General features: G+C 52.8%; 8 protein-coding genes, 3 long non-coding RNA genes and 2 other non-coding genes across 21 annotated transcripts in view; 7 read left to right on the top strand and 6 right to left on the bottom strand.

Moving 5' to 3' along the window:
- Positions 1 to 10,045: 10,045 nt before the first annotated feature.
- Positions 10,046 to 19,306, top strand: TNFAIP8L1 (TNF alpha induced protein 8 like 1). Of its 4 annotated transcripts, none has more exons than XM_035348204.1 (2): positions 10,046 to 10,278; positions 17,796 to 19,306. In XM_035348204.1, exon 2 carries the CDS (start codon positions 17,798 to 17,800, stop codon positions 18,356 to 18,358), a length of 561 nt encoding a protein of 186 aa, XP_035204095.1. In that variant the 5' UTR covers positions 10,046 to 10,278; positions 17,796 to 17,797; the 3' UTR covers positions 18,359 to 19,306. The 4 variants fall into 4 exon arrangements, with proteins under 4 accessions (XP_035204095.1, XP_035204096.1, XP_035204093.1 ...); XM_035348205.1 differs by lacking the exon at positions 10,046 to 10,278 and adding an exon at positions 11,180 to 11,467; XM_035348202.1 differs by lacking the exon at positions 10,046 to 10,278 and adding an exon at positions 11,488 to 11,609 and having other exon boundaries at positions 17,793 to 19,306.
- Positions 19,307 to 20,944: 1,638 nt separating this feature from the next.
- Positions 20,945 to 25,450, bottom strand: MYDGF (myeloid derived growth factor). Its single transcript, XM_035348207.1, has 6 exons — positions 25,196 to 25,450; positions 24,291 to 24,341; positions 23,362 to 23,423; positions 22,828 to 22,909; positions 22,206 to 22,278; positions 20,945 to 21,837 (listed from the first exon to the last, which is right to left on the bottom strand). The coding sequence occupies exons 1-6, from the start codon at positions 25,433 to 25,435 to the stop codon at positions 21,758 to 21,760; spliced, it is 588 nt and encodes a 195-aa protein (XP_035204098.1). The 5' UTR covers positions 25,436 to 25,450; the 3' UTR covers positions 20,945 to 21,757.
- Positions 25,451 to 26,021: 571 nt separating this feature from the next.
- On the bottom strand, positions 26,022 to 31,241 carry LOC118179116 (cathepsin L1-like). 3 transcript variants are annotated; one of them, XM_035348201.1, is made up of 9 exons: positions 30,513 to 31,241; positions 30,157 to 30,216; positions 28,091 to 28,208; positions 27,814 to 27,936; positions 27,515 to 27,664; positions 27,050 to 27,274; positions 26,792 to 26,960; positions 26,509 to 26,623; positions 26,125 to 26,266 (listed from the first exon to the last, which is right to left on the bottom strand). In XM_035348201.1, exons 3-9 carry the CDS (start codon positions 28,199 to 28,201, stop codon positions 26,167 to 26,169), a joined length of 993 nt encoding a protein of 330 aa, XP_035204092.1. In that variant the 5' UTR covers positions 28,202 to 28,208; positions 30,157 to 30,216; positions 30,513 to 31,241; the 3' UTR covers positions 26,125 to 26,166. The 3 variants fall into 3 exon arrangements, with proteins under 3 accessions (XP_035204090.1, XP_035204092.1, XP_035204091.1); XM_035348199.1 differs by lacking the exon at positions 30,157 to 30,216 and having other exon boundaries at positions 26,022 to 26,266; positions 28,091 to 28,204; XM_035348200.1 differs by having other exon boundaries at positions 30,157 to 31,241.
- A 153-nt stretch (positions 31,242 to 31,394) lies between these two features.
- On the bottom strand, positions 31,395 to 53,006 carry DPP9 (dipeptidyl peptidase 9). 2 transcript variants are annotated; one of them, XM_035348198.1, is made up of 22 exons: positions 52,816 to 53,006; positions 50,676 to 50,763; positions 47,580 to 47,682; positions 47,429 to 47,483; positions 44,448 to 44,560; positions 43,214 to 43,387; positions 42,832 to 43,000; positions 42,558 to 42,671; positions 42,127 to 42,255; positions 41,581 to 41,642; positions 40,989 to 41,089; positions 39,326 to 39,503; positions 38,378 to 38,543; positions 38,197 to 38,276; positions 36,525 to 36,677; positions 36,189 to 36,324; positions 35,364 to 35,509; positions 34,631 to 34,777; positions 34,341 to 34,493; positions 33,618 to 33,760; positions 33,185 to 33,296; positions 31,395 to 32,731 (listed from the first exon to the last, which is right to left on the bottom strand). In XM_035348198.1, exons 2-22 carry the CDS (start codon positions 50,729 to 50,731, stop codon positions 32,639 to 32,641), a joined length of 2,583 nt encoding a protein of 860 aa, XP_035204089.1. In that variant the 5' UTR covers positions 50,732 to 50,763; positions 52,816 to 53,006; the 3' UTR covers positions 31,395 to 32,638. The 2 variants fall into 2 exon arrangements, with proteins under 2 accessions (XP_035204089.1, XP_035204088.1); XM_035348197.1 differs by having other exon boundaries at positions 47,429 to 47,682; positions 52,816 to 52,997.
- Positions 53,007 to 53,371: 365 nt separating this feature from the next.
- TRNAG-UCC lies at positions 53,372 to 53,443 on the top strand. Its single transcript has one exon. It is a non-coding gene; the product is annotated as a tRNA-Gly (tRNA).
- A 344-nt stretch (positions 53,444 to 53,787) lies between these two features.
- TRNAV-CAC lies at positions 53,788 to 53,860 on the bottom strand. The gene has a single exon. It is a non-coding gene; the product is annotated as a tRNA-Val (tRNA).
- Positions 53,861 to 58,815: 4,955 nt separating this feature from the next.
- Positions 58,816 to 65,452, top strand: LOC118179274. Its single transcript, XR_004756414.1, has 3 exons — positions 58,816 to 59,532; positions 59,614 to 61,288; positions 62,889 to 65,452. It is a non-coding gene; the product is annotated as an uncharacterized LOC118179274 (long non-coding RNA).
- A 5,150-nt stretch (positions 65,453 to 70,602) lies between these two features.
- LOC118179249 lies at positions 70,603 to 81,674 on the top strand. 2 transcript variants are annotated; one of them, XR_004756407.1, is made up of 6 exons: positions 70,603 to 70,932; positions 73,412 to 73,507; positions 77,423 to 77,508; positions 80,112 to 80,244; positions 81,105 to 81,236; positions 81,497 to 81,674. It is a non-coding gene; the product is annotated as an uncharacterized LOC118179249 (long non-coding RNA). The 2 variants fall into 2 exon arrangements; XR_004756406.1 differs by having other exon boundaries at positions 70,611 to 70,932; positions 81,500 to 81,674.
- Positions 81,675 to 92,535: 10,861 nt separating this feature from the next.
- FEM1A (fem-1 homolog A) lies at positions 92,536 to 96,746 on the top strand. Its single transcript, XM_035348137.1, has one exon. It carries the CDS (start codon positions 92,770 to 92,772, stop codon positions 94,816 to 94,818), a length of 2,049 nt encoding a protein of 682 aa, XP_035204028.1. The 5' UTR covers positions 92,536 to 92,769; the 3' UTR covers positions 94,819 to 96,746.
- A 2,956-nt stretch (positions 96,747 to 99,702) lies between these two features.
- Positions 99,703 to 103,650, bottom strand: TICAM1 (toll like receptor adaptor molecule 1). 2 transcript variants are annotated; one of them, XM_035348136.1, is made up of 2 exons: positions 103,491 to 103,650; positions 99,703 to 102,393 (listed from the first exon to the last, which is right to left on the bottom strand). In XM_035348136.1, the coding sequence occupies exon 2, from the start codon at positions 102,305 to 102,307 to the stop codon at positions 99,989 to 99,991; it is 2,319 nt and encodes a 772-aa protein (XP_035204027.1). In that variant the 5' UTR covers positions 102,308 to 102,393; positions 103,491 to 103,650; the 3' UTR covers positions 99,703 to 99,988. The 2 variants fall into 2 exon arrangements, with proteins under 2 accessions (XP_035204027.1, XP_035204026.1); XM_035348135.1 differs by lacking the exon at positions 103,491 to 103,650 and adding an exon at positions 102,894 to 103,337.
- A 332-nt stretch (positions 103,651 to 103,982) lies between these two features.
- LOC118155421 (perilipin-3-like) lies at positions 103,983 to 113,923 on the bottom strand. Its single transcript, XM_035308687.1, has 8 exons — positions 113,894 to 113,923; positions 109,221 to 109,294; positions 108,541 to 108,736; positions 107,865 to 107,947; positions 106,490 to 107,552; positions 105,856 to 106,052; positions 105,531 to 105,659; positions 103,983 to 105,443 (listed from the first exon to the last, which is right to left on the bottom strand). The coding sequence occupies exons 2-8, from the start codon at positions 109,275 to 109,277 to the stop codon at positions 104,874 to 104,876; spliced, it is 2,295 nt and encodes a 764-aa protein (XP_035164578.1). The 5' UTR covers positions 109,278 to 109,294; positions 113,894 to 113,923; the 3' UTR covers positions 103,983 to 104,873.
- A 1,097-nt stretch (positions 113,924 to 115,020) lies between these two features.
- LOC118179228 lies at positions 115,021 to 118,418 on the top strand. The gene is made up of 3 exons (XR_004756403.1): positions 115,021 to 115,115; positions 115,892 to 116,825; positions 116,933 to 118,418. It is a non-coding gene; the product is annotated as an uncharacterized LOC118179228 (long non-coding RNA).
- Positions 118,419 to 122,972: 4,554 nt separating this feature from the next.
- The window catches only part of UHRF1 (ubiquitin like with PHD and ring finger domains 1), a 13,592-nt gene continuing 12,898 nt past the window's right edge, over positions 122,973 to 123,666 (top strand). Inside the window, exon 1 of the mRNA XM_035348393.1 lies at positions 122,973 to 123,104. The gene's annotated coding sequence lies outside the window, so the exon portion shown is untranslated. The remainder of the gene's footprint in view (positions 123,105 to 123,666) is intronic.

The following is a 123,666-nucleotide window of genomic DNA, read 5'->3' as shown; positions in this document are numbered from 1 at the left end:
CCGAAGATCAAGAGGAAAATGATCAAAGGAGGCATGTGGGTGAGCGCTGCAACCCCGTCACCCTGGAGACGGGAAGCAAATATTTGGGCTAATAGCGCCGGCGCTGCAGCGGGGCCGGGCGCTTTCCATTGTCAAGCGACAATAGGGACGGGCAGCCACCCCGCTGGTCTGCTCCAGGCCCGGCTTCGTTAGGCTTTGTTGGCACGAGGGGGGGGGGATTTTGGGGTGTCTGTGGGTTCGTTAAGGGCTGCGGATGTTGGCCACCGTGGGATGCTCGAGGCCGGAGGGGAGGTCGTGGGGCGGTGCTGCGTCCCAAGAGCATCCCGCCACGAGGACGTGGCATGGGGCAGGGGCACAAATCTGCCCCCCTCGGCATGGGGGTGCCCGCAGAGACCCCCGAGGTCGGCCTTCCTCCTTCTGCCGACCTCCCAGCCCTAACCCCGTCTCCCTCCTGCAGGGCTCGGCCTCCCCTCCCGCTCCCCCTCGAGGATCCCATCCTGCCCAGGAGGGAAACCGAGGCAGGGAGCAGCCAGGCAGCCATCAAGCAGCCCTCCCCCCCCCGGCCCCCTGCACCCCCAGCCCTGCACAGGTGTAGGGGGGGCACCAGTGGTCCCGCAGCACCGCTACCCCCCCCCAGGGAGCACTCTGTAGGACGTGGCACAGGAAAGGGACGAGCCCCCCGCGAGGAGCCAGAGGCAGCGGGGAGCTGGGAACTTCCTCGGGTGACGGCGCATTTTATCTCGAACCCTGTTTTATCTTTAATAAACCCGAGCATCTGGTGGAACACGGAGAAGAACATTAATTTTAAATATGAATCTCGCTCTCTCTCCAGTTTTAACCCGGCGGTGTCGTTAAGGTAATGGGGTTGGACGGATGAGATTTCCCACCTGCTGGCACGGAGACCCCCCGGGGGGCAGAGGTGACAGCGTGGCCCCCGGTGGCCCCGTGCCACCCCCTGCTCGCAGCCGTGCCGGCACCGGCCTGGGCACCGAAGCCCCGTCCTCATGGGGCAAAGCAGGGCGGTGGTGGGGTGGTCAGGAGGCAGGTGATGCCTTCAATAATAACAATATAAAACTGGAGAAAAAGCCTTTTAGGAGGCGGAGAAGGGTCTTTTAATCACACCGGGAGCAGAGCAGTCCCCGTCCTGTCCCCCAGGGTGGGACCCTCCGCCCCGGCGCGCTACCTGGCACCCGTTGCAGGAGCACGGCGCGCTTGGAGTGACACGGAGGAAAATCAGTCTGAATGAATGAGGTCACCTGCCCCATAAATAATTCATCCAACGTGCCTTAATGCACGTTGCCCCCGCGTGCCGGCAAGGAGCTGGGGGGCTGCGGGGCGGGCAGGTGGAGGAACGGCACGGCTGGGGGCTGGGGGCTGGGGGCTGGGGGCTGGTTCTGGTGCTGAGCAGCCGAGTGCTGCAGCCGGGGCTGCCGTTCCCAATGCTGGCAACCTGGGGGGAAAAGGGGCAAGGACGCCCCCCCCCCCCCCACCGGGGTCACCCCCGTGCTCGGATCGGGGGGACCCCCACCCACCCACATCCTGCCACCAGCTGCTGTGGGCACGGGGCCCAGGTTTCGTGGTGCGGGGGCCAGGAGGCAGGTGACGGAGGTGGAGGAAGGAAGGGCAGCGCGGCCGGGGGATTAGGGCAGGAAGAAAGCGTGGCAGTGTGGGGCCGGCAAATGGTTTAATTCCCTCCGCAGCTGCGCCTGCCCCGGCTGCTTGGGGATGGGGAGCGCCAGCACCGTGGCGCATGAGGAGTGCGGCATGGGGCCAGGGCTCTCCAAGGGTGCAGCACTGGGGTCGGGATCGGGATTGGAATGGGGATTGGGACTGGGATCAGGATCGGGATCGGGATCAGGATCAGGATCAGGATCGGGATCAGGATTGGGATCAGGATTGGGCTCAGGATTGGGATCAGGATCAGAATCAGGATTGGGATCAGGATCAGGATCAGGATCATGATTGGCATCAGGACTGGGATCAGGATTAGGACTGTGATCAGGATCGGGATCGGGGCTGCCCCAGCGCTGCAGTGCTCGGTCAAGCCAGGGTCGTGCCCGCAGCCCCCGTGCCCATGCTGGTCCTTCCCAACCTTCCCCCGTTGCGCTTTATTAAGTCGTTTGGTGCGCGGGGAAGGCGAGCCCGGCAGCACCTAAACGTTGCAAAAGAACATCTTGAAGCCGTTCTGCCATCTGTTGTGCTTTCAGCGCAATTAAGCAGGCAGCAGCCATGCGAAGCAGCGGGAAGCACCCGCCTGCACCTCGTCATCCCCCCGGGGCCGGGAAATCTCCCCGGCGGGGCAACCAGGGCACGGCTGGCTGCAGCAGGGCACCGGCAGCCACAGGGCAAAGTCCCGGGTGCTGGTGCTCCCTGGGGCTTGCGTCGCTTCCAAAGGCGAACCCGGCTGGGTGCTGGCAATCAGGCAGCTCGCTGGCAGCCGGGGGAGCGCCGCAGATGCCCAGGGTTTGATTGCTTGGCACGCGCGGCGGCGCTGGCCTCGCCGGCTGCCTGCAGGGAAGGCAGCGCTGCGCCGCTCTCCCTGCTCACCCGGACAGGTGCCAGCTCAGTCCCGTCCCTCTGTCCCATTCCCCATCTCCTCGCCCCGGTGCGTGGCCCCCCCGGTGCTCCCTGGTGCCCCTCGGCCAGGGGAAATTAACGGTGGGGTGCAGGGGAGGCACTGCTCACGTTCATTGAGGCCACGAGAAGCGGCTGCGCCGCCAAGGATGGGGCTTGTGGCTCTGGCACCTCCTCGCCCCCCGTCCCCCTGCACCCTCGTCCCCAAGCCCACCGCAGCCCTGGGCGCTGCTGTGTCACCGAGGGCTGTGACGCCGGTGCCTGGCAGGTGGCTCTGCCTCCGGAGACGGGGCTGCTGCCAGCGCGGGGCTTGTCATCGCCTCCCTTTGTTGCCGCCGTTGTTAACTTTAACGGTAACATTGGTTTATCCCCTTGATCTTGACGGGAAATAGGAAGGCAAGGGAAGCGTCTCCGGGGAATCAACGCTGCATGCGCTGAGCTTTAATTAGGCATGTGAAATTTCCTCCGACAGCAGCGACGTTAAGCGAGCCCGGCGCTGGAAATGATGAGGACCAAAATTAAATTGCCGTCTCCTGCTCTGAAACGGAGCAAAACTGCACGGAGCTGAGATCCCGGCAGCTCGATCCCGGTGACTCTGTGGGACCGGCCTGGGCACTGCGGGCACGGCCTGGGGGACCAAACCTGCACCCCTCTCTGGTGCAGAGACCCCAGCCCATGGGGTGCTGAGAAAGCAGCAGACGCGGGACGGATCCTGCAAACAGCAGCAGCTGCAGCGAGGGCAGCTCTGGTGTCAGATGGGGGTGGAGGAGCTGGCCCACAGCCCCCTCCACTTGTCCCAGTTGGGCACTCAGGTGGCCCCAGTATGGCCCGGGCAGCCCCACCGGGATCCTCAGGCTCGCTGAGACCGGGGACAGCCGAGGTGGCTGGGGACAGCAGGGACACAGCCCCGGGCTGCTCTCCCCAAGGCCAGGGAGCGATGCAGCACCCAGGGGTGGCCACGGAGCGCTGAGCACCCTGCACCTCCCCGGCCCCCCACGGGACACGTGGGGACACGCAGCAGGGAGGAATGGCCCAGATGAGCTGGGGGCACGGCGGGATGGGGCTGTGCAGGGGGATAAATACCAGCCCCATGGAGGCAACAAGGCCCCCGAGCCCCTCACAGCCCCCGTCCCGTCCCCGCAGCCGTGCCCCGTCCCGGGGTGGTGGAGGCGTGGGGTGGCTTCAGCAAACATTACAGCTGATTAAATCTGCAATTACAGATCTCGCCGCCGCGGCTCTCTCCTGTCAGCCTTGGCCTCGGCTACTGACACAGCCGGGATAACAGCCTCCATTAGCATAAAACACCGGCTCCGAGCCCGGCCAAGGATGGGAGGATTAAGCAGCCGGCTTCTTCTGCTAATTAATAATCCACTTGATTAAGAATTGTCTGTCAATATGTCAGCAGCACAAGGACAGGCCCTGGGGCCGCAAGCTAGGGGCACTGCTCTGAGCTGGCTTGGGGCTGGCATCCTCCTCCTCTTCCTCCTCCTCTTCCTCCTCCTCCTCCTCTTGTCCTCCCCTGCAGCCTCCCCAGCCGGACACCCACGAGCCCAGACCCCCTCTCATTGCCCTCTCTTGGTGGCCACCATCTGATGTTGCGGATCATGTCATGAGCATCCCGGCCCCCCCTGAGTTACAGCAGCTGCCTGATGCAATCGAACGATGCTGAAGGCTCGGGGCACAGCAACACCCCCCAAAAAATGTGCGGGGAGAAGCTGGACCCCTCCCCGCTGCCACACAAGGGCAGGTCCCCAGCACGTGGCCTCATCCCGGCTCGCTGCAGGGCGCTTCGCAGCACCACGAGCCCCCCTCCTTCCACCCCCAGCCCCTGCTGCCCCCACTGCCCCGCTGTCCCCAGAGGCAACGCGTTGCAGCAGATTAATGCAGGGAGCAAATAATAGCATCCCCCCCCGGCCCCCCGCACTGCCATCACAGGGAGCAGGGAGCAATTAGCTAATTGCAGAGGGAGGTCAGGACGAGCGCGTGCCCCGGCCTCGCAGCGCGGGACCCCGTGTGCGGCGGCGGCGCTGCTTTGTGCTTTGCCCACTAACGGCTTTGTCCCGGCCGGAGCGTGCCCCGGGCTCCGTGCTCGGCACGTGGCCCCGTGCTGAGAGCAGGGGGGTGCTGAGCCTCCAGCACCTGCATTTTTGGATAAAGCTCAGAGGTCGGGGGGGGGGAAGATCCCTTGGGCCTGCGCTGCCTCTGCCCAGCTGCAGCCCCGGCCCCAGGGCACGGTGTCCCCGGGGTGGGGGACGGGGTCTGAGCCCCCTCCCCGGGGGTCTCCCCGGGGCTGTCCCCTTACCGGGGTAATCTCGTCCCTCCTGGGAGGACGGCGTGCGCTCGGCAGCCTCTCGAGGAGCGGCACTTACTGATGACAGCTTCTCCAGAGCTTTAATTATCTAATGATTCTCCCCATTCGAAGGCGCTGCACTGTGAACAAACAAACAAAGGCAGAAGGCGCCTGCTCCAGCTGTGGCGCGGGGGCCAGATGTGCTGTGGGGGGGGGGAGCTGAGCAGGGGACACCGCTCAGTGGGGACCTCCCTCCTTGGGGATGGGGCCACGGGCACCCACACCACCTCTGCTCTGGGATTGCAGCTGGGGAAAGGGGTTTCCAGCAGCAGGACACTCGGGGACCTGCGACAAAGCGATGTGGGACCTGCCACCAGCGTGTCCCCAGTGCATGGTGACAAAGCGATATGGGTTTATGGCTCGTACAGCCGTGCCGTCACGCAGCAGCCAGCAAACAGCCTGGTTTGGGGGCTGATGGAGACAGCCAGCAGCTCAGCACCCAGCCCCGACACCCTTCATCTGCCATCGGGCTGTGTTTGCCACCCCAAAGATGCCCCAAGGGTGAGTGCCACACCTCGGTGTCACCCCTCTGGCTCAGCGGGTCCTGAGCACCCCATTCCTATACCCCATCCCCAGGGGGCTGCGCCTTCCCCGTGTGCCTGGATCCGGCCCCGAGAGCTGGATCTTGCACCAGCAGTTCCCTAAAGCAAAGCTTAACCCCCCCCCCCAGGGGGCTCACCATGACTTTCTGCCCCCTCCCAGCCCCAAATCCACTCCAGGTCCAGACCCCCCAGGAGAGGAGACGTGGGGAGAGGGCGACGGCTGCGATTACAGGCTCGCGGAGCCTGGGGACTTGCAGCAGCTCCCAGGGCACAGCCAGAGCACTGCCTCCAATTATCGGCCCCGAGTGTTATCGGCAAAACTTCCTCCTGCCGCTGCCAATTAGTGGCAGCTCCCCGGGGCCGCACGCTGCCGTCCCCTCACCCCGCTGGGTGTCCTGCCGGGGGGTGACGGGTGACACCGATGCCACCAGGGCGCTCACGGCACTGCTGCCACCAGGGTGAGCCCGGGGCCGGGCGGGTGGCAGCGGCAGGGTGGCTCTCACGCTGCGTTTCACGCTGCCTCCGACTTCCCCGAGCCCGGCGGTGCCTGTTTGTGTCTCCTCCCTGACGGTGTCTGCTGGGTCGCTTCCATCCCCGGAGGGTTTTAATAACCGCGGATAAGAGCCGCAGCCTTTCACGAGGGGTCCGCGCTGCGATGCCCCGGCTCTGTGGGACGAGGAGCCCCGCAGCGGCGACGCGATGTCAGGAGGCATCAGGGAGAGCACAAAGCCAGCCACAGCCTCCGACACATCCCCGGAGGCTGCAGGGGTTGGGAAATGGGCGCAGGGCTGTGGCACATGTAGGGCAGGGACAAAATACCCACACCTGTGGGGCCGGTGGGGCTTTCCCCTCGTGGGTCCTCTCCTCCTGGTGCCCTGGGCCAGGCGGGGACGGGCTCTCCCCTGCCCCAGCACCGTTCGCCCTGGTCTCTCCCAGCAGGATTGCGGCCCAGGCCGGGCCTTCTGCACCCACGGCCTGACCTGAGGCTCTCCAGCCTCCCTGTGTGCTACGGGTGCTGCACCCAAACCCATGGGCACCCCTAACCCGCCCCAAAACGCTCCCTTTCCTCCCACCCCACGCCTGCTGAACGGCCCAGGGCCTCCCCACGGGGAGAACCAGCCTGGGGCACGCCGGAGAGAGCGGCCCCGAGGCGGCTGGGACATGCTCGGGGCTCTCCTCCAGACCCGAGGGCGCCTTGGACCGCTTACAAGGCGGGGATTTTCTGTCACATTTCTGCCACGAACGAAGGCGGGCGGCCCCGGCGGTGCTGCAAGAAGGGGCCATTGTGGCGAGGTGCAGCTGCGAGGGAGCGGACGGGGAATGCAAAACGCCGGCCGCCGGGAAGGGGCTGGGGGATTCGCCGCTCCCCGAGGCCTTTCCCCACCCGGCACATGTCCCCCCCCCGCCCCCGGTGACAATGGGGCCTTTATGGGGACACCGCCGTGGAGGTGGCCTGCTGTTAGGGTTAGCGGGGGTGGAAGAAAGCCGGCTGGGGCTCAAAGGGTGGCGGTGAACATCACGACGAGGTGGGACCAGCGGAGGGGCAGCGAGCGGCTCTGTGCCCTCCCCTGGGGCAGGGACGAATGCTGCTCTCCAAAGCGGTGCTCAGCAGCTCCGGCTGCTCTCCCTGAGCAGACACGAGGCTGCTCAGGAGCTATCTGGGTGCTGCCTGCCCTGCACGATGCTCTCCCTTGCCCAGGGCACAAGGTTGGGGCAGGGGGCTGTTCACGTGCCCACCCCCAGCATGTGCCCACGCTCAAAGCGGGCGTGAGAGCGGGCAGAGGAGCGCGACCCCCTCCGGGACCAGCCCCGAGCACAGGGTAATTGTTCAGCGTGAGGAAGAGGAGCTGGTGCAAGGCACCTTTTTATTTCTTTGAAAGGACGAGAGGAAGAAAGGGGGAGAGACAGAGAGCCAGGCAGCCTGGTTGGCCCAGATGCTGTTCCTTCCCCCCCCCCCCCCCCTTTATTATTATTTTTTTCCTGCTTTCCCTCAGCACCAGCGCTCATCCCCCACTGACTGGCCGTGAAAGCAGCAAAGCAGCCGCGCTGCCTGCCCAGGGAGGGGGGCACCCAGCAGGGAGGGGGGACCGGGGAAGGCAAACGAGATGAGGAGAGCCCCGGCACTGCTCCGAGCCAAGCGCCACCCTCACCCGCTGCCGGCACCCAAAAAGGATTCGGGGGCTGGCCCCAGGGGACGGAAACAAGGTTGGGGATTGTCCCCAAGGGGCTCCCGGGCTCTGAGCAGAGAGGGGAGTGGGGGCTCATGCACACAGGGTGCTGAGCAGTGGGGACACAGGACGGGGCAGCAATGGGGACAGGGCACCAGGCGCCACGCGGGAGCCACCCCGCCGCCGGGAAGCTGCCGCGTTCTGTCCGCGCTTCCCCGGCCCCGGCAGCATCCCTTCCACGATCTGTCACCGTCTCCTTATCCTGTCCGTGCCGTGCTGTTCCCTGCTAATGGGTTGTTTCTGCTCACGGCGAGTGGCCAAGGGGAACAGATGAGCCCACGAGGGTGATTTATGCCGGGCAGGTTGACGCCGCAACTGTTGAGGAGAGCGGCAACAGCTGCTGCGGCTGCTCCGGCGCGATTTGGCTGCGAGTGGATCCTTGGCCACAGCGGGAACGCTGCCGCAGGCTGCGGGGTGGCCGAGCCCTGGCCTCCACCCTCAGCTTTGCCTGGCTCCGAAATAGCAGCACGAGGTGATGGTGGAGGGCTCGGGGAGATGGGGAGAGCCACCCCTGACACACGGCGGGGCCCTGGAGGATGCTCCGGTCCCGGGACCCCTGCTTGGGAAGGTGGGTGGGGAGCGTGGAGGCAGCAGCCGCAGAGGCCCAGGGGAGGCCGGGGGGGTGTTTCTGCCCTCCGAGGGCAGGAAAGGCTCCTCCCAGCCCCAGGACCTGCTGCTTCGGATGAGGCGAGGCGGGCAGCCTGGGGTGGCAGCAGCCCCCCGGACCCTGTGGTGGGTGACATCCCTGGGGGCCGGAGAGGGGCTGGGGGGGGATTGGGGTGGGGGGTGGAGGGCGGTGGTTCACTTCTCAGCCACCGCGTGAAGCCAGGATTCAATTCAAGTGCTGCCGTTAATCCGGACTTTAATCCGCTCGAAATCCCACCCTTAATCCATTTAATGCCACCGCTCAGAATTAGGCTCCTGTGCAGCGGCTCCTTGCTGCCGGGCCAGGAGGAGGAAGATGAGGGATGGTGGGGAGGGAGGAAGGGGATGGATGGATGGGGATGGATGGAGGGGATGGAGGGGGGTGTAGGCGGATGGAAGGAGGGGGATGGAAGGGGATGGAGGGATGGATGGATGGAGGGGATGGAGGGGATGGGGTTTGGGGGGATGGAGGGGATGGAGGGATGGATGGAGGGGATGGAGGGGATGGGGATGGAGGGCATGGAAGGGATGGAGGGGACAGGGGGACGGAGGGATGGAGGGATGGAGGGGACAGAGGGACGGAGGGGATGGAGGGATGGAGGGATGGAGGGTTGGAGGGGATGGAGGGATAGAGGGATGGCAGAGACACCCCGCCAGCCCTGCCGCTGGGCCGCCCACCTCGGATGGGCTCAGCGGGGCGGAGCGGGGGCTGCCACCGGCACCGGGCCGATCCACCCCCCGGGATGCCCCCAGCCCGGCCCCAAACCCGCTCCGTGCGGCTGCCACCTACCGGCCACAGGCACGGCCGGCGGCGGCTCCCCGCGGCACGCCGGGCTAACGGGACCGGCTCAGCCCCGCCGGCTGCACGGACACCCCCGCCCGCACCGGGGGGAGGGCTCAGCCCGGCGGTAACGGGGCCGCGGCAACCCCCCGGGAAGGGCCGTGGGGAGCTGCCGGGGGGCTTCGTGGCTGGGCAGCGGCACCCGGCACGGGGGGCACCGGAGCGGCGGCAGCGGGCGGACCCGTCCCCGGGGGTTCGGTTGCGGGGGTCCCGGTCGGGGCGGGGAACGTCCTAGGGCGCTCGGGGGGAGTGGAGCGGGGTCGCTCCCCGGTTCCCGGTCCCCCTCCCTGGTCCCGGTACGGTCCCGTTCCCCCTTCCCGTTCCCGTTGCCCCGCCCCTGTCCCGATCCCGTTCCCCCTTCCCGTTCCCTTCCCTCTTCCCGGTCCCGGTCCCGGGTCCCTTTCGCCGGTCCCGGTCCCCCTTTCCGGTCCCTGTCCCCCCTTACGGTCCCCGGTCCCCTTCTCACTCCTTGGTCCCGCCACCATTCTCCTCCCCCGGTCCCGGTCCTGGGTCCCCCTCTCCGTTCCCATTCCAACTCCCCGGTTCCCAGTCCCGGTCCTGTTCCTCCTCTCCGTTCTCGGTCTCGGTCCCGGTCCCGGTCCCCGGTCCCGTTGTCCCTGTCCCTGGTCCCCGGTCCCCGTCCCGTTGTCGTTGTCCCTGTCCCTCCCCCTCCCCGCTCCCGCTGCCCCTCCCCGACCCCCGCTCCCCGCCCCCCCCCTCCGGTCCCGGTTCCGCCGGGGCGATCGCGGGGCACCGAGCGCCCTCCCCTCGGGGCTCCCCCGCCGCTCTCCTATTGGCTGCTTCGTAGCAAGCCCCGCGCCGCCATTGGCCGGCGCCGCCCTCTGGTACCGCCCCCGCCGCCGCCGCGCTCGGCCCCGCTCGGTTCGGAGGCCCCGGGGGCACCGGGCACGGCGGCACCGGGGGCACCGGCACCGACCCTGCGGCGGCCGGGCAGGGACAGGGCCCGGGGGAAGCGAAACTGCCCGTGCCGTGCCGTGCCACCGGAGGAGCCCCGGTCCCGGTAGCCCCGGTCCCGGTAGCCCCGATAGCCCCGGTAGCCCCGGTCCCAGTTCCCGGCTCCGCGCCCCCCCGAGGCAGGTAAGTGCTCCGCTGCAGCACCCCGGGGGCGGCAGGGCTCGGGGCTCCCGGTTCCTTCTGCCTGTCCCGGTACCGTGGGGGGAGGGAGGGGTGTAAACGGGGAGGACCCCCCGGGCTTTGTGCACACCCCTCCCGACCGGTAAACGGCGGCTCCGGTAAAGGCTCCGTCCCCTCCGGGTGAGGAAAACCCCCCGGAAAGGCGCGGGGGGTGCTGGGGGGTGCGGGGTTGGGGTCAGCACCCTTTGGGGAGGGCTCGGGGACCCCGGAGAGCTGGGGGGTGCCGGGGGGCTGGGTGCGGGCAGGGACACGGGGACGGGGATTTGGGGGGGGGGGGGGTGGCCCCGGTTGGGGCCTGGGGTCCCCAACGGGGCTGGGTTCGGGGAGGCGCCCGGGGGACCCAAGTCCTCGGTCCCGCTTCTGGCCGTGCCTCGGTTTCCCGTGTGGGTGAAAAGTGGGGGGAAAAAGGGCAAAAAGGAGAGGGGCTCCCCGGGGGGGGGGGGGGGTTGGGAAACGGGGGGGGCCCCGGGGGCCCCCCCCCCCCCCCCTTCCCCCCGGTTCCCGAAACGCCGCCTCGAGGCCAGCCCCACCGCGGGGCGCCCCGCGCACGTGGCGGGGTTGGCGGCGCAGGCTCCTGGCGGCACTGTCGTGCGTGCTGTCGTGGGCGTCAAGCTCCCAAGGACCGAAATTTCTCCAGCCCTCCGAGGGATGAATCCCTTCGGCCTGGGGGGGTTGCGGCGAATCCTGCCCGGAGGAGCTCCGTGGGTCGGGGCTGAGACTTGGTTTCCCCGGCCCCTGCAGCCGAAGCTTTACCGGAGCGAGTGAGTTGGTTTTAGGGGAAGGCCTGGAACCATAAAACTTTTCTTCCCGACACAAAGTGCGGCGGGGCGGGAGGGAGGCAGCGGGGACGGGGCCCGGCGGGGACCGTCCCGGTGGATTCAACTCAAATCTCGCCGCTCCGTCCTTGCCACGCTCTCCTGGAGGCGCAGCCCCGTGCCAGGAAGCGTGAGAGGTGCCGCTCCTCCAGCCCCCCCTGGCACGGGACGGACAGACGGCGGCGCGGCCTCCGTTTCCCCCTCTGCTTTCCACTTCCCCATCAGCCTCCGGAGCCTCCTGCGAGCGAAGGAGAAAGGAAGTTGCCACGGGAGAGAGCGGCTGATCGCTGCCCGATAAGGGAAGGAGGAAATAGAAGGCGAGACAGATGCTCCAAAATAACCCCCCCACCTTGTTCCTCCTCCTCCTCCTCGTCTTCCTCCCCGCGTGCAGCCTCTGCGCCCCTCGGCCTCCCCGAGCACGGTGCAGGGGGTGCCCCCGGCCGTTCCCCCGGCGGGACCCTGGGGGAAGAAGCGCTGCCGGGGCTCTGCTCCCACGCTCGGGGTTGGGGTTGGCACCGGGAGCCCCTCGTCCTTGCACAGACACGTCGGAGCCGCTGGGGAAAATCGAGCTTCCCAGGCGCTGCTTCAGATCCGCCTGCGATTTTTGGGGCCAAGTCGGATGTTTCCCAGCCCCGGCAGCCTGGTGGGGGGATGCCGGGTTTGTTACGGAGGAGAAACCCCACCGGCTGTTTCAGGCAGCTTCTGGTTCTCCTCCCCCCCCCCCGCTGTGCCCTTGGCTGCCTGCCGCTCCCGATGGGCTGCAGCCAGGGGCTGCCGGGGCTGCCAGGACAGAGCAGGGCTGAGCGGTGCTGGGGGAGTGCGAGGAGCTGCCGAGGCCCCTTGCCTGCTCCTGTCCTCCCCCCGTGACCCCAGTGCCGAGCCAAAAGCGCCCCAAAGCCGCCGGTCTGTGGGCACATGGGGAGCGCCTCGTTGCGAGGATGGCAAAGGCCCTTGCTCCTGGGGGTTTTCTGGTTATAAAACCTTGAAAATCCTCAAGGGCCCTTTTATAAGGGATAATTACTTCCCCTTTTTTTTGCTGCTGCCAAATTGCCGGGCTCGTGCTCTCCCGGTGCGCACACGCAACCCTGGCGTGGGCACCGCGGGAAGGAGCTGCCGGGCAGGGTGAGCCTCGTGGAGCCTGGTGGCAGTGCCACCCTCCCTCTGCATGGCCCAGAGCCATGGGGACAGGGACGGGGGGCACGGCCGAGCGCTCCGCAGCACCCCTCGGCCGATCCCGGCACACAGCGGGGTGGGACCCGACCACCCGGTGCCGTGCAGCAGCCGGGCACGGCGGCACCGGGGCTCGGGGCTTGTCCCCGCAGCGTCCCCCGTGCCGGGCTCCCAGCCAGCTGCAAGGAGAGACCTGCGCCGCGGTTCCTGATCCCGCTGCCAAGAAATGAGGCTTTCCTCGGGCAAGGTGTTTGCTCAGTCGCTTCCTCCCGGGCCTCACCCTGTTCTGCACACACGTGCCAGACCCTGCTCGTCCCCTGCAGCCGGCTGGGGCAGTGGGGAGGGCGGCGAGCGGTGCTGCGTGTCCCCATGGCCACGCACAACAAGGAGCTGGTGGAAAAAACTGCCGGCTCCCTCCTCTGCTACCCAAACACTGCTAAAAACGGGGCCTCGGGGAGGCTGAGGGCTGTGGGGTCAGGCTGGCCGCTGCCGTCGGGCTCTCCAGTTACAGCCCTGTGCCAAGCAGCGGCTTCGTCCCTTCTGTAATCCAGCAGCAAGGTTTAATTAATTAATGTTGGTTGGACGCTTGGAGAGGCGGCGGGGGAAACTGATCCAGGCGGGGAGAGCCGGGGGATGGAGAGGGGAGGAGAGGGAGAGCGTCTCCAGCCTCCGATCATGCGCTCGAGCCGGGCTCCGAGGTCCCAGGGGGCTGGGGAGGCGGTGGTGCCGGGGTGCAAGCAGCGGTGTGAAGGATTTACACGTGGTGGAGGGGAGAGCGGGGAGATCGCACCCGTTAAGCATTTGCTTTTGGTGTTAGCTGGGAGGTGGAGCCGCTCCGGGTGCCCTTGGAGCTGGGGACTTATTGTTGGAGGGAACTTGTGACAGTGAGAGGTGAAGGGGGGCGAGATGGGGACGTGGAGCGGGAGTGTGGGGGCTCGCACGGGGCACGGCCTCTGCTCTCGGCTCGAGCCCTTCCCCTCGTTGCTGCACGCTCGCTCCACACTGACCCATAAATTATTGAAGTGCTTTTGTGTTCCTGCATGAAATATTCATCCCGCTGCCAGGGGAGCTGGCCGTGCGCTCGCGGGGGCTGCCGGGGTGAGGAGCAGCGGCGCGCAAAGAAACGCCGGCAGAGACCTGGTAATTGGGACCTGGAGGCTCGCGGGTGCTGGGGGGAGTCGGGGTCGGCGGGATGTGAGCACTGGATGCGGGGGCAGCAGCAAATCCCCCCCGGCCCCCCTGCTCCTCCTCCAGAGGGGAGGTGATGGAGGCACCGGCCCCGAGTGCCCGCGGCGATGCCGTGCACCGGCACTGCGAGCTCCGGGTACTGGTGCTGGACATTTGTTTCCACGGGAGCTTTAATTGATGCTGCTTAACGAGGGGCTGCGCTCTGCTCTTGCTTACACCAGCGGTGCTGGAGGTGCCTGTGGGGCTCATCCTGCTTTACACCGGTGCGTGTGGGGTTAGGCTTCTGCACACAGGGGGGAGGTGGGGATCGGTGCTGCCTGTCCCTGTCCTGGGCACCCGGGGACAGATTTGGCTGTGCTGGAGGCAGCAGGGAGGGGACATGCCCACCCTGATCCTTGCCACGTGCAGGGTGGCTGCGAGCAGGAGGCTGCGAACGGGCAGCCGGGGTGTGCAGGGTGAGGCTGCTCGCTGTGTTCAGGCTGCGTTCGGTGCTCTTGCTGCCTTGGCCATCGTGGTGCTTGGCCGAAGCCCCAAGCTGCAGCAGGGAGCCTGTGCCCCGGCCCCGGCACGTGCCCAGCCCCAGGGGAGCGTGTCGCAACACCTCGGGGTGTGCCAGAGCATCACCTCCGCAGCTTGCGCAGGATGTCCGGGTGGAGAACTGAGCACGGATGTTGCAGCCTTCGGCTGAGTCCCATGGCGTGGGCCAAGCCCTCCGATCCCGCTCAGGGCTGTAAAGCCTCCCTGGGAGCTCTATTTTCCTTGGTAGGATCCAGATTCCTGCAAAAGTGGTGGGAAAAACCCTCAAAGACACGGCTCTGGCTGTGTGTGAAGCCACCACTCAGCGCCGCGGCAGCGGCCATGCCGCACCGCGCTCTTCCGGAGCAGACGGGGCTCAGTGCTGCTCTTTCGGGGGAAGCTGCTGGTTTTCAAGGGCGTTTTCATTAAAAAGAAGAAGGAAAAAAAAAAAAAAAAAGCCCCGAGCAAGGCTGGAGACTTCAGCAACAGGAAGGAAATCTGGTGGTTTATTTCGGTCTCAAGCCTGCTCTTTGGGGCAAGGCAGCCTCTTCCGCGCTCTGATAGTGGCGACAGCCCCTCTGCGAACAATGGGGCCAGGAGGGGCCGCGGGCCCTTCCCGGCAGGAAAATGTCTCGTTCCTGTGAAATCTCCCATTCGGTGTTGAGCAGCAGCAGGTCCCTGGAGGAAGAGGAAGGTGCCGGGTGCTGGCACGGGGCCGAGCAGCAGCAAATGCCCCGCGAGGCGAGGGTGGATGCTCCTGGGTTCATAGCATGCGTCAGGAGCCAGCACGCTGCACAACAGCCACCAGGGCTAGAGAGAGAGAGCAGACTGCATCTTTGGGGTCCAGGAGAGCACCCTCCAGCACCCATTTGTGCCTCGGTTTCCCCGACAGGACCGATTCTTGCAACCCCAGCACACCCCGGTGCTGGCAGGGTAGGGCTGTGCGGCAGCGAGGCGTTGCTGAGCGCCAGCAGTGCCTGCAGAGCCTGTGCTTGTGGTTGCTAATTGGGAGCTGCGGGCGCACAGGGCAGCTTGGAGAAGCTGGTGCTTCCTATTTTTTAAGGGCTCCGTGGGTGGAGTTTGCACTTGCTTTCTGGCTGCGGTTGCCCAACAAAGAGCTCAGGCGTGGGAATTTCTATTTATACGGGCACCGCTCCCAGGGCATCGCGCAGCACAGGCACGCGGCCGGACGCTGCCATGGAGCCGGGAGGATCCAGGGCACAAATGCAGCTGCAAAGCCCTTGGTCTGGCGGGTGTCGCAGCCAGGGAGAGACACTCAGGGCGAGCCATGGGGCTGCGCTGCCTCTGCCCATTGCTCTGGGCTCGGCTCCACCAGCATCTGGTGCACGGGGCCGATGGCGTTAAATGAGCCCAGTCCACCTGGGAGCCGCCTGCGGCTCTGCAAAAGCAGCCTCTGCTTTGTCATTTCTGTCTTATTAAGTGCGAGAGTCTCAGTTCAAAGCTCACGCTGGCAAAAATCAATGTTTTCGCATTGGAAGAAATACTTACAAACCTCTGTGTTTTTCCTCAGGGCTGTAAATAACGCCACATGCGGTATCTTGCACGGTGCCGTTTGCGATGGCTCCCTTACCACTCACTTAATTCGCATCCTCGCAGAGCCTCAGTTGCCCTCCCAGTCTCGGGCTGTGTGCAGGGGCGGAGAGCTGGCAGCTGGAAGATGCCCGGGAAGCTGGGGGTGAGCTCGCTGACCCCATTGCCCGGCCACCCCTTACCCATCCGCCTGCAGTTCAGGCTGAACCCGCACCCGACGAGCAGGGTAACCCCATCCCCATCTCCCTTGGCCAGCAGGGCCAGGTGAGGGCTGTGCCTCGTGCTCTTCTTCGCAGTGAGACAGAGCCTTGGCCACTGCAGAGCCACCAGGATGGCACTGCTGTGGTTATCCAAACCCCGCAGGGAGCCGGGCTTGGCTCCCGAGCACCCTCCATGTGCTCCATGCCAGCAGGAGCTGCTCCTGCCCGCGATGCGCTTTCAGATCGCCTCACTTCTCTCGGGTGACTGCCGCAGGCTCTGCTGCTTTGAGGAGAAACCTTCCTCTCATCTCCAGCCTGAGCATATTCATGGCCAATTTATCCCCATCCGTTCTCACACCAGCAGCGTCCTTTAGCTTAAATAGCTCTTCTCCCTCCCTGGTGATGTATTTATAGAGCGGTCCCATCCCTTCCCTGCTCTCCTTTTGCCAGGCTGACCGTGCCACGTGCAGCCACTTGCATAAGCAACCTGCATCTCTGCCCATCCATCCTAGTGCGGGAGCGGCTGTTATCATGCTGTTCTCACATCGCTGTGATTTGTAGCGCAGCGATTTCCCAGGGCAAGACGCATCTCCAGGGCCGGCGGCGCTTTATTCATTCACGTCAGCTTTCACAGCCGTAATCTGCCCGAGCAGATTGATTTGGCCAAGCCAGTCCCGCCGAGGTGCTGGGAATCGGGCCGCAGGTGAGCAGGGGCTGAGGTCTGCCATTATTCACCCCCGGGACAGCCCCGCACCAGCCCTGGAGACCGCTGCTTTTGCAAGATGCACGCAGAGGGAGTCGAGCTGGTCACAGAATCATAGAATCACAGAATATCCCGAGTTAGAAGGGACCCACAAGGGTCAGTGAGTCCAACTCCTGGCTCCACACAGGTCTACCCAAAAATTCAGACCTGTGCCCGAAGCACAGTCCAAATGCTTCTTAAACTGACAGGCTTAGTGCCATGACTACGTCCCTAGGGAGCCTGTTCCAGTTTGTGACCACCCTCTCGGTGAAGAACCTCTTCCTGATGTCCAGCCTGAACCTCCCCTGTGACAGCTTGACCCCATTCCCTCAGGTCCTATCGCTGATCACTGAAGAGAATAGATTTCCTCTGCTCCCCTCATGAGGAAGCTGCAGGCCACCATGAGGTCTCCCCTCAGCCTCCTCTTTTCCAGGCTGAACAGGCCCAGTGACCTCAGCCGCTCCTCTTACGTCTTCCCCTCTAGGCCCTTCACCATCCTAGTTGCCCTTCTCCGGACACTCTCCAACAGTTTCATGTCCTTTTTGTATCACGGTGCCCAGAACCGCACGCAGTACTCGAGGTGAGGCCGCACCAGCGCAGAGCAGAGCAAGAAATCAGTGGCAGAACCAGTCTGGGCTCCGACTGTGTGGGCCTAGCAGGCGGGCAGAGATGGGGAGAAGTCTTTCTTTCAATATTTTGGTGCGGCCCGATGCGGCGGTGGGTGCTGTGCTCTGGCCGTGCCACGATGAGAAGCCGGGCCGTACGCAAGCACACGGCTGCAGCGGGTGACTCAGCCGCCACCTGGGTCGTCCCCAGCTCACCCTGCAGGAAGTGAGTCAGGTTTTTAAGGAAGAAGCGTTCAAATGATGGGGCAAGAGCCCTTCCTGTGTAGGTAGCAGCGCGGTGCTGATCGCAGGAGGGAGAGGAAAGGTTGCAGGGCTCGTGGGCCGCGCACAGGTAGGGACCCCACTGTCACCTCTGGTGCTGTTTTTGATGGCATCACATGCTGTCTGGCCCAGCGTGTTGTGGTTTTGTCCCACATTTGGGGGGGAAGAAAGCCAGGAGTGCCCTGTAAGTCACCCCGCGACCAAATCCTGGCCTGTGGGCTCGGCTCTTCTCTGCCCTGGCACCCAGGGGCTTCCCGACTGGGAGCCGCTCTTGGTCTTGCTGGCGGTCTGAGATGTTCTTTGAGCTCCCAGGAGGCTGCGTGGGGAGGAGAGGAGGCAGGGACTGTTCCAGGGCATGGGCTGAACTGCGTGTGCCTCTTTTTCCCTACAGAGATGGACACCTTCAGCACCAAGAGCTTGGCCCTGCAGGCCCAGAAGAAGCTCTTGAGCAAAATGGCTTCCAAGACCGTGGCCAACGTCTTCATCGACGACACGAGCAGCGAGATCTTGGATGAGCTCTACCGGGCCACCAAGGAGTACACCCACAACCGCAAAGAGGCCCAGAAGATCATCAAAAACCTCATCAAGATCGTGATGAAGCTGGGCGTGCTGTACCGCAACGGGCAGTTCAGCCCCGAGGAGCTGCTGGTGATGGAGCGCTTCCGCAAGAAGGTGCATACCTTGGCCATGACAGCCGTCAGCTTCCACCAGATAGACTTCACCTTCGACCGCAGGGTCATGTCGGGTGTGCTCACCGAGTGCCGGGACCTGCTGCACCAGGCTGTCAACAGCCACCTGACAGCCAAATCACACTCCCGCATCAACCACGTCTTCAATCACTTTGCAGACTACGAGTTCCTCTCGGCTCTCTACGGGCCGGCCGAGCCCTACCGCACACACCTGAAGAGGATCTGCGAAGGCGTGAACAAGATGCTGGAGGAGGACAGCATATGAAAGGGGAGGACAAGAGATAAAAGTGGCCGAGCGGGGCCATCGGCAGCTGCTGCCAGACTCTGCATCCTGTTACCTGTGATACTGAGGCTGGGATGGACCTATTTTGGTGATTACAAGGCTTTCCATCCTTTTCCCCCTAGTGCTAACTCTCCCATTTTCTCCTCATTTACGTGAAAGACTCAACCTCTTGATTTTGTCTAACCCATGCCCAGGATCTGCAAACCTCCCTGTGCTGGGCAGAGTCCTTTGCAGGTGATCCTGGGCTTCTGGCCTCCCTGGGCTCCTGATGTACATTTTTTTTCCCTTTGCCCACCAAGTGCTCTTAGCTCAGAGTCCAAGGAACTGGCTGGAACTGGACTCTCTGCACTGAACTTGATTGTAATCCTCCTATGGAAAGAAACAAACCAAAGACTCGTGGTGTACAACACCTGTAAGGTGAATCTGAGTGGGTGGGCAGCTGCTTGGATGAATGGTTGTGAGACCCTCTTACTGGAGGGTTTCGGAGCTGCGTGGCTGTATTTCAGCAGGGTTTGAGCAGCTCCACGATACAGTGGGAACAAGCCATTCCCCAGGCTTGTACTGCCCAGCACAGGAATACACCTCTGTGCCTTTCAGGCTGGAAAGGGCTTTGGCCTCCTAAAGACAAGTCCTGGCAACCAGAAGGATCTCCCTTGCACTGTCCCCTGGGGCTGCGCAAGGGGCATGCAGAGAGGTGCAGGGATCTTCTCATCCCAGGCACATCTATACACACAAAACTCGGCTGGAATCGCCCTCCTGCGGACGGTGTCACTGTGATTGCTTAGATGCCTTCCTCAGTAGTTGTGCAAAGCTGTCCCGAGAATTTCACACGTTTTACATGTCCCTGAGTGAGTTATGATTGTTATTTTTTAGCAAACTCTGTAGCCCTGATGAGTTATTTAAATAAACTCACCTGTTCAGCTTGGTTGCTCCATGTGGTTGGCGGGTGGCAGTCACAAAATGAGCGCTGTGGGCGGCTTTGTCCTTTAAATAAAGATTGCTCTCTGTGCCGGAGGCTTTTGCTCTCCTTTCCCCCTGGCATGAGAACAAAGATCCTCCCACCCCACCGCCTTGAACCGCTGCCTGCCCCTGCTCCCTGGCACAGCAGCGTTGCGCTGCCAGCACTGAAGCAGCGGGAGGAGAAGCGTTGCAAAATCCCAGTGCAGACCAGTAGCAAAGGGCTGGGGCCCTGGGGGTTCCTGTGCTCTTGCACCCACGTGTCTCCTGCATGAGCCTTCCCTCCGTCTCCATGCCACAAAGCAGGAGCTAAAAAAGCACAACCCTGATAACAAAAGGCGAGGGGTGACCTTACGGAGTTACCGGCGCGTTGTGCGCTCAGAGCGCGGATGCACCAGCAGCGGCCTATTTCCCACACTCTGATCTTTGCTTTGAGCATTGAAAATTGCCCTTTTAGCATACAAGACGCTGCACAGTCTCAGCCGGCCTTATCTTCGTGACCTTCTTGTGCCTCCTGTTCCATGGGATGTCTCCAGGCACAGGCGATTGCCGATTGCTCGCTGATGCCAAGCAGAGAGCAGCCCAGCCGCTCGCGTTCACCACTCCCTTTCCGCTGCTGGTTTGAGACACTGATAAGTTTCAGCTTTAAAGATTAAAAAAGAAATCCCCCCCCTATCTCTACCATTTAATCGGCATGGCTCCAAATATCACACCTAATTTAATTGCACAAAGCAGCTCAGGATGCGAGGTAGACACGGTCACAGGTGCGCATGTAGAACGCAGCCAAGGTTCACAAAGCTGTTGGCCCCTTGGAGAGGGCAGGGAGAAGTTGGCTTTGGTGTGCGACATCTGAGAACAGACGTTCCTGTCCCCATTGGGCTTTCTGCAGCTGTCAGGTATGTGCCGAGGAGCAGCCGGAGCTGGAAACAGCTCGTCGCTGCTCGGTGGAATATTGGCAGATGCAGAGAACACACAAAGCGGAACGGGGCTGATGGATGCTGCCGTGGCGGCTGCTGTGCTGACAGCCAGAAATGCTTTGCTCTTCTGTTCTCGAGGTGCATGTCAGCACCAGCTGCATGATGCTCCTTAATTGCAAGAAACATCTCTGCTCAGATGAATCTCCTGACACACAGCATTTTTCTTTGTCCTCGGTGTTTCTTACACCCCAGTGCAGCAGCCAGGACCGTGCTTAACCCACCGAGTGCTTGGCACCAGCACCAGGTTTCCTTCACACACAGAGAAGGAAGCATCCAGGGACAGCCTGGAAAACAGAGCCTGTAAAATCCCCAGTACAAAGCACCCCCAGACTGCCAAAGACCAAGGGACTCCTCCCAGAATGGGAAAAGCAACTCCCGATGACCACAGCCATCACAAGGCATCACCTCTGGGCAAAGCACCCGTCATGACAGCACTGGCTTGCATAAACTTACAGGTTCTTGTGTGCTGCCGCTGGGATGTCTGTCTCTTGGGTGGGCAGAAGCCCCATAAACCCTCTGCAGCCTCCAGCCTCCTGTGTGACATCTCAGCTCCTCCTGGCCAAGCAAACGCCGAAGGTCACGCCGCTCGCTGGACATGCAGTTGGAGAGGGGAGGAATCACAGACCACAGCAAGCCCAGGCAAGAGCACAATGCTTTATTTATTTGTTTGTTTATTTACACAGGAAAGGAATTCCACATCCCCTCACTGTTATTACTCTAGATAAGAAAAAAAATTGCTTCTGTACGTATAAAATAGTCCTGCAATTGTACTGAGACATGGAAGTGTTGCTTGGATTGATTCCTGGGTTGTGTCAGAATAAGCAGCTTTGCCTTCCCCATGCCAACTTATCCCAACCTGCAATCAGCACTAAGGCAGGAACAGAATATCCTCTCCAGCAAAGCCGGCGACGGTCTTCAATAGCTGCACTCAACAAGGAGTCAGATAGCTTTGGCCAACCCTATCCCTTCCTTCCCCCTCCTGCCCAATTTAATTTGTTTCTCCTCCAATGCTGGCAGAGAAAGAAAGCCTGTCACCACCCTCCAGAGACTCCAGAGTTAACAACTTTCCTTTAGCAAACCTTGCTTAAATCCAGCCGCTTATCTTTCTGCATTGCTCTTCCTAGCAAGGAAGATAAGGAGCCCTGTTAGAGGGGAGCTTTACCATATTCAGCAGATCAGTGAAGCAGAAAGCGGGCAACAGAACGGCTGGCTGCAGATCGGGAGTCTCAGAGGAGGTTTCCAGCTGCAAAGCACATTGTTACTCTGACACAAGACAGAATGCATCTGTCTCAACACCTCCACGTCCCACTTGTGTTGGACCCTAGCACGTTTCAATACGGAAAACACGAAAGGTTTGGCCGACCGAAAAACCCGCCAGTAACAAGGAATCCCCGCTATCTGCCACAGTCTTCCGGCCCAAACACCCTGCCCAACAGCGTCCTTGGGGTCACAGCTCATCACGGGGTGTTTTTGCTACGATCATGAGTTTCGACAGTTCAAAACGGAACTTGCCTTCCCTGTGAGACACTAGAAAGAGAGAAAACAAGCACAGGATAAACAGATGGTAAGACACGAACAAAACAGCCCTGCTGGTTCCCTTCCAGGACGATAGAGCCAGCAAGTCGGGCATTGCGCTTCCTTCTATGCACAGTACCAGCACGTTGTGATAAACCCATTCTTCCCCCATGCTAATTAGCATTTGCACTGGAGTAGGACCTGCAAAATCTTGCTGCCAACTAGGGATTAAGAGTCCCACACTCCCGACTCCATAATGTGCACTGTCTGCCTCTATATTGTCACCTATCTGCTTTAAGCTTAAACACTTGTCTCCTGGTAGTCAGCCAGGCTTGTCTCCCGCACCAGCCCTTTCTCACATAGTTCTCTTGATCACAGACCTGTTGTTTCAGTGATTTCAAACTCTTCCTGTTTTAAAGGGACGTCACTTTGTCCACCCACTGCAGCTTGAGACTGAAACGGGAAGGAAGAAGTTTTAGGCAATTGAGGCAATCCAAGAAGCTTCTGTATTTAAAGCAAATAAACAACAGCACGTTTCGAGAGACAACAAGCTCGCGTTTTAATAATGTGGAGTGAAAGAATTAAATCTGCAAAGGAAAACTGAAGGAAAATCCCTGGCTGTGTTTCCACTTCCTTTAAACTACAGACTTGTGCCCTTCAGGTGACTGAAAGCTGCATCGCTCAAGGCCAGGAAATGGGAGCATGAATTTGCTGAGATAAACCAAGACTCCCCTTGCCCTGTGCACCTGGGCAGGATGGTGTCTTTTGGAGCCACTGACACCAGCGAAGCCAGCAGCTAACCAGTGGCACAGAGGGAGCAGAAATAAAACAGTGCAGGAACTCCTTTCTGAGGACGCTCTCCTGACTGCCACCGCTCTCTAATTAAGGGTGTGGTGGCGTAGGTTTTACTGGGCAGATGCCTAATAAATGTTTTCAATGTCCAATTCATGTTTCATAGCAGCCTCCCATATGCCTACTTCCACGTGATCAGATGGGACTTACATAAGCCATGGCGTGCTCTATCTTGGCTCCCTTCACTTCAGCTTTAAACTGGGTGAAGAAGAGATAAGACTTCCCTTGGGGCCTGAAAAGAGAGCAGAGACTTTGACATAAAGAGCAGGAAAAGGCTACGCAGGAGGTGAGAGCACAGGGAAGGTTCATACACAAGGGCTAACGCTGCCCCCCCCGCTCTCCAGGACACAAGCATTAGAGACCATCTTGCTCTGACTTCCTGGGGAAGGAGCAAGTCAGGCAGTTTCTTTTAGTCCCTGCTGTTGGCACAGAGGGTGGAGGTGCTGAAGAGCAGCAGGACTCAGGGCTCCCTCCCTCCACAGCCACCTCGGGCTCTCTTGTAGCTCCACCTAGTGTAGCGGGGCGATGGGGCGGGAGAACAGCACTTACAAACCACCACTGGGCTCGAGAGCGCACTCGGAGTCACAGCACCTCGTGGGAGAGGAAAACCAGAGCTCCCCAGCCCAGATCCCACCTGGCTTGTTGCTGCTTTTGCCTCAGAGCCTTTCGGGTTAAACAACGCACCTCCAGACAGAGCAGGAGAAGAGCAGGTTGTCTTCGCTGACTCCAATGTTCATCTGCCATTGCTGCAGAGGGGAAAGGCCTCCACAGTTAATGCAAGAGCCTCCCGCTTCCCACTCACCCCCTGCCTCCCAGCTGCAGGCATGACAAGTGTCAACCACTATAAAATAGCACAACACGATTACAGAACAATTGCTGATGGCCCCCTTTATTTTGTATTTCGCAAGGCACGAGGCTTGGTCACGCCCTGCTCTCCACGGTTCCGTTAGTACCATTACAGAAAAGAGTTAAAGTCTCATTTCCTTTTACACTAAAATAAACGGACCCCGTTTTATATAGGGGACTTGCAGATAAGGAAGTACAAACCGTGCCCGTCTGCACAGCACTTATTGCAACAGCAACACGAGCCACAAAAGCCTTCAAGCCTCCTAAAGAACACAAGATTTACTCCTACAAGGCCCTTCCTACCAACTGGGGCGTGAAATTGTCGCTCTCCGTTCTCCAGGGAAGGCACACGACCTTAAACCTTGCAAATGCCACGGCCTTGCGAACCCCACCACCGCTGCACGAAGGTCGCTTCCATTCAAGAAGCAAATCCAACCAAGTGACTTTCGCAAACATGCAGCGTTGGAAATGCTGCAGCCACCCTCCCTCACGGCTCCTGGGCCCTAGAATCAGCTGATCACAAAGGAAACCCACTCCCCCTCCAGAGAAAAACAAGTTTCTTGTCCAGGCCATGAATTAAACCTAGGGCACAGGACGATGACTGACCAAAGGAGGCTTGGGGCAGAAGAGCAGCCTTTTGTCTCTGGGGCATACACGTCCTTCTCGGTCACCACCGGTGTCAACACAGACATCCTGAATGGTTTTTTATTCTGTGCAGCCACAGAGATTAAGCGTAAGGGAAACATTTGAAGGCTTGCCTGACTCACCTCGTTCGTTCCTCCCTGAGCAGAGTACGTGAAGGTGCAGGTGTAATCTCCCTGCAAAAAGAGAAGAGCAGCTGTAGCGGGACACTCCGTGTGACCAACGGTTTGCTCAACATAGGCAAACCCTCGGCAACGCCACGAGATGTGGGAACGTCTGAGAGAAGGACGGGGGCCGTGGGCACGGTGCAGCCTGTGGCGGTCTCGCCCCGGGGGTGACACGAGGAGGAGCACACACCCCATTCACCTGCACCAACAGCTGGACCCCAGCGAAGCGCCGAGCCAGGAACCACGCTGCTGCTGGTCAGGGCTGTGAGGCCCTTGTGCTGTGGGGTGTCCTGGGGGTGTCCTGGGGGTGTCCTGGGGGGTATCAGCAGGACCCCACAGCGTTGGGGTGGGGATTTACGGCTCAGAGGGGGCAGAGACCTGCACCCCCTTCCCCACAGAGCCCCGTCCCCTTGGCAAGCCTCTTTCCCCTGGGATCCCTCCTTCCTTGAGACCCCCGTCCCCTCACCGCTCCCTGCCTTCCCTAGGGGCACCCCCTTCCTCGAGGGACACCTTCACGGGGTGCCTCCTGCCCCCCCCCAGAGCACCCATTTTCCTTGGGGACCCTGTCTCAGGCCCCCCCTTTCTCCTTGGGGTCCCCATTCCGAGGGGGGCTCTCTTCCTCCTGGGGGACCCCCAGCCTCTACAGAGCCCCCCAGGGACCCCCCTATTCCCCAGCCCCCCCTGCCACGGGCCGGCCCCCCCCCCCAGCCGCTCCCATAGCAACCAGCACGGACCCCCCACCACCACCACCCTCGTCCCGCCTCCCCTCGCTCTCAGCCAATCCCCGCGCCGGGATAGCAGAGCGACGTGCGCCCCCGCCAATCGGGGAGAGGCGCGTACCCTCTCCTCTCCCCGGCCCTCACCAGGCTCCGGGAGAAGGAGTGCACCTCCCCGCCGGGCCGCACGTCGAACTCGGCCGTGCTCGGTCCCTCGGCGGCCCGGGCCCCCAGCCACAGCAGGGCGGCGGCGGCCACCACCGCGCCCCACAGCCCCCGGCCGCTCCTCCCGCTGGGCGCCGCCATCTTGGGAAGGAAACCCGCGCTACGGCGGCCGGGAGGGGTCAAGGCGGGCCCCTGGCGCTCGGCGGGCGCCGCGGCGGCCATCTTGGGTGTGGGCAGGGGTGTACTGAGGGGGGGGGGAGATGGGGCAGGGACCGTGGGGACAAGGCGACATGGAGGCGTTGGGGCATGGGACAAGGGGACAGTGGCCACCCGGACAGTGACCCCTGGGACCAACACGGACCCTGGGCTGTGGCCCTGGGGTGTTCAAGGCAGCAGCGGGACCCCCTCAGCCCAGCCTGGCACCCATCACCCTGCTGAGGCACCAAAGCCCCCCGGGCGCTCATGGGGTTGGAAATAAGCAGCAGGAGGGGGGGGGGGTTTATTTTTCTTCCTGCCTTGGCGGGGGGGCTTGCTTCGGTAAAGAACTGTTTTTTAAGAGCTGGGCTTGCAGGGGTCAAGCAGGCCTGGAGGCACGGTCAGAAGGTGAAGCGCTGGAGGTGGCAGCTGGGAGTTGGGTGGAAGGAAAAGGGTCACCGGGGGGGGGAAGGAGGCAGGGACAGCTCCCCTCACGGAGCACCGAGCGAAACAGGGCTTTGGCTTTCCCAGCAGGGAAAGAAAAGCACCAGCTGCATCAGCCATACTGCGGCTGCCAAAGCACACCTGGCCCCTTCTGCAGGCAACACAGTGATTAGCCATGACACTTTTAATTGCTCCTCCCCACGTACAAACAGAAGCCCCTTCAAGAAGTGACCAGCTCCGTCCCGGCAGCCAGGCAGGACAGGGACGCCTGGCGACGGCTGTCTTCTACCCCGCGATCCGGCCCAGGAGCCTGCTCACAGCAGAGGAAAGCTGGCCTGGCTGGCCACCCCGCAGTGGTTGTTGGCGCCCTTCAGCAGGCGGATGTATCCCTGCTCACCCCACACCTCCGACCAGCTGCAGGAAGAGGCAAAGAATGAGCACATCTGTGTTCCCACGCGGGGAAAACTGGCCCTGGCGAGGGAGGGCAAGCAGAGAGAGAGGACAGGAGCACAGGAGAGGCCCGTGGGATGGGGACGCTCCTGTCACATCCCCCCCGGCCTGGCTCTGAGCTCACGGAGGAGCCCCAGCAGGAAGGAAGGACGGGCCGTGCCCGGGGCTGAGAGGGGCAGCAGGTCTGGGGGCACCTCCACCCCTACCTATTCTTTAGGATCCAGTAGCTCACGTTCTTCCCGCCCTCCTGGCTGGTGCCATAGCCCACGGCCAACATCCCGTGGTTCACCCTCTGGCTGCAAAACATGCTGCTGAAGACACCTGGGAAGAGCAGAAATTAAGCAATTGCTTAATTTCCAGGCAAAAGCAGCGTGGCTGATCCTTTTCCCCTGGCCTGGGTGCCTTGTGTGTTACCCTAGGGGGCTCAGCAAGGTAACCCTGCCTCAGTTCACCCACCCACACTTTGACAGGCGAAGAGGAAGATGGTACCTGACTTGTAGAAGTGGAAGAAGAAACTACTGGCATCCACTGCCACAGACACAGGGCCCACAGTCGCCACCGCCTGCTCCAGCGCCGCCTCGCTGCCCTCGGCCACCAGCCAGATGGCAGAGCAGTTGGCCGCCCTGTCCTGGGGGTTGTATCTGCAGCTGGAGGTGTCCTGAGAGCGGGGAGAGAAGGGCACCGGGGCTGGGACCCACGGGTACGGCTCTGCCCGTGCCCCCCAGTCACCTGCCCCCTGCCCCTTACCGTGGCCAGGTAGGGGTAGATGTGCTCCGAGTTCAAGCCGCCGTTCTCACGCACGTACTGGAAGGCGCGGGTCATGTAGCCGCCGTGGCAGCCGTTGTTGCCCAGCTTCCGAGAGCAGTCGATGAGGTTCTGCTCGCTCAGCACCACCGGCTTCCCCGTCCGGTTGACGACGAGTCCCTCGAGGGCCCCCGTGGCGCTGAATGCCCAGCACGACCCGCAGTGCCCCTGGGCGAGACGGGGGGTGTCACAGCATCACCCAAAAAGCTGACGGAGAGGGACACCGTGCCCCCACGGTGCTGCTCTCCAGCTCCTTGTCTGCAGAACTGCGGTGGTCAAAACCAGGGGAGCTGCTCCTCTGGTTTACCCAGGGGATTTTCTGGTGCTTTGGAGGATGCAGCCTCCTGTTTCTGCTGCCCCTACTCTTGGCACCCATCACAGCCCTGGCCAGAGCCCCCCCGTGCCCACCTGGTTCTTCACAGGCGTCACGTAGCCCTTCGCCCGCCAGTCCACTTCTGCCGGCGTCTTCAGAGCTGCCGATGCCTGGAAGAGCAGCACCGGCTCCTCCTGCCGCGCCGGGGTGAAGCCGTTCAGGAGCTGGTTGAACTCCTCATCCATCTGCGGGTTGCACGCGTGTGTGAGCGGGGCTGCAGCCCGGGGAGCAGCCCAACGCCGGGGTCACCAGCACCCGGATGGGTGTCCCCGGCGCCTGGACCGAGCCCTGGGTGCCCTGCGGGGGAGGAGGTGCCGAGCACACCGGCAACTACCATGTCCCCGTAGTGGTTCATGGCCAGGCGGAACGTGTGCTGCCCCCGAGACTCCTCGCGGTTGTGCTGCTCGATGCGCCGCAGGTTCTTCTCCCAGACCTCCCTGCGGACAGCCTCAGCCTCCTGCCGAGGGGCAGAGCAGCCACGGGTCAGGAACATCCCCCCCAGGGGCACCAGAGGGGATGCGTTGGGTGCAGACCCCTCCAGAGCTGGCCCTGGCACGTGCACCGACGTTGGAGGAGAAGAGGGCCTGGCCCAGGGCCCCGTGCGCACCTACCCCCGTGTACTCCTTGGCGTAGAGGCTCTTCCAGCCTTCCCACGCCTCCTCCAGGGCAAGGTCCAGCGCGGCGGTGCAGCCCAGCAGGGCCAGCAGCAGCCCCAGGGCCATGGTCCCTAACTGGGGGGAACGAGAGCGGGCTCGGGGTGGTCCAGGGCAGAGCCCCACAGTCACCCCGTGGCTTGGGCCAGGCTGGAGCAGGACGAATCTTTCCAAGCCTGGATTAAAGGTGAGGGGGAGGCAGAGAAATGCAAACAAAGCGGTTGAGCCAGGGGAAGGCAAGAGGCACGTTTATTCCTTTGGCTGGAGCAGTCTTCGCGTGGACGCGCTGCTGTTTTGACAGGAGCTTTAGGAGGTCTTAGCTGTCCTTTTGGTGGTATTTATCTGTCCTTTTTAGGAGAGGAACGGACGGCTTTGCGAGAGACCAGAGCCCCTTCCTGCTCCCCGGATGGCAGAGCAAGGCAAGCGCAGACAAGAAGCAGCAAGAGGGGCAGAGATGGGAGCACCGGCGCTGCTCTGGGGCCAGGCTGGAGGTGTCCCCAGCTGCCACCACGCATCAGCCCCCCCTTCACCCACCAGCAAACCCTTTTTATTTGCAAAACCCCACTGATGCAGGGCTGCCCCACTTTTCTCTGCTATCCATCCCTTGCTCCAGCAGCATCCGCTCCGTGCCCAGCTGGTAGCTGCACCGCTGGCACCGAGCACACCTCCCTGCCTCTGCTAGGGGACTCAGCACCAAGCAGGATCCAGCCCCAGATGGAGCCGAGAAGGATTTGCTGCATGGGGATAGCTCCAGAAGGAGGTTTGTCTGATGGCTGGAGAGCTACAGAGCTCTGAGAGCTACACGAGCACCAGGGAGGGAGATGGCTGCAGTGCTTTTTGATAGGAACCGCAGCCACCTTTCCCCCGGCTGCAGCTTTTGCAGCCCCTTCGGCCTCCCCTTCCTCTCCATGGCCCACGGTTCAGCCTCTGAGCTCCAAGCTGGAGCAGCTCTGGGACTCGATGCAAAACAGAAGAGCCCAGTGGAGCAAGAGCTGCGGCTGCTGGGTCAGGCTGAGGCTGTTTTCACTTGAAAGCCAACAGAAATCTGCTTCAGCCTCCAAGCAAGAGGCTTGAGCTGGAACCAGAGATAAGGGCATTTTGTTTTTTTTTGCAGATGGGGAGGCAGAGGAGCAGCGGGGAGGAGCAGGAGCAGCGCACCGCAAGGATTACCCGGAGCAGGGCTGGGACCAGGAGCGAGCCCCGCTCCACGCCGATGACTGAAGCCTCGCATCTGTCCCAGCTCGAAGGCGGCACGCTGGAAGCCCGCGTGCTTTGCCAAAATCCCTCGGCGAGGATTTTCCACTATCGGTTTACACCCTTTCCTTTTTGCAACCGTACACACGCAGCCCTCCCCCGGCCCCCCGCCATCGCGGCCATTTGTCTTCCTCACGTCGCTGCCGCGCCGCCTTTGATAGACCCTGGTATTTGCGAGCAACTCCAGCAATCCCGCGGGTGCTGCTCTCCAGAGCCAGGCAGCACGCAGCAGGACCGCACGACCCTCGCAGCCACGAGCCATCCCTGCCCGAGACACGTCTCCTAACCCAAGGAGCAGTTTCCACTGACGTAGCTTTGAAAGAGCGAGAGCCAGCGTCGCACCTTCATTCCCCACCCTTGGGGAAGGGAGATGCTGGAAAGTTTTCCATTCGAGCATCGTTCAGGCTGACAGTGGCTTTCTGAGCTAATTTTGTAGCGCAAGCAGGGTGTTGGTTTTTTTTTTGTTTCAAAATAAGTCATCGAGAACATCTGCTCTCCTCCACATCCTATGCCTAAAAATAAAGCCCCACATGTTGGATTTTCACAGAAGTGCCTCCCTACAAACTCTCATGCTTGGTTCTTCTGTTCTTGAGGAAGAGCAATTTTTGCCCGGCTTCCCCAGCATCCATTACAATGCCCTGCGCTTCCTGCAGCCGTTACCGCTTGCTCTCACAGGAAATTAACTCAGCTTCAGCTCCAGCTGCACATTTTCTGTCCCAAAGAGGTACCTTGAACCTGGCTTAACCATGCCTCACACTCCAATTACCCTCCTCACAGGACAGCTGGGTGGAGGCCTCCTACATCATTTGTGTTTCAATCCCCGGCAGAGCCTGTTACATATTGAAAAGCTCGAGATTGTGGTAGGTGATTTCCCAGTTAATGCCTCTCAGGATCTCAATACCCAGAAGAAGGAAAACATCTCCTTTTTATGGCATCAAATAATCCTACAGCTTCAGAAGCATGCTTGGAGGATCAAAGGAGCTGACAGATTTGTAAACTCTTCGAGACAAGAGCATTTTAGGAGTGCATCGCAGACATTTTAAGAACACTTGCTCTTTTGGGACAGGAAAAAGCACTTGAGATTGAGACTGAAAAGAAGCAAGCCCTGCAAAATAAAGCTTCTTACCATGCACTGGCACCCACCCGGCTCTAAAGAAGGCAGGGACAAAGGGGAACAACTTTTCTCTCTGCAAGGGAGATTGCAATCTTCTCTCAAGGAAGCCTCAGAGACGTGCAACTTCCTCCATTACCTCCCCTTCCGCCCCTGCAACCTCAAAGCTGCTCAAACGCCACTGAAATGGGCCAAGTATCTGGGTCCAGGCATGAGAATGGGGCAATAAGCTCACAGCCACGTTCAGCAAACAAAATCCTCCAGCTGTGAAACGCTTTGCATTTAAAAGTGAAAGCCTCCAGCTTGCAACCTCAGGGCATTTAACAGCAGTTTAATTAATGTCTGATCCCCATTTAGAAAGGAAAACAGCAAGGCCAGGCTTTGGGAGCTTTACGCTCCACGGAAGGCGAGCAGAGGCAGGCCCCGGCACCTGCAACAAGCAGCTCCGTGCCCGGGGCCCACGTGTGTCCTAGCGTGGGATCAGAGCTGTGAGCGCTTGGAAGTCAGGCCAGGCCACCACCAAGCTGCAGAGCAGCTCCAGCCTCCCAAGAAGCCGGGGGGAGTCGGGGTGCGGGGGGAGGTACCTACCCCCACAGCTGAGGCAGGGATTTGCAAGCACAAGGTGTCTGACTCGCTCAAGGTCGTGCAGCGCCTTAATAGCGGAGCCAAGAACGGCCCAGGATTCCCAACTCTCCACCCTGCATCTTCAATTGCTAGATCATTTCTTCCCTTGAGGAACATCGGGGATTTAATATTCTCTCCACTGCTTGGCGCAGGAACCAAACAGAGCACTTTGCTTTTACCACAGGCGCAGCTTTGGCCATCGTGAACCAGATGGCATTTCCTCCCAAGCCCTCTCCAGCCCTCCAAAACCAGGTCCAGATGCCAGCCCGTGCCTCTCTTTCCAATATTTTAATGAGTCGCTACATCTTACACTCATAATTATAAAAGAATAAGAATCCATAAAAATATTTTCTTTTCATAATACGCACTTAAAATACTCCAGGGCAAGTCAACGTGGTTCATTTGGGTATTTTTTTTTTCTTCTTTTTGCCCCTGGCAGAACCCTTGGCTTGAGGGGGGTATGTGCTCCCCTGAGGTGCAATTGCTCAATCCCCCCCTCCCCAGAACTGCAGTTCCTGTTGACCAGGTCAATAAAAACCAGAAGAGAGCATTTGCTGAGTAGATGGGCAAGGGGAACAGTCACTGACCCGCAGAGAACTGAAGCACAGCCAATTTCAGTGCACATCTGAAAGCTCGGGGTATCAGGGAAGAAGAAAGTAGGACCAAGAGGCAGCACAGAGAAGGAGGAAGGATTTGCATAAATATCATCCATCTTGTGTTGCAAAAACCCAAATGCTGCTGTGATCTCTGGAGAGATGATCTCCGGTTGTAGCCAGCTGCTTCAGCTGCCGTGCTACCTGTTGGCACAACTCTGGTTGTGAGCGGCCATGAGAGAAAGGCATGAAAGGACGTTGTTAGCGACCCCAGCCACTTCCTCCATCTGCTCTGCAAAATTAAACAGAAAAATAGAAAAGACTAGTGTTGCATGCTTCTGTAGAGCTCTTCATATCCCCAGGGCTCCATGTTGGTGCAGCAGGGCCAGGACACAGCAGCAGCGATCAGCTCCCCTGGGGCTTCACAATAGGTAGTTCTCTCTTCCCTCCCACTCCTGGCTTAAGGCAGCTTGCTGATTCAGCTCCTCCGTTTCCAACACAGGCACTGAGTTCTTGCAGGTGAGAGTACAGGAACCGCAGAGGTGCAGTGGAAGGGAAAAGGACGGGGGAGAGAGAGATGGACATAAACCTCAGCCTTGGGAGACAGACCACTGTCCATTGATTCCCAGGATAGAGGGAGTAGCAGCAAAAAAAAAAAAAAAAGCATTAACAGCCAGGCTGGAGGAGAGGAACAGGATGAGCAGCTGAGCAGGGGCAGACCTCCAGCTTGGAAAGTGAAAGAAGGTGGCACTGTCCAAAGGGAAGGTGCTCTCCACCCTCCTCCCTCGTTCAGGGCGAGACACCCTGACATGGGCAATCAGCCATTTGTGCTCTGGGTTAGATGGCTGCCGAGGGAGGCAGGAGCGGCAGGGCACAGGAGGGGAAGGTGAGCTGTCAGTGTCCAGTTTGCAGAGGCTTGTGCTCTCAGAGGTATTCTTGTAGAAAGTGCAGCAGCGTGATTTCATAGTGCTCTCCTGACTCAGGGCACCGAATACTGTGTCTCTCATTGGGGTAGATCTGTGCAGAAGCAGAGACAGGACAATTAACCACGAGCAGCTCGTTCAGCACAGACAAGCCTCCCTCATATCAGCCCTCTTCCATAAGGGTGCCGGGGGGATTTAGAGCCCCAGCCTGCCTCCCTCATTGCCACCCCCCTCGACGAGGCAGCCACCTCTGCTGTCTCACACGGCTGGTGGCAGCGACAGTTCCAGCAGAGAAGGAAAGTTCCAGGCCTGAGGGCAAGAGCCCTGTTTGCAAGTGCTTTCAGACACAGGCCACGCCGGCCAGCAAGGAAGCAGCCACAGTGCCACCTCCCGGCCACCTCCTGGAGTCAAACGAATTTACTATCACCTACACTGCATCAATACGGGGAAGGAAGCATTTGCCTCCACCTTATTCCACTCCCAGGGCAGTGGGCTGAAAGCTTTCCAGATTTAACAGACCTTCCCACTTTACTCTTTTTCCCCCTACCTGCAGCTGGTAAGGTTTTCCAGCCCGGATTAGCTGTGATACCAGGAAATTGGTGTGAAAAAAGTGCACATTTTCATCCAAAAAGCCATGGAGGATCAGCAAACGATTTGGCCTGGAGATGGGAAGAGAGATAGGATGAGAATCCAAGCAAAAAGCTCTGCAGCGGGTCTGCACAAAGAGCTGCCAGCTGGCAAACCAAGACGGAGCAATGACCAGGCAGCAATCAGAAGAGCATAAGGCCAGGGACGAGGTCTTTAACCCCTCCCTGGCAAAGGGGGGCCGCAGGTACAACGCCTCAACTTGCTGCGGGAGGCAGCACCAACCACGTGAGTTAAAATTAAACCAGATCAGAACCCGTCCGTTCTTTCTGTAGTCAGCCGAGGTGCGGCCGGTAGCGGTTTCTTAGCAGATTGCACAACCCCCCCGTACTCACTCATTGGGAAGCTTTTCTACGTGTAATGCCACAGAGCCAGCCTCATAACCTTGCTGGTTGTTTTCTGGGATATCCATGTACCGCTCAGTATACCCGGTGTCATATGCCATCCAAACTGTGACAGGAGCACCTGCTATAGCAATCTGTCAAACAAATAGGTGGCAGGAGACAACTTTAATTATCAAGTGCTAAAGAGTTCGAGCACTTCAAGAGTTCCCTGTTTTCCTGATGAAGCATGAAAAAAACAGAACTGTCCAGAGCCTGTCACGTAGACCAGAATTCTTCCACAACAAACCCACATAAAACCCAGACTCCTCCTCATGCTATTTTTCTTATAATCAAAGTCAAATTCCAGCATACCAGCACTACAGGCTTCCCCCTTTTCAAGGCAGACATGCGGAAGGATCCAGAAACTGCTGGGGACTTGGGAAGGGCATAGGAATAGTGCATCAATTATCTGATCGGATGCTAGGCTAAGTCCTCCACTGACAGCCACTGGGGCATGAGCCCATCCCAGACACCCCATCCTCTTCAGGTCTCAGTGCGACCTGCGAGCAGAATGCAGGTCTACAGGCAGGAGCTCCAGGCAGGCAGGACTGAGGGACGTTTTTACCTCTCCATCAAAATTATCAAGCAAAAAAAAAGCCAACACTAGATGGCAAGAGTTAGATAAGCTAAGAAAACCAGGAGTCCCAAGATGACACCCCCCATGTCTAGACTCACCTTGAAGACATTGGGTTTACAGATTAGACCCATGAGGGAGAGAAAACCCCCGTATGACCAGCCATGTATGGCTACCCGACTCAAGTCGATGAACCCGTATTTTTCTGCTACATAATGTAAACCTTCCACCTGGTCCTCTATCTCCACCTGGCCCTAAAAGGCAAGAAGGAAGCTCAAGTTAGCGACTTTCTAAACCTAAGGGACCAAAAAGGCATGACCAACGCTCAAGCCATTCAGCCAGACAACCTTAGAAAGAACAAATGAGCAAAGATTCGTTAAAAAAATGTTACCATTTGGTTTTTCAGGGCCCCTTCAAACTTGAGTCCTCGCTGGCACGAACCCCTTCCATCAATTACTACCACAGCATAGCCTAGAGACGCTAGCGTGTTTAGCCGTAAGTACTTGATTCCTTTGAAAGAGTTATTCACCAGCTGCACCTGCAGAAGGAGGTTAGAAAAGTTTCAGAGTCAAGCAGCTGCCTTCCTCTGTCTGTCTCACTAGGTAGCATCCTGAGCTGGACAGCAGGCACTAACTGAGCTATCGCAGCCACACAAATCAAGATTATATGCTGGAAAAATCATCTGAGGTTTGAGGCAAAAGTCAGAAGAAACATCCAAAGTCCTGATGGTAAAATCAGGAAGTCATCTAGGTTGGAAAAGACCTTTGAGATCATCCAGTCCAACCATAAACCTGATCTACCGAGTCCCATCACTAAACTGTGTCTCTTAGTGCCATGTCCACGCATCTCTTAAATACCTCCAGGGATGGGGAGGCCACCACTTCCCTGGGCAGCCCACTCCAATGCTCAGCCACCCTCTCCATGAAGAAATTCCTCCTAACATCCAGTGTAAACCTCCCCGGTGGAACTTGAGGCTGTTTCTTTGTCCTATCACCTGTCACCCAAGAAAACAGCAACACCATCCTCACGGCAAACTCCTTTCAGTGACCGAGCTACACTGAGCTGTGCCCTGGAGAGCGATCCCACGGCCAACACCAGCAGCCAGCCACCTGGATTATTATTACCTGAGGGCCTCCGTACACAAAGAGCACCGTGGGATGCTTCTTCCCAGGCTGGACATCGTGAGGTTTGTACACCATTCCATAGAGCTCCACATCTGACTGAGTGCGGAAGTGAAAGATCTCAGGTGGGATGTAATCCGGGGGACAACCTGCAGGAGGAAGTTCACACGCAGTGCAGTAACTGACAGCAGGCTCTGCCTCCCACCTAGCCTGAAGAAGCTTATTCTGTTCCAACTTGACCTAAAGTCACGACTCCTTCAATACCCAAACCGTACCAAGACTTATCAATGCCTTTCAGAGGATCCTCTCACTGGAAACAAACAGCCTGTACGTGCCTGCACAGGGCAATAAGCCACGTATGCAGTACAAGGATCGCCCGTGAACATGTCAGCTGAGAATCCTCAGACCAGGCATGCCGTGCCGTAATAGCAAGATGTGGAAAGAACACAAATGGGTCAAACGGAGAAAGCATTTGCAGAAAAGGTTTGGGTACTGCTGTGGGTTGTGTCTAAGCCTTTAAAGGCTACAGCCTTGAAATGAGCTAGCCATGACATCCCAGATACTTGCCACTCTTCAGACAAAGCATAAAGAAACACCTAAAATCATAGATAATCCTGCACCACTGCTTTCACTCAAAGCATGCAATAGTAACGTCCTGAAAGCCCGTATACTGTTTCCTTGATGAGCAATCCACTACAGATACCACCCCCGCATTTCCCCATAAATGGAAGTTACTTCAGCCACTTCCTTCTCCACCACCTTTGGCTACCATCAGTAGGAAGAGTATCACAGACGTAACCCAGCACGGACACCTTCTACAGAACTTACTGGCTGCCTCCATCATGCTGGCCCAAAACTTGGGCTGCTTGTGGAGCGGGTCATCATCCGAGCCACTGAGCTTGTAGACATGCACGCAAGGCGGAGTGCTCACGCTGCTGTAGTGGCTGATGAACATGTCAAAATTCTATAGAGGAGAGAGAGAAGAGTTAGGGGAGCAAGGTCTTTCATCTCCTACATCCACTCTCCACGCAGTTCCCAGACAAAAGCTCCCACATCTCAGGCAACCAAGACAAAGGAACGGTCAGTAGGCGTTACTGGTCGTGACTCGATACGTTCCCTGTCAGCCAGGAGACAAGGGCACCTCGTAGCTAAGGAACAACCAACCTGGCTCATAGAGCAGCTGTGGGAGAAGCCCGGTGTGGTAAGCCGCACAATTTCTCCCGGAGACTCATAACTGACTACGTAGAGATGGTGCTCCAGTGGGGTGTCCTTTGTGCCTTGGAAATACACCAGCTTCGTAGCCTCATTGACCCAGATCTAGGTGGAGAAGAGAGGGCTCAGTGACAGGAGGATGACAACTACTGCTCCCTTACCAGTTCAAACTGTCTGTCCCCAGGCAGAGCCAGCTTAAAACACAGACCACGACAGACTGCTTCCAGCATTAGGAACAGCACCCGTTTATAAGACAGGCTTCAGACCACGCGTGCAACGCTGATGGGGAACCGCAAATATTCCAAGGTAATGAAAGGAGGTCACCCAGCTTTTCTGAGAAACTTACAGCATTTGCTTATTAAAGAGCTTAAAAAGCTGGGCCCTGTTCACTGTAGCTTAAACCAGAAGATTCTGTGCTTAAAAATGCTGTCTTCCCATAATAAGTCTGCGCTGTAAAGATATATGTGTATTTTTTCCAGCAACTGTGATAATGAATTCCCATCTGTGGAAGGATCCGTCTAATAGCCCTAACAGTACCAAAATTCAACTCACATTAGAATACATTTTTAAAATAAAGCAGTTTCTAAAAACCACCTGGCCAGCCAGGAATAGAAATGACAGCTTTTAAATACTGCATTGATCCAGCAACAGTAACTGAACTGTTTTCCACCTTGCAGTTTCCAAATGCTGAAGCCCAAGTGCTATTTCTAGCTAACACACAGTTTGAAGAGCACTGTGGACAGCACAGGGAAGAAATACCCAACCCAATTGGCCAGGAAAGCCGGGCAGAGTCCTGTGGAGCAACAAATGCATCAAAATAATTGCTGCTAACACAATTTTAGCCATAGCACATGAAGGGAAGAGCTGTGGCCAAAATCAACAGCATGTACAGTGAGAATCCACATGGGGAGGGACAGCAGGTTAATTGCAGATTGAGGAAAAGCAGCAGAAACCAATCATATGAAGCCGTAGGCCTGTTAAAAAGCGCGAAGTGGAAATCCAGATTAATTGGAAATGAACAGACAAGGTCTTTATTTTGACAGAAATCACCTGGGAGCATTAAAGATCAGACTCAAAGTTAATTCCTGAAGCAAAATGGAACTAGGTTCTACAAGATTAATAAAAATTCCTTTCTGGCTATTCTGCAACCGATAACAGATACAGTTCCTTCATATTCTAAATTGCTTTATACTCCCCAGCTGCCTTCTTCCTAAAGGGATCAGCTGGAGACCAAGAGTTCATTCTAAGCACTAGGACATATCCCCAACTCACAAGTACTCATTGGGGTTTAAATGCTTCAGCAAAGACAGCAAGCCCAAGCCCAAGCCCCTCCACAAAATAGTTGTTACTGTTGAGCCTCAGACTTGTGCCCTTTTTTATGGCCTGACTCACTCGTGGGATTTACTTAAGGAGCAACCTGAAGCCTGATTAAAAAGGCAATTAGTTCAACATGCACTGGGCTACAGCCCTTCTGGGGAAAGCACAGGCAGCAATAAAAAAAGAGAAAGAAAGCGAAGCTTAAGTAGTTCTAGCTGGTCCCAGGAGTAACAGAGGGCATAAGCCAGGGCTGAGCAGACAATGCAGAACTGCAACACTGCAAGAGAAAAATGAAAACAACCACTACCTTCGATCCATGCCTTGCCAGCACCTCCCATTCCCCACCGGTCAGGGCAATCTCTTCTTTTATAGGACATTTGAAGTCATCTAAAAGAAAGGACGTGAAAATAAATTATCATCTTCCCTAAGAGATAATACAAGCAAAGGGAGAACACAAAGCTGACGCACTGACAAAGCGCGGCTCTTACCCTCGTTATGGACATATGGCTGCACCCAGTCATAGCTGCCTTGCTTGAGGACTGCTGTGACTCTGTACAGGTGACAGAAACCTGTTTTGCATTCGTTGGCTCGGATAAAGCAGAGTTCTTCCTCCTCTCCCTCCGGTTGGATGAAAGGATAGAAGATATCGTGAACCTGTCACACAAGGCAAGGGGGCCATGAGTGATTTCTATTGACACACCAACGATACAGCCAAGGCAGTCAGTGCTAAACTCCCATGCTTTCACAGGAAAGGAGCTGGCATGAAGGAAAATATCTCAGATGAACTGCTAGGAGGAAGATGCCATTCCACACTTTGCTGGTATCGCAACAAGTTTGTGCCCATGTGGAAGACCGTGTGCTCTGGGCTCTTCATGCCTACCACAGAAAGCAGCACCAGTCATCCCTCTGAGCTAGACATCTCAGCTAAGTAAGTCCCACAAGGTGGTTGCCATTCCAGCATCTTAGGAATGCCACACCACGAACTTCAGGTCTCTTTGCCACATCGCCACCAAGATGCTTAATCTTAGAGACTGAAGTTTATTCCCTGTCCCATCACCTACTTAAATATGTTAAAATTCCACAGATTAAGCTCATGCCTCAAGAAGCCACTTAATCTTCTGCTAAAATACCCCTGAGAGAATGGCACTGTTATGTCTAAGGGCCGGTATCCAAAGTGTCCGTGTTCACTGAGAATGCTTGCAAGAGCTAAATGAATAGTTCCAGCCGTGAGATGGCAGGATTCTCACCTCTTCCAGTGCTGAGTGCACAATAGTCTCTCACGGTTTTATCAGACTCCCTAAGCTAACACGAAATCTGGCAGCAAAGCAGTCTGCTGGAGCACGGACTAAAACCAAACATGCAGCAAACATAAAAATGGTTAACTGCAGGGGAGGAAGGGGCTGCCTGTGCCCTCCTCCCCGCCCTGAGCTTCTTACATTTATCCACACATCAGTGGTTTCTTCATAGATCACAAATGGCTGGACATTTTCTGGCACAGTTTTGGCAAGTTGAGCACGCTGCTCCTCATTTTCTGGGACTGGAATAAAGAGTGCTGGAGGCAGAAGGATAAGCTGCAGCCGCTGCTGAGGTCTGTCTAGGAACATAGCCCAGGCACTGGTGAAAGAAGGTGGAGATTAAGTGTCAGTACCACAGAATAGATGGCCCTCTGTAACACATGCAACCCTTTTTCCCCCCACTGGCAGGAAGGATTTGGGCACTTGAATGCAAAGCTTTTCCCATCATCGCTGCTTTCTAATCTCCTGGAAGCTTTGCCAACAAACACGTATTTGCCAGACATCTCTGGTATTTCACAGGGGTATCGTTCAGACAAGATGTCTGACAGATTTGCCAGTGTCTATTCCAAGGGACCAGTTAACAGAACCACGGCTCCAGAACGTAACTCTTCCTTGGACAGCCCCTCTGTCAGGGAGCACTATTTCCCTTCTGGCGAGTTCCTCAAGTAAAGAGGAGCTAAAGTGATTCGTTTGTAGCTTCCCTGTTGCACGCTGCACTAGCAGGGAAAGGCACAGACCTAAGACAACTGCCAAGTGAAGGAGTCGCTTCAGTCTCAGCCTTGTTCCTCTCCAAGGAGAGTCATTTGAAGTGGTGCTGCACTGCAGGCCTCTCAACATGACAGATGGCAAGCCACTGCTGCATAGTGCGGCTACCCCAAGGCCTGGAAGTGCATCAAGGGAAGTTTCATCATTAAGACAGACTTTCAGAAGAGCCAGTTACCCCTAGCACCTCAGCGGCTGTGGATTTCACGAACTGATGTGTTCAACACATCTAGATAAGCTCTGGCGCAGAACACAAGAGCCACCTATGGGATTGCCTTCTGTAAAGCTGTATGAATTTAGTTTCCAGAGCAGAGTTATTAATGATGAGTTATAGAATGCAATTTTCAGAGACAGTTAAGTCACCTTAACTCGATCCGGACAGAAACTAGTTAAGAGTAAAGCAAGCTTTAAAGCTCTTAATTATTTTCCCTCAAAAATTCAAAACCAACCAGACTGGTGTGAATTCTGTAAGTACTTCAGGCAACGCTGTGCAGCACAAGACTATCGCGTTGCATTCTGAGGCACCGCGAGCTACGGGAGTACACTGGTCACAGAGCAGTCCTTCCTCCACATATGCATTGCACGAAGGACATAGCAGCACACAACCTGCCCACTCTCCCATGATATATTTGGCATTTTTCACAAACTGGACCAACAATCAACAATGCGACTGCTTAAAGTACGTTCTCACTTTCATCAGGAAGCGTGCTGGAGATGTTTAACACTGGTACAACTCGAAAGAATTCCCTGGGACTGCTCGCTTGTCATTTCCCTTTGTGGTTGTAGCTCTGCCTTAAAACCTACAGCTCGTCACCCTGGTCCACATCTGATTATTTCCCACTTTTAGGATGTTAAGACATTGAAGAAGCCAAATTCTCTTGTGCCATTTATGACACTCATGGCTTTAAAAACAGGTCATGATTACATTACAAAGCTGGCTACAACACAGTACAATGTATGGCTACAACACAATCATGAAGGCCTGGAACAGTTCAGCCAGGGAAGCCTTTGGGAGCATAGTTTAGAAGAAAAACTTATGTACTATTTGCCATCTCGGGTCCATCCAGCTCGGGCAATGTACTCCACAGTCGGGAACAATGCAGCAAATGGTTGCACCAGCTCCTTGTCCTGAGCACACACGATCTGCAGCAAAAGGAAGGTTCAGTATCAAATCAGACTGCTACCAGAGCTGCTCACATGGAAGCTCAGTGGAATGGGAGAATAAGGAAGTTGTAACTATTGGTTTCAGAAAGGGCAAAGCCAGGAGAAGGAAGCCTTTCTACAAATGGCAAGAAGAGAAAAGAAAAACAAGTTTTAAAGCACCACGAGTTTGGCATTCAGCCACAGAGAAGGATACTATCATGGAATGAAGCCCGGGATTAGATCCAGCTTCAACCCTCCAAGCTCTACCGTTGACAGTGTGGTCTATCAGGCTAATTCTACTTCTCACTTTCCTCTCCTAGCTGCCTCTCAAACAGAATGATACTCTTCGAAACACATTAGAGAATCAGGTGTTACAAGAGGATGAAAACAAATGCTAACACTATTTAGGCTTCCCTAGTGACCTTCTCTTAATTCTAAGGAGCTTCAGAAGCAGTCAACCCTCCTGAGCAATAACCCATCGTGCGACTTACCTTACCCTTGCTGTCCGTTTTAAATTCTGCCAGTTTTAATGTAATCTTGGGGTTTTTGCTGCCTGCAAAAAGGAGTCAGAACACCAAGATGAGCTATAGTTATATCCAGTACAGCTTCTGGATAAGAACCAAGTCTGGTCCCTACTGAAATGGCTGTAAGCCAGTACACGAATAAGAAATGATGAGCGTGAGCAAACACCGCTGTCATCACAAGAGGTATTTTGGGTAGAGGAAAAGTTTGCCTTCGCCTTGCTTAGGTGGATGCATGTGTTCTCAGGAGAAAGGATTCAAAATATATTCCAGAACATGCCATCAGATATATTTTGTTTTCTCAACAATCCTTTCATCTGAGCTGAACTCTAAATCCCATTCCCTTCTGCAGTACACTTTGGGCTTGGAGACTCAATTAGGCCTCAACGTTTACAACCAGCTTCTAAATCCTGGTTAGGACTCAGATTAATTATGCAATGTTTATAGCACAAGTTCCACTACTTCAGCCAGCAGGAGCCAAGAGTTGCATTAGCAGCCCCATGGTGCTTCACTTACCTGTCCTGGGGTACCGATAGGAGTCGGTTTTCCTCTCCTCCAAGGCAGGTGAAGGAACATGAATTATCTCCACCTCTGACTCATCTACTTCCTCATACAAGATCCTCAGTGTTTTTAAATCCTCTGAACCTAAGAAGAGATAGCAGGCATGTATGCTGCCGTGTTTTCCAACTGTTTCTGACTTGCCTGGAGCACTGGGGTGGTACGCTCTGGTGCAACAGCTTTGTACGTCTCTTGTAGAGCCACAACTCCCAGTGACTACCTGCAAATGCTCCTCAGTGCATAGTTATACCCCCTCAGTGTTTTGTTCCTCTTGGCAGCCTCTCCAGAAACAGATCAAACCAAGGCCAAAGGAAAGCCATGCTCAAAGTATTATTCAAAGCAGAGGCCAGCAGCAGTTGTGGTGTCAGAACTTGATAAGCAGAACTGACCTTCCGTGGAAGCTGTCGGACACCACCAATAGCCTGTGAACCGATCAAACTCCTCCTGAATGACAAAAGTGGCTACACCAGCAGACTTGGGGTCATCAAGAACATTGGATAAACCTGGACAGGAAACAAAGAACAGAGTGCTTTTACATCTCCTTGGAAAAACTGATCCAGAAGAAGAATGTACTTGTAAGAAATAAGCCGTGAAGACACGAGCTTTTTCATCCCAATTTTTTGTCAGAATTTTCTTTTGAATCTGGCAAGAAGGACCAGTTACCTTTATGGCAATACGTCATTCGCTTCTCCTCTCCTGTCTCAATATTTGCTACCCACAGATCATTGTTATTAATAAATGAAAAGAAGGCAGGGTCAGCAGGGCAAATCTTGGGATCCATTCGTGGCCCTGTGCACTGAGTCTTGATCTCCAGAGGTTTCATCGGAGACACCTACGGCAACAGAAACACAGAGAGCTCTGTACCAAATCATCTTCCAGCTTCACACTAAAAGACTTGAAGCTATGGATATAGCAGAGCCCACAAAATGAGGACAAATGTAGTCCTGACAGGACACAAGAGAAATTATCATAACCAGACACGTGCAATAACCAAAAGCGTTACGTCTGTTTCAGATGCCATTCATAAAACCAGTAACAGACTCACCATGAAACCATTCTTGCCCCCATCTCGACAATGGAAGAGGCTGTTGCTGGCCTGGAAGAGGAATAGGCCGCTTTCACTGTGGAAATCATAAGACGTTATACCAAAGACACCAAGTCGCTTGCGCTCTCTCAAGAGTTCTTCTTCTCTAGAATACATTCCATGATGAGGGGTTGCCTAGTATTGAAAGAAAAAAAGAAAATCTGAAACAATCTGCAAGGAGAGAAACTTCCGCAAAGGAAGAATGCTTTTAAACTGGCACCAGGTAGTCTGTGAAAGCCCTAAATAGAACTCACCAACCCCAAACAGTCAGCAGTCTTATCACACAGGTCCAAAACCACTGTACCCTAGGCTACAGGTGTGGCCCAGGAAGAATAAACCAACTGCAAGCCCCAAAGTTCCCTCTACACGAGAGAGGGATTGCCAATCCATCATTTCTGCAGATGGTACTTCAGGATGAACTGAGGACAGCTGCACTTGCTCTGCTTATGCAAATCAGATGTAACCAATTAGCCTAATGACGCTATCTACAGCCCTTCACAAACAGTTTCCATGTCAGAGACTGCACACAAAAGCTCTTCCAGGGATCTTGAATTACCCTGAAGGGGACTAGCAATCCCAATGGGGTCAAGACAGCTAAATTCTTTTCCAATAGGAACCTGTTCAGAATGGAAGGGAGACCAACACCCTCGGCTCCTTTGCTCATCAAAACCGTGAGTGACAGAGGACACTACGATACCGTGATCAGAAAGGGGAAGATTCACCCTTTCAGGTTCTCTTGCATCCAGTACAGAGCAGAAGGAGCAGTTTAATTCAACTTTCCTGACCTCCTTAAAAGCAGAGTAGATAACTTGCATTCCAGCAAGCGCATTAATAAGCGTCTTAAGAGCCCAGTTAAGGCACACGGAGGAAAGGTGCAGTGTCCTGATAGCTTGTAATTTGAGGCAGCCCACATGCTAGCTTACAGAGACCTCTTTGCTAGCTCAGCCCTTTGCCTGCCACATCAGCTGCAGTTTCACACTCGCTGTCAGCTCCATGGCACACACAGGTGACTATCTTGTATTATGAAATAAAGTAATTATCAGTACCACATTCCTCCGAGTACCAATCTGTGTCTTACCAACTGCCACGCTGTTCCTTCCACTGGTCAGCAGAGCAGCACTCACCAGACCAGCCCCACAACGTCAGCCAACTTTCCCAAGAACCATCAACCCAGACTCCTCACGCTTCTACTTACCTGAAAGTGATCCAGCATCTGTTTCCACGACAAGAGTAGCAAGGCCTCCTTCCGTACCTTTTTGGGAATTTCTGAATAAAGAAGGGAATTCTCTCGGCTACCATATGGCATTCCTATTGAGGACAAAAGCATCATCCCGTTTAAGATTAGTTAATCTAAATTACAGAAGGTGATCTGTGGGTGCCCCATCCCTGGCAGTGCCCAGGGCCAAGCTGGATGGGGCTGGGGGCAGGGGTTGTACCCACGGCTGGGGTGGGACGGGGTGGGCTTTGAGGTCCCTTCCTACCCAAACCAGTCTATGATTCCATAACTGAGGAGTCTGGTGAGTCCAGAGGTTTTTACCAGCTGTCGTTTCCAAGCAACTCTCAGTTCAGTCATGGAATACTAACTCATTAGCTTTAAACAGAAACTTCTCTAGGCAAGATTTAATGCTAACCAACCTCTTCAGAGCTGGTTACATCCATTTTTCCTCTCTCTGGATTGTTCAACCCACGCCCTAGATCCACTCTGAAAAAAAACCACTCCCTGAATGGGTGACTCAACATTACTCTCCACATTTCTCAGCCAGAAATTTGCTACAGGGACCTCATTCAGGCCAACACGCCAGGCTGCGAGAGGGAAAGAAAAAACTTGGAAGCTCTAGAGAGCCCATTCAGATGTAAAACAGCGTTCTACATAGTCAAAAGACCTTGTCATTTTACATAAGCTTTTGATTACGGTCAAATCATATAAGCTACTGGCCCTCATCCAACTTCCAAAACAACCGAGAAAACATAGAATACCCTGAAACTGATTTTGGCAGTTTCAACAGAATCAAAGACCATGAACTTGCCCTCCGTGTTTGCTGTAGAGATTCCCCAGATCAGAATTTAACACAGGAAACATGCCCTGGTACTATCTGCTCTGCACGGAACAGAAAGATTTCTGAGCCTGTTAACCCAGCAGTGCAGTTACTTAAAATTAAAACTGAAATATTAATAAGTGCTCAGGAAGCAAAGCAATATGTGAGCATATAATCCTCAGAGATACAGAAACACCAAAGTGCTGAGCATGTGGTGTTTAATATAAGCAGCATCTGCCACGATACAACAGAGAAGTCTACGGGGACAGCCCAGGAATGATTTAAGATGCCCAAACTGAGCAAACTGCAGATAGGAACGAATTACCGTATGTACAGATTTGACACACGTGTGACTGTGACCTGGACTTCATTCCTCCTCGTTATATTAGTACTTTCTACAGTGACCTCAGACTGACTACAATCCATTAGCATCTTCAGGAAAATGTCGCCCTCCTCCCCAAAAAACGTAACAACTGCCCCCCAGTGAAGGAATTATTCAATCCCTACAGTAAAGTCCTTCAGAAGTCTTCACCCTACTCCAACACAGAGCCACTAACAGCATTCACGTAAAATTCTGAAAGCGTTACCTATTGTTGGGACAGTAATAGCATGGTGGTGTTAAGTAAGAACCACTGAAATGGGTTCTGAGCATTTAACACATTGCGTGTGGCAGGCAGCTCCGGGGATGCTTGGCATGGTAAGAAGAAGAAGGATCGACACTTCCACTTCCTAAGGAATGCCTGAGAAATGGACCTCAGTCTGACCCAGCAGGTACTGATCTTAAATGCTGGGTCAATGTGCTCTATGCCCTCTGCATTTTCTTAGGGAAGAAGACACTGGAAAGACATTGGCTTAACTTCTTCCCTAGTTCTGGCTGCTGTGAAACCCATGGGGAACGCTGACCAGCCTGGAGCTGCCCTGGTTGCCATTTTACACAACAGAAGAACATTAAAAATAGACTAAATTAGCCACTCAAAACACCTTAATTCTTCAGTCATCTAGATCAAAAACTGTATCAAAGTCAACGTGGCTTTGAAAAACATTCAGTTTTAAATTAAGTCTCGCTGCTCAGACTCAACAAGAAAAACGTGCTAACTCTGGAAACTGCCCTTTACAGGGGCACCTGTGTACTGGGAACGTTCGAGGGACTCTAACAAATCAAGGCACTGACACACAGGAGCTGCTTGATGAAACAACTCAGTCCCTTGAATCCAGCATCCTACGACCTACAGCGACCTACGCTCAACAACAATAAAAAAAGAGAAAAAAGCAGGGTCACTTCAGGAAAGCGATCAGCTACATGGAGCTGTGCATGGGGCGGTTTCTTCACTGGCCTAGTAAAGATCAGCTCATGCCCCAAAGCATAACAAACCCTTTATAGTCTATAAAGCTTCCCACGTTCCTAACCACAGAATTATCCAGTTACTGAAATCCAACCACTCTGTCACTAATTACACTGTAGCTCCAACTCTTAACGACGGACCTGTACAACACAATATTCTGCTGTCTTTCAATCCTACCGTAAGGAAGGAAGTATTTCTCTCCAAATACCAATATTGCTCATTCCTACCACTCCTTTTTCTTCTCCTGCTTTCCAAAGGATTACTACAAAGCAGTACTTAATAAAGCAGGGGGAAAACAAGCTGCTGCTGCGTCCCCCCAAAACACCTAGAACTTTTAACATACATTTAGTAATTTAGTAATCCAAGGAACTGACAGGGAGGTTCTTGGGAAGTCAGCCTGGTTTATCTACCAAGTAAATCCCTAAGTCACAGAGGCACAAGACAGTCCTGAGCTTGAGAACATCCCTTCCCTTAGCCCATCACTGGCCTGGGTTACCAAGCAGACCCTGCGTTCCTACCTCTGTCACTAGGTAGGCTGACTAGCCAACACTTCCCTTTTTTGCTAAGCAACCTGCCTCCAAGCAGAAAACCTGTCGTTAGAGCGCTCGTCTGGCACTGCAGAGCTCTCTGCTCAGTTCCAGGCTTTGCGATAGATTCGAGTGTGCAATCTTGAGCACTGTTACTTCATCCCAGTTCCCCTATCTCAATCAGGGAGGCTTCCCATCCTTCGCTCCCCTGTTTAGATTGGATGCTGTCCCACACCATATTCACGCCCGGCGTCTGGCATGCTGGCTTACCCAGGTAATAAAGACGATGAGAGTGCGGGCTGGACTCTTCTGTTTTCCGGACAAACTGGAAATCATGGGGAGCTTTGTTCACTATCATGCCCGAATACTTCCTGCTGCTGTGAATAATGTCACGCAGCCCATCCCAAGAATGCTTTTGCACCTGGAATTGGGAAGGCACATCCTCCATTTCGACCACTTCAGAGCTGTCTGATAGCGCGTCCACTGCAGTCATCTTCTCTTCCCCTTCAGAACTAGACAAAAAACTGAGGGAGGAGTTGAGGGAGAGAATTAAGCCATAAAATCAAGCAGGCACACTTTTGTTGCTTCGAGAAAGCTCTAAGCGCGTAACAAACATCATAGAAGAGGCACTTCTTAAACTACAGAGCCAGGATTCAATGACCCAAAGGCTCCGTTTTAAACAAACATCACTGTATTAAAAGGAAAAGTCCATCTCCTATCTCATACCCAGTCCTGTAAGCGAAGATACTAAGCTCAAAAGGCTCGCTTCCAGAACTAGTTCTAAAAGTAAGCTGCTAAAGAATGCCCAAGCAGCAGATTGTGGTGCAGAAAACAATTCATCAGCTTGACTCGAAGAAAAACAACCCCAGGAATTTGGGTGGGTAAATCATCAAAGCTATGTCCGATGGTAAAGGCATACAAACTTCTGTCCTGGAAGACCACACAAGTGAAGCCCCCTTCCTGCCCTGAAGGCAAGCCTGCTCAGGCTTAAAACTCTGTAAGCGCTACGCAGAGCAGCTCACTTACCTGAAGAGCTCCTGCGGCCAAGAACGATGACAAAACAGGAAGAAACTGTGTAATTGACTTTGCTGGCTGCAAGAAGACAGCAGTAACAGACCCCTGTCATATCCTGCAAAGTGTGGCATGCATTCCTCGTACGTTTCCAACCTAGCAGTTATTGAATTAGAGTCTACCAAAAACGCCTCCACATGCAGCTACAGCAAATGTTAATTTGAGGAGAGGTGGACTGACTGACTTGCCCAAGGTCAGTGATGTAATCTACTACAAAGCAGGAATGAGCCCGGGACTAGGGAAACCAGTTTGTCACCCCATTTGAGAAGCTGGATTTCCCTGCACAGGAACGTTGTAGTTGTTTTGGGGGGTGTCTGGAAGAATTTCAGAACTTCAGTTTACTGCAAAAAAAAAAAAAACCAGGGCTAGAGAAGTTTGCTGCACGGAGACAGAATTGCTACCTCTGACACATCATCAAGATGGCAAACCCGTGACTAAGGGTAATACCAGAAAAATGGCCTCGTTCTCAGCAGCCTCAAGGTTTACATTTTTCAGATGAGGTATTTCTTGAACGCTGCTTGTCATCTGGGACAGCTGCCTGCGTTCTGACAGGAGAGCAGCTTCTGAGATGTAGCCGTCATCCTTAAGTATTAAGCAGGGATTACACATGAACCAAACCCTGAAGACTCCAGCCTCAGGAAGATGCACAAGCTCTTTCCCAGTGCATAAAACCAGGGAAAAGGAGAATGGTTATTTATACCACAAGACATTCACTCATGCCCGTTTTATGCCATGAGTATTTTTTGAGAACCCCGAGCGTTCCTGGAGGATTCCCAACCAGCTTACACCTCCTAACAAACTTCCTAAAAGGAAGTTCTCACCCAGTTTAGCGCTTCAGCCAGTTACTGGAGGAGGTGAGCAAACCTAAACCAAAGCACATCTTGACTTCCTTAAACTACAGGCCCACAGTACAAGGGCTGCAGTCCTACCTTCAAATTGTTCAGTCACTAAATTGTACAAAATATGTGACTAGTAATGGAACAAGAAAAAGCTGCTGAACTCAGTCTGGAGGTACTCCTGGTACCTACTGCCCGGGAATAAAAAACCCTAAACAATCCACAGCTTGAAAACGAATGAAGAATTTTCCAATCAAAGTCAGGCAGGAAGCCCAAAACCACAAAAGAGAACGTGACGGGATGTTCTGAGACTGTGCGAGTGTCTACAGCCTCAAATCTCTCCGCTGCCTCTATACCCAGGGTTCCATTACAGCAACTCAAAGCACATCTGAAGGGGGAAGCGTTGCCTATCAAAAACACACGACAAGAAGACCGCGAAAACCCCTCGGCTGGGTACGATTCTCTCAACTCAATCCCAGTGCAGGTCAAGTCAGTCGATCAAAATAATCTGGCTTTGGCTCCAGATACTTGACCCCGAGGTCACTCTCTCCCAGCTGGTGAAACCTTCTCCTCAGCCAGCCTGCCTGCTCACGAGGGAAAGCTGCACTTTTAAGGTCTCCAAGCAGCCAGCTCCTGCTCACTGCACAAACGTACCGCTGGTCGCTGCCCCAAACCGAAGAGGAGGTCAGGATCCCTTCCAAACCCTCTTTCCATGATTTTATGATCCGCTAGGGAAGTGAAAGGCACAACTTTGAGCTTGGTATTATTATAGTCTGGGTGATCTTGACGTACAACGGCGGGATAAGAAGAGTATCCATCCTAACCTGTAGGCAAATGACATGGAAGCGATGGAAAATGCCACCACGATAGCTGGAGCGCTGCAGGGTCTCCTAAAACTGAGGTCCTACCACAACACGGGGTAAAATGAACAACCAATTGCTTCCTCCATTGCTACAGCCACCTCTCGGATGAGATATAACAAGCATTGGCAGCACCACGCATGGCGGAGCGTGAGGAGTTGAAATTGCAGAGTGAATTTTGGGATGAAATTATTCAGAGGGGATTTTGACCACGACACTACTTTTAACAACTTCATTCTTAAGCAGTCTCAAAGCTTCCACATCAACACAGCACCCGTGAGATTTACACCTCCCTGGAAGACTGCCCTTCGAGACCTCGTGCTGGGGCACTGATCTGGATGATTCTCGATGCTGCAGAAGCACGGCCGACCCCACCTCCCCGAGCATCCAGCTGTCCCTTGGGGGTCTCCAAGCTCACTCACCCCGTTTGCTCCGCCGTGCCCGGCGAGGTTGGACGCGTCAGGCATACACCCAGCAACTGCTCTTTCGGCGGGAGCACGCTAGCGCGAGGACATCGAGCAAGTGCAGGTAGGACAGCAGGGGACATCCGGACAGGGAAAAAATGTGAAGCCTGGTACTGGGAGCCCGTGAAGCAAGTTACCTTCCTGAGTCACTTCCTGAGCCCCAGATCCTGACACAGAGCTCCCCAGGCAAAATGATACGCAGGGGATTTTTCAGAAGCCTCGTTTAGTCCAAGAGGAGCACGAAGCAGGGTGAAGAAAAGCCCTGGGAGTTAACTGGGCAACTTACCTCCTCCAACTTCCTGCAGTCTCGTTTTCCAGACGAACCCTCTTTATCTTCTGCATTAACTACTCAGCGAGCTGGGCAGGACAGGAAACTAGGAAGGAAGATGAAAAAAAAAACAAACTTCATATAGCTGCAGCTTCCCCTGTCAGAGGAATCCAGCCGTACGAAAGCATCCTCCGTAGGTCACACATCCAACTGAGGGCAGAGGCACAGCCAAAGTCCCTGCTTTGTGCTTTGCCGCTCAAATCTGTTCGCCAGCACGTGCTGGACAGCAACAACCCGGACAGAACTGGGGGATTTCTTCACCTGAACAACGAGAAACAGCGAACCCTAGGGCCTGCCTCTTTCCTTCCTAAAAAAATCGTATTAAAATCTGAGAAACCTCAACAGCAGCCCTTTCATTCCTCTCCCCGAATCCTGAAACTTGAAGTAGCAGCGCTGAGAATACCGAAAAGAGAAGTGTGATCCCTGCACTGACTCACAGGAGTCACACAAAGGCCAGGAGCCAGGCAGAGGGGCAGCAGCAGCTCCTCTGCTGCCCGCATCCCAGTCCCCCCCCGGGGTATAAAACCCAGATTTGTCTTCCAAGCCACGCTGCTTCCCTCTGCCTTCAGCCCAATGCCACGGAAGGAATCCGGCTCACCGCACAAGCCCATTTTCTAAGGCAGCACCACCTTCAGCACCTCTGCGCCCGAGCAGACCGAGGTACAAAGATCTGTGTCTCTTCGGGAGAGCTCTGAATCACGGACACGCCCGAGACCTGTCACTGCCTTCTGCCGAGGCCCCCGGCCTGCCCAAACAGCCCCTTCTCCAACAGGACCGCTCTCACGGAGCATCAGAGGAAACCAAGCGTCGCAAGAAAAAAAAGCATCAGCGGCCAAGTTCCTAAAGTGCAGAGGAGAACAAAGAGGGGCTGAGGAACGGCATCCGATAATTTCAGGGCAATCTTCGACGCGAGCACAAACGGCCCCGGGAGCGGTGCTGAGGAATGCTGAGTAACCCGGGCTGATCGCCCAGCTGACCCCGCTTCGAGCAGGGGCTTGGAGGCAGTTCCCGAGGTCCCTTTTAATCTCAGCTCTTCTGAGATGTGAATGATTCAGAAGAACACCTCATCCTACCCACCACGGGTCACACATTTCACTGAGGAAAGGAACAATAACGTCCTCCGACGATAAGCGCAGGGAAAGGAGACCGAACAGAACAGGCGTGAGAGGTCAGCAACCGGCGTGAGTCGTGCCAAGGGGACCCTGAGGGGCCTGCAGGTGCCTTCGGGATGAGCCACAGCCCTGCAGCGGCCACCCAGACCCTACAAACGTGGCCCTGTCACGGCTGGAAGCGTTCAGAGCTCCTTCTCCTGAAAGGAAAGCACGTGGGGGTGGAATAAATCGGGGAGGGGGACACAACGTGACAGGGAGAAGGTTTGGGGAAGGCTGCCAGCTGCTGGAGCCCGGGGGGCTTGGGGCAGGAGGCGCTGCCAGCTCCTGGTCTTTTGGGGGTAAGGAAGAAGGGGAATGGGAAGGATCAGTGCCCTCCCTGCCTACGGGCAGCGAGGGGAGAGCCCCCCCGGGCACAGGGCATGCTCCTGGCGGGGGGGACACCCCCATCACCCCCCCTTCCTGGAGGGAATCCTTTGGAGGGTATTGGGGGTAAGCTGGGGGGGAAGAAACAAGGCATGGAGGGCAGGAGAGGGTGTAAGACATAGGGGATAAACAGACACCCCAAAACAACCCCCCCGGGGGCAAAAAAACCACCCCGGCCCCCCCCGGGCCCCCCCGCAAGGGGGGGGGGGGGGGACACGACACAAACTCCCACCTTTAAGGTAAGGGGAGCCAGGACCCAGAGTCTGAGGGGGTGGGCAAGTTATTGGGGAGTGGGGGGCAAGTTACGGGGGGGTGGGCAAGTTATTGGCGGGGAGAGGGGCAAGTTATTGGGGGAGACAAATTATGGGGAGGGGGGCAAGTTATGGGGGAACGGAAGGGGGGGGGCAGACGGCCACCCCAACTCCCCCTAGGTCAAGCTCTCCCCCACAGGAGCGCGGCCTGCCCCTACCGGAGGCCTGTTGGGGGGGGGGGAGGGGAGGGGGGAAAGCCGGAGCCGAGGCTGAGAGGGGTGAGGCCGCCCCCCCCCCGCCCCCGTTACTCACCCCGGGGCTCGGCGACCTCCCCCTGGCGGTGGGGACTTGGGGGGGGAGGGGGAGGCGGCGGCGGCTCCGTCAGTCCCGGTCCATGTCCCGGCCGCGGGGCAGCCCCGGAAGCGGGGCGGGGAGAGGGGGAAGGGGCCGGGGGGGGACCCGGGGGGAGGGAGGGCGGGCGGGCGGGCGGCGGCCTCCGCTGCGCGACCTTTGGCCCGGCGGCGGAAGTGAGCCCCGCGCGCGCGCGTGCGCGGGGCGGGGGCGCGGCGGGAGCGCGCAGGGAGGAGGGAGGGGCCGGGGAGGGGCCACCGTGAGGGGAGCCGGGGGGGGGGGGAAGAGGGAGGGAGGAACCTTACGGTTTAGTGAGGGGGACAGGGGGGAGTAACACACCGTGAGAGCACAGCCCTGCCTCTAACACCCGAAACAAGGCCCTAAGGCGTTTTTCGATGCCCTCGTCGCGCAGCTTGGCCGCCCCCACCGATATGTTCTTCCCCCCGCGGTGTGGGGCGGTGGTTTGGCCCAGCGGGACGAGGTTGCTGAGGGAAGCGGCGAGAAAGTTTCTCACAGCGCGTTGGTGGTATAGTGGTTAGCATAGCTGCCTTCCAAGCAGTTGACCCGGGTTCGATTCCCGGCCAACGCACTCCTTTTTTTTTTTTTTTTTTTTTTTTTTTTCTTTGTATATTTTTTTTACTTTTCTCGCTACCCATAGATTTTAAAACGGGCTCAGAACGCGTCTCACGGGGAAACCGGCCCCACCCGGCGGTGTTTTGGCCATCCGTGCCCTGGCGGGCAGCAGCGGGGCGCGGTGGGACGCGGGCCCTGCTGAGGTTTGCAGCACAGGGGGGCGTTATTTCTGCCCCAGCTGGCGGCGAGGGAAACCGGGGGGCCCCGAGATGTCGGGAGGAGGTAAATAAAGCAGGGGGGAGAAAGGAAAATAAAATATATAAAAAAAAAAAAAACATAAATATGGAATGAAAAACCAAGTGTTTCCGCCCGGGATCGAACCGGGGACCTTTCGCGTGTGAGGCGAACGTGATAACCGCTACACTACGGAAACCCGCCTGCTGCCACCCTCCTGGCCGCCGCCCATGTTCGGCTCCTGTCAGCGCCCGTGGGGGCCCCGAGGCCCCCCGCCCCCCAGTGCCAAATGTCTGCACCTCGCAGCGGCCTCCAAAAGTCAAACCGTCCCCAAGCAAAGAGAAGCATCTCTTAGGATTCAGTGTGATTAGAGTCTGAATAATTTTAGTGTCTGCAGATGCCTGCTGTCCTCAAAAGGCGTCAAAGCAGGCCATGCTGCTGGCTCTGGTGGCGTTTCGGTGCTGCTCACCTCAGAAAGCGGGCAGCCCCACAAGAAGCGTGCTGCCTCCCACCATGGGGCACAAAAAGGCTCTCCCCACAGCAGCACCGCCGAGCCTCACGCCCTGCTCCTCACCACAGGGAGCCCACCAGTGCCCCAGGCCCCCTGTGGGTCCCTCAAACCCAGGCTGCGGCCTCCAGGCCCTGGCATGGCCTCAACCCGCCGGCCGAGGCCCAAGGCTGAGGTGAAGCCCTCACAGCGGGCACAAAGGGCACGATTTGGGCTTTTGGAGGAGCAGCTCCTCTTCCTGAGGCAGCTGCCACCAGATGTCGGTAGAATAGTGGCAACGGGGAGCGGAGCTCCCTGCCAGGCAGGGAGGGAGAGGACAGCTGGAGGACGGCTGGCGGTGGGTTTCTGAGTAAGAGCACAGACCCTCGGGGACACCCCGCTGCTGGGGACATTTCCTTCCCTGCAAGTGAAGCTTCTGTAACGCACAGTGGGCCAAACTCTGTTCCTATCACCTGTGTCTCTCCAAGCTGTGCAAGAGGATGGGGCAGAGGAGGGTGATGTGACGCCAGCAGTCCCGGAGTAATGACTTTCCTGCCACCGAATCTTTGGGTAAAGTCCCTGTTGCCAGCCCCACACGGTTCTAGGAATATACCAGTTCCTCGTCCTCATCTTTATCTTGGTGCAATGTTAGTAACTCGTACACTCCTATGGCATTTTTTTATTATTTTATTATTTTTTATTTTTTTCATAAAACCTCAGCCCTCAGAATTGGGTGGTAATCAGAGAATTCATTTTTCCTGTTTTGTTTTCTCTGCTGAAGTGTGTTTTCTGCTCTGCTGGCTGCAGAGAAAAGCTTAGAAGAGAGGAATGAATCACAAATACGGAAGAAATAAATGAACCTAATAGTTACTTTTAATTTTACGATTTTGTGGCTAATCTCTTGATTTGGGGCCAAAAGCGATAGAGAGGAGGTTGTCACACGTCTTTTAACTCCAGGACTTGCTGGTGTTTTATTCTTATTTGACTGGCAGTAAGGATTAGAACATTACGTTAAAGTCTATAACAAACCTGAACCCTTGGGACTTGTTTGCTTCGCATTGCTGTTTAATATCCTGGTATTGCACTCTTTTTGCCTGCAGCTGGTAGAGCCCGCAGGAGAGGACTCTGGTAGCAACCTTTGCACTGTGCATCACCTGAGCGTGCTGGGGGCAAACCTAATCAATATGTGAGGGCAAAGTCCTCTCCCTAGAGCAGAAGCAAGCGAATCTGTAGAGAACCAAGACATCAATGAAAAGATTCAAATGCTTTGGGTTTTGTTTTCTTCCACAGATCTCCCTTTCAGTCAGGCGATCAGTGGAGAAAGGAGAGGAACAGACCAAACAGCCCCAGGGAGGAAGCTCCTGGAAGGTACCTGTGGGAGGCGAATTAGACAAAAGACATTGTGCTGCCATATTAGCTCCCAAACCTGTACTGTAATCGTCCCTCGTTAAGGCCGCATTAGACTCTAGTAGCCCTGAGACAAATAGTGTGGATGGGTCCCAGGCTTTGGATCCTCCTTGCCTGTGCAATCGTGGCTTTGAGGGTCCAGACAAAGGTCCCTCTTCGTGCTGGTTTCCACTTGCTGGAATAGCTCCTGGGGATGTTCCTCACTTTGCTTACAAAGGTCTGTTGTTGGTGATTGCTCAGACTTTGCCCAGGAGGACAAAGAGACTGGCAGCATTTCAGTCTCCCCTGCAGCCCCTGACCTATCGCACTTCCTCTGTTCCCAAGACTTACAACCCCTGTAGCACAGCTCGTGTATGAGAGCCCCCTCTGCCTCTCCTCCCCTCCCCAAGGGCAGACTCCAGAGCTCTAGGAAAGACTGCCACATAAATACGCAGGGAAAAAAAAAAAAAAAAAAAGCAAGCAAGCAGGGGGGTTATTTGGCGGTGAAGGATGGATATTCTCTACTATTATCACCAGCATCTGCCCTTTCTGAACAAGGGAACCCTCCCCCAGCTAGCCTTTTCACCAGTGCGCTGAACGTGGCCATGCTCTGCTTTGTTTGTCTGACATGCTGCAATGCCTGCAGAGCCCCATTCTCCCCTCTTCCTCCCTCTGCTCTCTAAACAGCCAGCGTGGCTGTTAGAAGAGAGGGGAGCTCAGAGCACCATCAAGCAGGAGAGCTGACAATCAGGGCTGGGAGACAACACTGCCTGCACAATACCCCCCCAATTAGGCATTCATTTGTGCTACCTCTGAAATGGGGAGCACAGCCCTTGTGCTGGGAGATAAAACAAGAAACGGCTTCAATAGCACTGATTTAAATTAGGTCAGGCTAGCTTTTGTGTGGCAGGGACCACACAATAGCAGTCACACGACTGTGGAGGGGAGCAGCATAAAGGAAAAGAGGCCAAGCAAGTGGCACAGATGCTGGGAGTTGATGGGTGCTGGGAGATGAGGGGTGTCTGGATGTGCGAGTGATAGCGGGGGGGCAGACACCGCAACCAGCGCGTGATGCTAAGACATAAAAGGGGGTACATGGTCAGCAGGGAACTGAGAGGTCAAATACTGGCTCTGCAGAAACAAAATATGAGTTTGTTCTGCCGCACCAAGGGGCATGTGAGCACAGTTACCTGCGTCCTGTGGAAACCAGTCTTTAATTATAACTGGTTATGGGGCAGAGGGGTGACGATGTTGAACCATAGCATCCTCCCTGAGCACTAGTGCAACCCCAGTCGATCATACAGGGTGCAAGGGGGACAGAAACTTCCTCTGGGGCCTTTGTTGTAAGGGACAGAGTTCTTATACCTCAGGCCCAGGGACACTATTCTTCCCCATGGCAAAAAGAAAACAAAATGTAGTGGGACACTAATTTTTCTGGAGCATGCAGCACATCAGAGGCGTATGTATGATGAAGCCCCAGAGTCCTGGGCTGCAATCCACAACGTTGACTAGGTTTTGCAATTTCATTCCCTCGTATAAGTTCACTGAAAGTCCACACCCAACACGAACACCTGGTGTGCTATGAAATCCTACCCTCACTTTTTTTTATCAATTGGTGTGTTTGTGGAAAAATCAGCAACTCCTTCAAAATGATCTCTTAACCGAGGTTCTCACAGAGCTCCGAGAGAAGTCCTAGAGGTGGTTGCCCAGGGAAATACAAGCACTGGAGACTAGACCCAGTTCTCACCCCGGTGTCATTAATATTAGTGTTGCTGTTACTACAATAGTTATGCAGATGTTCATGTTTATCTGGCAGTGGGAGAACATGAGAGCAGCATGCCTTCTGTAGCGATAACAATGTGCTCAGAGCCATCAATAAGAGCCTGATCTTTTCAGGCCAGGCTGAGCGAGCTGCTGTCATGATCTAAATGAGTTTATCCTGCTATATCCATATGCAAAGGAAGGTCAGGTAAGTTTAAAAGCAAGAGTTCAGCCCTGTAAGACTCCCAGGCAGAAACCTCTCTTGCTGAATTGTCTTTTGTGACTGGGGTTAGAGTTCTACAGGTAACACTTTGCTACAGTTGGTCAAAGAACTGCTAATGGGAGAAAATACGGGTGTGGAATAGTTGAAAGACATAATCAAATGTTTCATATGGTGTTCTTTGGTCTTTTTGAATCGAGGGACAACGTGATATTCCTTGGCACTTGCCAAATAAAAGTTGTAAACAAAGGCACAACTTATCACATTAGCAAAATGTTTATTGTGTTACAAAGCCACCATTTTCTTGCTCGAATTACACGCATTTGAATTTCAGCTGCTGATAATAAAAAGAGAGCCAATGAACTGAGGGTGTGTGCCAGCCAGCGCCAAACGGAGAAAACCAGGTTAAACTTTGAATTAGCCGTTACTCTTATTCCCCTTAATTTGTTTGTTCACGTATTAATGACTTTAAAAACCAAACCAAAGCAAACTTAGAGTCATTCTGTGGGCCATCTTCTGCCCCCCAATGTCCTGCGCAGTTCCCAGGCTGATTTAAGCATACAGCTCTCCACACGCGTACGCAGACAGTCCAATACTCAGTAGCCAGAAGCTGATACTGGAAAGATACAGACTAAAAATAAGTTGTCCTTTTTCAACAGTAAGTGTAATTAAGCACTGAAATAGTGCCTGTTGTGGGGAGGTGGCCCCGAAGGCATCAAGCCAAAATGAGCCATGTTGCTAAAAGGTATGTTCGCATTCAGCCAGATGGTCAGAGCTTGATGCATGAAGCATCAAGTGAAATTATCTACCCAGTTTATGTAGGAAGCCAGTCTGGAGCAACCATAATAGCCCTAATTTCTCTCAATACATAAATATACGGTTGCTAGTTTTCACTGCTTTGCTCCTATGCTATTTGGCGTATTTTTAGCCTTTTAGTTGCGAGAACACATCAAAGTCCCACTTTGTTTTGCATTTCGTGTTACTTTCTAAAGCTCCTATCCACACCGAGTGAAGGTGCCCAGATACCAAAAGCAGTTTACCTGCGGTAGCACAAAAATCTCTATTAGCTGATTACTTCTGCTGCCTCACCCTGCTGACTTGCTGCTTCCTCTGGTGCCTCTCCGCGCACACGGTGGAACACAGAGACAGAAGAGGCGAGACTCCAGCTCTTCCAGAAAACTTACAGATGCGATCCCTCTGGGCTTTAAACAAGACATAAAAATTATATCGAAACATTTTAATAAATGATTAGAAATAAATAGATCAGACCCACACGATTAGCTGTCTATAGCGAGAGATCTTTATTCTCAAGCAAATGACACGGTCTGTGATGTTTGTGAGTAGCGATTTTGTAACTCCTGATATTACTGGGATGGACTCTGAAACCTGAAATGCTCATTTGAGTCTTTCAGCTCTCCAGCAACCCAAAAGCTACTGCAGAAACACATATGTTTTGCAGAAGGTTGATTTATTCCCTGGATATTTACTTGCTGGTTTGGGTTGGGGTATTTTTTTTTAATTTGTTTTGTTTATTTCTGCTTTTATCAGCTCCAGCTGAGACAGAAGAGGGTGGGAGGAGGGTTTTGTTCCTCTGGAGATAACAGGAGGCTGTGTCTGTGCAGCCATGGTGACAAGATCCAGGGCGCTTTCTGGCTTCCAAGCAATTTGCTCCCCACCCCTGGCTCCCAAGTAAAAGTGGGGCAGAGAGAGAGAGGAGCTTTTGTTTCTCAAGTGCTTCAGCTGTTGCTACTAATTAAGCGAAGAGCCCTACTGCCTTCCCACCTCCCAGGCTTAAGGAGGGTCTAGTTGGGGTGAAAGGAGAGTCAAGAGTCTGTGCTGCTGCTGCTGCTTCTCCGCACCCTGCTCTCACTATATGGCTCTTTTCATCCTTTCTCTGCCTTGCCGGGTGACCTGCGGCCAGCTCCATGCCTCAGATTCCCTGGCTGCAGCAGGGAAGAAATGAGAGAGACCAAGCTCAGCGTGAGGCCAGATGGAAACTACCACCCTGCTGCTCAAGGTGTTATTATCAGTTTAATGCAATATGTTCCCAGCTTCTCAGACATGCTGACTAGCAGCAGATTGCTCTTTCCTTCTCCAGACTTCCCTGGATGTCATTCCCTTCTCTCTCTGAAATGCCAGCCCCGTCCCCAAGCTCTAACAGCGTTACTGAAACCTCCCTGGTGTTGCCAGAATGTGCTGGAGGAGCCAGATGAACTGTCAACAGCTCGGTATCAGGCGAATGGCCTTTGCACAGGGCAGTTGCACTTTTTTTTTGGACAAGGAGAGTGTGTGGAGGGTACGGTTAGCGGCTGCTGTGAGGGCCGCAGGGGAACTACGTGGCCTCAGCCCAGTCTTGCAACAGGGACCACGCACCGTGCCAAAGCGCTGCGTGCGTGTGGGAAGGACTGCAGGTACGAAAGGAACGTAGAGATGTGGAGAGAGAGAAAAAAAATGAATTTAGGGAGCAGGAATGCTGCAGGCATCCAGCAGCCCGTGGAACTGAGGAGTTAGCCCTGGCTCGGTCCTGCAGGATGCCTGGTCCCCAAGGACTGAGGTAGCAGCCAAGGCCGTGGCTGCTCCCCGGGGCCTCTCCTCCCACTGAGCTCATTTGGGTGTCTTCAGCCCAGGATCTCCCAGGGAGAAATTTAGGGCCCCACTCAGGAACAGATGGTCTCCTTCTTGGGCCCCATCTGCCAGGCAACACTGGAGCAGTTGCTCTCTGCAGTGCTGAGCAGAATCTTGTTTACTTTCCCCTCGTGTCAGCAAGGTGATGTGTAGGGAAACCAAGCCCTGCTGTTACCAGCCCGGATTTCCAGGAGCAGCCAGGAACCGTGAGGCGCAAGAGCAAAACCCAAGAGACACCTTTGTGAGGGCCAGGCAACGTGGCATCCACAGCCCAGATCCAAGACGGAATCCAGCCAAGAAGAGGGCTGCAGGATATTGTTTGGGAAGCCATTGATGCACACGCAGGATAAAAGCATGTGGACTAAAGGAGAAACCTGGAGTGAAATTTCACGAGGGGCATCCTGCTAGGAGCAACGTGCACGTGAGCCTGGTCTGTGATGAACTGCTTAGTGCCCAGACTGCTGAGAGGTGCTTTTCGTGGAGGTCTTTGCCTCTGACTATGCCTGGAGCCAAGTTCTGAGCATGTGTTCATGGTTCCTGAATTGAGGAGGGGGGAAAAACAAGGCAGCAGCCTGCCTTCTAAGACCCAAGTGAGTGGGATTTTCAGGGTATCTTGGTCACCTGGGCATCCTCATGAGCTCAGCTGGTGCTCGCTCGGCCTGTGTATCTGGGCAGGCAGAAAGCTAACAGCTGCTCTAGAGAAGTTCAGCCTTAATGCTCAGAAACATCTAGTAGAAATTCTCATCAGCAGGGAAGTCAGGGCCTGAAATGACCCTCACTTTGAGGTCTCTGCCCTCACCAGCTTTTAAAGATGAGGCTGGGTAGGCAGGAGGGGTTGGAAGGACGGACGGTTGCTTTGCAGCTGCTCCTTCCATCCGTCCCAGCTCAGGGCACAAACATTGTCATCCATCAGGGCTGTGGAGAAGTGTCTCTAGACAGTATTAAGTACACACAAAAATAGCAAGCGAGACCAGCTCCTCCTTCAGCAGCCCCAGCCAAAATTGCTGCGGCACGGCTGAGAAAGGAACTTCACTTATTCTTTTCCAGGTTCTGATACCCGAAGCCCAGTATCGAGGACCGCAGAGGATATCATGCGTCCGTGCGCTAGCGCATGTTTTCCAGAGACCTCGGCCCCAGAAGTCAGCCTGGTGAGGTCCTGCTCTCTTAGGTAGCCAGGTTAGGCAGTCGGTCCCCTAATGGTGCTTGACGAGCAGAGGGCACGGAGCATTACTTTATCCCCTCCCCTGAGGGTTCCCATCCGTAGAGGCTCCGGCGCAGGATGCTGCCTTTGTCAGCTCTGCAGTAATCAGCCCAGAGGCAGGAAGTGGAAACTTTCTGGTTGCAGCCACTTAGTTTCATTAGAAGCATCAAAAGAGAAAACAGGCCTCAGGTGGGGCAGTGAGAGGCAGAGACACGCAAGGGGCTGGGGAGAGAGGATTTGCAGCTCTATTTAACATGTCACTTAGCAGCTAAGCCTCAGCTGAGAACTGGATAAAAGAGGTAGGAAAGAGGGGCAGAGGCAGCCTGAAGCTGAGGGCTGTCACTGACATCACTCAGAGCTGTCAGGAGATCATACAGCTCTTGAAAACCTGTTTATTATTTGTATTTTTTTTTTTCACAAAAACAGCAATAGGGCTGAGCAGAAATCCCACCCTGCTGCCCTAAGGCTTCCTCCCTGCCCCGCTTCTCCTCTGGAAGACTTTTGTCTCAATCTCTTTTCAAGAACCTGGTGCCCTGGGAATTGTGTCCCTTCCCCAGTGCTCTGCTCCAGGACTTAAACATCCCTGTCACTGCAAAGAATTTCCCTAATATTCAGCCCAAGTCTTCCTTGTTCCACACAAACATGACACTGTTCAGAGGTAGGATATTAAGGGCTGGAGTCGCTCCCATAATAACGTATTGATTTCAATGAAGCCAAGCTCAGTGGGGAGGAGTCTGTCCAGCCTCGTTCCACCCCCCTTGTGCCCCAAGAGAATGTTTTGTGTTAGACTAAATGCCTCTGTAAGTGCCTCTCAGTTCTGCGCTCATTGTGAGCCGTTCTGTGTAGACGTATTGAAGCAGGCAGGGCACAGGATCAGGCCGGTAATCACATTTCCTTTTGGCAGTAGGTATTTTATCAGCCTTGCTCTCCCTGGGCGGTTTGAACCGCGTGGCTGTCTGGCTCTCCTGAGCAGATCTCATAGCCCAGGCAGGCAGGAGTTCTTCCACCAGGCGCAGCCCTCTACCCCTTGCTTCCCATTTCATTAATGTCCTCTCCCAAGAGCGGAAATGAATTAAACCGCTCACCTCCTAAGCCCTTTTCCCTCCTTATACTTTTCCCTAAGCCTCCTCAAATAAAGCAACCCGTGCACGCCAGTGGCTGGGGCAGTGGGACAGCTGTGCACATCTGGCAGGCACGTAGGGGTCACGTCAGCAGGCACGTCAGTCGCTCACTGAGCAGCAGCAGCATCTGGGATCTTGAAGCAGAGAAGATCCATCATTTGGTGACTGTCTGCTGCGGTTATTTCTGCCCTACAACATCTGCAGAGCAGAATCCTGCATCCAGCTCCCCTTCCTCTGTGGCTGCCAGCACCTTCATCTTTCTTTCCAGCTGGGAAAGGGATCTCCTTGAGGAGGGGAGCACAGATATTCACAAGATGCCATGGGTCCTCAAGACTAAAATTTACATCTCTAGTTCTCGAGGCCAGATCCTCTTGCCTCTATATTTTTCTTTGTCCTGTGGGTTTTTGTTTTTTTTTTTTTGGACAGGCAAAGCAGGAAAAAGTGACCCAAGAGGTGCCAGAGGAACAGATCCTAGATTCCTGAAGTCCCACTCATTAAAAAGCATTGCCTCTTGTTTCTGTCTGTGCCTGTTCTGTGGACGCAGATGTTGTTTTATTCTCACATGGATGAGCAGTTGTTTTTAAGTGAGCTCCTGTCCACAAGCCTTGCATCTCCCCATAACCAGAAGGGTTTGTTTGCCAGCCTTGGAGATTCAGCAGAAATAATCACTCTCGGAGACACCTGCACCGTCCTTTAGCGAGATCTGCCCTGAGCCAGAGAGGGGCTGGGACAGGAGCGCCGCCAGCCAGGAGATGGAGCAGCTTGCCTCCCCAGCAAGGTGAAAGTGTGGGACTAGGGAGAGAAAGCCTGGGCCCTTAGCAGGGTCCCTGTTTTTTTGACGAAGCAGATGTGACTGTTCTTTTATGCCACCGTGTGCTTGAGAAGAAGGGAAAAGGCTCACATCTGCGTCTCAGGGATGCGATGGGGAGCCTTTCATTTTCTTCAGAGACCCTCAAGGAACATCTCGTAGCTGCTGGAATTAATTCTGCCAATCCCCTGTCTGATCACAGGCTCCGTGTGCTGGTGTTCAAGAGACGCTTCCTGCTTCCTTTCTTCTGCCTGGGACAGTGGATGTGCTGGGATGGAACTGCAGCCGGCCCGGAGCTCGCAGCAGCAGCCAGGACCTGCTTCCGAGGAAGGCTACGCTGGCCTGGAGCCTCCAAGAAAGAGATCTTCCACCTCTCCCCGCAGCAGCTGCTGGCTGACAGCTTTGTCCCATTCCCCAGGACGTGTCCCTGTCCCACGAGCCTGAGGACCCCCCTGTGTGCCCCATCGTCAGGAAGTGCTGCTCTGTTTGGGGCTACCTTGGAGCTGCTGGCACAACAAAGCTGTTTTGCTTTTGGCTGAGCACTCGGCATCCGAGCTCTCATGTGGTTGGAGCCCATTTTTTTTGCAAGAATGAAAACAGTGGATTAATGAGCTGCTTGTGGCTAATGTGCAGGGTTTCTCAGAACTGGTGCTATTAGAGCCCAGCGTCATGTAGGAGGTAAATGGCAGCACATGGTGAATAAAGCAGTGATATAATAGGTTTAAGTAGTCCATTTCCCTTTGGAGTGTTACTGATAACATGCCCAAATGCATACAAGACCATTACCTTAATGAATAAGACCGCTCTCTGGCAGAGCACATACTGCAGCTCCTCACAAGGGGTTTATTTTTCATCATTTTCATCCAAAAAAAGCCTTGGGTGTTTGAGTTGGAGTGGGGTGCAGGGAGGGTAGAACAGAGACAGAGGGGAAGAGGAGAGCAGAAGAGAAGAAATATGGATGAGAGTAGAAGGGAAAGAGAAGAGGGGACGTAAATAAATGCACAGCAAGCACGTTATGCTGGGACCAGCGTGGCCTCCAGGAAGCGCAGTAAGAGGAACTCATACCGTCACGCATGAAGAACAATGATCAGACATTTGATTTTGTATATTGAAAGAGACACAGCTTTGGAAGCGTCGCTGTCCACCGCCAGAAGTGAAGTGCTCCAAAACAAGCAGGCATCAACGGGCTGGTGCTCACCGTTCCCTCTCTTAAATACACGATGACCACGCGTTGCCATTTGCCTCTGGTCATTCCAGAGGCAATTAGTTCAGAATTAGGATGTGCTAATTCTACCCATGCCAGGGGAGTTGCTCAGGACTTAGCCCCTGTGATTAGCATTGTAAAATCCTGGTGCTCACTATCGGACAGCAAGTTCTGGGCTAGTTAAGCAGCTCCCTGCTAGCTGGAGACGCTCCACGCTGACACCACGGCATGGGAGAGCAGGATTTACCTCTACACCTTCCCTCATCCAGTTTACTTTTCTCCTGGGAAGGGTGTGTAGAGCAGCATTGCCTGAAGATACCTGTTGAAAGCACGATGGCCACGTGTTTTCTGAATTTGCTTCTAACCAGTGCAGTGGGATCTGAATTAGACTGTCCTGTTACACAGTAACATGTACTCTTGTGCCAACTAAAGCCTTGTTTTCTCCACCTTCTTCGGAATTTCTCTACAAAAGGGACACTGGCTTCAAATCCAGTGCCAAATGACCCTGAATTAACTGGAATTCACCGCACGAGGTGGGTTTCACAGAGGTGTCGTTGTGTAAGAGTCTGTGCAGTGACAGCACCTGATCCGTAGCAGAATAAACACGAGGAGAACCAAGAAGGACCCCTGTTCCTAAACGACTGATTATGAAGATCCCCCTGAAAGCCTAAAACATTTCTCAGAACGTTTAGCAAGACGAACATGATTTGGCTGCAGAGGCACCCCCGTCCCAGTGCACCAGTTCCAGCAGTGGCTGCAGGACGATGCTCAGGACCGTGCGCGAGGATGGGGCATGTGAAGAAAACGGCTTCTCCTAGCTGTAGCCTTGTAGCTCCCAGCAATCTGCGAGGACTGCCTGGATGTTGCATCCAGACTATTAAGTTTAATCGCCACTGATAGACCAAACCTCCATAAACTTGTCTAAAACCTTTTGAACCTATTTATACTTTCAGTCTACACAATATCCTGTGGCAAATGAGCTTCAAAATTTAATTACGTGCTGTGTGAAGAAGCACTTCTTTTTGTTTGTTTTAAACTTGCTGCCTGGTAATTTCACTGGGGCACCAACGTCTTGTATGTCGAGAAACAGCATCTAAAATATCCAAGGGACACAGAATCCCAGATTTTATTGAAAGGCCATGTGATTTTTGACTTCTAACTGTTAAAACCACTTCTGAAAATGGAACATAGGTCCTACTTTTAATGCTTATGAAAATATTGCCTCCAGTGCTCGTGTTTGCTCTTCAGGCTGTTTTTACTTTTTTTTTTTTTTCTTTTCTTTTAACCTCTGCTTACAAGCTGTTCTAGCCCCTGACAGATCCCGTTCTCAAGCCTCTTGTTTACTCAGTTAGCACGGGCTTTATTTTTACAATATTATCCTTTTAACTGCTTCGGCAGCCGAGAGCCCGTTGCTCGCGACGTGAACACAAACTCAACCAAGGACAGGCAAGTTTGCCTGAATGACCTCTTTCTCCTCATTATATTTGCCATGGTCTCAGTGTCACAAGTTCAAGTACATGCGCATGGGGTTTAATACGACGCAGAGATACAGGCAGAGGGATGGAGACTTCCCCCGTGGCACCAACGTACTCTGCTGCTGCTTGATTGCGCCTTTTGCAGACACCTCATTAAAAGTGTGTTCATTTCACATAAACATACCTTTGTACTTTCACGAGCACACATGCTCACAAACGTAATTTGAACGCGGTGGGGGACAGCTCACCCTGACACAAGGATGTCTGATTCCTTACGCACGCTCGCACGGAGACCTTGACTCTTTCAAGCAGTTGTTCATTCGTAGCCTTTCATCTCTGCTTGGAATTGTATCTTCCTCTTTCTGTCATTAACTTCCACCATCTCATATGCAGTTTTGAACATGCCTCCTCTTGCTTAAGCCTTTGAGTTTTGTCCAAATCATATTTATTCTGCCTGATACACCTCCTTTATCAAATGTTGGTATCAACGGTTATGCTGTGGCTTAAAAGTGAGTTCAGAGTCAGAGGAACCAGACCTTTTGAATCTTTCTCTTCCCATCATGTAAATACTGTTTGCTACGTGAAGCCGTTCGCATCTTATACTCTTGCAGGCACAAGTTCTAGTCTGGAAGATGAGATAAAAGATACTGGGCAGGCATCTCCTGAAAGCGGCTTGATCCAGAGAGCGAGGATGCATTGCCTTCCTGGGAAAACGGAGAAAGATTTTGCATGTTTGAGGCATGTTTCCCTTCAGCACCGCAAACCATTGTGTCAGCAGGGATAACTCAGCGCTGCTCTACAAAAATCAATCGAATGAAGCTGGCTTTCTGCTGCCAGGGATCAGGTATAGGCAGGATTTGAACGGAAGGTCTCCTGGCACAGCGTTAACAGCCTCTGGAGGCTGGTTGCTGCTAATGCTTACCCCATGGCTAACAAAACTGGAGCAGCGTTAAGAGCCTCGGGAAGCTCCCGTTAGAGCGCACGGTGCAGCAATGCACACCCCTCCCGTCTTCTGCTGTCAAGGTGAGAGGGAGAAGAGGAAAGACAGCCGGCTGTAAGGCCGCCCAGTGTATTTGGAAGACTGGTAGTAGGGGAAGTGCTATTTGCCAAGTCAACTGTGTTTGCTAGTCCAGAGACTTTAATTCCACTGCCAAGAGCTGCCGCTCTGTGTACATGTGTGCAGCACGCGCTAGGCGTGTGAGACAACGCAGATACAACCACTGCAGCTCCAAGGAAGGGGAGAAGGGACGGGGAGGATGCACCAGCAGAAGTCCTGGCCAGGGGTGTCAGGCCGTGCCCCTGCAGGTGCATGCACAGGAAGCGACCTCGAGGCGGTTGCGTGCTCAGGGTGAGCGTGCAGGTAGCATGAAATACGAGTGTGAGCGTGTGTGCACATGCACGGGGGTGTCTCCGTCTGTGCGCAAACAAGGAGGAGTGTTTACAAACAGGTGAGTGAATGCAAGCCTGCAGAAGGGCATGCACAGACGGAGACGCCTGCAACCAGTGCAGGGTGCGCGCGTGGGGACGTGTGTCTGGAGGGGAGGTGCGAGGAGCGGCTGTGTGCGTGGAAGCAGCGTGCTGGGGAAAGGAGACGAGACCGGGCTACGTGGGAGCTCTGTGCTGCATGGGCAGCTCGCATCTGCGTGTCCAGTGGTGGAAAGCTGGGCATTTGATCTCTGTCCATAAAGGTCTTTGAGATAGGAAGGGGAGTCTTTAAATGCACCTCAAAAAAAGGGTGTCAAACGTGTGCTGGATCTCCTCTGCAGGAAGAGGAAAATCCATGGGGACGGAGAACGCATCTCCGTTAGCACGCAGCAGTTGTTTTGTTTGTAGCACGGCTTCGGTTTGACGGGGCGTGTGGAGTGCTGTGCACGAGAGATGTGTGCGTGGGCTGGGGTAGGTGCGCGGCAGCTCGCTGCGTGCACAGAGGAGGGGGTGCAGAGAGGCCAGCGGGGAGGGCTGAGCCCAGGCGGTGCTGGGGCTCGGGGATTCGAGCAGGGCTTTGTCGGAGCCGTCCTGCTGTGGAGCATCCCCAGATTCAGTGCGGGCGCTTGTCTATTTTGGGTGTTTCTCTGCACACCTTTGCTTTCCAGCCCGCTGCCCCAGGCCCTCCGAACCGCGGCGTGCCGAGGAGCTCCGGCAGGAGCAGGAGCGGTTCCCGAGGAGCTCCGGCAGGAGAAGGAGCGGTTCCCTTGGAAACCTCTGGATGCCCAGCAACAAGTCGCTGCCAGCAGCCATGTGACAAGGTGCATTAATCAGGCATCTCGTACGAATCAGGTCAGTTGGGGCCAAAGTCCAGCTCGCTCCCCCTTCGCTTCGTCGCTAATTACCGAGCGATGAGGGCTGCTCCGAGTAGGGGGTGGAAAACAACTCGAAATAATTAAATAAAACGGTGACCTTTGCTGTTGTGGCTTCTAGGTTCATCCCAGACTTTCTCCACGAGAAAAATCTGTCCGATCTCCTCTCCCACTGGAATGAGCCTAGAATGCAAATGAGTGAGCCAGAGGAGCCTCGGGAGGTGGGAAAGCCCAGCGAGAAAGAATCTGTCATGGATGTGGTGAGTTTCCAGGTCTCTTCTTGCTATAAGCCCTACATTTCAAACGCAGCTTTGAATGAGGACTATCTCAGGCTGGAGATAGGTTTGGCCTGGTTAAGGAGCACCTGATGTTCTCATCTCTGATCTCTTTGAAAATCAAGTTTCTGAGCTCTCAGCTGGGCCACGCTGAAATTGCTGGCCTTCAGCCCAAAGTCCTGCCCCACAACTCTGAAAGAAGAGGCTACAGCTGAGAGGCAGCGCCTCTACACTTCTCGTTCCCTGTGGGCTCACCACAGCTGCAAAATGGCTGTTCTTCACAGACAGGCAGCTGGGGGGGGGGTTATTCTTCATCATTCCTCACGGCTCTTTTCTTTACCCCCATGGGACCCTTCTCCATTTCACTCAGGAGCAGAAGACCCAAAGGCAGAAGAGGTTTTTGTAGCTGCAGCTCTGGGCCAGGGGATAACAGCAGTTACCACATTCAGACTGAAGTGAAAGAGAATTGTGAGAGTCCTGGTGAGCAAATAGGAAACAGGGAAAAATAAGAGAAGGATGAGGAGGTCCAGCTGGAATGGGAACAGCTGCAAGCACTGGTCCCAGTCCCTTGCACTGGATTGCCTGCCCAGTAGGATCTTCTATGGAAATTAAGTAGCCAAGTCTCACGGCCCTTTTGTGACTCCTATTTTTTCGGAGTGACTTAGGCACCCCTCAGCATTTTCCATAAGATGCCATTTCCAATTTCATCTAGCATCCTTTTCAAATTTTCCCTGAACTCCTGCTTGCTTTGCCTGGACAAAGCCAGAGCAAAGACTTCCAGATTTGGTTCCTGAACGAAAAATCTCTCACAGACACGTGTTCAAGGCCAGGCACTAGTAAGGCTGCAACGTCTTCTTTTACCCGTATACCAGTCTACATTCTTCATGCTGTGACTAATGCATTGCAAGGTCATTGGGTAGTGCTCAGTCTCCATCTCCTCCTTCAAGAGACCAGTGTTTGAGCCTGCCAGGGTATTCACTGATTCATGTTGAACACAGGTATATTCTGCTCAAAGCCATCTTTTATCTTAGGCAACAACAAAAATGTCGCAGTGGCTGGTCAGATTCTCAGCTGATGTAAGCCAGCCAAAGGAGTTGGCCCACAATCTACTGAAGATAAGGAAAAAAAAAAGAGTTGGAAACAGTGAGCTTGGCTTTATTCTAATCAAGCTGTAATTTGAATAGCAACAAATGCCACTTAAAAATGGGCTCCCTTCATGTCATCTGCTTTTAGATCCAGATCTGAAGAGCAGGAGATTCATTCCATCCATTCATAGCAGGCAGCAATTTCCCCAGATCAGATCTGAATGTGGATCTCAGGTATTACTTAGGCCAAGCCTTTATCTTTGGACCATTTTGATTTATAGCGAATTAATGTTACAATCAATTATTATTTTTTCCGTTGGTATCATGTAATAATATATCCTGCGTACAAGATATACCAGGAGACAAAGCTTTACCTCGATGTACTGACTATCTAGGGCAATCTAGGGCAACCTTGAAGAATTAATGCCTGCAACCTGTGTGTTTGCAATCGAAGAGGCACAACACAAATCCATGCCAGCTGACACCCTCCAGCCAAAGTCAGAAACATGTGTGCGCTCTTGGGCAGAAGGTTTAGGAAATTGTTCTCACTGGCGAGTGATTTGTCCTTTGGCACGCTCAAGGGAATAACTGTCTGACGGCCTTGCACCAGGAACATTAAAAGAAGCAGATGGATTCTAGATACTCAGATCTGACGTTGCAGCTCAGCTCAGAGTCTCGGGGAGGAAATGGAGGGCTGGTTATTTGTGTCAGCTCTGAGAACAGGATGATAAAGGCTGAGAAGTTGGGACGAAACTTGGCTAATCCACTGGGCTGGGAGATCAGAGGGTACGTGCAATACAGGTGGAGGGCCGCTATGGTAAGATGGAAAGAGCAGGGCTGCTGCGGGTTTGGTCCTGGGAGACACTGAGCAACTTGTCCACAAAGCAAAACATGTCGGTCCTCACCAGGCTGAAGCACGGGAGGACACTCCTTGGCTCTCCCGGCGGGGGCTCTCCTGCCTGGGCATACACAAAGCATGTGCCTCGCACAGAGCTAGCTTCTCAGCCCTCTTCCCCACCGCTGCCCTATTTCCAAGGGCTCTGGGTGTCGCTCCCCCGACGGACAGACCTGTTGCTCTCTGCCATCGCTCCCCCGACCCGCCTTGACGCGAGGAGGAGACTCTTACACTGAAGCGCAGGCAGCTCTCCATGATGTAATCCGTGCAATCTGTGCGCTCGCAAGGAAAAGCAGCCTCCCGTTGGCCAAGGCAAAGAGTCCCCGCCTGGGTGCTCCTCCCGCCGCCCCCCCGGGGGCCCATAAAAGCCCCGAGGCAGAGGCAAGGCAGCTTTCCCAGCCCCTGAGCTTGCAAAGGTGACCCAGGGACAGGTGAGCTCCGGCAGGGGTGCGGAGGAAGGCTCGGCCGAGGGCGGAGAGGGCTGGGCAGAGCCGGGGATGCTGCAGGTGCCGGGGGGAAGGCGAGGGGTCCCCCGGCCACCTGGGGAGCCGCTCCCATCTCTGCCGGCCGGCTGCACAGCTCCGCCAGCGGGGGGCTCGGCAGGGGGGACGGGGCCGGGCTGCGGGGGGCTGCAAGGGGGCTGCAGGGGGACAGGCTGCGGGGAGCGGGTGTCCGGGGCCGGATTCCCCCTGCCCTTGCCCTTGGGGGCTGCGGGGGAAGAGGAAAGGAGGGAGCGGGGCTGGGCTGCCCCTGGCCGGGGAGCTGCGGATCAGCACCACGGACAGGGCCCGGCTCCGGGCTCTGGGCTCTGGGCTCTGGGCTCCCAGCTCCCAGCTTCCAGCTTCCAGCTCTCAGCTCCAAGCTCTGCTCTCTGAGCTCTGAGCTCCCAGATCCCAGCTCTGAGCTTCCAGCTCCCAGCTCCAAGCTCTCAGCTCCAAGCTTTGTGCTCTGAGCTCTGAGCTCCCAAATCCCAGCTTTGAGCTTTGTGCTCCAAGCTCTGAGCTCCCACATTCCAGCCCTGAGCTCTCAGCTCCCAGCTCCCAGCTCCAGCACCTGCCGTGGTACCGACTGAGTCTGGTCCCGCTGGGGACAATAGCAATTGGTGGCAGCTGGGGGGGGGGGGAGGTGGGGATGGGGACACAGACACACAAGGCGAAGCCAAAGCTGAATCGAGAAGGGGCATTTGGGGAGGCAGGCTGCAGCCAGAGAAGTTGGGGGCTTACTGAAATCCAGGGGGATAAAGGGGGTTGAAGGAACCGCAGCTACATTTCCCCCGCTCGCCCCGACTGCCCCAGGTAAGGCGCTCACAGCTCTGGGGCTGGGGTAGAGCAGGGACTGAAATAATCCAGGAGGCCCCGAATGGCTACACGGGGACAAATGGCATCCACGCGGCCCCCCTGCCCCCGTATCAAATCTTTATGTTGAAAAACTTAAAATGCTTGTTTTGAAAATGTGGCTGCCTGGTAGTTCACTCATAAAGTTGCTCGTAGAATCCTCTGCTTGGTTAGAGAAATAGGATATTTCGCCAGGATGCTGCAGGGAGGAAATTCATCAATGAGGAGTTATTTAAAAATATTTTCCCTCAATTGTTTATTCTAGCTGAATACTCAAAATATGCCTCACTTTGATACGCTTGGGGTCCACTGACAGATCATGTTATATTTAAGTGCCCAGTGGTTATATTATTGTGGATTTTTTTTTTTTCACAAATTGCTTAACATCCCCACCCCCCAAAAAATAGCGGGATCAAATTAAAGGATGCTTTTCTTTTTAAATTTTGACAAAATTAAAAAAAATATATATTGTAAATTGTTAAAGTATTTAACTCTGACTCAACGAAGAAATTTGAACAAACTGAAAGAAAAACCCACGCCTTTTCTTGTTTAGATGACACCACAGGCGTCATTTAGAAAATAAAAAAAGATAAAAATGTTGGAAGCGGAGTGCTCGAGCACTTTGGAAACAAAGCATTGCATATCACTACTGTCAAATGGTGCATTTATTTGATCTACCTGCTTGGAAGCTGAGACTGTTCACTAAATGAATCCCTCGTCATTGAAAATACTCACGCAGCTCTGGTAAACATACATTTAAATATTTTGCCCTAACAGGGTCAATAAGGGAAAATAATCCAAGGTTCAGACTTCCCTACCCCCTGTCTTTACATCTGTATTTTTCTTAAGTAACGTTGGTCTCCGAGAGGACGAGAACGAATCTGTTCTCCATTTTAAGGAAAATCCCATTTGCTGTTTCTGAAATAAATATTTGGGGAAAAAAAAAGAAAAAAAAGAAAACCACTTAAAAGTTGAGATTTCATTTAAGGCCTTGAATATACAGACAGCATTCAGAGATACGCATTCTGTACTTCGAACAAACTAACAGTGGAAATGCTTGCCTGTGGAATTTGAATGGAGAAATATCTGTTATCTGTCTGAAAATCTTTTAGCATCTTCCATCCGTTCTGTGTCCGCACAGTGACTCAATTTGTGACCTTTCTTCGGTGCAACATAATACTTGGGTTTGGTTTTTGTCGCGTCCTATCTCTTACAACATCCATACAACATCTTTTTCCTTTGAAGTTTAGCTGTAAAAAAGAAATCATGTATAAGGAATGTATAAGAAACCATGTCCTTTATCTCCTGCCTCAACACAGGCATGCGAAAGAACTTGAGGAGAAGCCAGAAAATGATATTGCACCAGATACATTTTCCTGCTTTGGGGGGTTTCTCTCCGTATTCTAAAATATTGCCTAATCAGATCGAATATTTATTACAAAAATGTTCGGACAGATGGTTATCCTCCAAGTTAACTAAATTTTGCGTTGTGCGGAGCGTATTGCTTAATCCAAGTCACAGTTCAGTTTGTTCGGGGCATATTTTGTAACCTTTCTTTACTAACCATTTCCTGTAGATCTCAAAACAAACGCATCTCAGAGAAGGATCAAAACCTGCCTCTTTTCTGAGGGATCCTTACACACAGAGATCTTTGAAGAACAAAGAATTTAGGGTAAGATCTGAACTTAATTCCTAATCCTTAAAGCATTTAGCAAAATTTGGAAACGGGAAATCAATCTGGCATGAGGTTACACCACCGCCTGCTAAGAAGGGGACATTTTAGGTTTCACTAGTAACAAACACTGTATAGGGTGTTGGTTTTTGTTGTTTCATTTTGTTATGTAATTTTGCTACAGGCAAAAACCTCCTTCCCCTTTCCTCCTTCCATCAAAAAGACAATGTGTTCCACTCCCTGGGCTCTGTGTGCCTTGCACAAATATTTGTCTGTGCGTCGCCTGCCACTCCAGTAATGAGCTGCTTTTCCACTGCAATCATGGCATCTGGTAGGGTTTCGGGCTGTGAGTAGCTGGGAGACTGGGAGGTGCTTGGGAATCTCAGCAGGAAAAAGAGAGTGGATTTCAGACGCGAGATCTGCAACAGCTTTTGCGCCTGGATAAACACGCGTAAGATCTTCTCTCTTTGGCAGAGCTTTGTTCAGCCGCAGCCACCTGAGCTTGGCACGCAGACCTGGGCACTATGCCTGCTCCAGACACCTGCACTCACACGCAATTTTACATCCAGGCTCTTTCAAACACCTGCATTCATGCGCACTAGGTGCGCGTGTCAGCGTGCGCCATGGTCCACTACTGCACTGCGACACATGCACGGTCCTACCCGCCCCGCTCCGCACCAGGGGATGAGAGGAGGCAGGGGCATGGCTCGACCAAGCCTTTAAGCACCCGCTTCGCTCTGAGCACCTGCACCCACCCCAGTTCAGCAAACACTTCAGCGGGACTGAAGTATGTCACTGGGTCGGGACGGGAAGGAGATCTTAAGGAACAACTCTGAGCAATGAATTTGTTTTTTCTGCTCAGTGGAATCAATGGGAGTTTTCTCTGATACTAAATTCAGACTAAAAGATACTAAATTCAGACTAAAGGATACTAAATTCAGACCCCGCCAAAGCTATCCATTACTACGGAAGCAAAAGAAACAAATCTCTCGTGGAACTACCCGAAGGTCAATATAAGAGCCTAGAGCACAAAAGAGTTGAGAAGTGGGTGATAAAATTGGTGTATGCATCTTGTGAAGGCAGCTCTTCCCTCAAGGAGTGTTATGGTTGTTGTGGGGCCTCCAAGTCACTGTTTAGCACCTCTTTAAAACTGAATGAGTTTAGAACAGGCGTTAGGGTCCTGTTGGGATGTGTAAAATAAGTTAGGCATACACCTCACCTGAAAGTAAGTCGGAGTGGGACCTAATTCATTGGTAGCTTTTAACAAAACGAGCTGTCTTTAGATCCTGAAGTACCTTTGTGAAGTTTGACCGTAGTAGGACAGGTGCTGGGACTTTTAATTTATGAAATTACCGACATTAAAGCCTAGAAATAGTATAAGGAAAGGAAAAAAAAATGCTAAGGAATGGTTAATGCCGTATTCAATACTGATATTTGTGTTTGAGTATCCTAAGGCTGCTTGGGATATTTGGAGTCTTCAGCATTCGCTGAGATTCAAAGGAATTACCCTCCAAGCAACTCTGCAACTCCCAGCCGTAGTTCACTGCTGGCAAACCAGGACTGAGCCTGCATTATCCTGGCCCCTGCATCAACAGAGAGCTTCCAGCCGAGGGCTTAGAAGCAGCTCCATCCTGTATTTGTAGCTTTGGCCCTGAAAAAGGAAAAAACAAACCCAAAAAACTCCCTCCCTGCCACATTTTTCTTTGACTCAGCAGAGCCTTAAGCACGTCGGTAGCTTAGTGCTTGTTGTACTACTTGCATGAATAGGGCCATTCACATTCTCCAGTCATCGCACACTCACACCCCAACTCCAGTAGCCCTTATTTGCCGAGACCAGATGGCTCCTGCGAGTTTCGATTGTGAGATATGGCCCCCTTCCTGGCGTACGATGAGCGTGGAGGTTTTAGTTTTACCCTGCCTACAAACAGCTGGGTGTGCGTAGCAGCCAAGAGAAGGGTCGGTACCAAGATTTTGCCTTCAGCAGCCTCTGAGCTGCTGGGGAGGGGGGGGCTCTAACAAGTGTTGCCACGCAGGGGCTGTTAATTGGGATGGTGATTGACAAGGGGAAGGGTTGGGTGGGTTTTGTTTGCACGATTATTTGTTTGCTTTTCAAGCGCGTGTTTGCAGCCATGCGGAATCTGGCATTAATTCGAGCCCTCCTGATACATCACCACGGTGAGCGGCCTGGCTCCATGAGACCGTAATCTCTCTGGGGCATGGACATTTTGTTCCGTGTTTGTTCAGCACTTAACACAGTCTGTGACTCAGGCTTCAGGTTTTTTAACGAATTGCAAAGAATAGGCATTTCATGGCACAGTCTGCGGCTCTGCACCTGAATGGATGAACAAGCCAGCAAAGCCTTGTATGTCCCCCACAGCATCACACTTCAGGATGAAGGGGAGAATCTTCCCTTTTATTTTATTATAATTTGGAGACTGACTCAGGAATTTTCATAAAACAAACCTACGGTAACTTAGACAATGTCAGGAAAATACAAATGCAGAAACCTCAGCACTTAACTCCCACGGGAATCAAATACATGTCTAAAGTTAAGCACTTGGCTGAACTGAGGATTCAAAGATATTTCTACAACGTATGCAAATGTCTCCTTTTTATTCTGCATAACTTAAGCCTGTACAGTCTTATCAGGTCACATCCAGAAACAGAACTCCCCCCCCAGATTTTCAAAAGCATTTAATGTTTTCAGGTGCCCAGCACGCCATATCCCAGTTAGTCCTGACTTGCAGGGACTGCTAAGCACCTGGCTCTCTGGCAGTTGTTCCCCTTTCAAAGTGTCTCAAACACAAATATAAGGGATCCAAAACTGCTCATTCCTTTTGAAAATCTAGAGCCATGATGAACAGTCCACCTGCGAGAACCCAGCCCAGATGAAAATTGCGTGGATTCGAGCCCCCCAGATCAGAAGCAATAGTCAGCACCTGCTACTGCAAGGTGACAATGCACCCTGCCACTGAAATAGAAAGGAGCGTTTCTTCTGTGCACAGAAAATTGCACAGTTCCTGGGAAGAAAAACAGCAAATCTTTTTGGTAAAACTCACAAAATTATTAAAATTGTGGTTTGTCATTCTGTCCAGTCAAGTACTCTGTTGCTTTGAGTTGGTGCAACGTATCTGGAGAAATCAATGGCACAGCACAATAAAAAACTTTACTCAGGGCATCTCCCACTCAGTTGAGACGTTGCCATCTGGAAGGCAAAGGGTTCAGAGAAGGTCCCAGGGCTTTGCAGGCTGCAGCCTGAACCTGGCAGAGGCAGTGGGAATTTCTCCTGAGCTAGGAGAGACCAGGATAGTTCAGAGGAGCCTTCTCTGAGTTCAGGAGGCGCTGTCATCAAAATGCATGTCTGACGAGCTTAGCAGCTGCCCATGTAGGTTGTTTAGGTGCTGTGAAGGACTGGGGAGGGCTGGGGAGAGTGCAAGACCCGCTCCTGTTGTGGCCTGGCTGTGCAACTGGTGTGGGAGCTGTGAAAACGTGGCCGTAGCGCTCTGATTTACCAGCTTGTCGTCAGTGCACCACCCGGCCCTGAGCAGTGATTGCCAGGAGCCAAACCAACAAAGAGCAGAGTTGGACTGATTTGTGCAATGCTAATTTTAAACTTAAACCTACTCCTAAATAATGTACATTGCCTTTTTTTTTTTGTCCTGTAAAAATGAACACTTTGATACTCATTTTATAGGCCTACCAGAAGCCCAATGTAAGTGATATTCATAAAGCTCTAGAGATCCGAGAGCAAATGGAACTAGAGAACAGAAAAAGGTTATTATCTTGTCATGTTTGGCCTGAGAGGAAGATTATCCGTATACCTTGCCAGACCTATTTATTGTCTTATTTTCTCCTACCTTATATTTCTCATCTTTCTAATCCACTCCATCTAATCCAGCCAACATTTTATTTTAGCACAGTTCTCACGACTTGCTGACGAAGGTGTATTTGGCAAGAGAGGTATCTGCAGCTTTTACATAACCTGATAAAGTGCAACACAGGTAGGTGGAACAAAACAATAGATAACAATTAATGAATACACAGCTTTAAAAAATACATTAGCCTTTTTTTTTTTTTTAGAAAACAGGCATTATATTCTTCTGCTGGTCTATCACAGAGGGAATGGGTTTGACATAACTAATTCTCCTGAATTTTGACAGAATGGGCTCCATTCTGCATCGCACGTACCGATCTAAATGCACGGTCTACTTACTGTGATGTGGCTTTGTTTAACAAACAAACCAAAAATGATTTAAGTGGATGTAATGCATGAAATAAGTTCCTATAATGGGAAGTACTCATCATTTTAATCATGAAGGATGTATTATTTCAATCATGAAGGATTCTATGATAAATTCTAGATGGACTATGTTTTTCAAGTGTTGCTTATGGTTTGGCTGCACTGACTCAGAGAAAACAATGAAGTTCAAGGGCTTTCAGTCCCTTACGGGGTTCAACAACCAAATCACAGCATGCTGGAAATTTTTCTGAATACCAAAGCCCCTTGCATTTTTCCTTTTCATCTATAATCAAACAGCATTTCTCTCCCCTTGTTGCTAGTGAATGCATTAGGGTCTAAACTTTATAATCTCCAGAGCTGTTTCCTAGAATAGATGCAAGCGGAGCACTTGGTTAGGGACAGCCAGGAGGCAGGGAGAGATGATTACCTTCAGGCAGTCTCAGTGGAACTTCCCAGGGCTCCTACGGGCACAGCCTAATGCGGGACTTAGGATGCTGAACAGACTTCCATTATGGGGGCTGGCTATGTTGATGCACATCCACACACAGAGAGCTCCTTGTTAAAATGCACACCAGTGGCTCCAAAATACAGCAGCTCAGTTGGGGTTCATTAACAGCAAAATCATTCCGGAGGACATTGTTTCAGAGAGGAAAGAATTTCATTTCTTCCAGGATTGGTTTTTAGTTGCATATAGCCTGGAGATTTTGCTGTTAGATTTAGGTGAAAGTCTAGTTAGAGAGAGCCTGGAGCTCGAGAGCACAGCCGTGCCGAAGGCTTCAGCGGGGTTAACTCAAGATTTACATGCAGTGCCTACCACGGTGGGACCTCACCTTACACAGGACTTGTTAAAATAAATTCCTATTAACGAGGTGGTTTTAGCATGTGTGTACGACGGGCATCCAGTGCCCGACCGGAGGATTGTTCAGCCACGTGTCACAGACTCTGCACTGCTAATGGAAGATCCCTGCCCATGACAATAATGGGAGAGCAAGTGTGCTTTGTTCTGCGCTCAATTGTTCCTTTTTAGCAGGCACACAAGCAATTGCCCCAGACCTATGCAGCTTTTAAGGCAGCGAAGGGCTGCTGTGATGAGGAAATCTTAGTCCATTTTAATCAGCAGGTATTAAATAAACAAAAGAATTATCACTAATAGATACAAATGAGTTGCCACACAGCTTGAGTGTCAACTTTCTCTTGTTTGCCAGGGACCGTATAGTGGAACACACAAGACATCTAATGATTTAGTAATACACTGCAAGTAAACACCTAATTACCAGGTCTAGGAGGGGAAGGAATAATAAGCAACTTGGGAGGAGGCTATCAGTCATTTTAGTTTTGATTTCGTGTATGGAGTCCTGCACGAAACAGGCTGGTAGCTCTCATCTCACATGTATGTCACCGTTTCTCAGGAATAAGTCTGTTCATTTGGAGCTCAGCTCTGTTTTAAAAATCTACTCTTTCTGAAGGAGCTGTCTTAAAAAAATAAAAAAAAAAATGTACTGCAAAAGGGACAAAATTGCTCCTCAACAAAGGGGCCTATCAACAGCCTGTCAATAATGTGCCAAAGGCCAGAACCTGCCTTTCAAAGAGGCTCTGCAGTCTGGATGTGTACTTTGAGAGCAATTAAGGGACGTGAGCTACATGATGATTATCTCATGGGTGACATTTTCATTGGCTCTTTGGGAAAAGAGAGAGATGGGTTTGAGATGGCTGTGATCAATGTGCATCCTAGCCCCACATCAATGGCAGGAGAACATGTGGGAGATAGACCTGGAAAGCAAAATGTGCAAGAAAAGGGAGCAGGGAGGGGAGAGATGGGGAAGGCAGAAGAAATTTTAAATCCTAGAAGGTGCAAGAAAAAGCTACAGTGGGAAGTAGAAGGAAGGACAAAACCTGAGATGATCAGGGGAAAATGAGAATGCCTCCAGGCATCGGCAGGGCCGGCAGCTCTCCGGAGGCCAGGGAGGGCAGGAATAGGAGAGGGAGGGACTGCAGGATTCCTGCTGGAGAAAAGGGGAATGGATCCCCCTGAGTGAGAAGAAAGTCCAGAGACGGTGGCGTAGATGTGCTCACACAGGGAGAATTCCCCTGTAGGCACCTCACTACTCCTCTTCCTTGTGCCATCACTGACCCTGTACCAACGGGCAGCATTGTCCCAGACTGAGTCCCTGGTGCCACGCACCTTGTTATGTTATTAGGTCGTGGTTGCACTCAAAGCCTAAGGAAGGAGGAAAAAATATCCCCAAACTGAGACCAAAGGGGTAGCTTAGTACAGAGGTGCAATTCTGTTTACTCTGCTTTTTTACTAGCATATTACCATCAGTGTTCTCCATCCTTCCTTCATCTCTTCACTCTGTACTACAGGTACCAACACAAGCCCAAAGCTGAGAGCAGACAGCAGCGCACAGGGGCAGACTGTGCTGGATGGGAAACAAATGCTAGTTGGGTGACGACTACACGTAAGAACCTCAGACGAGTGCCTGAGTCTCACTGCAAGGTTAGTAATGCCCAAGGGACAGGAAGAGCCTGGGTGACACCCAGAAATACAAGCTGGCTCGGGGGCAGGAACTCAGAAGTGCTCAGTACCCCACACGCGCTGTAAAGGCAGAGCATTGCACAGGATTGCCCCTTGGCACAGACACTGGTGCTTGCACAGGGACCTGTACAGAAGCGAGTGCCAAACTGCAGCTCAAATGCTGTGTGTGTGCAATTGCCAGGGGCTGGCTTCTGCCTGGGCCAGACCCAGCTCCGTGGGCCACAACGCACAGGTTCCTACCAGCGTGGCTGATCCTCTGAGCTTTGGTTTTTACAGGTCGTGCAGTTTCTCTTAATTCCTAACATAGAACAACATTCTTCAACACCTAGGCAAAATGTTTCACGGAAAACATGTACACAATAATGCAGATTTGGTTACAGTATTTCCCCAGTTTGCCCAATTGCTTGTTTAGGAAAACAAACTTAATTCTGGCCGAAGAAAACGTTGCTTAATTTTCTATAAAACAGTCCCCTTTGTGCTTCTCATTTTATGAAAATGTTAAAAATGTTGATATTGAGCAAAAGCAAAATGGTTTGAAAATATTTGGAAACCTTCCCAGCCCCCAAAGGTACTGTTATTTTTGCAGTTACTATCTTTTCCGGTGGTGCATGTATCAGGACATACAACCATGTATACACTTGATGTGTGCATCTGCATTTAACACAAGTGCATGTTCGCATGCTATGCAAACCATTTCAAGCAGATCTGACAGACATAAGCTTCTGCTCTGCATTCTCCAGGATTGTCTTTTAAAGGGGATCTCAATGGTAAAAATAATGGTATTTTACCAGCTAAACATTGGGAATAACTCTCCATCATAGGCAAACTATGCTGAAGACAGAAATCAACTGACATGTTCAGTCCGGAGGAATCCCCCGGGGTACCAGCAGAATGCATTAACAGCGCATTTCTCCAGTGAGATATGATGGGAAGAGCACACAGCAAAAAAGAAGGTAAAATGGTTAAAAACAACTTGTATTTTTGGACCCCAGACTCCCACAGAAATCTTTGGAGATGCTGAGCTCCTTACCTCTGAACATTAGGCCTTTAATTTGCAAGCAGAAATAATGCTTTAGAAGTCCAGCTTCGACTCCTGTTATTTAAAATTGTTCAGAGTATTTTTCTCTAGACCAATTTGCTGCCCTGATAATTAATGTCGCTAATGGCTGCTTTCTTTTCATTTATCAGCAGTTTTGTTTTTTGTTAACACAAGCAGAGAGAAGATGAAGAAACAATCTCTCGAAGGATACAGCCTGACAGTAATACCGCCATCTGACTAAAAAGAACTCAGACATACGCATAATCCTCAGGAAAATTCATCTCCACCCTCCCAGCAGACCCTGGTGAGAGCCCTTGAAGTGGTAATTAAAGTCTATTGAGTGGCAACTGCACCTGTTTAGAAAGGAGAGTGTGGGTAAGAGGTGCACAAAGGGAGATGAGCAGCAGAGAGGGAGTGTGAGCGAGGAGCTGCTGGAGGTGGGGAAGAAGGGAAGCGGAAAGAAGAAAAGATATATTTGTTGGCGAAGCCAATCCAGTAAGACATATTTTTCACATTCTTCCCTACATTTGCTTTCTGCCTGCTGTCCTGCACCCCTTCACACACACAGCCGGCTTCTACCCCACTCTCACACCCACTGATGGAAACTCCAGGGGGCTTTCCCTGGCTAGCCCGGGCCCTGGACCAGCAGCTGCTCATCTGGTGTAAATCAACAGAGTTCCACCGAAGTCCTGGTGGAGTTACAATCAGCTAGCGCTCATTTACGCCAGCTGAAGATCTGTCCCAGTGACACTCATTAACAGTCACTGGGCTCCTGAGCCTGGCAGCTGGGACATGCCAGTTCTTGTCTGCTGGGTTGTCTTTTTCCCTAGAACATCCCTTTGTGTGGGCTTTGTCACCCCGGTGTAAATCCTACAGCATCTGGGATGAATAAATCAGAGATGTTTCTGGATTTCAGCAGACATGTCTGAGCGCAGAGTCTAGGCAGAGACTGAGTGAAAGGGAGGAATCTAGAGCAGTGCTCGCAGGCCAGCAATGCCAGGCCTATCAATAAGTCTGCTACTTTTGCATACACACCTGGCTCCAAAAGCTTTGAACCAGTGTCACACTCCGAGAGATGTTCCTAGGTGCTACGTGTGAGACCATGCAAAATGGGCTTTCTCATAAATACTGACAGTAACTGCGGATTTTGACATAGCTTTGCAGGTTGCTGCTGACCCAAGGACCACAGCTGGGGAACCACTGCTGTGTCCAGTGTATTGTCACTCGGCAGGGAGACTTGGAGGCCAAAATGTGTGATATCGTGGCAGTGGCAGCTCAGCCAGCTTCAATAGACCAGTGCTGACTTGTGTCACCAGATAATGGCATACTGGTTTGCTAATGGCACAAAGCAGCAGATTAAGTGCTAAAACGATGGGAAAAAGAAAGACTCAAAAGGTGGCAGGGGGAAATCCTTCAGTGTTTGAGAAGGAGAGTATGAAAAAGGGACATTCTTCGGTACGGACATCTGGACTGCCCTAGCAACCAAGGAGCCAAAGACCAGCACTGCAGAGTGATGTAGATGCATGGCCCAAGGAATTTGTCATCCTGAGACGCATGGATTGAGAGCAGAAATCCCAATTCTTTCTGCCATAATCTCAACTTCATCTTTGATGCCAGTAATCTGGGCATTTCAGATGAGGCTATAAAGATTTAGTGCATCACCTTTGCCTAATTAGTCAAAGGCTCTGACAATAGTGTTTTGTAGTAGCATGCAATCATCCCTTATGCCCTACCCATGCACACACACTACTGAAGGCTACTCATTTAACTCCCTTTATCCAACCCCCAAATGGCTTTATTTCTGTGTTACTATGCATTTGCAAAGAGTCTACAGTAATACAAGCTCTCCCTTGTCACTGCAATTCTATATGTGCCCCAGCAATCAACTGAACAAAACTAGGTTTCCTGGGGTGACGAGAAGAAGAAAGAGGTTTATCCTCAGAGCACCCCGAGGCTGAGCTGTGCAAATGATTCAGGCAGAATAATTTGACCGGTGTTTGCAAAATTTTCTCTCTCGCTGGACTTGATGGCAAGCAGTCCCCTGTGAATCCCTGACCTTCATACTCTGCAGGCTGCCTGGGATGGCTGAAATAAACCACGGGACTTTGTCTTGATCCCCGATTGTCAGAGTACACATCAGTTCTGGTGCAAAGTTGGTGCATCTGCTTTCTACAAATACTAGCAACGTCTCTGTAGCATGCAGTCCTGATAGCCGTACCGGGAAACGCATCCTTGTGAATGAAGACAGAAAGGAATATGCATTCAGCAAAAGCCAATTCCTCTGTCTGTTAAGGGTGGGATTTGCAATTTGTTGGAGAGATGATCCAACCTGCTCACATAAATTCAGCTGCAGTTAACAGAGACAGACAGATATGTCTGGACAACAAGTCAACCTCCCAGTCAAGCCCTGTCTTAGGGTGAGATTAATTTTTGTACTGATTACAAGGGTGCCTACAAGACTCACTTAACACAAAATGCCTAACTGCTATCAGGCTAAAGTTACAAGAGAGGAATCATACCTAAAATACCTCACTTGCATGTCTCCTAAACTCTAGTCTCGTCCATTAACAAAATCATTGGGTACATTGTCATGAGATACATTGCCTCATTTCTATATTTTCTTCTCCCAAATACTCTTCATTTTTTTTTTCCTTTCAGCCTTCCTGTTCCTCAGCCTTTTTCTTTTTTTCCACCTTCCCTCTGATTGCCGAGTAGCTTCTTGACTTTTCCATCAATAAGTCTAAAGAGCATTTGAACCATTCTGTTCCCCCCTTCTCTCCTCCCTCCAGTTCCAAGTCAGGCAAGCGCATCGATCAGAGGAGCTCAAGAAATATCTGGTGTTTTGTTGTCAGGATGATAATAACATTGCAGTTGTGAATGGGCTGCTGCAGGCCTGATCATGGACACCTGCAGGGTTTGTTTAATTGCATTTAATGACAAATCCTATACAGAGGAGCATTGCCAGAGAGATTTATTATCCACCAAAGAGGCAAAGCACAACAGCTCAAAATATAATTTGCACTGAGCATTTTTTCCCCTGCCTCTCTTTAAACCATTGTAATAAATAACAAATCGGGTAAAGTGGGCAACACTAGTCTGAGACAGAGGTGGGGGGCAGAGGACAGAGATTGAAACCAAAGGAAATAACAGCAATAAGGCCACACTGTTCTTTCTACCATCCCTGTGGTCTGGTGTATAGGAAATACTGTTTGTTTAATTTACAGCCTAGAAGTGCAGCTGGGGATCTCTCTGTGATGAGCCAGCCTCTTCTCAGATAGCCGGGGGCTAAGCTCTTGAGTCCCTATTCTTTCTAAGCAGGCTTTTTTTTCACCATGTTCTGTAGCTAAGTTTAGATCTTATCTGTAAAATCAATTACAAAGAAACTACAGTGGCTTCTCAGCACTATGGGTGTCACCTGCCACAATTACAAGGAGGCATGAGCTTCCATGCTGTTGAAATCTCTGGGACAAACTACAAGTGGCAGATCCCATCCTGAAAAATATCACTTTGAGAAATATGGCCCTACACAGACAGGTCACTCTACCTGAAGTCTAGACGAGTCTCACACACCTCTGAGGCTGGATAGAATTTATGTTTCCTACTAAATGCCATGCTCCTGGAAGGGAACTCATATGGGTATAAACAGCAGAGGACCTCATTCCCTTGCTCGAGCCATAAACAGTCACTTCTCTCTTGATTATTATGTGCTTGTCTAGTGACAACTTGTGGCAAATCCCTTCTCCAGTGTGGTAGATCACTGTGCTAGGCAGAGTGCAGTTCCAGAACGACTGTAAAGTGTTGTCAACCTGAGATGGGGCAGTTGGACTTCAGACAGATGATATTTGAAGGTGCCTTTAAACTGAACTATTCTGTTCTGTTCTGTTCTGTTCTGTTCTGTTCTGTTCTGTTCTATTCTATTCTATTCTATTCTATTCTATTCTATTCTTTATAGTCCAAGTTAGCACTTCCCAAACCATTTCCTCTCTCAAGTTCCTAAATCATTATTATTCACCCTCTCATCTCATCACCCTTGGCAGAACATTGAATTGTCCTGGCCAGCTTATTTCTAAAAACCGTCCCTCCTCCCCCCTCGCCCTCTCCCCCAGCATTTTCATGAGTACGCTTTGTGGTATGGCACAGAATATGCTACAGTTTAGAGGAAATGCCTTAATTTAGGAAATCCAAGCACAGGTCAGGAACAGGCATGCATCAGGTAAAGTTGCATTCAGCGTGAGCAAGGGGCGTTTGCTCACTGGTGTTCTACTTTACGTTCAGATTAAATTTTGCACTTTAAATGGTGCACACCAGGAGGTCTGGGGATGACAGTGAGCTTGTACCAGAAAATATCACCCAGGATTGTCCCTTGTGCAGTGTTTGGTCTCTATTTTAATGTAGGCAGCAATCGGCAGTTGGCAGTCATTACACAAACACGGTGTAGGGTAACACCTGGACTGCAGTTTTATCTGATTTCCTGGACAATGGCAGTATCGCTAATACCCCCTGTTAAATAAGACCACCTGGACATCTCCTGGTATCAGCTCCAGCTATCACAAACACACTTGCTACCTAGGCTAGCACAAAGGATTGTTATCTCTTGAGCAGCGCAAATCCCCCGATTGAAACAACCCATCTGGAGTTTGATTAAAGTGTCCATAGAAAGCACATATGTTTAAAAAAAAAAGAGAAAGGGGGGAGAGGGAGGGAGAGGCTGGACTGTGCTCTGTGGGCTTGCACAGGGCACAACCTCTGCCGGCACCAGCAAACTCTCGCCTTTTGCTGAAAATTTCTTTCTCCTTCTATGAAAGAAGCCTTTCACCAAAGCAGAGCAGAGGCCGTTGAAGGATACTTTTGTTTCTTTTCCTTTTTTACAACTGCTCACAAAAGTACATTTAACAGGCTTGGATTGACGACAGGGAGGATACCGTCCCTTGTCTGACTCCGCCGGCTGAGGTAAGTATGCCTCCCTCGCTCAGACAACGGCGGTCAAAAGGAATAATGCGAGATCCTTTACTTGGATGTGAGCCAGCATTGTCCTTTCACGTGTTATTCATGAAATATGCAAGGTATTAACAGCAGAAAGCTGGGTAGTGGAAGCAAAGCTAAACCTGGGGTGAAATAAAGATTGCTCTTCGACAGGTTCAGAGAAAAGGAAACAGCAAAAAGGTTTTGTTTTTTCTTGCTGAAATCAGTCTCTCAGTAGGATCGCAGGAAACCCAGCACTATCATTATCTTATCTTCTTCTTTGCTGCCTGTTTCCTTTTCTCTAGCATTCCCAAGTATATATTACATTTACTTACTTCAGTCAGACCAAGATACAACTGAGAGATAGGCGGGTTGGCAGAGCACTCCAGGAGAAGTTTATCATAGGGTATGGAACAAGGAGATCCTGCTGAGTCTTGATATCCTTGAAAAAAAAAATCCAAATTTTTATAGTCGTCTATAGTCTCCTGAGTGGGAAAATGGAGCAGAAAGTCACAGGCACAGGCACAAAATTGGATAGATGATTATAGTGAGATTTGACATGGTCTCGCAAAGAGCAATATTTTTCTCTTTCACACTGTCTAACATGCCTAGCATCCATCCCTGAAATGAGAACCAAGTGTTGAAAGAACGAGAACAAGTGAGGAAGGATAACAGAAGAAGAAATGAAGGAGGATGTCCCCAAGGAGGAGGTGCTGCTCTCAGTGGTCTGGCTCTGTGTGGAAGACTAGTGATTTTGTTGTTCTGACTTATAAAGGTGACAACAAATCATAGCCTGCCATACAGTGCGGATCTTCACCCTCGCTGGTGTGAGAGATTGCTGACAGGACGGACTGGGACACAGAGCTGGTCCAGCTGCCCGCCGAGAGCCCTCTCTGTGATACAGCTGCTCCACACCTGAAAGCTAAGTACGTGTTGAGGTGCTTTGGCACACTGGAGGTCGTATCAGTCCCTGAGCCAGAGACTTTGAGTTACTCTGCTCCTCAGCTCTCGTCCCCTTGAAGTCAACCAAATCTGAGCTCTGGGTGAAGCAACAGGAGGAGTGTCTGTGAAGAAGCAAGCTCTGTAGGCTCATCCAGCAGCCATGAGCAGCTCTCTAAGCATGCCACTCACCTGCTTTTACTTTAAAGCAATTTCCCATTGAAAACAACTATTATTATCTTCATATTGTGGATCGAGAAACATTAAGTGTCTCACTCAAAGACCCCACAGCAATTCTGTGGCAAAGTTAAGGCCTGAACCTCAGCTGCTGAAGTCTGCTGGGCACTTAGAAATCCTGCTTGTTTTGAAAGTCTAGCTTGCTGCTTCCAACAGGGTTTTAAAAACCGGAACGGGTAAATTTTCAATACCACCCAGAGCCTCTATTCTCAGAGATATTTAGGTGTGAAAATGAAATTCCTGAATCCTGCTGAGGCCGGTGGTGAAGGTAAGTACTGAAATGTCTTTAATAACTTGGGTTGGTGGTGCTGTAGAGCATTTTCTTCGTGTGCTCAGCATTGCACACTTGTCATTGTTATTACCCGAAGCAAGGGTACAGAGAGGACAGAGCCAGGCTCTTCCCAGTGCTGCCCAGTGCCAGAAAAAGAGAAGCTGGGCACAAACTGAAACGCAGGAGGTTCTGACTGAACATCAGGAAGCAGTTCTGTATGGTGAGGATGACCAAGCACTGGAGCAGGTTACCCAGAGAAGTTGTAGTCTCCATCCGTGAAGATACTCAAACACCATCTAGACGTGGCCATGGGCAACCAGCTTTAGGTGTCCCTGCTTGAGCCCGGGGACTGGACCAGGTAACCTCCAGGGGTCTCTTCCAACCTCAACAATTCTATGATTCTGTGATTAGCGGCTATGTGATTTAGGAACTGAAGTCCTTTTGGCTTTTCCTTCAACTAAATCATTTAGGTTGAAAACAGAAACTTACCAGGACAATCAGCTGTAGCAGCACCAGAGCAAATGTCTCCAAGATGAAGACAGCCACTGACCTCCAGATCAAGCTGCTCTGTGGTTCATTAACACGCTTTACAGTCCTCACAGCCAGGTTCTCCTAGAAGGTCCAAATCTGATGAGGTCTTTACAGTCCTCACAGCCAGAGGTGCAAATCTGATGCTCTTGCTACCTTGCCATTTGCCTCAGTCTTTCATTCTTTCAGCTTGAAAGAAAGAGGCTCCAGATCCAAAGATACTTTTGTTACTATCATCTTAATCTGTGAGGTAGGAGCAGAGCAATACTTATCCCAGGAAATTTATTGCTAAAGGAATTTAACAGCTGTACAAATTGCTACCCATTGATGATGCATGAAAGAAAAGACCCATGTATCGTAAGCAAGAGCGGCACACTCTCTTTTACTCCCCCACTGATATATTAAAGCTACAAAAAATCAGAGGGCAGCAGTGCGACCATTAATGTTGAAATTGCCAGGCTGGTGTCTAATGTAAATGAAACTCCATTGATTTAGTGTTACTCAACATACCTCTCCTGGTTGTTCATCTTCTGCAGTCTGATCAAAATCCTTCCTTCCAGGTAGCGGTGGCCTCGTGCCCTATATAAGCACAGAAAATAATGTCATCACAAACCTTAATGATGAAGGTAGTTACAGGACAAAAGCCCCCGCGGCAAGTTGGGTATTGGGTCATTGTTCCTGCTAATGTCATGGTGCCATTTCTCACTATTTTTAGAATTGTTCTCTTTGTACAGCAAATTTCTCATGTAGTTACTTAAAAATACAGAAGATTTTGTCTTCACTGGACTTAGCAGGAAAAGCCCATCTTCTTCTGACTTCTGCAAATTAGACAAACCTGTAAAAGCTGAAGAGATTGATAAAAACTTAGATTTAAACCTAAATTTAAACTTTGAAAAAATGAGAATCTTGACCTAATCTGCTGTTAACCCTCAATGAGGTGACAGGCTAAGCACGAAGAGCTTGCAGAAAAATTTGCAGGTACCCAAATTATCGATTCACTGTTTCAGAAATAACTCAGGGATTCAGTAAAACAACATGGACTTAGTTCCTAAATGATTTATATGCCTTTGGAACTATTAGCGCAGATTCAAACTTCTCCACATTTTGAGGAAAGGGATATGGAACAATGGATTAGGAACTCTTCATCCTTTCATGCTAAAAGTGTTCCAGATCATACATCCAAGCTCTTTTATTATCTACTTTGTATATTGTTGTTGTTCCACACACCTTAGCATGAATTGAAACCCTGGCTTTGGCTGCCAAAAGCACAGAAGATGCACCCGTAACCTCAGAGTCTGCAGTCTACATAAGCAAGACAGAGAACAGTGATTATTCCTACGTTACTGGCAGGGAAGTAGAACGTAGAAAGATGAAATGACCAGCCCAGGGTCACAAAAGGAGTTTCTAGCAAAGGTAGGATCTCAGCCGAGATTTCTTAAGTCTCTGCCCAACACTTTAGCCACCCATTCACTTTCTTTCTTTCTTTTTTTTTTTTTAAGTACCCTGTCATTATTTCTGTGAAGAAAATTATGCAACTCCTCCAGCAGCCAGCACTGTGTAATTCAGCTTGTCTGAAAGGGAATATGAAATGGCAGTTTCAAAAAAAAATTAACCCTCCTGCCACACAATCTGGCAGCCTTGTCAAAACGTCTCATTTTTTATCTTCTTTCCCTCCGGTGGGTATTTAATTTCCCTCTATATTCTCAGAATACTGGCTGGGGCTTTATCTGCATTACCCTGCAAAACCTTCACAGGAGTCTCCGGGGCCTTGTGGAGGACACTCGCTGCAGATGAGGGACGTGATAGTGTCTAGTCCTTCATTTATTTCTATGCCAGGTGTTCAGCTGGTGTCCCTGGTTTGGGACATAAATTCTTTTGGTGGTGACCTCAGTAAGAGAAGCCAAAGGAAGCAGGAGATCCAGTGTGACACGGGGATCTGATCAGAACAAACTAGAGCGCCTCTGGTTTCTGCCCCTGCCAGCCAAAATCCTGCTCCAGACTTTTCAGGCTGATGCTGTTGCAGCACATCAGCTCAAGGCAAGCTGACGTGAGCTGGCCACCACCAAGTTCAGCTCTCTTTGACTTCACAGACCAAATAATGCATTTACAGCTGGGGCAGGGGTGAGATACTGTGGCTCAGCTCTTCCTTGTCCATGTCTCAGGATCTACAGGGCTTTTGAGAGACTACTTGTGCTGTTTATTCTTATTTTCATTACCAAGCAGTTTCTTCATTCATGAAAACAAAACAAAACCCACATTTTTATCAGCTGCACTTCTATCCTGTGATGTTTCTGACAGCTCACCCAAGAGCTGCGGGCAGGCTCTGATGTGAATTTGGGAGCTAAAAAGCTTACGTGGTGTTCCGGTGAATTCCACATTCATTGTAAGGAGGGGAAATTAATAGGAAGCTTTAGTTAATAGATACTTCAGATAAAAGTGTGAGTGCATCTGATCACCATAGCAACACGAAAGAGACCGCAGGGAGAGGAAATGTCACTACGTCTGTGTCTGCGCCTCGACCTGCTGCAGTACAAACAGCCTGCTGCGGATTTCACACACGGATGTGCACGAGCAGGTGTACAGACTTGGGTACAGGTGCACGCCACGCACGCATACATTCTGCTCACACTTTTAGCTGTTTGACACTTAGGTGTAGTCAGCGATGCACACGGACAGCACAGGAAGCCTCACGTTAATATTACAACGGATCGTGTGCACCCGAACGCATTGCTGACAGCTGTTTACGTCTGAGAACGTTTTTTAGCTTGCGAACACAGATGTGTATTTGCACATCTGAGTGCAGAGGAGACACAAGAATAGTCTCAAACAGCTTCCAGTGCACGCAGCCACTTCTGTCCTGGCATACAGAAAGCTGCACTTGCTCAGCATGCACACAGCGGAGATGGAAGGACACCTTTGTTCATTTTCTTTTAAACGGGAAGCTGCTCTGTCCCCAGGCACGTTGCACGCGGAGATGACACGCTCGCATGCACGGTCAGACTTTGTGTGGGAATTCTGCCATGGACACTTTGGCTCTGGCTCCGGAGCGCCGAGCACCTGCTGCTCCCGTTGACTTTAACAGCTGCTGAAGTGAAAATTAGGCCCACACTGTCTGTTATGCAAAAGCAGTTTCTTAGCAACAAAAATGATATTCTGTGTGAAGGCAACGCGCATTAGCAGGATAATCCTAGGTAATTCCAGACAAGACCTAAATGGGTGGAAGGATGGATGGACTGAACAATAATAATGATAGACGGAGTAATAGTAATGGAAATAACGAGGCTAATCTTATTTCCCTGGAAAGAAGCAACAGCTATAAATAAAACACAACAGGAGAAACCTTGTGCCAATTCCCCATATAAAGATTAGAGCACCGTAAATTCAACTTCTGCCCTAAAAATAGGTTCTGGTAAGTAAAGCTTTACTAATCCGAACTATCGCCTTAAATATCTGTTCCTCGTTCTGCGTTACCATTCAGGAATGTACGGAGTTGTACATCTTGTACTCCGGCAGGGATCAAGGGGAATTAATCTGTGCGTGGTGCTTGGCCGGGCGGCTCTGCTACCTCCAGCGAACGTCTCCTCAGCAAACAAGCCGCACGCTTTAAAACACTACATTTCTTTTTTAAAAATGTGCCGGACTGGTGCTGTACTAGCATGCCGTGTAGCTGTTTAATGTTGGAGTTTGATCACTTCGAGGTATTTAACAGAAATAAAACCTATGATGAAAGCTGCCCCTGGAATGTCACAGAACGCTTTTTTAACGCTAAGAGCACTTCTGCTCGGCACAGCAACCTCGGGCCGCCTTGTCCGAGCTCCCAGGGTCCCCAGGCCCAGCCAGCGGCGCCTTTTTGCCACATCTCGGGGCCGGCCGCGCTCCCCGCCCGGGGCGCGTTGGGGCCGCTTCGGGGCCGGCCCTCCCCGGCCACCTCCCCTCAGCGCCGCTCCGCTCCGCTCCGCTCCCCCCTCCCCTCCCCTCCCCTCCCCTCCCCCCACGCGCGGCGCGGGGGGCGCTGGGAAACGCGGCTCGCTCGCCCCGGGATCCCTGGGGAGGGGCTGCCCTTTGGTCCCGGTCGGACTACATTTCCCAAGATGCCCCGCGCGGGGCCCCGGCACCTCTCGTGGTATCCGGCAACACCCCCCTTCCCGCTGCCTGCCGGGAAATGGAGTCCACCGCCGAGCCGCTCCCGCGGGGCCGGCCGGGTCCTTCCGCGCGCGGGACTCCATTTCCCATGCTCCTCCCGCCCCGCCCCGCCGCCGGCCCCGCTCGGGCGCCATTTTGTTTCGCGTTACAACCTAAGATGGCGGCCGGGCGAAGAGACTGAAGGTTGCTGCGGCGGGACGAGGGGCGGCTGGCCGCATGGCTCCGGTCCCGTAGCGGCTCCTTGTCCCTCGGGGGCCGCCCTCGCCCACCGCCTGCCCCGGGCCGAGCTGGGGGCGCGGAGGAGCCGGTCCATGGCCAGGAGGTGGCCGGTGCGGTCGCCGGTGCGGTCGCCGTGGCCCCCGTCGCCATGGACCTGCGCACGGCCGTGTACAACGCGGCCCGCGATGGGAAGCTGAAGCTGCTGCAGAAGCTGCTGGGCAGCCGGAGCCGGGAGGAGCTGGAGGCGCTGACGGCAGGGCCCGGAGGTGGCGACGGCCCCGGGGGTGGGAGCACCCCGCTGCTGATCGCTGCCCGCCACGGGCACCTGGAGGTGGTGGAGTACCTGCTGGATCACTGCGGGGCCCGCGTGGAGGAGGGCGGCTCCGTCAACTTCGATGGAGAGACCATCGAGGGGGCCCCGCCGCTATGGGCGGCTTCAGCGGCCGGGCACCTGGGGGTGGTGCGCAGCCTCCTGGATCACGGCGCCTCGGTGAACCAGACCACGCTGACCAACTCCACGCCGCTGCGGGCTGCTTGCTTTGATGGGCACCTGGAGATCGTGCGCTACTTAGTCGGGGAGCGTGGGGCCGACCTGGAAGTAGCTAACCGGCATGGACACACGTGTTTGATGATCTCTTGCTATAAAGGGCACCGGGAGATTGCACGTTACTTGCTAGAGAAAGGGGCTGATGTCAACCGCCGGAGCGTGAAGGGGAACACGGCCCTGCACGACTGTGCCGAGTCCGGCAGCCTGGAGATCCTGCAGCTACTGCTCCGCTCCAAAGCTCGCATGGAGAAAGATGGTTATGGCATGACTCCTCTGCTAGCTGCCAGTGTCACCGGTCACACCAATATTGTGGAGTACCTCATCCAGGGAGGGCTGCAGCAGGAGGAAGAGGAGGTGGCAGGGAACCAAAACGGGACCTGTGCTTCAGGTGGGAGCCATCAGAGGTGCTGCAGTGCCGGTCAGGAAGCTCCTCAGGGCGGCGAAGAAGAGGGGCGTGAGAGATGCTGCACCTCAGCTTCCAGTCAGGATGAGCAGCAGGTTCCTAATGTGTTCTGCACTCGAGAGGCTGCTGTGGAAGCGCTGGAGTTGCTGGGTGCCACGTTTGTGGATAAGAAACGTGACCTTTTGGGAGCCCACAAGTACTGGCGAAGGGCAATGGAGCTTCGATATGAGGGCGGGCAGTACCTACCTAAACCTGAGCCCCGGCAGCTGGTGTTGGCATACGATTACTCACGGGAAGTGAGCTCGCTGGAGGAACTGGAGGCTTTGATTACTGATCCAGATGAGATGCGCATGCAGGCACTGCTGATTAGAGAGCGCATCTTGGGTCCTTCGCACCCAGACACTTCATACTACATCCGTTACCGAGGGGCAGTCTATGCCGACTCTGGCAATTTCGAACGCTGCATTAACCTGTGGAAGTATGCTCTGGACATGCAGCAAGGCAACCTGGAGCCTCTCAGCCCCATGACTGCCAGTAGTTTCCTTTCCTTTGCTGAGCTTTTCTCGTATGTGCTTCAGGACCGCTCCAAAGGCACTTTAGCGACCCACTTGGGCTTCTCTGATCTCATGGGAGTACTGAGCAAAGGTGTCCGGGAGGTGGAGAGGGCGCTCGTGCACGGCAAGGACCCTGTAGTTGACTCAGCACAGTTCACCAAGACGCTGGCCATTATCCTCCACCTGGTTTTCCTGCTGGAGAAGGTGGAGTGCACCCCAGAGCAGGAACACCAGAAGCGCCAGACTATCTACCGCCTGCTGAAGTGCAGCCCCCGCGCCAAGAATGGCTTCACTCCTTTGCATATGGCTGTGGACAGAGATACCACGACAGTGGGACGTTACCCAGTGGGCAAGTTCCCCTCGCTCCATGTCGTGAACTTGCTTCTGGAGTGCGGGGCTGACCCAGACAGCCGTGACTATGACAACAACACCCCGCTGCACGTTGCTGCCCGCAACAACTGCCCGCTGATCATGAGTGCCCTGATGGAGGCTGGAGCCCACATGGACGCAACCAATGCCTTCAAGCAGACTGCTTATGAGCTGCTGGATGAGAAGCTGCTCACCAAGAGCATGATGCAGCCCTTCAATTACATCACCCTCCAGTGCCTTGCTGCTCGCGCCCTGGACAAGCACAAGATTCCCTACAAGGGTTTCATCCCTGAGGAACTGGAAGCCTTCATTGAACTGCACTAGGGTGGGAGAGCTGAAGCACCCAGCCTTTCCCCTCACCTGTTTCACCCCGAAGAGGTAGAGCAGCCTGAGATCTCGGGCCATCCTTGTCCGGATGTCGAAGGCCGTCACCGTGCTGAGATGGGCTGCGAGCTTTGTCCTCATCTGTCACCATCAAGCTGGCGTGTGCAGGGGTAGGGGAGGAGGAGGCTCGAGCTCATGGCTGTCCCTCATTGTTGTCATCTTCAGGTACTAGATAACTCCAGTGCACTGTATCCAGAGAAGGCTGCAGCCCCTGTCCTTTCCCATACCAACCGTCTTACCCTGAGAAGGAAGGAAAATGGAGATCCCTGGGACCTGCTGCCTCTCCCATTAGTGCTGGATTAACACAGCGTTAAGCTTTGGAGCAGCTACACATCACATATGTGCTCTAGCCCCTCCCATCCCAAATACTGACTAGATAGGAATGTAAGTGAGGAATAAAATACCTTCCAACTAATTCTTTCCCCACTCCCTTCTCAGATGTGGTACAGTAAAAGTCTAACAGCCGAGTGGCTTATTCTCTGCTGAGGTAGTTGCCTTGCATGACACTAGGGCTGGGTATGCTGAGGACATTTTCCCCTCTTGGTTGGCCATGTAGCAAGTGGTGGTAAAGGAGATTTCAATGATTGTGCATAAACCTGGGTTATTTTTTCTCTTTTAGAGCCAGGCCCTATCTATGCTGCAAGACTACTTCAATCCTGTAAGATGTAGTAAGGTCAGTTCTGGCTATACAGTTTCATCCATAGATAACTGGTTGATAACGAATGGGGAGGAAAAACTGCGACCTTAGAAACGAGGAACTGGTGTGGAGTTCGGGCCCTTGCCTTGCCCGTTCTGCACGCGTAAACTCCCCCACACGGGGTCCTTCAGCTCCAGAGCCCAGCCGGCGTTGAGGCTGAGCTGTGCTGAATGGGTGTCACCAGGTTTCAGAGCCAAAGCCGCGTACTTTGAACCATCTTTGAGGATGTGCTCACGCACGCCTTCCTAGGAAGGGAGGTACCTGTAGTGAGGTGGTGCTCGGGGGGGTTATTAAAGCGAGTGAGTGTGGGATGTTTGCATGAGGGTGGTCTGGAGGAGGAAGCAAGGAAGAAATGCAAGTTACAGGTGCCTTCTGAGACTGTTGGTTTCAGCCCAGTGGGCTCTGTTAGTTACCCCATTCTAAGGCCTCTCCATGGGCTGGGTTCTTAGCATCTGGTTTTGGCTTCTGACTCTTTGTAACCTCACTGAGGATGGTGCTACTTCAAGGATTGAATTTGGAATCTCATTTGGCTTCTGTTCAGACAAGCTCCTTTCTCTAATTAGAATCCACACACAACTTTTCTCTCTTTAAATTTGTAGTCTCAGCGTAGGTATTTGCCTCCATTAGCAGAACCCTTCTTGGTGGTAAACAGTGGCGGTAAACACGGCGCTGTTCCAGCGGTTTATCTTCTCGCAGGGGGGGTGACTGGGCTTTGGCACCCTGTGGCTCATATTTTGGCCCCGGGCAGAATGGAAAGCACAGTCGAGGGTGAAGCAGCTGCCTCAGAGCTTTGGGAAAGGGCAAGACGGGGAGTGCAGCACCCTGATAAACAACCACGCACTCTATGCTTCGGGAGCTTCTCTATGTGTATTTATAAGCCAGCGTATCCATAAGCCTCAATAATCCAGTGCTCTCTGCCCTTAACGATACTGTAGATCTGCCATGACATTTTGCAGTGTTAACTTTTATTTATAAAGCGAGGAGGTTTAACTTTTATTGAGATGTAAAGTGCAGACATAGTTTAGCTGCATTCTATTTTTTTTTTTCCTCATTTTGGCTGAAACGATCTAAACTGCAGGAATGGAATTTGTTAATCTGTGAGCTGATGAGCGCTCTTACCTTTAAATAATGATAATAAAAAAAATGGCTGCTAGAATGCAAGTGCCTTGGACTTCTTGCTGGTAAGCCTCTCCTTTCAGCTCTTCCTTGTTTCCTAGGGATGGTTCACTTGTGGATATGGTACTACGGGGCGTTTGCAATCAGCAGGCTCGATTGTTTCATTTCAGCTGAATTTCCTCATGGGAAGAGCTAATCTGAACTGCAGCTGTAAACGTTTCCCCTGAAAAAGGATAACACTGACACTTAAAGGACACCTTTCCTTAAATACTTCGCTTTATCTTTTGATGTAGATGAAGCAGCGGGAAGGGTGATTTTGTTATCTGAGTAATTATCTTGGGCAAAGAATGGGGTTTTATCACTGAGGGCGACAGATCCTCCTGTAGCACGCTTCTCTCCAGGAGCCATTCTGCACGCTTCCGTGAATGAAATGCCTGCCTTTTATTTGCTCTTGCAGCCTGAGAGGTGCTCTTCTCTCTTTCAATACCATACCAAAATCCCTGACTTGTGGTCACTTCTCTTGACAATAAAGCAGGCCAAAATAAGGTTTCTTTAGAAATGGAGAAGGGGTGAGAAAGTCACCCAGGGCTTCCCTGGAGCCAGTTGCTGGTGCCTTTCTGTGGATATCTTTGGAGCTCTCTGGAGCCTCCTAATGACATCTGATCGGTGTTTACAAAGTGGCCCGGAGCATAAAGATAGGGATACTGCATCAGCATTTCTCAGGTTCACAGAGAAACCGGGCAAGAATCAGAGGGTCACAAGCACACGTGCGTTCTGGTGGAAACGAGGCCTGGCTGCCAAAGCTTCCTTTCCAGGGTGAGCGGCCGCAAAGAGGGCCCTGAACACGGATCAGCGAACCTGCTGCTGCGGTTAAAACAGGGCTGGGGCTCTTACGTGGAAGTTGTTCCCAATAACCTGTGAGCCTCTTGGCCTTCCGTGCAAAGTAAGCTTAAGAAAAAAGCACCCAGACAGTGCTGCAGAGGGTACTACGGTCTGCTGCTGTGTCTTTATCCATTTCTCCAGTCATGGCAAACTCAGTGTGACTGTCACGGTTGTATACAAGCCAGAGCAGCGTCCAGCTGGCCAGCTTGGCATGGCATTTATGTATAGAAAGGATAGCTGGGGAAGGAGGGATGTTTGTTTCCTCCCAAAGGGAGAGACCGTCCTGGTGGCTGCACAGCAACAACTGCAGCGTGGCAGGAGGTGCGGTAATGCAACACCTATTCAAACAAAGGTGACGGAGAGAAATGAGGATCTTTCTTTCCTCATGCTTAGAAGGAATCCAGTCACTTGGAGGCTTCCAACAGACTATAAAGCATTAGGAGTTAAATCCATTGTCACTGGGTTCTTCAAAGTTAAAAGCCAAACTGTTCCAAAGCTGGAAGCCAACAACTGATGGCAGCTTTTAGTGCTATGGATAGAAAGAGTTTGAGATGGGCAGAGCCAGAGAGGAAAGGTGAGAACTGGATAGTCTTTAGGTTCATGTTGCTGCCTGAGAGGGAATTAAATCCCCCGACCGGTCTTTTCTCTGAGGACTTACTAATGTTTTTCTTAAGCAGTTTTTGGTTGCAAAGATTAGGTGGTTCTTGGACAAAGACTGTAACCCCGAATGAGGCGCTGGGAGTGCCCTGCTTGGGTACAGGAGGACGGGACCAGGGCAGCCTGCAGGGGTCCTGCTTGTTGGCTTCCAGACAGCGCTGCCTTCTCTTGATCTGAAACATCCTGGGGCAAGTATTCAGACACGAACATGCAAAAGTCTGCAGAAATACCAGGAACAGAGTCCCATCCCCTCTATCACTTGCATCGACCCTCCTTATCGAGGACTTGGTAGCTCTCTGGCTCTTCCTGGGGTGAGGAGTGGGGTGAGCCGCCCTGCAGCCCGCAGAGACCCCGGAGCAGCGGCTGCTGTTGCCTTGGCTCCACTCCGCGGGGGAGCAGTCCCATTTCGAGACGCCTGGTGGCTTTGGGCTGACCTCTACTGACAGCCCAGGCAAATAGCCGCGGCCGAAGCCATCAGAGGTTGAGCAAGGGCTCTGGCGTTTGGCCTCAGATGCCTTCCTTGTGTTCAAAGCTCAGGGGAAGCCTGTCGTACAGCCATTGCCTGGGGCCTGCAGAACATCTCCCCCATTACCAGCCTTTCCCCCCTCCTGTAATGCTCTGCTCAACGCTTTTGGTTTTGAGTCAGTCTTTTCCCTCAGAGGCGGTAACACCAATAGATGGGGTAATCGGTAATCTCGGTAGGGCCACTTCTCTGTATAGCAGCCACTCTAACAGGGCCTGTTCCTGTTTCTGACCTTTTAAAAACAGGTAAGAATGGAGAACACACTGCTGCCTCCAGAATTCCTCCAAAATTTCCCCCTCTCCATGCTGCCTTCATCAAGTAATTGCATTTCCAACGCACAGCTTTACTGCAAAGATTCTTGTTTAACCTCACGCCTGGTGTGTAACCTCAGACCTTTGAGTTGAACAGTTGTCTTAAATACAAAAATAGTGTCCTTAAACCACGTCTCCAGGGGCACATGGGAATTATTTCACAAACACAAAGCTGCTCTCTTTGCAGTTTCAGAGGGGAACCGAGAGCAGCGATCTCTTGGTGCCTCAGCCCCGAGGCCTGCAGCCTCTCAGAAGGTTTTGAAGCAAGTTTTGTGCAGCTTCCCGGGCCTGCTGTGACGGGGTGGGGGATATGGCGCTGCTGCTGCGCTGCTGCAAGGGAAGCATGCCGTGCACACAAAGCAGGCATTGGTATGAAGGGCCAACAGCATACTGTGCAACCAGGAGCAAAGAGGACCGCCAGAAGAAAACAGTGGGACCCCGTGGTGCTCAGCACCTTGACTGAAGGCCACGGTGACTCCCCAAAGCATCCCCTGAGGATTTTTCCTCCAATCACTTATGAAGCAGAACCCAGATGTGCCATCTGCCAGCCCCCTCCACTCCAGAGGTACAAACACGCAGAGCAGTTTTCCAGACATCCCCAACTGCCCCTTTCCTAGTTCTGCAGGAAAGAACTGGAGAAACACAAATTAATTAAAATTTATTTCTAAAACCTTCCAGTAACCCTCAGAAAATTGGGAAAATTCTTTTCTAAGTTACTTGAAAATAAGCACGTGGATAGTAGTCCCAGGAGATTGCAACCTCTTCTGTCCAGTGCAAAAGAAAGTGGTTTTCTCCCGTGTCCCAAGAAACAGCACCTTTTACCCCCAGTGAAATACAAATAGTCCCAGTTCCAGCAGAATCAGTATAATCTAGGGTTTGAAATGAAACGTGTCTCAGGCCCTGGCTGACCTCCTGCATCTCTGATCAAGAATTCTCCGTGGATTCTTTGTCGCTGTCCTGCGGGCCTGGTGCAGCAGTTTCCACTTGCATTGTGTTGTGGTCCCCAATCTGAACCATTCGAGCGTGTTGAATGATGATGGGCTGGGCACCTCCTGAATCCGGCACCACGTTGTGGTAGCCCGGCGCGAGATGAAACGGGTGGGAAGGGGAGGGACCCAGCTGAGCAGGCGCGGGGTGAGCAGCTGGGGGAGGGGGGTATGTGGCAGCAGGGGGACAGTACGGGGCCCAACGGGGACAGCACTGCTGGGACGACTGGTGAGGCATGAGCTGTTCCAGCAGCTGCTCTAAGCACGGTGTTCCTGACAGAGGCACCTGGGGAAGGGAGCCACGGTTCAGAGCACTCACGTTCTGCGGGGTTTGGTAGTAATCCTTATACAGCTGTTGTCTCCTTTTGTGCTCTTGGACTTGCTGTATCTGGCACCACATGGCTTTCCTCTCATTGATCTTGCTGGGGGTAAAGGTGTTCTTCACTACCCTGGCAAACCCAGGAGAGTTCTCATCCAAGGCCACCAGCACACTGAGTATGCTGGGGATCTCACTCCGCTCCAGGGGGTTCTCTTTGGGTACAAAAGGGATGACCGAGTTGCGTTTGGATGGTCGCTGGATGGACTCCATCAGAGCTGAGTTTGTTTCAAACATGCACAGGTGGCACAGGAAGTTCTTGGTCAGCAGAAGGATGATGAAAGCGGAGTTTTCCAAAGCGTCCTGAAAGCAAGTCAGGCGGCTGTGTCCTGCAACGAGGAAGTCCTCGCAGAATGTAGCGCCGTTGGGAACCCCCATGTTCTCCAGCAGGTTCTTCACCCGACAGGCAACATGCTCGTCTTCCCCAGCATGCAGAATAACAAAAGTGAAGAACTTTCTCTCTCCACTGTCTGGCTCTGATGCCAATTCTGCTTTCACAGTTTGGAAAGGAGGAGGGCAGGCTGGAGACGGGGGTGAGTGGAAGGGAGAAGGATGTGGTAAGCTGTAAGGAGTAGCGTAAAGAGGAGGGGAAAGGGTTGAAGAGGAATAGGTATGAGGAGGAAAAGAACAGGATGAAGTGGAAGCAGGTGCAGAGCTGGAAGTGCCCACTGGAACATAGGAGTCCTTTGTGGGCATGCAGGCAGGACCAACATCCACTGTGGTTCTTGAATCCGGAAGATCTGTAGATAGTTCTTGCTTTTGGTCTCTGCTTTCTTTAGGTGTTGGCGGTTCTGCTGTCACTATGCTGGAAATGTCACTCGTTTCAACGGGTTGGCTGACAGCACCTAGCGTGGGCAGCTGTGTTTCAGGAATGGGGAGAGACGGATGGCAGGAACTGACCTGCAGAGCCTTCTCCGCTTGGGGGACCTGGGCATTTGTGTCCAGCCTGGGATGAGCGTTGGAGCTGCTTGCCCAGCCTGTTTCCTGCAGGCTGTGGCTCTGCCTGTCTCCAGCGGGCTGTCTCGCACTGCTGCTGTCCTTGTCGCACAGCCGGCTGGGCTCACGGGAAGGAGGCTGCATGCAAAAAATGGCTGTTGGCGATTCACTGATCTGGAGATTGGTCAAAGAAGCAGAGCTCACTGAGGAGTGCAAGGTCCTTGGGCCTGAGAGGTCTGAGGCAGCTCTAATCCGCACTGGGGAGCTTTTCACCATGCTGTTTGGGATGGTCTTCTGGAGAAATCCTGTGCTCACATCAGATCTCAGTGTCTGAAACTTGCTGTCGGAACCCTCAGTGCTGATAGCTGAGCCACACTTTTCCTGCTCCCCAGCCAGGACGCTGTTGAGCGTGTCCCTCTGAGCATCCCTGCTGGCATTGCAAGCTTTGGTGGCAGCCTGGTCAGCTTTGACCACAGCTTCGTGATTGCACAGTTCTTCCTTTGCCAGCAGCGAGTAGATCTGTGCCAGAAGTTCCATGGCACCTGCATCCAGCTGGGGGGGCTGCAAATTCTCCCCATCTTTCTGCAGTCCTGCAGGGCCCAGTTTGGTCTGGTGGATATACAAGGCTGCCCGGTCATCTCCTAGGGCATTCAGACAAATTCTTGCATCTGCTTCTTGTCCCAGAGTGAGCAGGACCATGGCTTGCAGTAATGTGCTGCTGCGCCCAGATATCAAATGCCTCAGTTTATATTTGAGGCCAAGGAGTTTATCTTGTGGGATCTGGGACAGAATATTAAGAACGTCCTCAAAGCTCGGCTGGAACTTGACGCTCTGTGCCATCTCATCAGCTCGTGGCCCAGATGATGGACTGAAGCAGCATGGATGGAAAAAGCATATTACAGCATTTGGAGCTCTGTGTTTTGTGATGTCCTGGTTGTACTTCATGTGCTGCACAAACAAAAGCTCTTTGCTGCTCAGGGACTCATCTCAGAACTGGGACGTCTGCGCCCTGAAGAACGGGCCAGATGAACCTGTGAAAAGAACACAGCGCAACAGGTTCAGAAATAGCGAGGCGGGGAGCGCCCAGGCTCTCCCTCGTAGCTCTGGAATATTTTTGCATCCCTTTAGTGCCTACAGATATACCAGCGCACATGACATGCTCCCCACGTTATTCCAACTCTGTTATTAAGCAAAGAACAAGTTCTGCGCATTCATATCACGTTAGTTACAGCTGTTTTAAAATAACTGCTAGACTGATAACCTGTGTGGGTACATCCAAGTACCCGTCTCCTCCAGGGGCCCCTTCAGCGCAGTGGCTGACGCCAGGGGCATCGCAGGCTCCTTGCAGTGGGCAGCCGGGGAATAAAGCACGCCTAGAGGAACCCCTTTCAGATCACTCACACCCTGCCAGGACGGTTGATGGCCCATAGCCCACACACACCTGCTCTCAGGCTACCTAATGTAATTGTAGACATGGACACGATCTCCGTCCGCATCTCATCCCTGAGCTCTCTTAAGCCTTAGAACTCACCGGAGCCGGCTGAGCGGGGTTAAATTAATCGGCAGACCTGGCGGTACCGGAGGGCAGCAGTGCTGGCAGTGAGAGGGATGCTGCTCGCGGAGGCTCCCCGGCACTCACAACATGATGGACAAGCTCTCTATTTAAAGGAAACCGTGGTGTTTAAAAATAGCTCTCAGCTGGGGAAAGTTTGTAATTTCAAATTGTTTATATCTCACAAAAATCCTCTAATTGCATAACGAGTGAGCTCAAGCTGAACCTGAGGAAGTTAATGGCTCCTTCAGTGAAATGTCTGATTCTGTGAAACGATCGGCAGGAGGAAAGGAGAGAAAGGCCGGGCATTCGAAACAGCAGAGCAAGACCTTTGAAACTTGGCGGTGCCCTTCCGCTCTGTGACTCAGCAAGAGGCCCCGCTCTTCACCCCCATTTCTGCTGCCTTTGGCAGTGCCCCTCCACCATTTCACCCGACCCGGCTGGCCGTGAGGGGCAGGACCTCGGCGTGACCCCGCTCCCGTTGAGCCCAGCACCTTTTACACTTTTTTCCCTCCCGTTTTGTTGCCACCTGAGCCCCCCCCCCCGGCGGTGGGGAAGGGGCCGGGGCCAGCCTACCTGCGGCGGGTCCTGCTCCGGCCTCCCCGGGGCCGCCTCGCCCCAGCTCCCGGGCCGGGCCGCGGCCTCCGGGCCTCGGCTTCTTTTCTCGCCGAGCCTGGGCTGGGGCCGGGCCCTGGGAGCCCGCTCAAAGCACTCGAGGAAGCGGCGGGGCCCGGCCGGGGCGGAGCGGGGCCAGGCCTCAGGGCCGGGGCGGAGCGGGCTCAGCACAGCCCGGGCCTCCCCTAGGAAACGTCCCGGAGGTATTGAAGTATTTAAGCCAAGCTGGTGAGAGAAGCTGTGCCTGGGCACCAACCTTCTCCTCCAGGGAGAGGCTGTCGGCATTGCTTCTGGGGTGGCAGCATGAAACAGGGGAGATAGGGCTGGAGAGGTACCAGATACCAGGACAGAGCCCTGCCAAAATCATTTCTTCTGAACCTTGAGGCAGAGCATTTGGGTGAGAATAACAAGAAGGGAGTTGTTAAGTGCAAGCTTCCCACCACTCACAGCTCAGGGAGAGAACACAATGCTGCAGCTTTACACACAGAACACATTTATTTGACAGCAGTTCAAGCTTTATTTTGAAGCCTCGTTGCCATTACTCTAGTGCTAGCAATGGTGCCATACCAGGACAGATTAAGTTATATTACAGATGACTACAAAGTATTGTTTGCTTGGAAAAAAAAAATAGCAGTATCTATCTCTATTTTAATGACTGAATATCTATCAACATGGCATAACTTCTGGCAAAAGCTGCAAAATACATCACTGAGAGTTACACACAGAGGATTCCTGAAGTCATTTACATGACTAGGAAAGCCAGTCCCACTGCAAATTGGCACCCTTAAAAGAAAAATCCCACCTTGCAAAGTGTTTCCTCTGTGAAAAAACAACTGTTTTGCTGACTGTGAAGTCTCTTTTGAGAAGAAGCCTCTTGCTCCCAGCTGTTCCTGGTCTGCTGCAGGGCTGAGCTTCTCAGGAAACACAACAGTCAGAAAGTAGCAGCTGTAGTGTGTAGTTTTAAACTTGTAGGAGGGAAACACTATTAAAGGTCAAGTGCATTATCCTCTTTAAAATCTCCACAGCTTAGATGAATTCATTAAAAAAAAACATTAAAAATAACTTGAGACCACTTCTCACCTAGAGTTAGCCACTCACACACACAGCTGTGCTGACTTAAAAGTCCAAAGTACAGGCCCTCCGATTCCCCTTTCAGAGCAGCATGCTTAAAAAAAGTCAAGATATGGAATCACCCCTGCTTGGTTATCAAGTCTCACAACCTACATCTTACTGTATTGCTCAGCTTGGGACAGGCACTCTTGGCATGACCAGCAGTTGGACACAAGAATAAAAGACCAAGTTATGTTCTAGCCAAGGGGCCTCGGCCAGAGAGGATGGATTTTTTCAGAGATCATCCTTTGGTACATTAGTTACTTTAGTTACTACCTCCTTTGCAGCCAATGCCACCTCCATTTCCACCTCCATGTCTCTCTCTAGCTTCTCTTCTATTTTCTCTAGTACTTCACACACTTCCCCCAGAATTGTTTTTGCTCCCTTTGGTTCTTCAGGCATCTTAGCCACCTCCTTTGATGTAGCAGCCTTTTCCAAGGCGGGACATTTTATATTAGCCATATCTTTCTTCTCCTTTCTGCTATCCTCTTCCGCTATTGCCCTGAAGGGACCCACCAACCAGTTAAGAGGGATGTTCTGAGTTACATACTGAAGCAGGTCATTTAGAGACCCCTGGGCTTCTACCACATAGTCCCGGCTCTCAGCCAGGGTGGTGCTAGACAGGTCCTGGAAGGACTTAGCACTGGAAAAAGAAGTATGGAGCTTCCGGATATTTCGAGTGGCCTGATGCACGGCTTCTTGAATGTTGCTGGGGAGGCCATGGATGCTGACTTTCAGATTCTCATAAGCACGTTGTAGCTGCTGGGTGATGATATGCAGCATAGTTAGAGTCCGTGATTCTATCTGCTGGGAAAGAAATACAGCTCAACTACTATAGCAGATGAGATGCACGCCATCCACAAGAGGCTACATACACCTGCATTGGTATACCTCTGCTTGGGAGGCTGTTTTAACTTGGGGTCCCTTGGGTTGGGTCAGGCTCCAGTCCACCCACAGCTGATGGAGCTTCTCTTGACCATCCAGAAGCTTCTGGCCAGCCTCCTTTTTCACAGATTCAATCTGATGGGAAAAATGAGAGGTGGAGTTGTATTGCAAGCACATAAAATCAGTGAAGCAAAAGTGGTCCTAAGCACTTCAGACAGGGAGGGGCCCAGAAGGACATGCAGCTGGGTGCAGGATGGAAGAAGCACCTACATCTGGTTATTACAGCAGGAAGACTACAGATGGGAGGAAAAAGGAAAAAAACTGTTGGTACCAAGTTTATTGCCAGCTGTAGTTGTGAGAGAGTGTTCTGGATTCTTTGCTTAACGTGCTGCAGCTTGTTCAGGGAGTGCTGGTAGGCTCTGTGGCGGACTTTGTTAGAGAGGGAACCCAGACGAACGAAGTAACTCTGCTGCTGTTTCTGCTCCTCCACAGAAGCCATACCAAATCCTTCAGCAGTGGCAAGTTTACCTGGAGGAAATAAGAACAGAGATGTAGCTGTGCTCCACTCCCCCAGCTGCGAAGAGCAGGGAAAAAAAGAGGTAAGAGCTCCCATTGCAAGACACGAAGGCTGAAGCTTGCTGTATAAACACTAGGCATTTGCAGTTGCTCAGATGTCAAAGGTAGGCTAGTCCCCTCTCAGGGTTCTCTCCAGATAAGCAGACTTGACAGATTGAAGACAGGTTGAAGCAGGCACCCACAGATTTGTCTTGAGGCTAAAGGGCAAGAAACAGCTAGCAAGTGCTTGAACTCTGTCCTGCAGCACGTGGACAGTCAATGTTGACAAAGCCAAGTTGATGACAAATTCAGAGCTACCTGCCTACTTGAGATGACTTGCAGCATCAGGTGCTCTCTAGTCAGGTAGGAAAGGCTTTGCATTTACAACCGCCAGTTAACCATTTTCTCACCTAGTTCCTCTTGTGTCATGGGGAGGTAGTGATCCACCAGATCTTCTGATATGCCCAGGACAGATTCTACACCACCTGCCACTGCTTGGCCCACCGCCCTGGCTTTGCTTACACTGTTGTTCACCACTGCATTAGTTATCTCCACACTCTCCTGGATGGCCTCTCTGCTCTGCTCAAGGGCCGTATTTATTTTGCTAGCTATGGTGTTATATGCAGCATCCAGGGCTATATTGACTGTAGAAGTGACCACTGATTTGGTCTTCTCAACACCATCCTGCACAGCCACTTTAGTTAGATCCACTGCCTCTGTCACCTTGTTGGTCACCAGTTCCTTGGCCCCCTGGGCAGCCTCCACAGCATTGACAATAGTAGATGCCACTGCAGACTTGGTCAGTCCAACGCTCTCCTCCACGATGTGCTTACTCAGGTCCACAGCCTCCGTCACCTTGTTGGTCATGAGCTCCTTGGCACCCTGGGCAGCCTCCACAGCACTGGCAATAGTGGAAGAAACTGCAGACTTGGTCAGACCAACGCTGTCCTCCACAATGTGTTTAGTGAGGTCCACAGCCTCCGTCACCTTGTTGGTCACGAGGTCCTTGGCCCCCTGGGCGGCCTCCACAGCATTGACAATAGTGGAGGCAACTGCAGACTTGGTCAGTCCAACGCTCTCCTCCACAATGTGCTTACTCAGGTCCACAGCCTCCGTCACCTTGTTGGTCATGAGCTCCTTGGCACCCTGGGCAGCCTCCACAGCATTGACAATAGTAGATGCCACTGCAGACCTGGTCAGCCCAATGCTGTCCTCCACGATGTGTTTAGTGAGGTCCACAGCCTCCGTCACCTTGTTGGTCATGAGGTCCTTGGCACCCTGAGCAGCCTCCACAGCACTGCTAACGCTGGAGGCAACCACTGACCTGGTCAGCTTAACGCTGTCCCCAACAACATTTTTAGTGAGATCCACAGCTTCAGTCACTTTATCAGCCACTGCTTCTTTCGCCTCACAGGCGGCATCCATGGCAGATATCACTTTGGTGGAAACCAGCTGCTTGGTGTCTGAGATTACCTACAACAGGAAGGGTCATAGATTTATTTTCTCCTGAAATAAGCCCTGAAGTAGCTTTTGCACATGACTAAGCTGTGCTTGTGTTCTTGTAAATACAGTTGTATTTTCCCACATGGATGTGTTCATTCCCACATACTGAAGCCATATCCCCAGCCCTCATCAGCCAGCAGTAAGTCCCCTAGCCCATACCAGAGACTGACCTCACAAAGCAGTTCTGCTCAAGTTTATTTCCCCAAGTTCTTCTTAACACATAAGAGTTCCATGAAACAAGAAAGCAAGCCATGGCTTCCCCAGGAAAAGCTTTTACTTTACCTTATCTGCTGGCTGTTGAAGGAACGGCAAGTTCTCCTCCAGCTGATTCAATCCTTTACAAGCATATTCATTTACAAGTGCAACTAGACAAAAAGGAGAGGTACCAGTTTAGTCTTCAGTTTGGAAAGGGATTTATGACCCTATAATGACTAACACGGGATACTTATGAACACAAATGAAAGTCACTGCTCTTGGGTGCTGTATGTGTGGGGTGTCTCGCTAAGAAGTGAGCGAGCCTTTCAGTTCAGGCAGGCTCCATTTTGCCTTCCCAGCTTTCCAGCAGTTGGCTGCTCCTCACTCCAAGCGCAGTATAGTACTTGTCTCTGGTGAGCAGGACAGTTAAAGGGTTGGGATAAGAGACTGAGCAATATCCAGAAGGGACACGGATACTACCAGATGGGGGTGTTCATAGCTCAGAACAGTGAAAAAAGGGTGAGTAGTTTTTATTGACTTAAAGAAACCGCAGACAGGAGGCCAAGCTTCACTTCTGCTAGTCATATCAAGTCCATCAAATTCAGTGGATATATGGAACAGCGGGGAACAGTGGATGACTCAGTACTGTAATTAACTTGACCGGTGTGCTAAAGGAGATGGATGTCACCCGACAGGCCCCTGAAGCTCCCCTGCCACCTACTCCCTTCCGTGCAGGGAGGGTCTCCCCAGCCTCCTTGCTTACTTTGTGGCTCGAGCTGGTTCAGTATGGGCTGTGCCCCACCGACCACACTCCCTACTGCAACAGCAGCCACAGTCTCAGCCACATTGCAGACACCGCTGAGGCAAGGATGTGTCTCCTTGGTGTGGTTGTAGGCAGATGAGACCAGGTTGAATGCAGAGTTGAGCAAGGGCAGGCTGGTCACCCGATTGACAGCACTCTAAAACCAGAGAGAAGTGACTTTTGAGAGACAGCCTCAAGCTGAGGAGTGAATACAAGACACTAGAAGTTCTACGGCAACACCCAGTCCATCTCATCACCCTTTTTACGTTCAGAGTTGAAGGGATTTGCCCAAAGACAAATCCTTGTCAGCAGCAAGCCAGGATTAGAAGTTGGAGCTCTGCACTTGTCACTGCTGAGTCACTGGGTTTTAGCACCATCAAGCCCAGATGTAGAAATAGGACTGATAACAGCTAACATTTCAGAGTTATTTGCATTACTTGAGCCAGCCCTGGAATTTTTTCTTGAGCAAGAAAAGTTAGCTTTGGTATTGAGTTTAGATTTAGCCACAGCTTCACTTGGTTAATTTTTCCTGCTGCTCCCAGTGTGGTTTTGAGATGCTGACACAAGTTAGCTAACCACCATAGCTGTCAGCAGGTAGCTTAACTGCTGCATGTTTCAGTACCCACCTGTCTGGCACCTACCTCTTGCTGCTGTCCCCCAGCCTCTGGCAGATTCTGTGTGGTCTTCTTGGATGCCATAGTGAAGTCAACTGCAGCTGAAAGGTTAGAAGTAGTCAGAGTACAACTTAAGTTTCCTCAAGTGAGCTACAGTCCTACCAATACCAGTGAAAAGCAGAGGGCAACAAAATCAAGATCCAGCACAGCGCAGGAACCTTGTGGAATCACTAGTCTTTCTTACATGAAAAGTGAAGATATATTTGAGAGGCTCTGTAAGTTATGGTGTCCAAATGCTTGTACAGGACAAGACAACTGTACTTGGTCCCATCCCTCAATCCCCACACAGCTAAATACTTTCAACAAAGCATCCTACTTAGTGGTAACATCTGACTCGCTTCAAAGATGCGGGATCAGAAGTGGGTGAGAAATTTTGTAGAGAATGTGTAACATTAAAGATACTCCTAGTTCAGCTTCCCACTGCACAGGCTCTTTACTGCCCAAGGACTGGAATGAAGGAAAGCTGCACCCTGCAGACGCAAGTTGAGTGGCATAAGCCACATGAACATTGCCTCAGACATAAGTTACTGCTGTACTAAACCCTGATGAAATCTACCTACCGTAAGTTTTGAAATGAAAACTAAAATTACATAAGATGAACTCATTGTTTTATACTCCATTATCCGGTTCATATTATGAGCTATTGAAGAAACAGCTGAACTTTCCCAATACTCTATTTTCATTTTAATTACTAATTTTAGAGTAGTCCCACTACACCTCTTTATCATCACTACCAACTCCAGCAACAGGAAGTCCCACAGCTCTGGAAGAGGTATGAAAATGTTTGAGTTTTCCTAAAATAGCAGGTCATGTTTTGCTGCTGTAGCATTCCAGCCATCTACTTCAAAGCTTGTGTCCTCGCCCTACATCCTAGCTAGGAGAACTACAGGGCAAATTTCTCCTTATTTCCCTTGATACTAAGTCCTAGAAGCGTTCTCATTAGGTAATGAGACTACAAAAGTTGAAGTATAAAAATGATGCAATATCTTGAATGAATATAGACCTCCCCAGCATGGAACTGCAGTGGTATCTGGACACCCCAGTATCACGATAAATCCAATATTACATCTCATCTTGCCTCAGTCAGGCACAGCAGGGACTTCAGCACACTTGTTCTTCATTGCAGTATCTGCTTCCCTCCCATTCCAGTTAATCCCTGTTCTTACAATTCCTACAGCATTTTCCAGTGGGGAAAAAAAGGATTCCCAAGCCAAGAGCAACTCCAGGCTCCTTGGCAGACTTTGCCAAGAAAGCTACCTGATGACAAGAAAAACTGTGTCACAGATCAACTTTGACTTAGGTAAGGTTCCCATTTGCTCTGGGACCAGGAAAGCTGGAGAACAAACAGTGAAAAATATTTTCTGGCTCTGGGCTGACAATACAACTAAGGAAATTCTCAGCAGGTAATGCCACGGGGCCTGACAGCCTACCAAGTTACACATGCAACTATTTGGCATTTCAGTGAGACTCAGGGCAGGGGTGCCAAGCACTACCTGTCCACAGCAAGAGTTAGCACAGATAGGCACCTCCATCCTCTCCAGTAGGGAGCCCAGAGCCAGCACCCTTCTGGGCATTCCTGGTGACCAACCTGCCCAGAGGGCTGCCTAGTACACCACCACGTGAAATACAGCTTGCACTCCAGCAGCCTGGTAGAACTTCTCGAAGACTGCTCCAAGCATAAACAGGGCTTGAATGCAAAGCCTCGGTCCCAAAGTCCACACGGTTTGCTCACTTACTTGTTCCTCAGCAGCACAAGAATAACTTTGTTTTCTTGAAGCTGAGTAGGCTGAATGAGTCTGCGGAGCTGTTGCAGGGCAAAGCACAACTATTTCAACACCATTCCAAACAACCCCTTGGCTGAGTTGCTTCACTTCTAGACAGGTGGAAAAAACTTAAACCACAGCATGTCTTACCAGCCTCAGTGCCACAGTTGGCATACAGAGAACACACTGGAGGAGAAATAAATGAAAATACTCTAGTTGCTAGCATAAATCCGGAGTAACTCCTTGGTTGATGTAAGAACTAGTATAAGGCTAGAATCAACCTCTGTGATACCAGGAGCCCACCTTAATTATGGATGCAACTGTCAGTGGCAATCCTCACAGCACTATCGTGTTAGAACATGGTTTGCTCTCCTCTGGAGGAAGAATCCGGGTGTGTTGCAATGCCAGTAGTTGTGCTGTGGACTGGTCATGAGTCATACGGACAGCATGGTTTTGTTTTCTCTTTCTGTGCTCTCCCCTGCACAAGTACTGAGCAGCCCTTGTTCTGCCCAGAGATCACAGGAAAGCCCAGCACTCAGAAGCTCCACAACAACTGTTTCACACTCCTTTCGAGGAAAGGCACAGCTTTGAGCCGTGGCAGTTGCAAACAGAAATCCCAGAGATGTCCTGTCTGCCAGCCCACAGCCCCACGCATGGGAAAACACGCAGGAAATTGAAAGCAGCATCACCGCTTGGTTTGTTTCACACCAACCGGGCAATTCTCACAGCAGCTTTGCCCTGACAATGGTTTCGTGCCATTGCTCCATCAGAAATGTTAGGTCACTGCTGGAAAAAGTTCTCAGACTAGGTAGTTTCGGAAAGATGAAACTCAGGGCACACTTCTGGCATGGCACAATAACACAGCCACTGGTCGTTGCCCAACTCAGCGCAAGCCTGAATGTGGTGGAAGAGCCCTGGCACGAGCACACCGAAGGGCCAGACTGTCACAGCCACTGCAGTGCCTGGCAGAAGAGTACTTTTCTGCTGGGGTAAGCAGCTCCCCTCATCTCTGCTTCTGACAGTGCCCAGCATACATAAAATTAGATCTTTAACATGCAGAAGGTTTTATTATTCCCTGTTGAAACAAGCTCTGCCCCATGAAGCTAGCCTGTGTTGCACTGTCCTGTGGATAGAGAGGTGGGATGTTGAAGAGGAAGAAAACCCGAGTTGTTTTATTTTGGGAAAAGTGATTGAGCCATAGCTACCATGATTAGTTCAATAGCTTAACCATCAGCTCCTTAATGAGCATTAAAAACAGGGCTAATTTTAGCAATTTAGATATGAGCAGGTAGGGCTAATCGGGGCAGAGGTGTTAATTTGTGGTTAAAGCACTCACTTGCATTCTTCTCCAGATCTGCCACCGATACCCCAGTTACCCTAAATGCAGAACAGGGTCACAGGATGCCTGCTGCAGGGGGGAACGGCACTGCCCACGGCCAAGGGAGGCATTTGCAAATGCTCAGAAAGCAGAGTTAGATTTAGGAGGGGAATTAGGTGATTTAGGCTTTGACCCTGGGATGTAAGACTCAGAATTGCTGGCAGGATTACACCTCTACCACCTTTCTGGAAAGGTCAGCAGCATGAGGGAACCTCAAAGACCAGTGCCACTATTTTAGTGGGAGGCAGGGATTGCTCGCTGCCCCAGTTCCAAGTGAAATTAAACATCACATCCAGTGGCTTTTACTAAGCATCTCCTTGAGATGGTTAGCCCTTAAGCTACCCAAGCTCCTAGAAAACCCTGTTCCTTCTTCCCTGAAGTAAGGCTGGGCTTTCCCATATTTCCCATTTACAGATCATACCATGAGCACAGAACTCCCAGGGCTCTGGGCTGCACCTGTAACTTGCAGAGCAAGAAACATACCCTGCTGGGTCAGTGACAGCCACTTTAATCTGGCAGTTTCAGCAGAACCAACTGCAGAAACAGAGTCCTTCACAGCCACATAAAGAATCCTGTTAGTCTTGAGAAACACCAAGCAAGTTTGTCAAGTGCTCATTCCAGCAAGCCAGCAGAACGGTGCAAGGCCACAGCCTCCCTCTGCAGACAGGGCTGCTCTTGAGCAAGGGAGAAGTTACCTTGTCACTTTAGCCCTCCCCTTCGTTAACACCATTAGCATGCCTACACTGCTGATCATCCCTGTGAAATAGCTGCAGGCAGGTCTGCCGGCACTGTCAACAGGAAGTTGATCGCAAGCATCGCCCAGCTGATCGCAAGTCAGCGGCGATGTCCTGTCGGGCGCCCACATCACGCGCTCCCCGCGTGGGAGAGCCTCCTCCTGCGGACCCCTCGCCCTGCTTTCGTCTCCACCAGCCAACACGTGTAGAGGAGCTTTCAGACCTGCAGCTGCCTGCACACGGCTCAGGGGTCTGTATTGCTGCCAACAGCTCATCTCAGGGCTAGAAGAAGTCTCTAGGAAGCATTTGAAGCCTTTCACCTCCTTCCTAAGACACGCCACATGCGGCACAGACACTGGGAGATGCCACCTGCGGCTCTCAGGAAGCCCAGCTGAAGATGGCCCTCCCCAAGTCACCCTCCCACCCCCAGACAGCAGAAAGCAGCAGTGACAACGCATGGCCCTGTGCCTTCTTGGGGAGATGGAGAAACCCCATGGGCAGCAATGGGGGAACCCATCCCCTCAGAGGGGTGTTACAGCCTCAGGGCTCTCCCCCAGTACCAGGAACTGATTCCAAAGATGGAGCCAGCTCAGACCCCAGCCCTCCACCCCAGTAAGGCTGCAAAGAGCCCCCTACAGCAAGGTACTGCAGATCCCTCCTGGACAGCAGGAGCCAGCCTTGGGGACCCCCCAATGCCCCCCACGTGGCACCAAGCCACAATACCCTCCCCGAACCCCAACACCCTCCCCGGCAGCCCTGCCTCACCTGCCCACACAGCTCCACCAGCACCAGCAGCACAGGTAAGACTGGGCCTCGCCCCGCTTAAATACCCCACGGGCCTGACGAGCAGCTGAGGGAGCCAATTGGGACACGGCAGGCGCCTCCCTGGCCAATGGGGAGGGAGGGGTGGGAGCTGTGGGCATGGGGGGGCTCCTGTGAGGAGCCTGGGGCGGTGGGGGCACGGGGCTGGGTGGCCCCCAGAAGGGGGCTGTGGGTGACGGGGCCTCACAGGGGGCCCTACAGGACATGGGGACAGGGGGAGACGGGGGACAGGGGGAGATGGGCCTGACCCGGTGGTTGGGGAGGGGGCCCGGCCATCAGCCCCCCAGTGCTGCTCCTGTACCCACAGCCCCACGCGCATCTCGGAGCTGGGCGCTGCCGCCCGCCGCCATGCCGTGCCCAAGGCAGTTCCTTGCTTCTGGGAGCTCGGCGAGGCCCAGACAGAGTGAGGCGTTCCTGCAAACCCACCGACAGCACGCTGTTAGGGAAGGGGGTCCGAGCGTGGGCTGCGCCCACCGTGCCCAGCATGGGGTGAAACGTACCCAGCCTGGGGTCTGGCGCAGGTTGGGAGGTGCTGGAGCAGGATTCGGGCTGCTTCCCTCCCATGCCAGGGTGTGCAGGGGCAGCCACCGGCAGCAGGCAGCTCGCCCTTGGGTTTTTTGAAGAGCGGCTGTGTTAGCAGCCAGGAATGTGGTTGGAAAGTGCGCGGGTTGGGCGGCTCAGCGTGCTTACAGCTGCTCTTCAGCTGCTTCTCACCTGGCACCGGGCATTGTCAAGAAGGCCCAGAGAAGCAGGCATGGGGACTGTGACTCAGCCACGGTGTTTCCTTGGCAAATCTCTCCTCCCCTGCAGCAAGGGTGCTGTAACTACCAGAGGAGTAAGACATGTCCTGCTCAAAGCCGGTGGCTGGCTACGGCAAATGCGTGGTGATGAAACGTGCCGCTTCTCAAGTCTGCAGTGATTTTCAAGACAGGAGTCGCCTTTCATTTGTATATTTGCAGAGTGCCCAGCAATGCAGGACTCTGAGCTTGGCTGGGGGAATTTGGGGCTCTTTAGTAAAAATAATAAATAATGATTTTTTTTTTAGTCAATGTTTTGATTTTCTCTTTGTGTTTCATCTTCAGATCTCAAAAGCTGCTTTGAAGCTATCAATTAAGCTTCCTGTTGTCTGTTTTTGAGATCCGTGGGGGAGGAAACTGAGGCACAGGTAAGAATTATCTAAGGTCTTCTAAAGCTATTAAACTGTTTGAGTCACCTTGTTTTTGGCCAGTGAATGCAGCAGACCTTGGGTCTCTTCTCTGCATTGCCCACGGTAAGCCATGGAGGCAATGGGATCGTCAACGTGTTTTGAAAATATGCTGTTAAGCTAACAAAAATGTTGACAATGATCACTTCTCAGCTTTGAGGTTAAAAGGAATCCCCCTCCTTACTTGAGTCAGCCTTGCCGTGGACTTGTTGGCTGAAGAAGACCTCTGCAGGTCTGGCAGTCTAACCTGCAGCTTGAGGCAGGACCATTACCCTGCGTGGCTCAGGTCAGCCGGGCGGCTTTGTCTAGCTGAGTCTTGAAAATCTTCCCAGGGATGGAGACCTCACACAGCCAGTACCACAGTAGGCTCCTAATGAAGAAGCTTTCCTGATGTTCACTCTGAACTCCAGCTACAACTTGCGGCTTTTGCCTCATGGTTTACCACCTGCACTGATGAGAAGACTTTTTGTGCATGTCTCTGTGAAGTAAACTTACTATTCTAGCTTAATCTGGGGACCTGTCATCTAACAAACTCCCCGGCAATGCATGGTCCCTCCCTTGATCTCATTCTTTTCACAGGTTAAGTTGCAAATTTGAAGTGTTCAATGTCCTGTGTTAACTCTTAGGCTGATGAGCAGGTATTGCATGGTGGCTTTTATAGACTGTGATGTGTACAGGGGAAAGGATGGATGCTCTTGTCTATCCTTTGAAGATATGATGAAATGTTTTAATTTCAGGAACCGGGAATCAAGAAATGAGCCCTATGTTTTTCTCAATGTTTGTCCTGTGTATGGGCAGTGGGCTATGTCCTCAGGTCAAATGTCAGTGATGCAAATTGTCAGTTGATTCATGGGTGTGAAGTGCCTGAGCACGCCAGTTGTGGTGGTGATGGTGAAAGTGTCACAAGGCAGGTTATATTTCATCACCTGAATGGGTAAAACAGCACTATCGGGACGGTACATCTTCGTGTGCCTTGCAATGTAGCGCAGATAAATGCGTGCAGAAGTGAGGATTCCCATGTGCCGTGTAAGTGGCAGGTGGTTTGCATGAGATAACAACAGCAATTATAATTAATGAGACAATGCTTGATATCTGGAGTGTGATTTTAGTGACCCAGGACAAAATACCAGTGCTTGGAGCTCCTGATCAGTGGTAGACCTGCCTGCAGTATCAGAACTCCGAAATTTGGGAGCCTGTAATTTCAGAGCAAAGGTTTGCACGATCATGTCTGTGATTCTTGGTACTGTATGTATACCGTATACTTACAGCGAAGATAAAAATCAGTTCAGAAGTTTGGTGGGCGTGGGAAGGGTGTAGGAGGAGGCAGAGAAACATGCTTGGGGAAGAGCAAGGGAGTCGTGTTGGCTGGAGCGAGCGAGCCCTGTGGCACCAGGCAGTGCTTCCCACAACGGGCAGCATTGCACCAGTAACTCTGCAGCCTTTGTGCATGTGCTGCAGCATCGAGACAGGGACAGAATCCCTCTGGTAAGGATCCCAGACACTACCCCCTGTCTCCCGTGTCTGTCGGCAGCCAGGAAACCCTGCTCCTCTGCAGCCCTGCTAGCAGTACAGCTCTTGTTTCAGCCGTGTCCTGGGCTCTGCCAGTGGACAAGGCATCTCCAGCTACATGCTTCTCAGTTGTCCCAGCCCTCTTGAGAGGGAAACATGCAGGTGTGTGGAGGATTTGAAGGATCAGGCCCTTATGCTGGGTCCCCAGCACTAGGCCCGATTCCTTCCCCTGCTCTGTGGTGTGTCACAGCTCAGCATCATCTCTTCAGGGCCCAGAGGCCCCATGTGGCACCTCCTCTGCCAGTGCTCATCTACTGCAGTGGACATGATCTTGTTGATCTTCCGTGGCCTTTACTCCATTAGTAATCTGCCGGGATGCTGTGGTCACCTTCCCCAGGGCACATACACAGGCACGAGAAGACATGATTCATGGGTGAGGCATGCGTAGCTCTGATTTCTGTTCCTTGGCTCAGCCAAGCAAAGCCCTTGGGCTTCCAGCAGACTCCTTGAGAAGGAGCTCTGTGCTGCTCAGGTGTCCCTCTGGAACGGTGGTGTCTGGAGCCCACTGGGGCGACAAGTCAGCCTGTGGTCTTTGCCATTTTTTGGACCTTTGGACCTTTGTAAGGTCCTGAAGATGTGTGGTGACAGCCATGCCAGCCTCCGCTGCCCGGAGGCTCTGCTGGCTCATGTTCCTGTCTTTGTGTCCTCTTGCCTGACCACTTCCTCTTGCTGGGAGTGAGCGATCCTTTGGGTAGCAGTTGCAGAAATAGTTTCAGAAACAGAAATAGCTAATAACGTCACCTCAAAGCACCCAGCCCCTCATGCTCTAGCTTCCTGTCAGCTGCAGCAGTCGGTGGTGCTCCTCACAGCAGCCTCGTCCAAGGCCACAGCCTGAATCAACGCTGAGTGTCCTCGCGCCAGTCCTGCAGCGCTGACCCAGGGCAGGGAGCGATGGAGTCAGGGCTGTGGGGCAGGAGACTCCGTGCTGGATCCTGTCCTGTGCTGCCCACCTGTCAGTACCATCCACCGGTCTTTGCATGGTGATCTCCAAAGGCAACGTCTCTCAGAGTGCTGTGGCCTTCTGCAAGCAATTTGCTGGTGAAGTACCAAAAGCTGCAGCTCAGCTTTTGCCTTCCAACCAGCCCCCTGGTCTCCCCAAGCCTTCAAAGCGGTTTCCTAGTCCAGGACATGCTGCAGCTCTCTGCTGCCCTCGCCCTGCCTCAGCCGTAACAGGACTTGCATGCCTCCTGCTGCCCACCTCCCCCGGAGGGTTTCCCAGCCCCAGATCCCCCCCAGCAGCTTCCCCAGCACATGGGCAGGCGGCAGCAGCTCGGGCAGGTCCCTGCCCCGAGCCCCAGCTGTCTTTGCCCTCACTGCAGGGAACGTCCCAACAGCTTCTTGGCTGCTCTCCCAGTCTTCCAGTTCACCTTTCCGCTGGTTTTCAGACTGCTGGCTGGTTTTCTACGTGTCTGTTCTGCTCCTCCCTCTACTCCTGCGCTCTTGCTTCATACCTTTAGGTGCGGGTGGGGTGGGTTAACATAAAAAAGCCGGTTGTTTTTTAATCAATGAGAGGTTAGATGTTATCTGGCCCTGCTAAGTGTGTCCTCTCTGCCTCAGGCCATTGCTGAGGCCTCTACTTTTGCTTCCCCAGTAATCAGTGACACAAGACTCCCTTTCCATCACTCCCCAGTCCCGGGGTTTGTCTAGCTATACCCCAATTATTTTGGAAATTATAAGAGCATCTCAACAAAAACACGTTCCTCTGGCGACAGCAGAACACTGATTTTGCACCGCCCATTCCATTTGCTGGATCTTGGTGCACATGTTGAAAGGTTTCTCTGATATGCTGGTGTCTTGCATTTCACACAGACTCCTGCTGCTCTCTTTCTCAGTGGGCGTCCTGCCCACCATGCGTGTGTGGTCCCAGGAGGTCAGCGGTTTCCACCAGCTCGTTCTTGTGTTCCATGATCCCGTTTCCTCTGGATTTGCTTGTAGCAGCTTTGGAGGAGACACCGTGCTGGGGAGCATCATGTCTTTAAGGAGGGCAATAATAGCCCTGGACTCAAGCATTATCTTTTCATTTTGGTCCTCCAAGAAGTGGTGAAGATCTCATACAGGACGACTGAGTTCAAAGCAGATAAGGGCAAATAATTTCTCTCTGGAGAAGTGTGAAGAATCACAGACCCACAGCTCCAGCAGCAGAGAGCTTCCATCACCAAAGAGCCTCCTGTGGAAGGAGAGGAAAATGAAATCTCATGAGCTCCTGTTGCTGGAGGCAGCATGACCCTGTGTCATCCCAATGCACGTGGAAACCTCCAGCGCACCCAGGGACTGCTTGACCTTCCAGATGGGCCCTGCTATTTAGCCTGGGGGGGCTCCTGCTGTGTTGAACGTGACATGACTGAATCATCACTAGTCCTTGGGAGAAGCTACGCGACGGGTACATATCTGCAAACATAAAACATTGACGTTAGCACCTGAGATGAAAGACGAAAACTGAATAAAAGCAGTATGTGACAGCTGTCTTGGTTTTCTCTGACAAACTGTCGTGGTTCAGGGGGTCCTGGCTCTCAGAGCACTTCCCACAAGTCAGCGAGTTAGGCCTCAGTGCGTGGTGTGCCTGACGAGAAACACAGTGCAGAGCCCAGAACACAGATGGCAGAACTTGCTTACGGTGGCACTTAAACACCACGAGGAAGAAGAAGGTTCAGCAGAGAGAGGGTTCATGGACATTGAGCAGCAAAACGTTAAGGCTCTGGATCATGGGATAGCTCTGTATGTCCCCATCTGGGACATACATCCTGCACTGGTTTCCACATTCTGATTTCCAACTTCCAAGAAAACCCCAAACATTTTTCTTAGAAGAAAAGCAGAAGACAGAATTAAGTTATTTGCACATCAAACAGTTTTTATTATTATTATTTTTTTAATGAGGAGATTCAACTATTGATGATGGGCAAGCCATTGGATAGCTAGCTGGGGCAAAGGCTCGGTTCTTGATATTTTTTCCACCTCTGTAAAGTAGAATAGTCTGTTTGCTTTACCTGGTCTTGCATGTGTTCTTCATGACTGCCAAAGGACTCTTGCAACAATAAATGCATCTCCTCTACAGCGGGGATATTTCAGAGCCACAAGTCTCTTGAACAAAGCAGATGCAGCCTTTTTTTTTTCTGCTGAGCGCGGAGGGGAGCCAGTGAGGTTGGGGGAAGGTGTCGAAGATGCTCGCTCCTGATCCCAGCTGGCCTTCTGCAAGCTATGCTTTGTGCTGTTACCGTGACCCTTTTACACACTTTGAGTGTACACCTTGCTGTGATGCTTCTTGTAGTTTTGTGGGACCAAACGCCTTGCTATTTCTCTTGTGTCTTCAGATATTAGACAGAAAGTGGTGTAAAGGCATTGTAGGGCATGGACGGCGTGAATCACAGCGGTTGTAGTGAGGAGACCGTCCTGCCCACACGGATAAATCTGCCCCCCTCGGAACTGTTGAGACTGGCTATCACTTCTTCATGCAAGACTTGCTTTAATCATGCCTATCAGCTGCTGTTCCTTAGGTGCACACCTGGACTTGCATTTCTCCTGACACATTGTGCCAAAGCTTCACTTTGAACAAGGAGACTGTTGAAAGTTTGTCCTGCTGGCTGCATCGTTTTGCAAATGAATGCAACGCTGCTTTAAATTTTCATGAACTGAACTGGATATCCCTGCTGGCAGATGAACCGAGATATTGTTTCCTCGCAGCATGGAGGATTTGCCAGATGGCAGAAGTGTTTTCAATCAGAATTCGAACTCTGAAAGACAGAAATGCCTAAAACAATCTGAAAGGGAGAAAACTAAAACTCACCAGCCTCTTAGACAACTGCAGCACGGGGAAGTCACCTTCCTTTTTTTCGGACAGTCTGTGGAAAGCTGAAGCTCCCAGGGCTTTATCTCGCGTCAGAAGTGCTCTATGAGTTCCTCTGGCAATGTTCTTGTTTTGATAGAAGAAAGGACCTTAAAATGAGGGCATGCATAACTTAACTTGTAACGAAAACAGCGTTCTACTACTAAAATGATCTAGAATTGAGCCTTATTTTAAGCGATTTGTAGACCCAACTGAGGAGCGTGTAGGATGCAGCACAGCACAGCTTCTGCACTGTGTGGATTCACTGAATGAGTAAAAGTTTCTTCAGAAACTGCACTTCTTGCTTCCTGACCCTGACAGTTCTAGGGATGCGACAAGTCACCATACACAAGCCCTTTCCTTGAACAGCCCCTGCGTTACGGTAAAAGTGCGTTCCCTGCGCTGTGGTGGGGATCACCGAGGGCAGAAGGACGTGTGTGCGCGATGCACCTGGCCACGTGCAGTGTGGCTCTGATGTGGACGTGAGATGGGGCATACGGGAGAGTCAAATGCGAGGTGATAAGGTGCCACCAGAAACATATTTAGCATCTGAGCGTCAGAAAGTTGACCCGAATAGCTGGTTAAATATACATTCCTTGTGCATGAGCTTAATGGGACACGGACTACTCAAGGAAAGAAGGGTCGGGTCTGTATGTTAAAGTGGCTTTTCTTGAACTTTTTGTAGCACTTTACAGAGGTGTGAACGATGCCGAGAAGAGACTGAAAGAGGGTAGTAAACGTCTGTTGTCAAACCGTCTTGCGTCTGGTGAGGGATGTGGGTTCTCCGCTCCTCTGGAAATGGGACAGGTGGGTGACAATGTGGATCCAGGTGCGCTGTTAAACAGCACTGCCTCCAACTCCAGCCCAGAAGATCCCAACCTGGATCACGCACTTAGGTGTGGGACCTGCCCTTAAAAGGGTGCAAACTGTTTTCCCACTGCTCAGCCTTTCTCCCTGCTCCCTGCCAGGTCTCTAACTTCTGATAACCCCTTTGGGTTGTGCAATGGGTGTGCTGCTGCTGTAGGTCAAGGTTAAGAATTTGTGCACCTATGGGGAGGGGGGGGGAGAGGGGGGGAATGACTTTCTTGCAAGGCAAAGCCTTCAGATGTGGGAGGAAATGAAGCCTGACTGCTGCAGGTCGCAGGTCAGATTCAAGGCTTTTGTGCGTTGACACATGCCTAACCTTTGGTACTAACCTAATCCAGGCCAGTGACTTTCAACCTGGGATCCGTGGCTTAGCTGTGGGATCCCCAACAGATCCTAAGAGGGCAGGGGAGCCCGAGAGGGACACACGCTGCTTAGGGAGGCCTTCGTTTACTGCACACCCACCAGGGCAGCCTGAAAACAGGGGGGCAGGTGGGTGCCACATCCCACTGACTTCACAGGTTTTTTTTTTGAAGCATACGAGAGTTCAGCTCTGTGTCTGTGGGCGCGGGGGGGCGTACCACGGGAAATACTGCTCTGCATTTAGCTTCGGCGCCTCTCGTGTTCTCTTTGTCCGCCGAGGCCGGCAGGGCCGCTCGGCTGGGCCTGGGCGGGTGGCGGTGCTGCTGAAGCCACTCGTGGCGGAGCCCTGCCCGCCGCCGACACTGCCCCACCCCGGGGTCTGTCCCCCACAATCGCCAATTCCCCTACTTTTATACTTTAAATCCGATTCAGTTTCTCGGAAACCTCGCGGTAAATCCCCTGCTTGCAGTTCACTCCACCGAACGGCCATCCTAAACACCCTTTATCCTTTCTCATTTCCTCGTAGGGTTACAAGTTCGGAGGAAAACACCCTCCAGGACCAGCGCTTCTTTCCGTCCCGCGGCCCCGCTGCAGCACCCGCGGCCACGTTTTCGAGGGGACCACGCGCAGCACCACGAGCACCGGCACAGCACCACGGGCACCGGCACCGCTCCCGGCCCGGGGGCTCGGCAGCTGGCGGCTCGGATCTTGGAGGCCTCTCTCAGCACCACAGCGGGGCCTTGAGCTCCCGGTTAAGGCTTCGAGCTCCCGGTAAGGTTTGGAGCTCCCGGTAAGGTTTGGAGCTCCCGGCGGAGACGCGCCCCGTGGCGTGCTCGGCGCTGCCGCTGCGCCTTTGGAAGATGGCTGCTAGGAGGGCAGCCACGAGGCGACATTTCGCGCCTCCCGCTCGTTTCGCACACCCAGCACCGGCCCGTTCCCGGTGCCGTTTCCAAACAACCTAATGGTCCCTCCGGTACCGGGGCTACCGGGAGACCCTTCCCACCCACCACGGGGGCTCCCACCGGACCCCTTTTGACCCCTCGCTGCGGGACGGGACCGAAGGGACCGTGCCGTGCCCGGCCGGGCCGTGCCGTGCCGAGCCGGACCCGGGGGGGGGGGGGTCCCCGCTCGGGTCCCGGTTGGGCGGCGGGGCCCTCCCGCGCTCCCGGTTGGCCGCGGCCCCGCCCCCGGCGCTCAGTTCCCGCCAGCGGCGGCCAATGGGCGGGCGCCCGCCGCGCACGGGGCTTTTCCGCGCCAAACTCCAAAGGGCCGGGGAGAGGCGCGGGGCGGCGGCGGGGCGCAGCTCGGTACCGGCCTCCAGCACCGCCACGCCGGTGAGTCCCGCCGCCGGTCCCCGAGCCCGGGACGCGGTAAGGGGATGGCGGAGGAGCCTCCCTTCCCCTCCTTCCCCTTCGGTTCTTCCCCCCCCTCCCCTCCGTCCCGGTGACAGCTGCCGGCACCGGGAGCCAGCGGCGTCCGTCCCCGCCGGGCACACCGGGCGCGGAGCCGCTGTCCCGGGGCTCCTCTACCGGGGGCTGAGCGCTCCCGGGACGGGCCGCGGGGCTCCGGGATCGGCTCCGACCCCTCGGAGCGCGGCCGGGCCGGGGGCTGAGAGCAGAGCGGGGAGGGCCGGGGGTCGGGCAGGGCCCGGCATCGCCCCGTGCGGCTCCCGGGGCTGCTGCGGACCGGGGCTGGCGGCGACCGGGACCGCACGGCGGCGACCGGGGACCCTTTTTATCATTCTAATTAATTTTTATTTATTTTTATTTTATCTTTATTTTATTTTTATTGTTTTAATTATTATTATTTTATTGTTTATTTTTTTTCTGAACCGGAACGCGGCGTCCCCCGCCGTGAACGCGCGGAGCAACCGGCCCGGGGGGGGGCGCGGCCCCG

This window comes from Oxyura jamaicensis, chromosome 28 (genome assembly GCF_011077185.1).
Source record: "Oxyura jamaicensis isolate SHBP4307 breed ruddy duck chromosome 28, BPBGC_Ojam_1.0, whole genome shotgun sequence".
Classification (NCBI taxonomy): Eukaryota; Metazoa; Chordata; class Aves; order Anseriformes; family Anatidae; genus Oxyura; species Oxyura jamaicensis.
This window is presented reverse-complemented; position numbering and strand designations above follow the sequence as displayed.

Excerpts from the sequence above, each read along its gene's own strand:
- TNFAIP8L1 (XM_035348203.1), top strand. The coding sequence starts at position 13,361 with ATGAAATATTCATCCCGCTGCCAGGGGAGCTGGCCGTGCGCTCGCGGG. Across the intron at positions 13,461-17,795 it reads GAAACGCCGGCAGAGACCTG|AGATGGACACCTTCAGCACC; the intron begins GTAATTGGGACC and ends TTTTCCCTACAG.
- MYDGF (XM_035348207.1), bottom strand. The coding sequence starts at position 25,435 with ATGGCCGCCGCGGCGCCCGCCGAGCGCCAGGGGCCCGCCTTGACCCCT. Across the intron at positions 22,279-22,827 it reads TAGAGCACGCCATGGCTTAT|TCTCAAGCTGCAGTGGGTGG; the intron begins GTAAGTCCCATC and ends TTCCCGTTTCAG. Across the intron at positions 21,838-22,205 it reads TGAAATCACTGAAACAACAG|TGTCTCACAGGGAAGGCAAG; the intron begins GTCTGTGATCAA and ends CTCTCTTTCTAG.
- LOC118179116 (XM_035348199.1), bottom strand. Across the intron at positions 27,937-28,090 it reads ACGCCAAGGAGTACACGGGG|GAGGCTGAGGCTGTCCGCAG; the intron begins GTAGGTGCGCAC and ends GCCCCTCGGCAG. Across the intron at positions 27,665-27,813 it reads TGAACCACTACGGGGACATG|ATGGATGAGGAGTTCAACCA; the intron begins GTAGTTGCCGGT and ends TGCAACCCGCAG.
- DPP9 (XM_035348197.1), bottom strand. The coding sequence starts at position 50,731 with ATGCAGAAGATAAAGAGGGTTCGTCTGGAAAACGAGACTGCAGGAAGT. Across the intron at positions 44,561-47,428 it reads TCATCGTCTTTATTACCTGG|GAATGCCATATGGTAGCCGA; the intron begins GTAAGCCAGCAT and ends TGTCCTCAATAG. Across the intron at positions 36,325-36,524 it reads ACAGCTGCTCTATGAGCCAG|AATTTTGACATGTTCATCAG; the intron begins GTTGGTTGTTCC and ends TCTCCTCTATAG.
- FEM1A (XM_035348137.1), top strand. The coding sequence starts at position 92,770 with ATGGACCTGCGCACGGCCGTGTACAACGCGGCCCGCGATGGGAAGCTG.
- TICAM1 (XM_035348136.1), bottom strand. The coding sequence starts at position 102,307 with ATGAAGTACAACCAGGACATCACAAAACACAGAGCTCCAAATGCTGTA.
- LOC118155421 (XM_035308687.1), bottom strand. The coding sequence starts at position 109,277 with ATGGCATCCAAGAAGACCACACAGAATCTGCCAGAGGCTGGGGGACAG. Across the intron at positions 107,553-107,864 it reads TTCAACAGCCAGCAGATAAG|GTAATCTCAGACACCAAGCA; the intron begins GTAAAGTAAAAG and ends TTCCTGTTGTAG. Across the intron at positions 105,660-105,855 it reads TACAGCTGGCAATAAACTTG|ATTGAATCTGTGAAAAAGGA; the intron begins GTACCAACAGTT and ends TTTTCCCATCAG.